General features: G+C 38.4%; 1 protein-coding gene and 1 long non-coding RNA gene across 2 annotated transcripts; one reads left to right on the forward strand and one right to left on the reverse strand.

Annotated features, from left to right (window-relative positions):
- Window positions 1-386: 386 nt before the first annotated feature.
- Window positions 387-84,101, forward strand: EFCC1 (EF-hand and coiled-coil domain containing 1). The gene is given in 9 exon segments (XM_087954836.1): window positions 387-939; window positions 942-1,273; window positions 6,299-6,708; window positions 55,391-55,533; window positions 64,568-64,703; window positions 65,486-65,651; window positions 71,279-71,437; window positions 76,724-76,793; window positions 81,213-84,101. Coding segments are annotated over 9 exon segments (1,929 nt in total). The 5' UTR covers window positions 387-560; the 3' UTR covers window positions 81,347-84,101.
- Window positions 71,299-96,688, reverse strand: LOC148132033 (uncharacterized). The gene is made up of 3 exons (XR_015747522.1): window positions 96,053-96,688; window positions 71,781-71,832; window positions 71,299-71,434 (listed from the first exon to the last, which is right to left on the reverse strand). It is a non-coding gene; the product is annotated as an uncharacterized LOC148132033 (long non-coding RNA).
- Window positions 96,689-119,455: the final 22,767 nt, after the last annotated feature.

Raw genomic sequence — 119,455 nt, forward strand, 5'->3', positions numbered from 1 at the left:
TATGCCCCCTACAGACCTCTTAGGAAAGGGGTGAGGTCAACAGTAGACAGTCTAAGGTGAAAAGTTTTGGGGGTTTGGGGAAGAAACCTCAGAGTCAGGTAGAGTATTCCAGACATTGACCACTCTGTTGCTGAAGTTGACATACAGCAGAACTAAAGACTTATCACAGTTCAGCTGAACTCCTGGAGATAGCCTCGACCCAATCAATGCCTTTTCATGAAAGATTTTTTCCCCAAATTCCTAGTCTACCTTGCGTCTCTTTCTCCTTCCGTTGAGAAACGCAACTCATCTTCCGAGTCGAAGAAAAACCTTTCCTCAAACTCATTTGCACCGAGGAAGCGCCACGCATGCTCACTCGCGCCTCCAGGGCCTTACAGAAGAGGCGCCCACCTAGCCCCTCCGCTCTCGGGGACAGGATGGCTGAGGAACACGAGATGGGGGCGTGGTTGGCTCAGGCAGCGCCGCCCACCCAGACCCGGGGAAACTCGATTCAAGCAGGGGAAGAATGGTTGAAGAGAAGCGCGAGCTGAACGGCGAGGGGGCGGCGGGAGCGCCCGAGGATGGATCCGCCTGAGGTGTGGGACCCTTACAGCCGGCCGGCCCGCCGAACCCAGTGGCTGGTGAGCGCCTTGGCTTACCACTACGGGCTGGACCGGGGAGTAGAGAACGAGATCATCGTGCTGGCCACGGGCTTGGATCAGTACCTGCAGGAGATCTTCCACCACTTGGACTGCGAAGGCGAAGGCAAGATCCCCGGCGAGGATTTCCAGACCCTCTGCCTGGTGCTGGGGCTGCAAGACGACGACGAGGCGGCCGCCGACCCGGAAGAATGCGCCGGCCTCTGCGAGAACCTCTCGCCCGAGCTGACTTTCCGACAGTTCCATGCCAAGCTGTGCGGCTACTTCAGCACTAAGGCCGGCTGCAAGCCGACGGACCAGGGCGTCCCGGGGTGAACCGGCTACCTCTGGGCAAGGAAAGCGAGCACATCGAGACCCAGATTCGCCTCCGCAGCCCGCTCCGCCGCCGGCGGGAGCAAGCTGCGGCGGGGCGCAGGGCGGCGAGCAGAGGGTGCCCGCGGAGCAGCGGCGCTCGGTCGTGCTCCGCCTCGCCGCCCGGCTCCTGCTCCCGGGAATGCTACGAAGAGATCGTGGCGCTGGAGCAAGCCGAGGATCGCATCGTCAAGCTGGAAGACGAAAACGCCAGCCTGCGCGAACTGGTGGAGGACATGAGGGCGGCTTTGCAGAGCAGCGATGCCCGGTGCTTGGCGCTCCAGGTGAGCGGGCGGGGAAGTCCTGCTGCGCCGCGGAGCTCGAAGGGATCGGAAAAAGTGCGCGCCTTGGAGCTGTGGAGCCTTCCTTGCCCGGGCCCGGTTACCCGGCTGCCTGGGTGGGCGGGAAAGTCCCAAGCTGAGCCCCAACCACGCCCGAGTGTACTTAATTAAACGCTTTTCAGTCGAGATGGCAGTGGGGTGGGACAAATCCTGAGTGACATACAGTAGATGCTCACCCAAAAGGTGCCACCCAGTCTGCTCTAGGGAAGGGCACCTGAAGACAGGAGGAAGAGAAGATGCACAGGAGAATGTCCTCAATGCCTTCCTGAGGCCTACCTGTCCTTAGGGGATAGTGGGTTGGATGCCTCAGGGGGCACATTTTGGATGTGGGGAACTTAACAGCAAACTAGGAGTTACCTTATTCGTTCGCAATCTCCTCTCCAGGCAGGGATGGGAAAGATGCTGAAGCCAATTGAAATGGCTTCAGAAGGGAGGGAAACCCACCCTGGCATTTCTATTTTTCTTTCAGGACAACTTAAAGGAGAATGGAAATGTTGAGAGGCTCCAGGCTCTCCCAACTGACACTCCCCTTGCAAACAAGTAGAGAGATGCACTGTGGGATGCTCTATTGTCTATAAAACATGCACTTCGACAGAGGTGGGTTTTCCATGAACTAAAAAGCCAACCCTTATCATTATTACAAACTAGGGAGTGAATTTTATTGCCATGGTGGGCTATTGTAAGTGAAGGGGAAAGAGTAAATTGTGACAAAGAAGCAGCCCTATTTTTTTTTCCTGACAAGTCATATGGAGAATTCAGTTCCTTTATTGAGCTTTATTAGAAGGTCTTTTTTGGTGCTGGCATCTTTTGAGTAATGCAAGTCCTATTTTACTAAGAAATTGGAATAATAAGTTCAAGAGTCCCAATTTCTTTCCATCCTTGAGTCGTAGCAACCATTTTTGTAACAGGAATAATTCTAAAAAGTTTGTGACTTTTTAATTTCCATTCAAACCTGGTTCTGTTTATATTGTGTTGAATTGAAAAGACTCTTCAACACAGATGGCTTGAAGGTGCTGACAGTTATTGGCTTTGGGGCTGATGCACAAATATTTTGCTTAGCTTTTGTCTTCTCTGAAATCTTGTTAGTCAGTGAAAGAACAACATGGCACCTAAACACTGTGGTCTCCATATATTGTATAAATGAACATTGTGTTGACAGCACTCTACTAGACATTCAGAGCAGCATGTTTCAGATGAAACAGTTCATTTGGGTCTACCTGAAAAAATCTGTCTAGAATAATCTCAGTTGACTCTTGTTGTGTTTGCAAGTTTTTCAACAAAGTAATGAACCTGTCCAGTCAAAGGTGAGCACTTTTGAAGTTTCATTCTGAAGCACTCTTGCATGGCTTTTCTGAATTCTGACTTTTATATATTTATAAATAAATATAGATTTGGTTGCATTGGAAAATTCATTGACTTCAGTGGGCAGATCTTACCTATGACTGGATTGAAAGAAAATCCAAATAAAGTATGGAGGGCAAAGATGAAGAAAGAACATGTATTTTCCTATTGAAACAGGATACACTACATAAATTCAATAATATTAATATTTGAAGACATATTCATTTTCATTCCTGCACACCTTCAATAACGAGATGGACATTTTTTAATATAAAAAAGATTGAGTCCCCATTGCATAGCTCGCTGTGATCAATAATTTCATGATTTTAATATAACATCAATCCCATGCAGAATTAAACACACTGACTTTAGTGGGTTTAATAATTCAATGCCATTTACATGCCTATTAAAATTTAATTGCTGGTAAGGTCAGCAGTCTTTGCTCACAGACAAGTGGGTACATAAGCAGAAATCTGAAGCAGCTATCAAATGCAGATTTATTTCAAAAAAGTTTATTGAATTCAGTAGACCAGTTTGAAGCATTTTTTATATGCTTATATTTTGCCTTTTGGAATAACTCTGTGACTCAGTAAATAAATAAATACATCTTTTCCAATAAACAACTTTATCTACTTCTAATTTTTAATTTCTCTTTACATTCATTGGAGATGGATATATTCCTACCAAAAGCCTTACGATATATGCAAATAGATACTTTTCACATTGTTTTTGATGGATCTTTAATGCAGGGGTCACCACCCTTTTGGACCTCAGGGACCACCAAACTCACAATTTTAAATCCCGTGGACCAGAGACCCTGGGAAAATCCCCCAAAAAGTCTGCAGGAAAAATTCCTCACCCCATTTTCCCACCGATCAATCATTCTTTATTTGGGATCACAGGATACCGTCTCCAGCTCCGTTCTCGGGGGGCGGGGGGAGAGAGAGAGACTTTTGGCTTCATGCAAGGAAAGCAGCTAAAGCAGCAAAAGTTTTCTTTCTCTCTCCCAAACTCCACCAGAATGGTGCAGCCTCTTGGAGCAGGATGCCTTGCAGGGTCCCAAAAACTCATTTCTGGGGGGGGGGGTTTGGGGGAGAGAAATAAAGACTTTTGCTGCTTTCCTTGCATGCAGCCAAAAGCAGAAGAAGAAAGAAGCGGAAAGAAGCAGCCCAGTGGCCAGGTGAAGTGTGTGGGGTGAGTGTGGCAAGTTCCCCCCTCTGCCCTTTCCCACCTCCCCTCACTACCTTGTGTTGTTCACAATGCAAGTGACACAAATCTTGTGTTCCTGCGGGCCATGTGGGCGGTGCAGTCTTGTGTTCCCGCGTAGCCTGGATTAATTGCTTTGGGGGTGACATTTCTCTGTGGACCACCAACATTTTTTCGCAGACTACCAGTGGTCCCTGGCCCGCTGGTTGGTGACCACTGCTTTAGTGAACCTCTTTTTATCAGGGAAGTTCCATCTTGTCTCTTATCTTCTCCTGTGGCTCTCCTATTCATTTGGTCTCTACTACTGATGCAGCAGCATTACTTCATGCCCCCACCCATCTGTTCTTCTTTAGACTATTCCTAGAATGTCTCATGGGCCATCCAAGAGTACCCAGATAGAACACCCATCATGCTTTTGTTATAGGATCCCCCTGTCAGACAAAACAGGAAATTAGCTTTTCTTACATCCTGTCAACTTCGTAATATTGGCCAGATCTTGTTGCTGTACAGCACACTGGGAACTAACATTAAATGAGCAATTGAATCCAAAAAACCCCATGAGTTTTAACATTTCAAAAAATAAATGTTAGGAGAACAGCTGTATATACATAGCCAACCCATCAACAATCCAAATGTTAGCTAATAAATAATTTTCATTATTGGCTTGTTTTTGTGATACACTACATTACTTTTCTTGGGTAACACTTTATTTTATTTTAGTATGCTGTTGTAGCGTGAATCTAGATTTAGCAACAGTTTGGATACATAAATGAATGAGTCCAATTATAGCATAGTGCTTTGGCTGAATGATATACTCAATTTCGAAGTTGCAATTTTATCTCATTTGTTTGCCTTATTGGTAACTGTTGATAGCTGTTAGTAACCAGAACAAATTTCTGCTTCTCTTTTCATCCATCACTCACTGATGACCCACTATCCTAAGAACCATGTTTCTTTCTTCAGCTTCCTTCCTGTCAAGGATAATTTTAACCTTGTACTCTTCCTCTCTGAATATATTGCAGTGAATGCAATGGTGTGAAAGGAAATGGGATTATTGTTGCTTTTGTTGCTTTGCTCTACTATTTGTGGGAACACCTGCATGTATATAACCTAAATAGGCATAGGTGATCTCTGCATGATTCCTATGCCTGCACAGGTCATATACATATTTTTATAATGTTATAAGTTGCCCAAAGTTGTTGTATTATTGAGATGGGCAGAATAAAAATCCAATAAATAAATAATACAGGTGTCACACATTCACTTACAGTATAGCCGATATTGGTATGCGAAAAAGTGAAACTTTGAACATGCGTGCAAAACACAGATATATGCATTGCCTTTCACAAATTAAACTGTGCCCTTGTGGGAACAAGGACTTCTCCTCCTCTGCCCGCTAACCATAATACAATAAGGAGCCTTTTGTCCTCCCTCTCCCAAAAGAGCCACTGACCATTCACTCTTGGATACCCATCTGGTATCTTCACTTGCTTGCAATTCTGTACACATTTAGGCAGCTTTTGGGATGTGTTGAAGTAGCACCATACACCCTTTATGAAATGAAATGCTGAATTTGAGTTACAGTGATGCTGGATTGAGTACTGTGCTTTTCATGGTTAATTGATTCCTTCATGATCCCTTACTGAAAGCACAGAAAGACTCAAGTTTTCCAAATATATTATCTTAATGAAGACAATATTGGTATAAGCAAGATTCTCTTTGCATGCTATGCACTATTAGCTATGTGTTTTAGGTGTTGATACTTTAATAACTTCTAGGGCAGTCTTCTCTGGCTTGGTGGTCTTCAGATGCATTAGATTTCAGCTCCCATAATTCACAGCCAGCAAGATAGTACACTTCAAGTACAGTATCAAATTAGGCAGGATTAGAATAAAAAGTATTTCATGTTTCACAATGTCCTATTTTACCAAGCAGTTAAGTTACTTAAGACCACAGTTTCTCTTGATAAGTTTCCATACTTATATTGCCATATATATTATAATGTAATTTTATGCATTATACATCTTGACTCAAAACCAGATGCACCTTTCTGTGATGTAATTGAGTTCATGATTACAGTTTCAATACATGTTGGTGTCTCTCAGTCTTCTTTGTTTAATCTGGAACATGTTCCTAAATTTTCATTGGGAAGGAGAGTTGTGTAATCTAGATAACCAAAATGGCGGTAAACTCTATTTAAGTATATTCACACAAGAATTCCTGTGTGAAATAATGCACACAGGAGTCATTATGAGTGCTTGTATGTTTGTTTTAAGTTTAGCCATTGGATTGTGATCATTCTTCAGCTATTGATACAAATGTTGAAGACAAATGTATTGATTGCATTGAGAAGAAATCTGTTTGTTTAAAACCTTGACTGCTCCTAATTAACATTTTCCATTTTACTCCTGATGATTGTAGGTGGGATTGTGGAAGAGCCATGCACAGCATAAGAAAAATGGGACTTGCTTTATAGGCAGCCGGAGACAACAGGTTAACAATAGATTTCAGACTTCCAAGTGCCTTCAGAGTGTTCTAAAAGAAGTTGAATTAATCCGAACTTCTAGAGATGGACAAATTGAAGAAGCAATTAGGTTTAACCAAGAACTGGAAAAAGAACTAAGGAATTCTCACGAAGCCCTCATAGCCCTGGAAGATTGCAACCACAGCTTAAAAAGGGAGCAGGCAGAAATGAGGAAGAAAGTTGAAGAAGCAAGATGTGTTATCCTTAACAGCCTTGGAAAAGTAAAGGAGCTAGAAACTAAAGCTCATAAAGTGTCCCAACTGCAGATCTATATCCAGCAGCTAGAATCTCAGCTACAATATTATAGGTAAGGCTGGAAGTTTAAAAATAAATAAATGTAACAGACCGAATGCAAATGTGGTTTTGGAACCCTTGCTGAAATGTGGGTAGAGAATTAACTGCTACAGTACTTAGTTATTTTCTTAGTAGGGACTCATTGCAAAGCTTTACTTAATCTTCTTTCTAGTTAATGCAGCAGCAAACATGATTTCCTAGTAACAGTGGAGACCACCAAAGGACATCCCAAAAACCCATTGACAAAAATCAGCAGATGTCAACAATATAATTTAGCAGGCATTATTAATGTATTGTGGCAATGGATGTTTAGAAAGGGTAACTTGTAATCTAATGGGAGAGGCCTTGGGGGGAAAAAACAACACAGCTGGTAAGCATTAAGGGCATTGGTTATCCACAAGGCAATCTGATTATTCTGAGCTTCAAATTAATATTTATTCAGCACTGCACTTCGAGATTTCTCTTGCTTTGGTAGAGCACAACTTTTCTTTAAACCATTCAAAAAGTACTTCAAGTAATATGTCAAGTACTTTGTCCAAGAGACAGTGCTTGTTATGCTCTTTAAGGTTTGCAAGCAAATATCTTGTAAAATAATGTTCAAAAGTGAACAATATTCATAGCCTTGTCCGCTTTGCTATCTGTTACTTGCACAGTAATAATTATTGGGGCTTCATAAATGTTCAACTTTATGACATAAATTAATCATCTGATGTAGATTTCAATAATGATTTCTTCATCCACAGTTGAGACAAAAAAACAACCCACAAAAGTGAAACTGAGAAATAGGATCACAATACTACATTGATAGGTATATTATATTAGCCCAGCATCGCTTTCAGCTATGCCTACTTACCCTGGTAAAGAATGATAATGCGAAAGGCTGCAACGGGCTAAAAGAGGTCATACTGAAGAACACAATGATGTGAAGTTGTAATGCAAGGTTTGCCTTTTCTCTAAGTGCAGCACAACATGTCATGCCCACCACATGTCATGCCCACCACTTCCAGTGCCACACCACAATGCTGCTTTTATCCTTTTCATGAAAGCAGCAAGATCCTCTGAACAGTGCTAACCAAAGGCTGCTTCCACACCCATAATTGAAAAGTAAAAGCATTCTATAGCAGCATTTCTCAATCTTGGCAGACTTAACATGCCTGCTGGAGAATTCTGGGAGTTGAGGTTGACACATCTTAAAAGTTGCCAAGTTTGAGAAAAGCTGCTCTATAGTATATAATGCATGCTTGGTTAAAACTGGTTACTAAAATTGGGCTGTATAATAGAACAATCAGTAGTCGGTATCCTTTCATTTATAGCAATAGCAGTTAGACTGGTATACCGCTTCACACTGCTTTACAGTCCTCTCTAAGTGCTTTACAGCAGGGGTCCTCAACCACCGGGCCGCGGACCGGTCCCGGTCCGTGGAGCACTCTGTACCGGGCCGCAAAGAAAAAATAAATAAATAAAAATGGCGGCTTTCTTCGCCTTCGGTGAATGCTGCTGGGATCGGGGATCAAGGACACAAATGAGAGAAGGGGAGGGAGGAAGCAACCAAAGCCTGTCCTGCTCTCTGGCTCAACGGCTTCAGTTTCCTCCCGCCTCGTTCCTCTCTCAGTCGCTCTCTCGCTGCTCCACCAGCCCAGGAAGAAACTGCTTCAAAGAAGCCGGGGGTGGTGGCTTTTCCTGTCTCCGCAGCGCCCGTTTACCCCCCCGCCCGCGCGCGGTTCAATTCAGTGCTCCGTTCTGCCTGCCTGCCTGTTTGGTTGTTTGGGAGCAGCTTCGGCTGAGAATAATAACTATTCGCCTCTTTTTATCAGCCGAAGCTGCTCCGAAACGAAGAAGGCAGGCAGGCAGAACGGAGCACTGTGGATTGAACCGCGCTCGGGCGGGCGGGGTGGGGGTGGGGGTAAACGGGCGCTTCGGAGGAGCTGCGGCGACAGGAAAAGCCACCACCACCCGCTTCTTTGAAGCAGTTTCTTCCTGGGCTGGTGGAGCAGCGAGAGAGCGACTGAGAGAGGAACGAGGCAGACACCTGAGGGAGGGAGGGAGACACCTGAGGGATGGGGCTGAGGGAGGCAGGGCCGAGGCACTCCCTGAACTTGGTGGTTTGCTGGCAGACGTTTTATTACCCAACTAGGTAACAACATCAGATGTTACCTAGTCAGGTAATGAAACGTCTGCAAGCAAACCACCAAACTCGGATTCTTCCCCCCGCCCCGGTCCTTGAAAAAGTGTTTGTGCTTGAAACTGGTCCCTGGTACAAAAAAGGTTGGGGACCACTGCTTTACAGAGTCAGCATACTGCCCCCAACAATCTGGGTCCTCATTTTACTGACCTTGGAAGGATGGAATGCTGAGTCAACTTTGAGCCTGGTGAGATTCAAACTGCCACATTTCAGGCAGGCAGCAGGCAGCAGGCAGCAGACGTAGCCTTTAGTACTGCATCTAACCACTGCGCCACTGCAGCTCTTATGATCTGCAGTTCTTTATGATCTTACCTTTTTAATGAATAGATCTATTGTATTTTCATTGTTTCCTTTGAGTGAAATCCATTACAATAGCCCTCATTGATTTCATGGACATCCCTGTGTGAATATACAACCAATATGCTATGTTTGAAAGAGGTGTTTCATGATTTATTCATTTTCTATCCATTTATGTGTTCTAGTTATGACTAGGTGCTGGATGTTAAAACTAAAGTTGATGATGCATGTGTTTCTTTCATTGTTGGCATTTAATTCTAGCCTTTCAGTTTACCTTAAAGCAATAGTGATGACTAATTATAAAAAGTCCATGCCACATCATAACTCAATAAAGTTTTGCTCAAGGTGTAGAATATTAGAACCAAAGCAGGCAGTATGATTAAGCAGTCAAATTGTTGGCTTTTTAAAAAATGCTGAATCTAACAAGGAATTCACTTTCAGGTTTTTTCTAACCATAAGAACAATACTTACATTAAGTTGTAAAGAATATATTAGATCAGCATGTGTCAATATTCTAAGCAAGCACCATTATTGAAATTTCATTCAGTCCTATTCTACTGAAGCCTAAAGGATTATTGCTGCAATAAACTATAATAGGCTATAATCATCTAGGGCAGGGGTCCCCAACCCCTGGTTTGTGAACCGGCACTGGGCTGCAGCAAGCCAGAAACTGGGCCGCACAAACAAGCAAAGACTCATCTGCGAGATGTAGGAAGCACACGAAACCACGCCCCCTCCGGTCCATGGAAAAACCTCTCTCCACAGAATCGGTCCCTGATGCCCAGAAGGTTGGAGTTAGCTGATCTATGGGAACTGATCGAAATACCATTGACATGTTATATGAATATTTGGTTTTATTTTTCCATCTTACTGTGATGCTCAAAAGTAACTATAAATACTTTTGGTTGCTTAAAATAGCCATTTCCGTTGTTAATCTGTTAGTTCCTTTCCATTCATTTTATAGGGTTACAGAATGAGTTATTTGCATTGTCAAGGTATTGTGTCTGAAGTTGGAGAATAGTCTAAAAATAGTAAGTCATGGTCGTTTTATTGCTATTGTGTGTGTGTTTTAAGAAAATATTTGGTGAAATACAGTTTTTTTTTTAAAAAAACCAACTAAATATTACTTTTTTCCTGCCATACATCAATGCTTTTGTGATTGACATGTTGGTTCTCCTAACTTACATCATTGCTGTTTTCACTGTTGTTCCCAGAACTTGATTCATATTATAATTTCAAGTGGGAATTAAGAACTGCCTTTACATCATGAGAAAGGGAGCATTTATAAGCAAATATACAGCACTCTTAGTATTTAGGAATCAGATTTAGTCTTGGATTCTTGCCTACTAGTGTGCTTTTCCAAATTTTAATTATGCACGAAGTTCATCCTTTTGGGAAGGGAGGTGGGCTAATTTAATAAATAAATATGGACCCAGGCTTGCCCAGGAAGAATATTTCAGAATAACACCAAGATGACAATCCACAGCTAGGGAGTAACTTGTATAAAGCTTATGATTAAAAGCAATTCCTTGCAAACAGACATCACTGTATGTCCAGGCAGTGGAAGGTATTTGAATTGACTGAAGTGTAAAATGCAGAATATGGATCGTAATTTATTCCTGTTTTTAACTATCCTGTAAACTACTATAATTGCTTTTTAAGTAGAAAAGGGAGATAAATTTGTTGGTGTAAATCAGATGCAAAGTCTTTAATTTAATAAAAGTAAGAAGAAGATGGGGGGAAACCTTTTCTTCATAAAATGTAGGACTGTGGAAGAAAGTTACAGGAAATAGAAAACTTTTCTCCCTCTATATCATATGTCTTTGTTTATTTTGTTTCTAATCTGTGCAGAAGCCAAAATTAGTCTAGGGAAAGTGGGGCCCACGTATTTACATTTTTCTCATTGTGGAAATATTCTTCCCGCTCTGCTCTGAAGTAATTTCAACTTTCCATATTGGAGGATGAGGAGAGAGAAAACAGGATATACGAATAACTTCACTTCCTATCTTTTGTGTGATGCAATTTTGTTCAAGAGAAACATTCAAGTTACCCTTACATTCTTTGTTTATGCATTTATTTCTGATGCAAAGATTATATAGTTTCAGATATCACAAATGAGGCAGAGCAGGACATTGAAATGGTTTAAACTCATTTCCTAAAGTTCTAACTCTTAACAATAGCCCAAGCTAAGGGTTGTTGTTTTTTTTTTTGCTGTACATCCATGTGTGTGAGGTTCATTTGTATGCAGCTGAAGATTTGTGTACCTTTTTTGTTTAAATTATTGTGAGGTACTGTTTGCAGTTAATCTTTTGTTCTTTAATTTGTCGATAGAGCTTAAATCTACCTAAGCATCACAGGGATAAGATGAAAGGAAATCCAGTAATTGTTTCATCCATCTGCTAGGTCTTTATTGGATGGAAGGTTAGAGAATACAGTTAAGAGAAAATATTCAGGTGATTTCAATACCATCCTTGGGTACAATTAATTTTTGAGCAGTTATTAATTTCTCTAAGGAATTACATTCCATGTTAGTATTCTGATTTTGTAATGAGGGATTCAGAGCAAGTTGTTACATTTCTATTCCTGCTGTGGAGATTTTTCATTCTATTCTCCTTGCTCTCGAGATTTTTCCTATCCCTTCATAAGCGGTGTCTTATAAGCAGCTCTTATAGAATGAAATAATATCAGTATATGTAACCTATCAGGAAATGTCTTGATTAGCTTAATATCAGTCACAGGATTAAATATTGTTTCATGACATACTCATTCAGGGTGCAAAACAAATGATTTAAAAAATGGGATTGTCCCTGAGGAACTCAGCTTGGCCCTGTGTACCTTTAAAAGCTTAGTTCCATATAGCCTGGTAAAGACCTTCAAGGAAATGGCTGAGAATTCAGAACTATCAATGTTAAAAACTGGTTATCTCCAGTGGCTTGCAGGCTTCTTTCCTGACAGTCAAATCATCCCAGGTACACCTGATTACCCACCTAGGACTCATGTACCAGTAGGTACATTAGCATTAATTGATATCAGTATGGATCTAAGAAATGTATATAACCGGTTTTTGTACTTGAATCTTTGTCAGCTGTCCTGTCTACCTCACATGTTCCTGGATTTTAAAGTACCCTGTTTCTCCAACAATACGGCCTCCCCCAATAGGAAGTCCCAGCATGTTTTATAGGCATGAAATGAAATTAAGCCCCTCCCCCCAAATTAAGGCCTATATTAAAACATGGGAAATGGGGGTAATGGTGGGGGGGGCTTGCCATTAGGAAGTACTTTTGTTGCACACTCGGATATGGTGCTGCCTGTGTTGACCCCGATGCGAAGTGCCCCACCAACGCTGAGGTCAACATCCAAGCCGTCGCTGCCCGCTCGAAGATGCAAGGGGGAATTAAGTCACCCCCGAAAAGACAGCCTAGCCATTTTTTCGGGGCTCAAAAAAAAAATAAGACCCGGCCTTATTATATGAGAAACACAGTATAAAAGAAGGTCATCCCCACAAGAAAGTAATATTATCACTTCCATAACACTGCAAAGAAAATTACATTCATCCAGATAAATGAATGCTCTCTCATCTTCAGAAAGACCTTCTGAATATTCTAACATGCAGTAATAATGGCAAAAGTACTTCTTTAGAAGCAGACTTCATGCCAGTCATAGCAATAAATATCAACTCTTCAGTTTCATATTCAATAATATCAGAAACTTCAGAGATTCATTATGACTAGATAAGTTGCTTTACTGCAGACAAGAAATAGTATATATTTACCACATTTGCATGCTGTTTACTGCTTATTGTAGAAGAGATGCACATTGAAGAATTAAGAATCAAATGTTTGTCAGCACAGGTTCATTCTCCTGTGCTTTTAGTTAAGAGATTTGGGGCTGGGTTTTTCCCCCCACACTGTTGAAAATCAGAAACATCTCTTCCAAGTTTACAAAATGCTTCTATGTGGTCTGAGAATCAGTGCCTTCTGTCTTGGCAACTTCAGCCTTAACACTTAAATAATGAGGCCCTAAGACTATAGGATTTTCAGGTTAATATCAGTAGTTTAAATTATGGCTGATGAACAGCTGGTAAACCACTTCAGAGCAGATGGCAACTTAGCTGCAGTATTCTGCACAAATTGCAATTTATAGGCAATTTTCAAGTGTATGCTGTGTTAATTAAATAGGGAATGTAACAGGGTGTGGATAACTACAGCCAAATCCCACTGAATCAAAAGTGGCATGCTAGTCATAATGTACCTATGCACTGCCAAATTATATACTCAGTCTATTATCACATTTCAGCTGTGTTCAAGGGTACCAAGTGGATTGATTGTAAGTAGTGATAGAGCCAGAAGCTGGACAGAGGCATTATCTCTATCAGCATTGTATTGGCTCCCTCCTTTTGCTCAATATCTACAAGGAATTGCTAAGAGAGATCACAATGATGTCAACTCTATCCAGCTTCTGGCATAAGTCATTCATCAAAATGACCAAAAGAGTTTAAGTGATATAACCAGTTATTTAAGTGAATGGAGATTCTTAAAAAGAGCATAATGTACTAGACTGACTAATATGTTTTCAGCTTGCAGGGATTATTCACTCTTATATGTTTAATGTAAGGACTGCTTGAAGTAAACAAAGTAAAAGCTTTGTTATTATTAGTGGCATGGTATCTTTTTGGAAGAAAGACTGCCAAACTTTTTGCTATACTCATTTTTTCTCCTTTGTTTCTTTTTTCACAATGTATTGTGGGATGACATATTGCTTAACATTCAGGGAATTGGGGCAATTCCAAGGAAACACAATATAGTATCACCCACAATTCTCAATGTTCATTGAAGCAGACCTACATTTACACAGTCTGAGAGATTCCAGAAGCCTGTGTGGGAGCTGTTTGTCGTGCATATTGTAATTGTAACTTAGCAACCAACATTGTGATGCACAATTTATGTAGGGCGAGATACCAAGATCTGTAAGCTGTGGAGTGGAAAGGGGGGGGGTTTAAATCCCCACAACCCCAAAACCAAAGGTAGTCTATCACAGTATGGGTGGTAGAATTTTTACCCTAACAAAGAATCTATTAGAACTTTGTTAATGTTACTTTTCAATAATAATAATAACAACAAGAGCAACAACAAGAACAACAACATATGTTATTGGTTGCATACCAGATGTATAATCTTTTGGAAATGAAAGCCATTTTTTCTTATAAATATATGGAGGGGTGGTTTTTTTGTTTAATTTAGTATTTAGGCAATTTAAAGCTGATTTTGAAATTCCATCCTACATTCTGACATGTCGTAAAGACCTACATTTTTCAATTTCATTGTGTGTCTTGCTGGGTTTTTTGGCAAAAGGTCTTTTTTCTCTTTGCATTTGAAGTATTCTTTCTCAACGTAAAAACCGGAACTAAAATTATTGTGTATTTTGGATTTTAATATTCTTTACTAAGCAGCATTTAGTAGCTCTGTCTCATGTTGACCAGGTGGTAATAATGCAATTCTAAGTGCTAAAATGTTTAGGCCTAGAATACATTTCTAGTATTTTCAGTGTGAGGAATAGAAGTTAAACAGTAACACAAACACAAACTTTTCAACCTTGGGATATTTCATGTGTCTGGCTTTGTACTCATGCAAGGAGCAAAATTACACTTTGCATGTCAATATCCTGCAAATGAGGGGGCAAATGCAGCACTGTAATCCATGTGATCAATTTGGCATTCCTGTCAAGAATGGATGGGTTATCTCCTTGGCAATTAAATATGCCAAGCATGAAATCTATTCAGTTCTCCAAAGTGATTGATCGTCAGCATTTGCTGCAGAGTGCTGCAAATACAAAGTACTTAATAGAATATAATAAAGCTTGTGTATCTCTTATGATATTTATAGAATTCATTGGAGATTTTTAGTAATCATACATGAATATTGACATTCACTAAAATTTGATGAATGCATATTTAATGATCCAGTGCATCAGATGCTGATAAAAACTAATTAGCTCCTGTTTCAATATGCCACATATGTGAATTTTCTGGATGTCTCCTTTGGGGATAAAGGGCTGGTCTTTTTGCTGAATGCTGCAGAATGATTCCTAGGATTGCGTTTTTTGATTGTGCTCTACAAAATTCAATGCAGTTTTGCATACAATAAAAATATTTCCACTAAGAGTTGTCTCTTCAAAACTGTCTTGGAAACGAAGTGTCGCTAAACACTGCTTTGTAATTCCTTGAAAAGCGATGAACCACATCTGCCATTCAGCCACAAACTGGCATGACTATTAATGTTGAATGATGGAGATAGATACCGTTAGAGTGATGGATGCCATTGGAAAAGCTCCCAAAGATACAGCTTCACAAGTCATGCATGCACATAGACAGAGATTAAAAGTCAATGCCAAGGGTTTTATCTTGACAAAATAATGCAATGTTTTGGGGAAATTCTTTAAATATACGTAATGCTGAGAATCTGGCATATAGGGATGGATATCTGCTTGGTTTTTATTTTCTGTACTCAACTTTATGCTGATGCCAAATGTCATTTTAATTGTTAGTAGTTCACACAACAACAACAATACAAGAAAGACTAAATGAAGAATAGGCACAGCAAGACAACATACTGCATGGCCAGTACATAAAAAAAGCAGCAGGCAAAGCAGATAACAACCAGATACAACAATGGCTAAGAGCAGGAAATTTGAAGAAGAAGCATGCAAGGTCATGAAAGTAAAAATAAGAGACTTTTGCTAGATTGGCCAAAGTTAAAGAATCCTTCTTTAGGCTGCACAAGACCACAACTTAAGAACAAACACATAGAAAACCAGAATTGATAAGACACCAACAGACAGCAAGTGCCACCTCTGCAAAGGAGCTGAAGAAACAGTGGACAACCTAGTTAACTTCTACAAGAAGATTGCACAGACTGACTGAAAACAATGGCATAAAAAACTAGCAACAATGGCACATTGGCATATCTGCAAGAAATACCTTTTGATCGCTAACAAGAACTGGTGAGATCACAAAATAGAAAAAGTAATAGAAAATGAAGAAATTAAAGTGCTCTGGGATTTTAGAATTCAAACAGATAAGCATCCGCCATATAACATCCCAGATTTAACAAATTTTGGTAAGGAAAAAACCCCAATCTGTGGATAGTGGACATGACATTACCTGGAGACAGCAGAAGAGAAAAGAAAGAATTGAAGAAAAACGCAAAATATACAGCCCTGCATACAGAAATAGAACAACTGTGATAAAAGAAAGCAAAAATAGTACCAATAGTAATAGGTGCCTTGGGAAACATCTGGAGCACCAAAACTTCTGGAGCACCACTTGAACACCATTGTCATTGCCAAAATCACCATCAGTCAATTGTAAAAGAAAGCTTTATTCGGAACCGCTTACATTCGGTGATGATTCCTTTAACACCATCATACAACATCTACTTACTACAACATTTAGCAAAAGCCTCTTATTTTTACTTTCATGGCCTTGCCTGCTTAATCTTCTCTAACTCTTCTTGGCTAATTCCAAATGGCCGTTGCTCATCCAGCTATCTCAAATGCTAGCCCTGATTGGATAAACCATTCTTGTATACCTTCTCTGAGTTTTTATGAATTTTATTTTTAACCCCTTCAAATAGAGTCCCAGAGCTAGGGTTTTGTTTTGTTTTTAAGCTAAACAACTTTCAAAACATTAACAGATTTCTTTTGTATATGCAATAAGTAAAGTTTTTTTTTGTATGTCACTTCTACTATAGTCCTTCAAGATCTTAAATTAGCTCTTTTGTATATTCAGTATCTAAATCAGTTTCCTGGTTCAATGGTTGTACATCTCCTTTAGTGAATAAATCATCGGTTCCATTTGTGTGTCCATGTCTTTCTCTATAACCTTCTCATTGCTTATCACATTTAAATTAGTTTCAGAATTATCCATTGCAACTTGTTCTTTGAGATCTTAAGATTTTGATTATTTTTTATTTTTTCTCTTAGTTGAAGTTAAACTCACTTATCCCAAAAGTGCTTTTTCAAAAGGCAACTGGACTTTCTATTTTTTTCTTTGGAGACGTTTCTCTTCTCATCCAAGAAGCTTCTTCTGACTGGGTGGTGGGGAATGGAGCTGAAGAAGCTTCTTGGATGAGAAGAGAAACATCTTCAAATAAAAAACAGAAAGTCCAGTTGCCTCTTGAAAAAGCACCTTTGGGACAACCATGACCTGGTAGACTGAGAATCTGTAGACATTAAACTCACTTGATAAAGACTTTCAAAGTTGTCATTCTAAAGGCCTCCAACACTTTTAGTTCTAAGGTGATTAATAAGCAATTTGCAAAAGTGATTAGAAAGTGAGCCTTTCAAACTTACAGTAAGTGTCCCTTAAAGATGGCTAATTCCTTCATTTCCTGGCACTCAAACCTACTGAAGACCTTTGTCCTGTAATCTCCCGACAAGGAGCAGCCATCTGAAGCACGTGTGTGATCTCCATCCTCTTCTTAGCTGAACAACCAGACTACTCACTGGTTCTTTTTGCCACAATCATCTGCTTCACTTTCACAGAGGTGTCTTCAGTTCACCATGCCTCCCTCAGAAGCCGGTCTTTCTCTCTTCCCAACTTTTCCCTGAGTCAGAGAATAAAGACTAAAATCAAAGAAAATGAAGATTGAAACTGTATCAGAAAAAAAATGACCATGGGGCTGGATGTGGGGCAGCATCTGGCGGATGTGCAGAACCGTCCTATTTGTTTCTTTTAGTCCATTTGAGGAAAGAATCTGGTTCATGAAAGGGTTTTTCATGTGTCACTGAAAAAAAAAAACAAGAGGTCTTGTAAACTTCCTCCATCTTTGAAGTATAATTCCTGGTTTTATAATAAGGTAAAAGCTGTAGAAATACTATATAAAATCTCTTGTGTGTGTGTGAGAGTGAGAGAGAGACAGAGACAGAGACAGAGACAGAGAGAGACAGAGAATAATATGGATTTATGCAGTGGTCCCCAACCTTTTTTGTGCCAGGGACCGGTTTCACGCAGAAACACTTTTCCAAGGACCGGTTAGGGTTTTTTATTTATTTATTTATTTATATTTTAATTATTTATTTATTTATTTTTATTTTTTTATTTACTATTACACTATAATATCAACTCACCAAAATGTAGAATCAGTGGGAGCTCTGGGCTTGTTTTCCTGCAACTAGACGGTCCCATCTAGGGGTGATGGGAGATAGTGACACTCGAATTGTACTCCTTATATCCAGTCTACTCCGTAGTCTTGTTTTTGTTGCTGTCAATGCAGAAAACCCCGCCTCACAAAGATAAGAGGTTGAAAATGGAAGCAGGACTTTCAGTGCTTTTGTGGCAATGTCAGGATGTTCTGCATTGACTTTACTCCAGAATGCAAATAGATTTGAGGTTGTTTGAAACATGGATTTAAGGCCACCATCATTTGCAACTTCAACTAGCTGTTCTTCTTCTTGTAGGGTTAAAGTTGATTCCCCTGGCTTGTTCACAAATGGGTTCCGGATCCATTCCTTCCCCAGCCTGGGGTCTTTTGCGATGGGGAAGTAATGCTCAAACTCTTTTGAAAGCTGCAACAGGTGATCATGCACTAACTGGGTGAATGAAGGTCCAAACTCAGTCTCTTCCATAATCCCTACTACTATGTGAAACATGTCAAATACCCCTGCGTTCACTCTACGTCTCCATATCTGCAGTTTGCCTTTGAATGCTGCAACCTTATCTGCCAACTTGAAAACGGTTGTCATTTTCCCCTGAAGTGAGAGATTGAGTTCATTGAGCAGGTTAAAAATGTCACACAGGTAAGCAAGTTTCAAGATCCAATCAGAGTCACTGAAGTATGCTGCCAGTGGTGACTGTTTTTCCAAGAAAAATCTCTGCAGTGATTCTCTTAATTCAAAAACTCTTGCCAGCAATTTACCTCTTGAAAGCCATCTCACTTCTGTGTACAAGAGAAGGCGTCTATGTTCTGCATCCATCTCTTCATGGAGCTGTTCGAACAGACGTGAATTCAGGGCATGTACTTTTATGTGGTTAATAATTTTTACCACAGCTTGCAAAACGCTGTTAAGCTCAGGTGGCATTTTTCGGCTTGCCAGCATTTCCCTATGGATGACACAGTGTGTAGACTCACATTCAGAGGCAACCTCCTTGATCCGCGTTGTCAGACCTGAAAGCCGCCCAGTCATCGTAGCCGCTCGGTCCGTGCATACACCGACACAGTGCGATCAATTAAGCCTCCCAGATATGTACTCGTTCAAGGACATGAATAACTCTGCAGCTGTGGTGTTAGTTGGCAGAAATAGTGCACGTAGCAAATCCTCATGTACATCCTCCTGAAAAATGTATCTCACAAAAACGAGCAATACTGCTTTGTTGTCAACATCTGTAGATTCATCCACCTGAATCGCGTACCATGGTGACTCATTAATCCTCTCAAGTAACTGTGCCTCGATGTCCTCTGCTATTTTATTAATTCTTCTTGTTACGGTGCTCGCTGAAAGGGGGATGCTTTCAACCTTTTTCACTGCAGCCTCTCCGAAAAGTTCACCGCAAATGTCCTTTGTAGCAGGCAAAATCAATTCTTCCCCAATAGTAAAGGGCTTCTTAGCTTTAGCAATGCAGTCCGCGACCAGGAATGATGCTTTTAGCGCAGACACATTTGTTGAAGTAGTGGCCTTGAATAATTGTTTCTGTCCTTCATTTTCCTGTTTTTTTCTTTCAAAATATTCAAAGGGCTTTTGTTTCAATGCTGGGTGCTTTGTCTCCAGGTGGCGGCACAGTTTTGATGGTTTCATGCCTTCATTAGCAAGTCTTTCACCGCATATTACACAGAGTGGGTGGGGGGCTTGTGAATCACCTGTTGCGATGAACCCGTAACTCAGGTAGGAATCTTGGTATTTTCTTTTAAATGCCGCTTTCTTTTTGCAGGCAGTCTGTGACCCTTCTGCTGTCTCATCGTTGTCTCGTTTACCCTTTCCAAAAAAACTCTCCAGTGAACTCTGTTTCTGGCTCATTTTGCGAGGGCTAGCTTGCTAGATGAGATTAGCCAGATGAGAGCGAGAGGTGTAGAGTTGTAATTGCAGGAATGTTCTTATCCTATGGCAAACCAATGGGGAAAATGAATCTTCCAGTGGCAATAACATAGACTTAACCCTAACCCTAACCCTAACTAGAGATAATTAATTGTATTAATTACCATGCTAAACAGTAATGAAAGTTAAGCAGAAACCAAAGTTAATCAATGTTGGAGGATTACTAAAACTGTGTATAAATGCAAGACTAGATAAAGTCATCATGATTCAGTTGATGACAATAAAGTCATCATGATTCAGTTGATCATGATCAAACAAAAATATATGTTTGGCAACATATATGTTTTCTCCAAAAGCGTTTTGTAAGGTAGTAATCTGCAATTCAGGTTTTACATTTAGGATGGGTTTGATCTCCCATATGGTCTTCAGCTTTCCACAATCTCAACAATTGTAAGGTGTGTAGGGAATTCAGAGAGTCCAAGTCCACACATTTTAAAGATTTGTCTTATATATATAGTAGGGATTGCACTAAACATATGTAAATGCAAAGAAACCCTTTGCCTATCCAGTGTTTTCAACTCCAGCAATTGTAAGATTATGTGGACTTCAACTCCCAAAATTACCCAGACACGGACTTCTTAAAATTGAGAAACACTGCTCTTCACTTTAAAAATGTTAAACAGATAGCTACACTTTCCCACTCATCCCCACACATTCCCCTTCTTCCAAAATAACAACAGCCCAAATATTTTGTCTTCACCCATTCTAGTGGGATCTGGATGCCACAAAATGGATGCTGGTAGACCGCCATTCTTCATGGTTCATTTGATCATGATATGGAGACAATATTCCACTCATTGAAAAGCTAGTTATGACTTAATTTAATAATCAAAGTTGGATTGGATTTAATAATCATGGTTAATGCAGGCATGATATTCCCCTCTTGAAAAAAAATCAGGACCCACCAAAAGAGACCCCCGCGCTGCGCGCCAAGAAATTGCGCACACAAAACCAACGCTACACACTCTTCCTTTCCACCTGGTCAGGTGTGGATCAGCTCCGGATCAGCTCCGGAGCTGGGCAGCCGCCTCCCTGGTGGCGGGGCCGAGGCCGAGGCCACCGTCCGGGGAGCGCCCGCTGCTTCCCTGCTGGGCTGGGATGGAAAACGCGCTTGGCAAGGGGCCAGGGAAGCCTGCGGGCGGAGGACCAAGCGCGCTGGGAGATTCTGCCGAGGCCGCCGTCCGGGGAGCGCCCGCTGCTTCCCTGCTGGGCTGGGGTGGAAAACGCGCTTGGCAAGGGGCCGGGAAGCCTGCGGGCGGAGGACCAAGCGCGCTGGGAGATACTGCCGAGGCCGCCGTCCGGGGAGCGCCCGCTGCTTCCTGCTGGGCTGGGGTGGAAAACGCACTTGGCAAGGGGCCGGGAAGCCTGCGGGCGGAGGACCAAGCGCACTGGGAGATTCTGCCGAGGCCGCCGTCCGGGGAGCGCCCGCTGCTTCCCTGCTGGGCTGGGGTGGAAAACGCGCTTGGCAAGGGGCCGGGGAAGCCTGCGGGCGGAGGACCAAGCGCGCCTGGAGATTCTGCCGAGACGAGGCCGTCAGACGGAGAGACGGCTGGTCTGTGGCTGCCCAGCTCCCATTTCCTGCCGCTCACCTGAGTAGCCTGTAGCCGCGTGTCAGTGCAGTGAGGCGATTGAAGAGCTTCTCGTGAGCCTGGACCAGGTTGCCGGTCGCTTCCAAAGAGGGCGAGGGAGTTCGTGCAGGCTGGGATCGAGATAGCAGCGTAGCCTCCCTTTACCAGAGCCTCGCAAAACTCCTGGCGTAAGCCTGTCTAATCAGGAGCCTCCTTCTTAGGGAGAGCAGCTTCTCCATGGCTACCACGTTTCCCTTTTCTCTAGCCACGCACGGCGTGGAGCTGACATTTTTGGTCGAGCGAGGCTGAGGGACGGCGTCAAAACCAGCGCTCGATCGAGATTCCAACACGTCGGAACAAGACGGCGCCAAAGCAAAGTAGGCGGCCCGGTCCCAAATGACCCGCGCACCGGTACCGGTCCGCGGACCAGTGGTTGGGGACCCCTGGATTTATGCATCAATAACTTTATAAAGTTTCTTGGAACATACATAGCAATTAATTGGATGTGTTATCTATCTATTACAAGCATGTGTGTCATTTGATAATCGTTATGAAGATGTAAATTCATTCATTCCAAATACATTAATGTGCTCCAAACTGTTTGCATAACATTTAAAGTTTAGGAGGGGGGTATTACTAATCCCATAACATCTGCTTTATTGTTATTTTTCTCAAAAGATAACTAAATGTAACTAAGAATCAGATTTATAAAGTGGAAACTTGTAAGTCCTGCCCTACATAACTCTACCATTTAGCCTCCCTTACAGTTTAATATTAACAAGTACAGATATGACCTGTTCTTCTCTGAGTGCAATTTTAATGGTTTTATGTTGAACTTTCCAGTGTGTTTGTACAGTTAGCTAAGGGCATCCAAGCTGAGATTTTGCAAAATGATGAAAGATTCATACTTATAACAGGAAAAAAGAGCTAACCAAATGAAAAAGCAAACAAGTGATGAAACAAGTAATTTTCTCTCACACAAGAAAATTAAAGCTTATATCAAATCTTGCTTGAACATTTCCATACTTTTTCCCCCCTGAATGCAGAATGGGAATATCTTTTCTAAAATATAATGGCTTTTTCAGAATGTCAATTTTAATAGTGATCATTTTCCTTGCTTGAGATGCATTGTAATACTGAGAGAATAATTGGGAGGAAGAAGAAATATATCATGTAATGGTATGTAACTCTTCCCTGAAGGTTAATCTATATGTTAAATGGATTGTGCATATCAAAATATTGTTATTTTTAGGTCACTGAAGACCTGTAAAAGCTCAGTCTTGACTAAGAGTTTGTCTGTCTTCAGGAAAAACTTATTTTTTTTTCTCCTAGTCATCTGATTTGCAAGTACTCCTCCCCCTCACAAGTTGACTGACACCAAGTTTTTCTTCTTGAAAAGTTCCTCGGGGAAAAGAGGAAATGGCAAACCAAACGTGTATAGACTAGCAATAGCACTTAGACTTATATACTGCTTTACAGTGCTTTATAGCCCTCTAAGCTGTTTACAGAGTCAGCATATTGCCCCCAACAATTTGGGTCCTGAGTTTATCCCTCTCAGAAGGATGGAAGGCTGAGTCAACCTTGAGCCTGGTGGGATTTAAATGCCAAATTGCAGGCAGCCGGCAGGCAGCAGAAGTAGCCTGCAGTTCTGCACCCTAACTACTGCATCACTGTGGCTCATATGGCTGTTACTATGCTTCGAGTAAAATTCCAATGGACAAGAATTAGATTTTTTTTGTATTTCTATCCCATCATTTAGTATCTGCTTGGACTTTTGCAGCCCAGCTGTGATAGTGCTACTAAAGAGGTTAAATCACTTTCTTCCATGCTTAGAGATCATGATGAAGAACAGGCCTCTGAAACTGCTTTTAATTCATGCTTTGCTGGAGAATTCTGAGAGTTGAAGTCTAAATTCAAAATTCTTAAATTTACTAGGGTTGACAAACATTTAGCTACAATGAAGTCCTATTTAATGGTGCTTATTTTTGACATGTATACAGTCTCTTTGTCATATAAATGTTGAAGGCATATAGATGAATAAACAAGAAAGGGAAGAGCTTTTTTCAGTGTTTTTCATATAAACAGTGGTGTGCTGGAGCCAATTCATACAAACTTGTGAGAATTGAGAACCACTATTCCAGATTACTTCTAAAATACATAACTTTTCCTTCTATCAAAACTACTATAAATCCAAAGCTTCATACATTTGTATGATCAGCTCATTGGTCTACCATATATCAAGCTGCTTTAACCATACATGAACCTTCTTTCTTAAATTTATCTCAGTCTATATTTGGGACTAACAGCAGACATCCTTTGCATTGTACACTGACACACCACAACATTTATATCAGATAGATCAAGCTAAATAGTAAAGGTCAAATATTACCATTTATCGTGTATATCTTTTTTTTAGTGATATTGCAGTCTTTCGAAATTCAGCACAAGCACATGGTAAAAATAAATAAAATGGGGTAAGTCCTTCCATCCCTTAATTAAATTTCTGGCCACCTAGGATGCCTCAAGAACAAAAGGTTGCAAAGACTGTTCATATCATTAAAAGTTAATTCAATTTCACCCTAAGGGAGTGGATAGATTATATGACTTTTAAAACTGGAGCATCAAAAGAGACTGCAGTCCCAGGGCTGTTGTAAAAAATTCAGCAGGGTGCACAGATTCTTTTCATGGGGTCAAGTTGTGACTGTTTGCTTTGCTCCTTATCTTTGGTTCCCAATGCTGTGGGATGATCTTCAATTGACCGCAACCCAGATTTATTGATTTAGATTTATTGCATAATGCAGACTTACACATTCCCACCTCTTCTTGGGAATGCAGTTTGCCACAATCTTTATCTGGAAAAAAAGATGGTAGACTTGGAGCAAACTGCCTAACATGCATAGGAAACCAGTAGAGCTAAACAATTTAAAGTGATACCTCCATAAGATGTGTTTATATTATGAGTTACAGAGTAGAAACTGAGTACATACTGTAAGTAGCGGTGAACAGCCACCCCCTTTCAAGTCACAAGATTTCATGTGGCTGCAAAGATCATCACTGTAGACAACCATCTGCACACTCAGAAACTAGTTCTTCTGTACTATCTTAATGGAATTTGGGAAGGGCTGATTATGACTGTTTGCATTTTCAGTTCCACACACATCTTAACAGGAGTCCATGGGCAGCTGGAGAAAGTGGATGGGGAAATTTTACAACAACAACATCATCAACAACAACAACAATAATAATGATTATTTGTTAAATGTATTTGCAATAAATTTGCTAATGTAGATGGATTTAAATAAGAATTGAACAAATTCATGGAAATCATGTTTATTAGTGTTAGCTCCAGGTTAGGGATGACATCTCTTTAATTACTGTGGACCAATGGTGGGGAGAAAAACCTAGCTCAGTTTTTATCTTCTGCTTAACAACCTCCAAAAAAACTTTTAGTTGGGCACTATGAAAACAAAATCTTGATCTAAGATTAATCTTGCCTGTTCTGGCTAGGCTAGTTTTACATTCTTAATTTTTTGTAAATGGAGGCTTTATGCTGTATGTAAAAAGGATCCTTGATTACATGGAACAATATATGGTTATAATTATAAATTCCATTTCTTCATCTTGGCAATCACACAAAGGCTTGTGGATAGTAACTTGAAAATTTTTACATTCGGGGACTTCCGGTGACAAGATATGGGTGAACGGAGGTGCTGAAGCTCATTCTGGGTTTCATGCTATCTCCTCTTGCTGTTGGAGTGACCCTTAGGGGTGCACGCATCTTGTAGAGAAGCCTGCCAGTATGGGGAGACTCAAGTCGTGGTGTGGAAAAGGCGATTCTCATCGCGACGTAGAGAAACCCTGTGGAGACCGACATCAAGAGACTGTCAGTAATGGTGATCCTAAAGTCTTGATCGTTGCATACAAGAGGAAGCAAATGAGTGACAGACTGTGGTGAACGAAGAGTGCGAGTGAAAGAATTTGCGATCCTGATTGAGCATTGAACATTGGAGAACCTTAGTCGGAGCGAAGCCCGAAAACAGCGGCCAAAGCAGACATGAGCGGCGGCGAAAGCGAAAGGGCTCATGAGACGGAAGAGGGTAAGGACGCAAGTGATCAGACAGAGAAGATAAGAAAATCAGAGGGATCTGAAAGACTGACAATAATTGGGGGAGAAAAAAGAAGAAGAAAGAAAGAACAACAAATTTAATTTAAGGGAACTTTGAAAGATTCGAATTGTGGATTTTGGGGAAAATTGGAAAGACGAACTTGAGATGTGGGGAGACTTGAAGTAAGGAATTAAATAGTCTTATTACAACTTTAAATATTCCATGGACGAAACTGAATAATTTACTGGTCTCTTTTTGGACTATTGGACTGGAGCTGTAGTAAGTGGAGAAGATTTATTAAAGAAAGAGACTATTTGAATCTAAAAATTGACTTGTAAGACTTTTAAATGAAAGGAGAAACAGCTACAGCGGAAAGTGCAGTGAGACAGTGAAATCAGAGACATTACTCAGCAAGTCTGTGCTTCTGGTACATTCAGTGAAGGAGTCTCGAAGAACTCAAAGAATTAGTAAATATTAAAGTTTATATTTGGTTATAACACACAAAAAAGGGAGGTGATAATTAATTATTTAGGTATAGATATTTGATTATAGGCGTTGATTAGATTGAATTAAATAATTAATTGTGATTACTATAGATTAACTAATTAATTATTGTATAGCAAGGTTGATATATCTCCATTTAGATTTGTAAGTATTTGAAATATTTCATAACACTAGTTTAAGATTAGGGATTCTATAGCACTTATAGATATACAGGTTAATAGTATTTAAATTTAAATAGAGGAATTTGATATATTATTAAGATCTACAAATCCAGGTATCTGATTTAGAAATTAGCTTTAAAATTGTTCTGGAGAATATATATATTGACAAGAGAGGTTAATCCTGTAACATATCATATTAATTAGTGTAGTGGTCATTTATAGCTGATACTTCTCAATAGTGAATGTTAACTTGGGACAACATATTTAATATAATACAAAAACAAAAACAAATTTTACAAGAAATGACCTCTGTCACTAACACAATGCTTAAAACTGGAAAGAAGACTTCTTCAATACAAACAATGCCATCACCCTCAGTGATGGCACAAAAGACAATTGAAGAAACTCTACCGGGAGAAAAACAACCTGCTGTCATGAATGCCAATATCCAATCGACCCTTCTTACTTTACAAGAGTCTATGCTAAAGCTTCAGGAAATAATGGTGAAAAATCATACCGAAACAAGAGCTGATACAAATGAACTAAAAGAAGAGATGGGAAACTTAAAGGCAGAAATGAAATTAGACATCTTAAAGTTGGATCAAAAAATTGAAACAATACAGCAAGCACTAGAAAGGAATGAATTAACAATAAAGGAGGTTGAGAAAAGGACGGAACAAACGGAAAAGAAGCTGGAAATGGTTGGTGAGCAATTAAGAAATGTGAGTAAAGAAATGGATGACTCCTTGGTATATCTGGAAATGGACAAGGCTGCAGCATATCTGAGATTCCAAAATATAATGGAATCTAAAGAAGAGGACTTAGAACAAGTGATGGCAGGAATATTAGCAGACCTATTGGAAAAAGATAAGGATGATATTCTGAAAGAGTTAGACGAAGTATATAGAGTGAGCACAAATTATGCAAGACGACATAAACATCCAAAAGAGGTCCATGTGAGATTTGCCAGAAGGAAAGTTCAAAATATTATATACAAAATTTCTAGAGAAGAAACAATTACATATAAAGGAAAAGAAATCTTGATGCTTAAACAAATCCCAAGAAAAGTGAGAGAGCAGAGGCAAGATTATAAATTCTTGGCGAACCAATTAAACCAAAAAGGTATCATATTCAGATGGCTAATCCCAGAGGGAATGCTAATCACGTGGGAAGAAATAAAAATTAAAGTAGACTCCGTGGAAAAAGCCCAAGAATTCTATGAACGACTGATAGGTCATGAAGAATTGAGTAGTAGAGACGAATTAGAAACGAATTCGAAAGACGACCAAGACTACCAAAAAATAGAGATGGGAATCATAAAAATTCGAAAAACAGACAACATCAAGAGAGAGATGAACCGAAGACGCACAATCAGCCACAAAGAGAGACAGGAGTAACTACAAGACAAAGAGCAAGAGTCAATTAGGTGATGGACGAAGAAAAGAAAATACTATCAATCAACATAAATAGCCTAAACTCTAGGATAAAAAGGAAAAGAATATTAACTAAATTAATTAAACAAAATGCAGATATAATATGTTTACAGGAAACTCATATAAGGAAGGAAGAAGAAAAATATCTAGAATGCCCCAAGCTAGGGAATTTGTATATGTTGCCTGCAGATTTTAGGGGAAAAATGGGATAGCAGTATATGTGAAAGACGATATGAAAGCAGAGCCAATTTGGATAGACCCCAATGGAAGAATTCTGGTGTTACAAATTTGGATTAAATCAATCCCAATTCTACTAGTGGTAATTTATGCCCCTAACGATAACCAAAAGGAATTTTTTTAAACAATTACATGGGAAAATAGTGGAATTAGATAAAAGGAATATTTGTATCTTGGGGGGTTTCAATGCTATTGTGGACCACCAGAAAGATCACAGTAGTGGGAGGGGGGAAGAAAAAAAAAAGAGAACTACCAAAATCATGTGAAGAAATGATGATTGAACTAAATTTGATAGACATGTGGAGGAAATTGAACCCTGAGAAAAAGCAATTTACATTTTACTCCAATCCTCACCAATCATGGACACGAATTGATATGGTGTGGATGAATGGTGAGTTAGTAAATGAATTAAAAGAGATTGAAATTTTACCAAATGAATGGGTAGATCATAATCCGATTCAGATAGTGTGGAAAGGTAGGAAGAAACCAAGGAAAAGGTGGACCCTAAATACACAGCTAATTAAAGAGAAAGAATTTATCAATAGACTTGACGAGGAATTAGATTATTTTTTTAAAAAAAATAATAATGAGGCAACTACACAACAGAATATTTGGGATACAATGAAGGCAATAATAAGAGGCACAACGATATCATACACTGCTAAAAGAAATAAAGAAAAATATGCCCAACAAAATAAATTAGAACAAAGAATCAAAGAATTAGAAATTCAGCTGCAAAACATCCCAAAAGATTGTAAATTGAAAAAACAGATGATAATAACTAAACATAAATTAAATTTAATTGAACAAGAAGAAATGGTTTCAAAATTGAATATAGCCAGACAGATATTTTTTGAACAGGCCAATAAACCAGGAAGGTGGTTGGCCTACAAACTTAAAAAAGAAAAACAAAAAAGATTGATCTACCAATTAATAGATGATAATGGGGATGCCCAACAAGGGATAGAACAGAAAAAAGAAATTGCATGTAAATTTTATAAAAAGAAGGAGGTAAATGAGGACATGATAAGAAACTATTTGGGTATTACTAAAGATAAAATAATCAAGGAGGAGATGAAGGAAATATTAACTAGAGGCATTACGTGGCCCGAGTTAAAAGTAGCAATAGAAAACCAAAACAACAATAAAACCCCAGGACCCGATGGGACCCAGGGGAACTTTATAAGAAAATAGGAGAACAAATAGGACCTCTCATGGTGGAAGTATATAATGAAGTCCTACTAGCAGCAACAATGCCGGATTCATGGAAGGAGACACTGATATTGTTGATTCCGAAAGAAGATTCAGATTTACGACTTATACAAAATTATAGACCGATTTCCCTGTTAAATACTGATTATAAAATATTTACCACAATTATAGCAAATAGATTGAAAAAAATACTGAATGAATATATACATAAAGATCAAAACGGATTTCTTCCCAATAGACAAATTAGGAATAATTTAAGAATAGTATTAAATGTTTTGGAATACTACAAAGCCCACCCGGAAAAACAAATAGCCCTTGTATTCTTGGATGTGCAGAAGGCCTTTGACAATCTAAATTGGCAATTCCTAATCCAACAAATTTACAATATGAATTTAGGCACTAAATTTGAAAACATCGTGACTACAATTTATGATTCACAAAAGGCGAATATTATAATTAATGGAGAGTACACACGCTCAATAAAAATAGAGAAAGGAGTCAGGCAGGGATGTCCATTATCTCCCCTGCTCTTCATATTATCTTTGGAAACATTGCTTACACGAATTAGACAGAACCCAGGAATAAAAGGACTAAAAATTAAAAAAGAAGAATATAAACCCCAGTCATTTGTGGATGATATGGTATTTTTCATAGAGGAACCAACTGAAACAGGTCAAGAACTATTGAAAGAGTTAGATCAATTTGGGGAAGTTGCAGGACTTAAAATTAATAGGGAAAAAACGAAATTAATAACAAAATTTAACAGAAAAACAAAAACTAAAATTGGAAAGGATAATGGGACTATAAATAGTAAAAAAGTTAAATACTTAGGAATTTGGTTGATGGCTCAATGCAAAACTCTAATGGAAAATAATTATAATAAATTATTACAGCAAGTCAAAAAGATTTAGAGATATGGGTTAAATTGCAAATCTCCTTATTAGGGAGGATTGCCACTATAAAAATGAACATTCTGCCCAAATTTATTTACTTATTCCAAACAATACCAATAAAAATACTTAAAAATTACTTTGTGGAACTTAACAAGATAATTACCAAATTTATTTGGCAAGGGAAAAAAACAAGGATAAACCTAAAGGCAATGCAAGATATGAAGAGCAGGGGAGGTATGGCACTCCCAAATTGGGAATTATACTATAGTGCAGCCTCATTACTTTGGTTGAAAGAGTGGGTAAATCTGTCAAATAAAAGAATCTTATTTCTAGAAGGCCACGATTTACAGAGGGATGGCACGCATTTTTATGGGACACTGGAAAAATTAAGCAGAAGTATTTCCACAGACATATAATTAGAGATTCCTTATTGGCTAATTGGATCAAAATAAAAATAAATATTATTTAAAAATTCCAATCTGGATCTCAACGATGGAGGCGATGATACATCCAAATAATTTAGATCTTAATAAAATGATAAAATTCAAAGACCTTCTTGATGCGCAAGGAACCTTAAAATCATGGCAAGATTTCCAAGAACAAGGGCTACAAGTAGACCGGTGGGCTTATTTGCAAATTCAAAATAGATATAGCCAGGACAAGAAAATTTTTGGAATTTATGCTAAGGCACAACAATTAGATAAAATCCTGTTAGGTCCAGATAAAAAAAAATATAACTACATTTTATAATTATTTATTAGAGATGGAATTAGAAGAGGAAGTAGTCAAAGGCAACATGATAGCTTGGAGTAGAAACATAGGACGTAGCATTACATTATTAGAATGGGAAAAGGTCTGGACAAGGAACAATAAAATTACAAAATCAGCAACATATAAAGAAAATGCCTATAAATTGTTTTATAGATGGCATTTCTCACCCTCGAGAATAGCGAAAATGTCTCCTAACATGAATCCGAATTGCTGGAAATGTAAAAAGAAACACGGAACATTCTTTCACATGTGGTCGTCCTGCACTGAAGCCCAAAGATACTGGCATAGAATAAAAAAATGGTTAGAGGAAATAACGGCAGAGCAAATTGAATTAAAACCAGACTTCTTCTTATTAGGGATATTTAATAGACAAATTTCTAAAAAAGTCAAATATATAATATTGCACATTATTACTGCAGCCAGAATAACCTTTGCACAGTGTTGGAAAGAAGCAGATATTCCAACAGAGGAAAAGGTCATTCAGAAGATAACAGCCTGTGCAGAGATGGATAAGTTAACCTTAGCACTTAAGGAAAAAGAAACATCAGAATGTTATAGAAGCTGGGAATGCTGGCATGACTGGATAGAACAAAAATAGAATATATATTAGTAAACAACGTAACATGTAAAAGAGGTAGTAATTATATATTCACAATAAGATGTATTTGTAAATGTATCACCAATATTGATAACAAACAAGGAACCATAGACTGTCGATAATAGAACTGCTAGTTTTTAATCATTTTCTTTTTTCCTTTTTCCTTTTTTTCTGTGTGTTGTGTATGTATTTGTTTGATATTTTAGTTGTATAATCAATAAAGTTTGTTTAAAAAAAAAAAGAAAGAAAATTTTTACATTCAATTAGAGCCAGGTGGAGTTATCTGAAAAACAATTTAATCCATTATGCATATTCTGAATAAAATGGTAAATGGCACTGATTGTTAATAGTTGGTAAGAGAAGGAATAAATAGTTGTTCCAAGTAAAATGACCACAGCATAATTGTAAGTCGTTACTATTCAGCAACACAAAGAGCCAACCTATCCTCAGGCAGAGAAAAAGAGATTTGGATCTCCCTAGCCCAAGATATAAGATAATAATAGTCTGGGTTATTGTTATGATAGTGTAAACAGAGGAAGAGGCCTGTCTCCTTAGTTAATAACTATAGATAACTGGCTCTCTCCTGCGTCAGTGTTCCTTGACTCAATTAAAGCTGTAAGTCAGGCTCAATGTTGGTCACCATGCTGCCAGCAGTCATTGTTTTTCAAGTTCTCGCCCACCACTGTTAAAACTTTTTAAAGAATATAAATGTCTCTGCAGGGTTATATTATCCTGAAAAGAACTGTATTGGTGGCAAATCTTCATGAACTTGTGAAATTATAATTTCAATACAACAATACAAGAGCACACAGATACAAACTGAATGTAAACCACTCCAAACTTGATTGCAGAAAGTATGACTTCAGCAACAGAGTGGTCAATGCCTGGAATGCACTACCTGACTCTGTTGTTACATCCTCAAACCCCATCAATATTTACTATTGATCTCACCCCATTCCTAAGAGGTCTGTAAGGGGTGTGCATAAGCGCACAATTGTGCCTACCATCCCTGTCCTATTGTTGCCATTTATTTGTACCTATTTCCTGCATTCATACTCATGTTTATTCTTATACCTATTAACTTGTAAGCAATTGACAAATCAAATATTAAAAAAATTGCTAATATAGATGAACTTGTAAAATTCTGCACAGATAAATTTGATAATGACCAAATGGTTGAATGATATGTTGTTCCCCACTCCCAGAGATTTATTTTAGCATTATCAAATGTTTATTTCATACTATCTCTTCAAATACTAGATAATTATACAACATTATTCTGTACCGTTTCTTCATTAGACTTGATTTATTCTAGTGTTTAATGGGGGATTTTTCTTCATCAAAATATTCTATTGTCTAACATTGCATCTTTCCTACTCATTGAAAGAAAAATGCTTCATTTTTACAAGAAGCCTTTCCAAACCATTAATATACAATGGACACGAATTTCATTTCAGATGGGATAGATTCAGTGGTGGGATTCAATATTTTTTACTACCAGTTCTGTGGGCGTGGCTTGGTGGGCGTGGCAGGGGAGATACTGTAAAATCTCCAGTCAGAGGTGGGATTTGCCACTTCTCCGAACTACTCAAAATTTCCACTACTGGTTGTCCAGAACTGGTCAGAACCTGCTGAATATCACCTCTGGACAGATTGTTTAATTATTATAAACTCATTATAAATTCAAAAATGTAATTTTGGAGGGGAAATGAAATCTCAAGCTACTGATGGCACCTGATTTCAGAAGAAAGTAAATTGTTAGAAAAAAAATCTTTCTCACAGACATAGCTGCGCATGAAAATGTGTTATTTTTTTTTCTTTGCTTCCTGATGCATGTTAGCGCTCTTCGTTTAGCCTTCTTTTGATTGTGGAGATCAGTCCGAACATCATGTTGCTCTTTTTAATGAAGATGAAAAGAATAACTTTTATTTAGAAGCATGTGTATTATTATACTTAAAAGTTAACATTTGTAATGAGAAATGTATTGGTCATAGTTACAGTATATACAGTAGCACTTTTGTCTGGAAATAGTTAAGTGTTTTCAGTATTCTTAACATCGTATGTATAGGATCTAATCTGGGCAGGTCACCGGGATCAAAAGTCTAGTTTTCTGAGCTTTTGTACTCATGCTGGAACCCATCAGGGAATTTCTCTTTACCAGAATGTGTGCTTTGGGCTATTCTATGCATAGTATTTATGTGGTGTCTGGTTGGGCATGGTTCTTATTGGTTGATTGGAGTGTTGATGGCCGGCTATTAAGTCGTTGACTGTTGTTTCCTTGTGCTGCCAAGTCCTGCTTCCTAGTTCCTGAGTATTTGATAAGCTGGTGGTAAATCAGCACTCCTGTTGACTGCACAAGGGGCCTGTTTCTCAGGCTTTAATCATTTCCCTGGCTATCTTTGTATCTGCCCAGCCAACAATCTTAGTAGCTGAGAAATTTTGAACAATTTGACTCTCTCAGCCTCATCTACTGTCCTGGTTGTTGAAAAGAGAAAATGGGAGGAAGAGAAGCCTAGATTCATAAAGGTTGACCTCGACTTACAACCATTCATTTAATGACCATTCAACAGCACTGAAAACCGATATTCACCCTTATGATTATCGCAGTATCCCCATGGTCAAGCGATACAAATTTGGGCACTTGGGAACCAGCATGTATTTACAAGGGTTTCGGTTTCTTGGGGTCATGTGATCACCATTTGCAACTTTCCCAGCTTTCTCCTGACAAGCAAAGTCAAAAGGAGAAATCGGATTCACTAAATCGCGTGCTTCACTTAACAACCGTGGCAAAAAAGTTTGTAAAATTAGGCATTGATTTGTTTAGCAGTGGAAATTCTGGCCCCAATTGTGGTCATAAGTTGTGGACTACCTGGGACATGTCTTCCCAAGCATTTTGGAGGGAGGCTAGGAAACAAAGGTAATAAAGATGGTACGGGATGTTTTATTTTGTCTTCCTTTTTGCACAACGTGGAACAATACATAACTGTTGGATTGTGCTCTGGTCTAAAATAAATGGAATGTGAAGATGAATGGGTAAATTTCCCAATGGTTTCCCCCGCCCCCCATTATAACAATCATGTTTGGTCAGGAGAATTTGCTATGAGTCTTTTTACATTTTCTTCACCTTTATTTAGTGGTATAATTTGGAACTAGAAGAATAAAGTCCTCCTTCTTTAGCACCTCTAAAGTGCAAAAAATTTGGGAGATTTGCCTTGTGTGTTTCAGCCCTAAAACCCTCATCATTTATGAAATTCTCTTTAAATTCAGATCTGTCACCACATGTTCCCTGACAGCTTAGCGAAAAGGCAAAAATGATCCCTGCATGGGGTGCTATAACTTTCTCCTCTGCCCCCCCACCCGCACTTCTCTCTGAATATAAGAAATAGTTGTGTTTCATTATTTTTTTAATAGTAAAGGGAATTAGTTCAAACAAACATTACAGTTTTGTGCATAATGTGCCCTCTTGAAAATGTACACTGATAAATGATTTAAGCATAATAGGTGGGATATCTGGGAAATGCATTTGAAAAGAGAAATATGGCAATGAACCACACATTGGTTGCAGACTTTCAATGAGAAAGAGCATATTTCCCATTTTCTACCCCATTTTGTATTTACATCCTTGACTAGCTTTGACATCTCTGCTTCTTTCATTATAACTTATTTTTATTTCAGAGTAATCTCCCTCTCCCCCTCTTTCTTTATGGCTGTCTAAGCCGGAATAGGCAAGTTAAATGTTACAATCTTTACAGAGATTTTATCCAGACATTTAAGAAATTAACACAACTTGGGGTACATATCAATGTACTGTCCAGTGTGCCTAATTATGAATACAGAGATTATGGGGCTTTACAAAAAACGAATAAAATTTGAATAGAAAAATCTGAATACATGCAGATTGGTCTGCTACTGGTACACACTGCTAATTGCAGGAGATTTTGAAAGGATTTCATCTGATCAGAAAACATGACTTTGTTCATTGAAAATGTTGTGGAGCGGCGGAATAATCTGAGGCGAACATGGAGCAAACTTCAGCTTTTACTTTATTGTAACAATAAAGGGTTGCCTCAGCTGCCGCGCTAACAAGACAGCCAGCTGGCGGACAACAGCTGATGCCGTTTGACAGCTCCCTTTTATAGCCGGCTGTCAAATGGCATCAGCCAATAGGAACGGTCCATGTTCCCGCTGGAAACACGGACCAGAGTGAAGACTTCAGCTCAGTCTTTTCCAAACGCCACAGAAAAAAATCACTTTCTCTTATCCCTTCAGCAACAGAAGAGGCCATGTCATCAAATAGCCTGGAGTTTTTATTGTTTGACCCACCTGCCCTTATACCTGGGGAAGACAGTACATGACCCAATTATTCAAGTGTCCGGAAAAATTCTAAATAATGGAAACTTAAACAAGGTTATGAAGTGATTTTCATTTTTAAATAAGGAATCAGTTCCAAATTCTCCCAGTCCAAAACTTTACTGCATTTTAAAGTATTTTTTTATAGATATTGAACCCCATAATTTTAAAGATAATGAGCTTTGTTCCATGTGGCATGTTGACTAAGAATTCAGGAAATTAAAGTCCAACTCATCTCCACTTCAAGCAGTCTCTATTCTCTGATGGCTTAGGTAAGCCATATTGCTAGACTTGCAAATGAGTAGGAATAAGTGAGTGGCTGTTCCAAGCCTCCTGAGAGTTATCCCAGATGCAATAACCTATGATAATCATTTACAGAAGTGATTAATTAATGCCAGAATTTCAGCTATTCCTGTTCATAACTCAGTGCTTGCTTAATTCAGGGAAATGTGTTGTAAGGTTGGAAATCAGCAAGTGAAGACTAGAAATTCAGTTACATTTTGGATCACATCAATCACAATAGAATAGCGGTATCAGATCTGGGCTGAAAAAATATGGACAGGTAGAAATTGAAAATATACCATGAAGTTTCTTTAAAATGGTAATTTCAAACTTACACATCCAAAGAATTACATATGCATGCACTTTCTCTGCTAGAAATTATTTCATTTAATTAAATCTAACTTATTAGAAAATAAGTGCACATAGAATTTGATGACTCTGATTTCTTGCAAGTCACGGCTCTTTTTCTCTAGAAGGCAGATTTGTTTATATTGTCATTTTCAAAAATATTAATTAATGAGGGAGTGGCCGTACAATTTTTCATATCCTGGCCACTGCTCCTCAGTAAGATCCTTTCGGATTGTAGTATTCATCAAATACTAATCATGGATTGATTTAATGAACAAGGAAGAAATATGAATTATACTAAGTAGATGTATTCTCTTCCTTTATTAAGTAAAGAAAAAAAGAAATTAGATACAATACCTTAAAAAGGAAACCAAAGTGAACATGACAGAACAGATAGCTGGAAAACACACATATTTTATCTAAATAAAAATTGCACACCAAATGGACACACTTGCATCTATCCCAGATCTGGGGGATTTTTTTTCCAGATATGATTAAAGGCTTTTAGGATCAGAGCAAGCTAAACTTCCATGATGATATTTCAGAGGGCAGGTGCTGTAAGAGAAGATTGCCTTCTAGATGACTTATTAAAAGTAACATAAAGCATGCCTGCTCTACCAGATTTTGTGAGACAAGCATAAATTATGGGAAAGAAGTGCTCCATCAGATAGCTAGATCCTAAGCATATTTCTACCCTCCATGTGTAGAACTCCTTTGTTTCTGCTCAGACCCACTCCTCTTTCCAGTAAAAAATGGAAGATAATGAAGTTCCTGACCCCTTCTTTTCCTTGTTTCTGTTTCTAGATCCTACATAGCATTTTTAGACAAAGAAAGATAGGTGGTGGGGCACCTTGAGACTTGTATATTCTTTGGAATGGTGATTGAAATCAATGTGAAAATGGTAACTTTAACAGGGCTGTCTTGACCTAAGAAACCCCAATAAATTGGGGAGGATCTGAAAGATTCCCGCCTCCCCAGAATTGTTAGGTCAGAGTGAATCATTGGCCTCTTGTACACAGATGAGCCAATAGCAAGAGTCATTTAGAGACCTAATATTGAAAGTTGAACAATAACTGTTTGAGCATCTATATGGGGCCCCAGCTGAAAGATTTGCTTTATCCTTGGGAGGAAAATAAAATAACAGAAAGACAAACATGGATATCCGTCATGGTGTGCAAACATTACAGACACAATTTTTGACAGGCAGCATAAAGTCAGTCAGTCAGACAGACACAGACAGACAGACAGACAGACAGACAGACAGGACGTGAAATCTGTAGCTGAAGTGGGTGGAGGAGTTGAGAACTGGCCAGAATTATTGAAGGGGAGGAAGCAGAGAGAAGCAGATCCTTAGAATGCTTATCTAGATATTATGTACTGAGTACAGTTAACCTAGTCAGATTCTTGTAAATAGGTAAGAAGCAATAAACATACTACTCTGATCAGCTCCCAGTGTTTTGGTTCCATCACCTGATATAGACAGACATCAGGTTCTGTTATTCTAATACATTATCTCTGCACTTTACAGTAGAAGAAGGGAGATAAATGAACCAGCAGTATGTATCCTTAAATCATCTGCTTTCTTTTCAGGCACAAACTTTATAACCAATTAGTTACTACCAGGCACAAATTGGCATCGTAATAGATATAATTCTCTATTACATCAATTTATGGTTCACTTAACAATCATAGTGACTTGTTTTATGACCATTTTAAAAGCAGTCATGAAATCCTATCAGGTCACGTGGTAATCCATTTATTAATTACAACAACTTACTGCCAAAACTTACTTTCCAAAAGAATGTATTTATAATCAAAAATGGAAAGACATATCTGCTAGAATTTAACTTGATGACCATTTTGGCAGGTATTTCATCTTACAGAGAGTATAATTTTATTTCCTGCAGTCACATTCCTATGCTAAAATGTTTTAGACTGGATTTTTTAATTTATGTGCCACCCAGGGTCAGTTTTGAATTGGACATTATTAGAAATCTAAATGATAAATAAATGTTATTCCATTGTGTTTTCCATGATTACAGGTGAATTTAAATACAGGTGTTTTTAAAGACAGTCCTATTTTGATCTGGCAAAATTGGAATGCATCTACCAAAAACAGTAACAGAGAACACTTGTACATGTTAGAAAATGGTATAATTTTAATATTTTATGGGGAAAGGGAACTGAGGACCCAGATTGTTGGGGGCAATATGTTGACTGTACACTTAGAGAGGGCTGTAAAGCACTGTGAAGCAGTATATAAGTCTTAAGTGCTATTGCCATTAAGCAAATCCAGCTTTTTCAGACTAGATAACAATATTTTTAATAGAAATAGATTAGGAAAATAGAAATTCATCTCTGCCTTAAAAAAAAAAAAAGTAACATGCAATTTTATTGTTTGCTTTTATTTCAAAAGTCATCTGAAATCCATCACTTCGAGGATATTTATTTCATATTTTCCAATCTCTATGGTTTCCTTTTCCGACTGTTGTTTTTCTTTCCTTATCTATGTTTCCTATCTTTCCTGTATGTGTTCAATAAGGAAACTACCTCAAAGCAGGAAAGAGATGTGCCTGAAAATCTGTGAGCTATCAAATTTTTCTTTCATAATTTCCTTGATAGAAAGCCTACAGTTTTATTTAGTTCTTCCAATGTTAGTTTATGAATTAAGAGGCATAAAGAGGATCATATCAAGGTTTTAAATATATAAAGTATGTTCAGCATATAAAATAATTGATTTAACATTAGGTGCAACATCAAGTTATCTCTAATGTAACTTCACATCTTTAGTAGATGCATTTTCTTCAAGAAAATTGAATCTCGATGCTCACTTTGTGTCTGAGCTCTGAAGAAGTCTTAGCTGCTTTATCATTGGGTGAAACCACTTTTCACATTATTTATCTATGCATTTACCTATCACATTATTTATCTATGCATTTATCATGCACATCTAACACAATTGTTCATTTCATTATTTGTATTAATAGTAATAGACAAGACCCACATATTTTTCTCTGGTTGATTATTTTATTGATTATATATGAATAATATATTATAGAAAGCAGATAATAACGGAATACAGTAGTATTTATATAAATTAATTTCTAAGATGTTGATGAACATAAAGTTGCTTCAGTTGTACAAAGAATACCAAGTATGCTATTGATACAAAGAATACCAAGTATGCTATTGATAAAAAGTTGCAAAATGCATTGAGTAATTTTATATGTAAAAGGTTTAGATCTTTAAGCTTAATACTTAATATTGTATTCTCTGGTGCATTTATTGTTATTTTTGTTTGTTAAAGGAGAGAAAAAAGGAAAAGGGGAAAGAAAAAAAGATGCTGCTTGGAAAAAGCAATCTTACTCTTTTTGGATTAAGTGTCTGGCTCATTCCTAACTGTTGTGGTTTGTGAACCGTGTTATGTTTGTTAGGGGTGAACTATGAGTCTTGCCAAATATTCAATGATAATCTGCAATAGTTCTTACTTTTGGTGCTTTTTACTTTGGAAAGAAGCAATCTAGGAAGAAGGAGGGAGGGAGGGAGGGAGGCGGGCGGGAAGGAAGGAAGGAAGGAAGGAAGGAAGGAAGGAAGGAAGGAAGGAAGGAAGGAAGGAAGGAAGGAAGGAGGAATCCAGGATTGAGCTCTTCCTTCTGAGGTTGTGGATTTTATTCTAAACTTGGAGAAAGAAAGCCAAAATCCTCTGGGTCCAGGAAAATCTTCTAAAACCCCATATGACTGCAGCTAAGAGTTCTCTTGGATATCAGGTTCTTTCAGTAATTTTCATTCATTTTTGAATGATAGAAATACTGATTCAATATATCTAGAAATTGTCAGCTAACTTTATTACCCATGTTAATCATCAGGATCTCACAAATCAGCCACAATTGAACCAATTACCTGTACTAATGTAATTTATGTATTTATTCATTCTTCCGGCGTATAAGACGACTGGGCGTATAAGACGACCCCCAACATTTCCACTCAAAATATAGAGTTTGTTATATACTCGCCGTATAAGACTACCCCTCTTCCGCACACCTTCCACATACCAAATAAAAGGTAAAAGAACATCAGATTTGATTTCAACATGTTAATTTATATTCAAATGCTTATGACATGCAGGAAAACTCACAAGGCTGTGAAAGTATGCCAAATAATAGAACATAAGTAATTTTCCGATTCAGAGCAGGTATAGTTCATAGTTTTATAAAATGTGTGTGTGTGCCTAAATTTCAAATTACCCATTTACCATGACTTGTCATGGACAGGCAACTTTATTAAAAGAATTCTATTTCAGCTAAGCCGGAAAGACACAAATAGGGCCTGCAGAAGCATAATTTTCACTCTGATATTAATTGTGGCAATGTTGCATTTTAAACTAGCCATGATTAATTATATCCAAATTTTCACACCCACACTCCCCTTCCTTTAGCTTTCTGAAAACCCCACATTCGCAGATCCCATTTTAGCAATGCATCTAAGATTTGACTTGCCAGCCACTATCATTAAATTATGCTTGCTAAAATATGAACTGAAATATGAACTGAAATATGAACTACCCTGCAAAGCTGCCCATAATGAAGATAAGTTGATCTTGATGTCAATCCTCCTCAGCCTTTCACTTGTCTTTACTTGATACCGCTGCCAAACCTGCTTTTCCATCGATACCAGAGTAAAAGGTGACATTGCTCCCCGCAGCAAGAGAAGACAATGTGGGATGAGAAAGAGGAGAAATTGCAGTGAAATTAAGGAAATTAGGCGTTTGTGGTTTTTTTTCCTTTCCTCTTCGGGACTGGATCTAGAAAGTTGTCATTTTAACATGATCGCTCCCTTCTTCTCTTCCCACCCCAACCTCTGTTTTCGCCTTTAAAGAGAAAAAGACACCCATTCTGCTTTATTGTATCTGACATAGTGGGCTTTAGTTCAGAAGCTGATGTCACTCAACAGGCAAGTCCTTTCGAAAACGCCAGGCCCTGCCTGGTCTTACCCAACGCTGCTTGCCAGGGATCTGGCAGGAAAGAAGGAGTTCCAGATCCTTTTTCTTTCTAGCCTCTCCACCTGCCTTTCCCGAGTCCATCCAAGGACGCGCCTGAAAACCAGGTTGATTCTGGGTAACGCCTAAGCCCCAGAGGCGGGTCCGATCAGTCCCTTCGCCCAGCTCCACAAAGGTGAAATCGCCAGCGAAGCAAAACAAACGGAAGGAAGAAACCAAGCAAGCCGGGTCAAGAGCTGCGCTACCTCTAGCTGAGCCTTAGCGGTAGTAGGGACCCACATCCCACCTCCGCCCCACCTCAGCGAGAGGGAGCCGGCCGGATTGCGGGCGAATCCCTCCCTGGCAGAGCTACGGGTAACCCGACGCTCAAGGCTACAACTGAATGCAAAGTCCCCGCTCTGAGATCTGCAGCTAATTTACGAGGAACCCTTTGCACCGCCAGCGCCTGCTATGACCTCAAGGAGAGGGAGAAGCGAGCCTCCTCACCAACAAGGCGAAGAATATACCCGGCGTATAAGACGCACCCCCCCACTTGGAGGCATGTTTTTCAGGGCAAAAAAGTCGTCTTATACGCCGGCAAATACGGTATTTATTCATTCTTCCTTTCTTCCAATTTTAAACAATATGTCCAGCAGATCACAACATCTGATCAGCTTTTTCTGAGTTTGGAAACTAAACATTGATTAGAGGCTGGAAAAGAGCATCAGATAATCCCAGATTAGCCTAGGAATTAAACAACATCCCTCTCCGACATCCTGACAAAAGACAGTGGACATGTAGACATGTCCATAAAATCACTAGGAGACAAACCTTAATCCAAAGAAACTTCATATTTACATATGGATTCCACTGACGACTGGCAAAGGGGAACTGTTTTTTTCCAGGGATCTTTTGTGTTAAAACAGGCATCCAATAAAAAGCAAGCATATTTTTAAATCTGTTGTAAAAAGTCATATGATTAGTAAATTAAGATTTTTTTAAATCAGGTGATAGTCTTAGCAACCACTACTTTAATTTGCATTTGAATGTCCTTGCCTAGTTCATATTCTGTGCTAGGTCAATTCATTGAGTATAATATGTGACTGAAATAAAACAGCTGTAACTAAGCACTGGGACAAAAAAACCCACCCTTGACAGAAAAAGATAAACCCTATAGAAGTTTATAGTTGTTCTTTTTTGCTAGATAACCAGACATGATATTCTTCCGATTAAAATCGGAATTCTGATTTTTTTGGGAATCACCCCCCCTTCCCCCCCTTCTTCTCCTCCTTCCCCACCCCTCGGAGGCCCCCTGAGTCAGGAGTTGCTACCGCCGGCGCGGCTCCGTGCGGCTCCAGTCCCGCGTTGCCTCGGGGGACAGTAGCGGCACCGGAGCCTCACAGCAGCGGCACCGGAGGCTCAGGCGCAGCGGCTCCCAGTTTTGCCTTTCCCTTCCCGAGGCAACACGGGACTGGAGCTGTGCGGAGCTGCGCCGGCGGTAGCAACTCCTGACAGCCCCAGCTGGACACCTGAGCGGAGCCTGGGCGGTGTGAGCGGAGGCCGCTGAGCGGCAGGAAAAGGGAGCTGGGCAGCCACAGACCAGCTGTCTCTCCATCTGATGGCCTTGGCCAAATCTCTGCCTCCCAGCACGCTTGGTCCTCCGCCTGCAGGTTTCCCTGGCCCCTTGCCAAGCGGGTTTTCCGCCCCAGCCCAGCAGGGCCCTTGCTGCCTTCCCCTCGCCTGGCCGGCCGGGCTCCTTGGGCAACTTGGCTGCCTCGTGCCGAGAAGCGCGCTGCCAGGCAGGGGCTATGCAGCGCAGGGCAACATGCCACCGCCCGGCCCTAGCGAGGGAAAGCAGCGGGCGCTCCCCGGGCGGCGGCCTCGGCCTCGCCACCAGGGAAGCGGCTGCCCAGCTCCAGAGCTGATCCACACCTGACCGGCTGGAAAGGAAGGGTGTCTAGCGTTGGTGTTGTGTGTGCGATTTCTTGGTGCACGGTGCGGAGTCTCTTGGCCGGCCCCGATTTTTTTTTCAGAGGAGAATATCATGCCTGATAACATAATTAAGACTAGGTGTGTTTGTTCATAGATATGTCTTAGAAGCAGGGGTGGGATACGACAGGGTTAACTACCAGTTTGGAATTTACCAGCTTCCCTGCAGGCTGTGAGCTGCGCGCCTGTAAATCGTCACCAGCAACTGCCTGCAGAGAAGCAGCTTTTGAAACAGCCCTCTTTTCTTGCTTTTCTAACCGCAGCTGTGCCTCGTTTGGCAGCTGAAGTTGAAAAATCAGGCAATAAAGATCAGGTAAGAGCCTGGGTGTGTGGGCGGGCAAAAATAGCAGCAGACATAGAACCATTTCTATGTCTGCTGATCTTGAGAGCTACTGGTTCTACAGAGGTGGACAGAACCGGTAGAAACCCACCCCTGCTTAGAAGTATTATTAAATCTCTTCTGTGGTAGATTTTAGTTATATGGCAAATATACATTGATATATTGTCTACCAAATGGATTTCACACAAAGTCAAACCTCTTATTGTGTCCCAGTGATTGTCCAAAACATATGTTCCTTTCTCTCTTACTCACAGCTCAAAAAGCACATTTTATTTGTATTTACAGCTTAAAGTATATTTCCTGATTTGTCCACTGTCTTAACAACAGTCAGCCAAATCATTCAGCACAGGTATCTCAGGAATATTACATTTGTTCTTTCTCTCTGTTTTTTCTTGAGACACCACTTCCTCTTTCAGCTCAATGCACCCTACCTGTTGAGTGAGCAAGAAAAGGTACTTTATAAACTCTCACAGGGTTTGTCTACTGAAAAGTATTGCTGTTTACAGATACAGGTTTTAATCCTTGTATTTCATGTTTTCCCCCATTTTAAAGTATCCTATCTTCTTTTCTACCACCAGATTTATTTTTTAAAAAAAATAAAAATTAAACTAGAGCTTGAGGGAAAAATGAAGAAAATAGAGAGCAAGAGATAAGCTTTCAATCTTTTTAGAGAAAAAAAGTATTAGACTATCAGATATAATTATGTACAGTTGTAAACTGATTCGTTATCAGTTTCCTATGGAGGAATAGACTTAATAAACTATCATGATTATATCCCAGTTTTCTTCACACTTATTTCTAGACATAAATAATCTCTTCCTTCTCTACCAGCCAGTTGCACTGTAGAAAGAAACTGAGCAGTTCAAATGTAGAAGGAACAAATATATAATCCTCTCATGGTGAAGACAGTGGTGGATATTTGAACCTTTTTTATTTATTTATTTATTTATTTATTTATTTGATTTGCCAATTGTTTACAAGATAATAAGTATAAGTGAATACATAGTTGTGAATACATGAAATGGGTACATATAAGAAAAATAAAAGAAGAATAAGAGAAACAATAGGACAGGGACGGTAGGCACGTTGGTGCGCTTATGCACGCCCCCTGGGTCTGATTTCACTGACGAAGGATACGTATATAATCAGATTCAATATCTGTATCTGAACTTTTCAGTCCAGTTAGATTTATTCTTCAATACTTTACGTTTAAGTACCAATAACATTGGAATGTAGATTGATCTCTTCCAATGTCTTGGCCAATGTGTTGCTCTCATATTTGCTGGCATAGTTTGGTTACAATCCTTATTTATTCTTCTTTTGTTGTTCGTCATATTCCAATGAGTATTGCATCCATTTCTATATCCTTTTGGCTTCTGAAAGCAGGAGATCCTGAGTTCAAATGTGACCTTGGGCATTAAGCTAATTGGGGGATTTTGGTCCAGTCACTTTCTCTCAACCTGAGGAAGGAAGCAGTACCAAAAACCTTCCGAAAAACCTTGCAAAAGAAAAACTGCAGTTACTTTTCCTGGCAGTCTTTGAGAACTATACACAATTGATCTAAAGGAAAAAATATAATTGATAATAAATGATGCTATGTTTGTAAGCCATATTCATTCTTAAGCAAATGAACTTGTGGAGAGCTGCTGTTTTTAATGAAACTAAGCTAAGAATTAAGGACAGGAGGAAAATGCAATAAGAATGCTGTGTATACAAATCCATATATTAACTGCTTGGAATATCTTAAAATGTATATTGGAAAAGCAATTCAAGTAGGATTGCAATATCCAGACAATATAAACTGATAATATAAAATTAATGAACTATAGTCAAAAATATTTGCACAAAGACCAGATTGTGGCCTGGAATTCATGTTAGTGGTTTTCAAATTGTTCTCTGGAAGCCTCTTAGGTACCTCAGAATCTTATCTAAGTTTCTGCATTAAGTAGATTAGAAACAGCAGATGGGACTGTCTGAAAAACAGCTTGATTATCTCTGCTCATCTCATCCTACCTCAGGGGAACATTTTTAGATAGACCCTTGCTGAAACCAAGCAGAATTACTGGTGCACTGCATAAACTGAGATCAGGTCAATGTCCAATGCACTTTAAAGTATGCAGAGTTTCCTTGGTGAGAAAAGGAAACGCTGTTGCACAAAGTGACTCTGGAAAGCAAAGATGTAACGGTGTGCTGTCTTAGTAGAAGGATGAACAGATGCTCAGGAAAACAAAGTTCCAAATCCTCTAGAAGTCTATGGAAAGCATACATTTTGGATGCCTTATTTTAAAGAATGACGAGAAGAGATTCTGCATCCCAGAATTATATAATAGAGAACTATTAGATACCTCAAGCAAATGTGAGTCCTTAAAATGTACTATAAGAAAAAAAATTTCTATAAGAAATACATTTTGCATTTTCAAAACAAATGGATTTAAGACGGTCTTCTTTTTCTAAATTAATTTTCTGTCTAAATTATGGGAAATGCATGATAATTTCCTATAAGAATTAATTTTTAAAAGAATTTCTGGGTATTGGTAAGTAGTGTCAGAGAAGAGCCAGCAATATTCTCAACACTGGATTGCTGACCCAACTTCTAGAATGTATTTATTTATTACATTTATATGCCTCTCATTTCTCTGTTGAAGTCACTCTGGGGAATTGAGAATACACCATTGTGTAATTAGGCTTTGCAGTTTGAGATATGGAAATATTTGTGTGACATTCCCTTCAGATTCCCTTCAGATTTCTCTCTCTGGTGATTTATACCTATCCTATTAGATCTGGCAAGAAGAACATGTTTCAGATCCTGTCTATTTAGAAATGTCATCTTGTGGGATCCAGGAAATGTGTCTCTTCTGTCATAGCGTCTGCCCTCTGAGGAACATCACATGGGAACAAAGTGACCCCTATCCTGGTGGCTTTCTGGAGAACATTGAAAACCTAGTTGTATTTCTACACATGGGGTCTAGAAAGTTAGTGAAATCCAGGGGAGTTAATATTATATCATTTTAGTGTTGGCTACGGTTACTTTTTCTTTCTTTCTTTCTTTCTTTCTTTCTTTCTTTCTTTCTTTCTTTCCTTCCTTCCTTCCTTCCTTCCTTCCTTCCTTCCTTCCTTCCTTCCTTCCTTCCTTCCTTCTTTCTTTCTTTCTTTCTTTCTTTCTTTCTTTCTTTCTTTCTTTCTTTCTTTCTTTCTTCTTTCTGTTTCACTGGTTTTATATTGTAATTTCTCTTTAATCTTTAAAGTTGCCATGTGCATCCCTATGCATTTAAATAAAAAAAATGTACATGCCCTAGTGAGATACTTTAACACAAAATGAGGAAGAAAATGATAAGAAAGTCAACACTACAGAATAATTAGTTCAAGAGGATATTACTTCCAGACCTAAAATACTTACGAACAAATGTTTTCTACAAATATTCCATTACAGATTTTATTTAAATGCGTCTGTTCATGAAAGAAAATGCAGAGCAGTTTATATGTAAAGATCAATACCAAGACCATGCTTTTATGAACCCATAGCTTCAGATCAACATCAAATCTAAATGTTCCATAGCAAATGCACTGTAATTAAGATGTCCTTACCCAAATCTTTGACATTATGCATAGAAACAATAAAGGAATTACTTAAAACCTTTATGAAATTTTCAGTATGTGGTCATTTTTTGAAATGATGTGACAGTTTTTATTTACATTTAATGGGAAATTTTGGTACAGCATAAACTTTGGAGATGGATCAACATTTATGAACCAAATTAATGTCATGTAATCTCACATTTGAAGAACAGAGTGGATGCTAAACTTAATTGTCATTTGGTGCATTGGTACATTGGGCCTAAAATGTTCCTTTGAGCTAAATACTGATATAGAGAACTATAAGCAAAATTCACGGTCATCATCAGCACAGTTCAGAATAAATGTAGGCTATTGGCAGTAAACATGTTGTCTTGTGAGGAAAATATGTCTTGTGAGGAAAACGTTTCTCACAAGAGAGGAGAGTTCTGGTTGAATTCATGAGAGATCATTACCAAGACGAAAAAAAGGTTCTGGAAACCAAACCCTATGAAGAACTTTGAAAGAGATGACTGAATGGAAATATGATAATAGTCTTTAAATAGCTGAAGGATTCTCACATTAAAGAAAAAGTGGACTTATTTTTTATTGAATCCAGTGGTGGGAGCAATCATTGGATTAAAATTACAAGGAATCAGATCCAGTCAGTTGAACAGATGTCAGCCGGTTGAACCGACTGCTTCATGAGGTGGTGATCCCATTAGAGGTCTTGAAACAGAAACTGGATGGTCATTTGTAAGAAATGCTGCAATACATCCTCCACTGAGCAATATTGGACTAGATTACCTCTAAGGTACTTTTCAACTCTGTGAGTCTATGGCTCTAATTCTGTATTATAACTTCATATTTATCATGCTCTATAAGAAGCAGAATGAGAGACAATGTTAATGGTTTAATATTTCTTGATGCAAGGTTATAGTACTATTAGTTGTGAAACCAACTTCATTCTAATTTAAACAACACTATTGAGACATTTTGTAGTATATACACTTTGATGTGAATTCCAGTAGGATTTCCTTCCAAGCAGATAGCATCAAATGGCAGCCTTAGTCTCTACCTCAAATGTCCCTCTAGAGAAATCCATCTGATTTTCAATCTGAGGTAAAAGTAATTTTTTATCTATCAGGTTCCAAAAGATTTGCACAGATTTTTTATTTGTATATTGATTTATGAATCAGTGCATTAGAAGTAACATAACCATTTCAAAAGTAATGTATCATGATTATATAAAGAGTTCACTTAATAGACAGACAAGAAATGAAAATATTTAGAAAGCCAAGAGGAAGAAAAATGACTTTTCCTTTTCATGTTTATTATCTGAATCATATGCTTCATACTAGACATCTTGGCTCCAATCAGAGAAGCTATGTTTGGGGTTTGAATGAAACATTTTGAAATATTAGTTATGTATCTAAGAAGGCTATTTCTAAGAAGAATATACTTATGAATGACTGATGAGATTACAGAAAGCTAATACGTACATGATTACATTATCTCGCTAATTATATTGTCTGGCCTTCAGAGTAATAAAATATTTGTTTAGATTCTAATTTTGATTCTAGTATGTTTGAAATTAATGAAAACTAATCAAGAAAGGGAAAGTTTATCCATAAGTCATTAGGAATTGAACTTAACTTCATAGCATCCAAGAAATTAATTAAATCCCTCTACAAAATTCATTTAAACTAATATCAGTAGAACATGAAAGAAGATGGAAAGAAAATGCCCTTGTAATAAAACAGGCATACATGTCTAAAATGCTGCACAATGCAGTTTCATAATTTACATATACTACATGCCAACTCATCAATTTAAACCTTAATATAAAATAATATTTGTTCCAGTAACCTACAGAAGTATAGGCAATCCTCACTAAGCGACTACATTTGGGACTGGCAACTTTGTTGTTAAGTGCTGTTGTTGCTAAGTGGAAAAATCACATGACCACAATGGGTTACCTTACTTCCCCTTCAGTCATCAAACGAAGCCCTGAGGTCTAAGCAAAACATCATGTGACCACGAATTATTATTTTACTTCCATCTTCTCTATTAACTCTGCTTCTCACAAGCCAGTTGCAAAGTACCTGAAAGGCAATGCAGGACACTGTAACACTGGCAAATGGAAGGATTTGTCACAAAGCTTTTTTTTTTTTTCACATTATTGTAACATCAAACATAGAGCCAATTTGGTATAGCGGTTAAGGCATTTGGTTACAGATTAGGAGACTGGGAGTTCTAGTTCCGCCTGGATGACCTTGGGCCAGTCACTTTCTCTCAGTCCTAAGGAAAAGGCAGTAGCAAAGCATTTCTGAGAAACTGCAGGAACTTTTTCAAGGAGCCTCTAAGAATTGGACACAAATGAACGGAAGAAAAAACAAATCCTTCAAACAGCCACTAACATGGACAATGGTTAAGTATAGTCTATCTGTAATCCTATACACACTTATTTGGGATTACGTCCCATTGAAAACAGTAGTGCACACAGTTTAGGTAAATTGAAGAGAATCCTGCACAGGCTGCATGTGTTAGGTATAGTGAGGTAATAGCGCACAGCATACTGGGCATGCTGGTTCATTGATACATATATATGTGCATAGGCGTGTAAAATATAATTTCACAGCCACATCCACCCACGAAATAGTATTGCAAAGGAGAAAAGTAAAGTAAAAGGCGCTGGCTTTTTTAAAGGCCTGAAATGTATCCCAAAGGCACTAAAATATGCCAGATAATTGGCAGAACATGTTAAGCTGAATCATTAGTACATTAGTTCCCTTTATATTGTGGAGTTTGGAATTGTGTGCAAGAGAGGTGGATAGGACAGTAATTCTTTCCATCTTTTCATTGGCAATTACCTCCTTCTTGAAAACATGATGGACAACTCATGGTTGAAATGGAGGCCACATGTCACTTCCAGACACCCCCCCTTTTTTTTTTGCAGTCCCAAGTTTCCTAGAATAAAGCCTCCCCAACTGAAGAGTAGAGATTGTGAACACTTTTGGCCCAATTTTTAGCAAGAAATAAAAGGAATTTTAAAAAAATGTTCGGAAAGGATGGGTAGACCCAAGATAGCCTATTCAAAACAGAAAACCTCAAAGAAAAGGAAACTAGAGAGGCTCATTCTCAGGCGCGTTCATGGGGAGAGATGTCAAAAAGTCAATATTGTGGTCATGACTACTAATAGGTGCTTGGACTCCCCCCCTACAGTTCTTCATTATCAAAAATCAGTTTACAATAAATGTATGCAATTCCTCTAGCAAAGAATGCTGGCCCCTGCATTAGGCTGATGTGCATGTAATTCCTGGCACAAATGACTTTGCGGTATGATTTTTTTTTCAGTACCGCAAAGAAAAGGGGGAGGATATCTCTCTCTCTGTCCCTGGGTTGCCTTGATTGTGTTCATGCCACTTTGTCCCATGAATATTAATTGTTTGATGCATTAACATCAAAAGTCCTTATGCTTCCAGTCTTGAATAATTGCTACCACCATTTACTCTGGCTAAGGTGAATGATTATGCAGTATAGCAATCTGGTTACATTTACTTCATATTCTCTCACACTTGTATCTCAATTTCTCATTTAGTATAAAAATGAGCAATTGCCTTTTTTTTTTTTTTAAAGAATTTGATCTTTTCTGAACAGGAAAGCTTAGAAATAGTGGAATATTTTAGCCTTGTATTGTATATAATGATGCTTGAAAGTAACTTTTTTGGTAAAATATGCAACCTTGCTCTAAGACTAAGAAACATCCAATCAAAGCAGTACCAAAAATTGGACATCTGATCTGTTAATCTATTATTGCCTCATCCTCTCTTCATTCTCCAACAGTCTGAAGAACTCTTAGGAAAATGGAGAAAGAGGTTTCCCAAAATAGTTCCCACCAGTGAGAAAATGTGTAAATAAAGTGTTCAAGCTCCATTGGGCCTGTAACTGGTTAAGGGAGAGATTGGAAGTAGAATAAACATGCAAACAGGATATGGACAGAGAAATTCTCATTCCTGCAACTTTCCTTCACAATTCTAAAATTTCTGCAGACTTCAAAAGTTGTTCTTTTTTGCTATTTCAGTTCTAAAGTTCTATAAAGGGCCAGGGTCTAGGAGAATTCGGCACAGCCAACGCATCACCGCCAAGTTATCTCTGCCAACTCACCGCTGCCAAGTCACTGCAGGACAACTGAACATGGCCAATTTGCTGCGGGGACATCTTGCCACAACTGGAGGGACAGCCGGGCAAGCACAGTGTAGAGTGGCAGCAGTGGCCAGAGGTTTCCCATTTTCACACACACTACCATTGCTGCTGCTGCACTGAGCTCTGGGTCATTTGTAGTTTCGGCCATTTGGGTCAGTGGGAATGGGCAGGCAGGCAGTGGGGAGGCAGTGGAGAACAGGCACATCCCATTTTCACACATCCCTCTCGCCCAGCTCTCCCTCCAGTTGTAAGTCCCTGACCACCATCACCACTTTGCACTGTGCCCACCCACTCACTCCCCTGCCTGCCCAGCTCTCCAGCTGCCCACGGCAAGTTGTCTCCATGGCAAATTGGCCATGTTCAGTTGTTCTGACTTGACAGTGGTGAGTTTGCAGAGGCAGTTCGGTGGTGACGAGCTGGCTGTGCCAAACTAGCTATGCCGTGCTATCCCATTCTGGAGATGCCAGGCTTTGAATTATTTAAATTAATTTTTATCCCAGTTTTTCTATTTACAAAGCAGAGTAACTTACAAAAAAATTAAACAGAGAAATAAATTAATGGAGACTATACTCTGAGTACCCAAATTTCAGAACATGTAAAGAAAGCTTTATAAACACATTCCCTGGGACTATAGACTTTCTTGTCCTAAAATATCAGCATTTAAATTAGATTCTCAAACTTTTTGCATTATAACAAGTATGACCCTGAGAATTTGCACATTTGATATACGATCAAATAAGGTTCTAACTAAATGATTGAAATCCCAAAGTAGATTCATTCCCATTACTTTCGTATCATGTCAGAACAGATGTCCATTGGCATTGACACTATAAAAACCAAGCACCCATTGTAACCAAGGTTACAATGCATTTCCATGTCATTAAATAAAGAGTCCCTTCCATTCATTTTCTAATTATTGTACTTGAGGTTTGCTATTTAACATATAACAAATAATTAACCCTTTTCAAATCATCGATTCCAGCAACCCTGGAAAGAAACAAATTGGCAAGAATAGAAAGGAAAAGACAAACTTCTAGAAAAGGCTGGACTTTTTGTGTTAACATCTGAAATATTACATAAACATGAGCATGCTTTGCCATTGCCTGTTTCCTAGGACTCAGAGAAAGGGACAGGTCCAAGGTCAGCCAGTTGGCTTCATGCCAAAGGTGAAAGTAGAACTCACAGTCTCCCCATTTCTAGCCTGGTGCTACCAAACTGGTTCTCTCACATATAATGGATCGTTTCATTATCAAGGAAAACTGAAAGCAGTGGTGTTATTTTTATAGGAAAAGAATTTTTCTAAAAAGCAGGAAAAAAAGTCGGAAGGATTGTGGCTATAGAAGTCAATATATACCCCTGTTGTCTAGTCAATTTAAATATACTAAGTTCAGCAAGCTGTATTTAATTTCCTGCTGCAACTGCTGCAATTTGTCTATTTCAGATACTGTAAAGATTGAAAAGCCAGGTTGAAAGTTTAGGATATTATTTATTACTGTGTAAAAAAAAATAGACAGAACGTATACATGTGTTCCCTATTTCTGTGTGTTTTTCTCGAGTCAGAAAGGAGAAAAGATATAAAGAATCACCAAAATGCAACCATATGCTGTGTAGGGGATAAACCCACTCACTGAGCAATACTTACACTAGTGTGTATTATTTTCAACAATTAAAAGGGTGGGTTTTTAGGAAAGATGTGTATTGGGGGAGAAGACTTGATAGGCCACACACAGAAGCCACTCCAGTTTTATTACAAAAGCAAAGTATTAGCATTTTGAAAGTGGCTTGAATAAGCAGAGATGAAAGAGTAGATAAACTTTTCCTAAAGGAGATTTGCATTAAAAATATAGTGACAGATCTGCTTAAGTTTTGTGTTTAGGAGAAGCTGCCATTCTAGCTATGGTATTATTTAAATTCAATTCAATTACTTGCCACTTAATATATGGTCTGTCCTTTGGATAATCAAACCAAAGAGCCTTTAGCTTCAGAATCACAGAGTTGGAAGGGACCTTTGGAGGTCTTCTAATCCAACCCCCTGTACAAGCAGGAGACCCTGTACCATTCTGGACAAATGGCTATCCAATCTCTTCTTTAAAACCTCCAGTGATGGACACCTACAACTTCTGAAGGTGGAACGGGTTGTTCCACTTATTAACTGTTCTCCCTGCCAGGAAGTTTCTCTGTAGTTCTAGGTTGGATCTCTCCTTGATTAGTTTCTATCCATTGCTTCTAGTCCTTCCTTCAGGTTTTTAGAAAATAGGGTGACTGCCCTATTTGTTCTTTCTTCTCCATGCTTTCTCCAGTTGGAGATTTTGGAAGGACTACAAACAACACATGATGCAGACATCTGAAATAACCATCCCTTGGCAGATATCTTTGCTAATCACCCCAGATAGTCTGAGTCCTGTAAACACATGCACTTATGCGGAAGTATAGGGTGTTTTTTTTAATCCAGTTCTGTTAACTCTGCTAACTCTTTTAACTTTAAGGGATAGAAGCTGTTGCTTCAAATTAATGGTAGTTAAAAATGTTTTGGTGCAGTTGAAAAGAGCCTTAATTAAAAAGCAATTAGTCACAGACATTACATTGTGGTCCCAATCTGTTGGGTCACCTCTGCTTCTAGATTTTTCTCACAAGCATCCTATTATCTTCCTGAGAAAAGCTTTGAAATGAATAAAGTCTGTTGTCTGACATTCTCATAGAGTCCTTCTGTGAGGGAGATGGGCAGCATTAAAAAAAAAGAGAGAGAGATAAATAAATAAATAAATAATTTCTCCATGGAAACCTTGTGACCAAGCATTGTAAGACATATGCCCTTCCCAGGCTCCTAGGAGTGACCCTTTCCTTCCTTTGCTGTCCTTGTCCTTGCTACACACAGACATGCTGCTCATCCAGGCTTCTTCACTGTTTGCCATCGGGTTTTATGAATGCTAATGAAGAAGGGCCAAAGTAGAGGCTTCTGTGAGAGCGGCAGCGCTTGTCCATTTAAAGTAGAAAGTTAAAGCACTTCAGTAAAACAAAACCACTCTCCAGAGTTTGAAGACAGGAAAGCATCTCCTCTCTCTGAAATACATTGCCCCGGGGACATCTTCTTATCTGGGAGTCATTTAGAGCTCAGTGATTTACATTGGCTGGTTTGAGTGCATGGACAGGGTTAATGACTGTTTTGAGAGCCAAAATTAGACCTCAGAAGAATATATACAGTTTATAGAAAACTATGTACTGTACATTTGTTTTTTATTTATCTATGTGATTTACATCTTTCTTATGTTTTACAAATTATTTAAATGTAAATAACTGAAAATGTTGTAGATAAGTAAATCATTTAAGGGTGAGGGACTTACCCATTAACTTACCCATTGAACAGAACCTTATTTGATAGGGCATTTTAGAAGGATAGAAATAGTTTGTTTTTTGAGATCTATGCAAACTATAAAATCATAGGGCTGCAAGAGACTTCTAGTCCAAGTCTTTAAAAAACATTATTATTAATGAAAGTGAAGTCCCTTGATGGTAAGAAAAAAATAGGCCATACTTAAATCTGATTTGGATTTTTGCTATTTGGTTTATTTTGTCCGCTTATCTCTTTTTTTTTTTTTTTTCCAGATCAGAGGTCTTAAAGTGCCCAGTTCCTTCACAAAGCAACTCAGAACAGAAGACAAACGTACCTCTGGAAGGACAAGATAGCTTATCACTTACCCAGCAAGATAGACGTTCACCAACTGGTGGTGCAGGAGTATTGGAAAATGGTAGGAAGGGGATAAAAATCTTCAGCTCTTATTACAGATCACTTTAATGGAAAAGAAACCTCTAAACATCAAGGGTGAGGATTCAAAGAAAATCTCAGGAGGATAATTGGTGGCACACGTAAATGTCCACCAATCCCTCAAGAGTCTCCTCAGAATATGTTGGCTATGTTTTTAATGGTCTCATGCTATTATAGAAAACTTTGTTGTGTTTCTTTCTTTGAAATGATTTTATAGTATTGAACATATCAATACTATAAACACAACAATGTGGCAAGACTTTCTAATAGGATGGCACAAACTGCAGGGCTAATTTTAATTCATATATTCAGATTCATTTAATCTTCCCTTTGTAGCAGAACTAGAAAGATATAAAAATAGCTTTTGGATGAATTCTTTTTTTATCACAAATCAAAAAGGCACAGCAGTTTTGCTTGGTTTTGCCTTCATAGAATCTTCTGTAAAGGTGGATCAGCCATTGTAGGATATATTTATACAATGGCTGATCCACCTTTATAATATATAAAGAATAGCTGAACACAGGCCATCAACTGAATTTAAATGGAAAAGTTTTACTTGGGTCTCTTAAAGGGGGCAGAGTGTCTTCCATTGTGTTCCTGTTTGTTCCTGCTTTAAAAATAGTCAGATTTAAGGGAGTGAGGATAATTGGTTAAACATTTCTGTACATTTGATCTTACAGTAAACACTGCAGACCATTTCCTGTTCCAGAAGATTTACTTCTGGAAAACTACTAGCTCATCCCCTGGAACTAGCAAATTCTGGAAGAAAAATGGAATAAATGTCCCAAACCCAGAACAGGATATTTTTCACACTACTAGAATAAAGCTGTTAGCGAAGTCTCCTGCTTAGAAATGTTTGGAATGTTTGTTAGAAGGAAATCCAGTTTATCCTTTAAGATATGTGCAGTAGAACCTCTGGTCACAACCATAATTAATTCCATAATTTTGGTTGCAACCCAATTTGGTCGTGACTTGAACCGAATTTTAGAAATTTGGCACTTAACAAAAAAAAATGGTGCGGAAAGGGAAATCGGCCTTGGGGGAAAAAAATGTGAATTTTTTGGTCGGAACCTGATTTGGTTATGGTCAGAAGTGTTCATGACCAGAGGTTCTACTATACTCAGATATGTAGTCATAAAGCTGGAGTTTTTTCAAACTTATTTTAATTTGATTTGTCCTACATCTATTATTTCTTTCTTTATATTTTATTTTACATAATTTCTGTGGTGCTTCATTGTAAGACTTTGGGTAGGCTAAAAAAGAAAAGTAAAATGGAAAAATGATAAGCAACATAGTCATAAAGATTTTGAAAATGTAATAAATATTAACCAATAAAACCATGTAGTGATAGATAGTAGTCCCCATTGTACATTGTAGCCTAAAGCCTAGTGAAAGAGCATAATTTCTTTTCAGATTAATAGGGATAGGGGGCTTCCTTACATTGAAGGGCAAGCTATAGTTGTCTAGCTTCTTGGTTCTCTTCCCACTGAGTTTCACATGGATGGGAAGCCTACAGCATGCTTCCTAGCTCAAATGCATAGTTCAGAAAGATTCAGCACGAAGAAAAAGCTCTCCCATAATAACTGAGACAACTATTCAGAAAATTGTGGCCAAACACTCAAGCCCTCTTCCCCCATTATCATACCATGTAACCATCTACTTGGGAAGAATTGGAACCACTGGAAAATAGTGCCTTTAGCTTCCAGTCCTCACAACATTGTCAAATATTACTTATAAGTATACCTGAACCAGATGAGAAGTACTCCCCTAGTCAAGGTCTAGGTCTAGATCATGTACATGAATGATCAGTGTAACTTCTGTCATATGCTTGGTCTGAAATGTATGACTGGCAGAGATCTAGATGACCAGTTTCTTTCTAGACTTTCTGAGGCCCAGTTATCTATTCAAAAAAAATCTCTAAAAGAGAATGTTGAAGATGGAGCAGAAATTATCCAGCATTGCTGGACTAAGTCCAAACTCACCTAACTGGGACAGACCCTCCTAACTGCTCCTACCACCCTGCACAGTTGAGACACAGAAAGTAATTTCACAATGGCAAATTATGGATGAAAATGTGTTCCACCTTCAAACCACAAACCAACTTCTCTCAGTTGGAGCAAGCATGACTTGGAATAAGTATGGCTGCACCATGGCCATGAGATCCTGGACCATTCCTTATCCTTCTCCTAGGCATAGAACCCTCAGGTAATTTTATATCCTACCATCTATGAAGATTCTCAGTCATCCAGATCATGTTTGCCCCTAAGATGCTTTTTCAAAAGGCAACTGGACTTTGTTTTTCCTTAAATATGTTTTGCTTCTCTTGAAGACTAGTCAAAATGGAAGAAGCTTCTTGGATGAGAAATGAAACATCTTCAAGAAAAAACAAAGCCCGGACTTCCGGTTTGAGCTTCTTCGGTGACAGACCGAAACCTCGTCTCTGCGAGGCTTCGATCCATGCTCGCCACTGGAGCACCTCGAGCCGGCTGGTTTCGGGGCTAAGCCACCCCGAGAGGTGGTGAAGAAGGGGGAGACTGCCTGCAGGGTTGAGGAGAGCCACATCTCTCCTCCCCAGCTGGCCATTACCCAGCTGGCCATTTCCCGAAGGCGGTTGTAACGGTGGTCAGAAATGGCCACCACAAAGAAGAACTTGACCGGAAAAGAATGTGCAGGAGGAAGATAAGAAGAGAAAGTTTTGGTTGACCGGGTCAAATAGCAAAAGCAACAAATAAGGTGCCCTGGAATTTAAATTTAATAACATTGTTCCCAAAGAAGATTTTGAAGCTGCAAAGGAGAGAGAGAAGGGAAAGGATTAGGTTTTTTTTCTTCCCTTCCTTATACTGACAGCTAAGAGACTTAAGCAAGAAATTGAAAAAAATCCACTTTGACATTAATAGGCATCTAAGCTGAAAATAAAAGTCAAAGGGATAATAAAGATTTCTGGATATTTAAAAGTTTTTAAAAGCAGGAAAGGAGAAAAAAAAGAATAAAAGGGCAGGATCTGGAAAAGTGGAGGAGACTGCCTGGAACTAAGGAATGGAACTGTAACTAAAAGAAACTTACAGTGAAATTTCAACAAGATTCCTCAAAGATACATCTTAATTGAAACTTGGTAACAAAATAATAGAACCCCAGGAAGAGAAAGTGGAAAAAAGAAACAGAAAGAAACAGCCTTGGATTATTTGGATTACTTGGTGATTTTTGGTTTTTGCATCTGAATGACTAAAATTAACTGGGTGGTTGTTTAAAAGTCTTTAAAATGGTATCACTCTTAGAATAAGTGAAAATGGAACTTAAATGGAAAGAAGATGCATAAGAAGGGAGAGGTTCTTTTGGCTTCGTATTTCAATTCTTAGAAATGGAGATCTGGAACTATGAGAAACAACAAGAAATGCTTGCAGAACAAGAAGATTGGGACAAAGAAGAAGCCATCTTTAATGATCAAATAATTTTAAGTGGGGGGGGGGGGAAAGGGAAAGAGAATGAAAGGTTTAAGACTAGAAAAAACAACCAAAAAGAAGAAGAAGAATTTGAAAGATAAGTATAATATTAGAAAGCAACAGAAGTGGGGATTACAGATGAGAGAGTTAGAAGTAGAGAGACGAGGGGGTAAAAAGGGAGGGAGAAGAAGAGGGGGAAGAAGGCAAGGAAAAGAAGTTGTAAAAGAGAGAAACAAGAAATGGAGAAACAGGGAAAAGATATAAGGATTGTAACCATAAGCTTGTTTAGAGATAATGGGTGAAAATTTAATTGCAAAAGGGATTCTGCAAAGGTACATAAGATAGCATTGTTATATTATAAACAGAAATAATTTTAGAAAATATGATTAAAATGATGGATCAAATATTTACTGTAATGTAGTTGAATGTTTGCTAATAAATAAATGAATTAAAATGATTGAGATAATTAAATGGGAACATTTTTAATTATTAGTAATGATTTATAAAAATATAAGTGAGAAATATGGAAAAAAAAGAATTAACTGTGGAAAGTTTATGTGTTCCCAAGGAAGTATGATATTTAATTGAAAAGAAATGTTAAAGATGTTAAGATTTTAATGAATATTAATGATAGAATTGAATTGGAATGGAATGTGTGCTTTATTTACATATATATATAATTTTTTCTTTTTAAGAATATAGTGTGTATTTTAAGAATGTACCAAGCAGAATTCGATTGGAAGTTCTGTATTATATTGAATGCTATAATCTTAAAGGCATACATTGAAGCTTAAATAAGAGTTTGAATGGATAAAATTAAAAGATATAAAGGTGTCATACTCCAATTGGTAACTACTGGGAAAATTTGTTTAATAAGAAAAGATAATATGAAATTGAAACAGGACAGACAAAAGTATAAATATAATGATTTGATTGAGATGAGATAATTAAAATAAAGTTGAGAAAATTAAAAGAGGGGAAAAACTATGTAGAAAATATAAAACGGTAATAAGATATGGAATAGAATATAAAAATGAGCATGAAACTGAGTTTGGTGTCTGTATGAAGAAGTGATAACCTGGGACCATGCTATTTTCAAAAAAGATGTTTTATTTGTATTTTGTTTTTGTGAAAACCCAAATAAAACTTTCGAAAGAAAAAAGAAAAACAAAGCCCAATTGCCTTTTGAAAAAGCACTTTCCTATCCTACCCCAATTCAATCTGAGATATGTATTCTATAAAGTGACTGAGGTAGAACCTTTTCCCAAAATAATTTTAGAGCAACTGGAACATAAGGGAAGAATCTTGTGATAGTAACCACATGCAAATGAATATTGAGCACAAATATCTCCTGCTATCATGAGTTTTAATAAAACTGCCAAGTATTCCAGTTCGGTTACCTGCTTAATGTGGCATTTATAAGGTTTTTTTTAACCATTACTTTAGGGATTTTATAATTCACTAACAGCTGTTCAGAATTCCTATCAGAGATAGCGAGAAAACAAGAATGTCCATACTTATAAAAGTTTGTTTGCAAGGATAATATGATTCATAAAATACTTTTGTATATGCTTTATTGTCAGTGCTTTATAACTTTGGTGGTTAAATGAACTGACATAATTATGAAGTTAATTGCAAAACAATAGAGTAATGACTAAGTGCATCTGTGTATTTGGGCCCAGCTTTCATTTAGTGTAAAAGATACACATTTCCCCACCCCCCATGGGCTTGTGTGTGTGTGTGTGTGTGTGTGTGTGTGTGTGTGTGTGTGTGTACACTAACATTAAAAAAAAACAGAATTGCAAAAGACCGCATTTTAGCTTTAGACGTCAGAGATTAAAATATTAGAGGATTAAGAATACATGCTTCTAACAAACATCCAAGACGAGCATATGACAGCCGTTTCCTTTATAAGATCACGAACAAAGATGGAAAAAAACCCACGGTAAATATCCTTACTTCCTTATGCCTACCTGTAGGCACTGTCTACAACTTCATAAGGAGCTTTGATCTTAGAATAGATCATTCACTTCTTTAAAGGCTTGTCTTTGGTTTCAGACATGAGTGCATCTGTGTACCCCAAGCACCAGCACCTATCAGTGTAACTGAAAGAAGCCAGAAGTGCTATCTCTGCTGTTGCATCAAACAACCACCACATTTAAGCTTAAGGTTTGATGTGGTTTAAACTAAATCCAAAGCTTATGCAAAAGCAACATTTAAAAAAGACAATACTAACCCCCCCCCCTCTGCTCCATCCCCTATTGTTTGCTGCTTAGTATACTGCACAAACCCCACAGTGACTGCGATTCTTACAGCTGGGTAGATAGAGCATCTGCGTATTAATTAATCATTTGGGACAAATGATTATGTTCAAAGGAAAGCCTTGAAGTTGAAAGCTTATACAAAGAACATGGATATATGAGGCACCCATGCGTTTGAACTAATGTTGGGAAATAAGCATTTTACTAACAGTGGATTGTCTCCTTCACTTAATTACAGCTAACATTCCACACACATAACCTCTCTCTCTCTCTCTCTCTCTCTCTCTCTCACACACACACACACACACACACACACACACACACACACACACACCAGTTTTGTTATTGTAGAAGAGAAGGACAACTTTGTTCACAAGACATTCCTTGCTAAGCTTGTCATCTGATAGGCATTTTCTTTATTTTGGGTTTTACCACAGTGCCCCCTGCTGGACCAAATGGAAAGCATTCAGCCATTGTTGCAGCATTAGAAGCAACAATATTTGTAGAGCAATATTAAAAGTCCCGCTTGCAAATTTTATTCCTTGCTAGCATTGTTCACTCTCTTCTCAAATACCTAAAAGGGAGCTGACACAAAATAACATGTCTTCTGATTCAAGAGATAATCCCTTCCTTATATGTTATCTCAGAAGGAAGACCCAACTGTTTTTAAAAACAAAATACAATCTTCCGGTTAAAGAGAGATCCTTGGTTTTACAAAGACATTGGAAGAAAATAATCAACCAGCTTGAGCAGTATTTTAAAAAGACTGTGTCTTATACTCTTAGCACCACATAACAGTGATTAACAGAAAAAACTGACACCTGCGCTTGCAAAATAGCTTCTTGCAACAAATGTGTGAATAATAGCTAGCAGCAGTCTTTACAAATGCAGTTTGTGAAGAAATTTGTGTCAATAAGGCAGACAATTGTCTAAATTATTCAACCAATATTGCTCTCTCCCTTGCAAATGTACTCTGGAAATCTGATTGAAAAGACTTCCTTAGCCTAAAGCACTTTATTTTCTCTGGCTGAGTGTTTCAGGTACATGATATTAGTGCCAAAATAAATCATCTTGCCTCTGTCTACATGCCATAAATAGCTGGTAGAAAAACAACTCTTCCCTCCAAGATCTTGCCCTCATCTTCTTTGCATCCTTATACCTTTCCTATCTTTGCCTTTGGTTTGCCATCTCCACCATCTTCACTCCCCTGAAATAGCTCAACCTGTGTGTGTGTGTGTGTGTGTGTGTGTGTGTACATCTTTGAATCTCTACAGTTTTCTTTGGTAAGATTTCATCAGTGGTTCAGCATTGGCTTCCTAGGGCTGAGAGAAAATGACCAGCTTAAGGTCATTGAACTGGCTTTGTGCCTAAGACAGAACTAGAATTCACAGTCTCCTGGTTCCTACCATAGTCCAGAGATTCCCAATCTTGGCAATTTTAAGACACATGGACTTCAACTCCCAGAATTTCTAGAAAAGTGATGGTGAACCTTTTAGGCACCGAGTACCCAAAGTGCATGTGTATGCCTAAACTGAAAGGCGCGCAGGTGCGCAGGCGCTGCAGATACCCAAGGACCAGCTGGCTGACAGGAGATGAGGCATCCCAACATTGGCAGCTCTGCAAGAGGTGAGATATTTTTCTTTTGTGAGCTTCTGTTTTGTCGTTTGCAGGGAAACTTCTGTTTCCCTGCAAATGGCGGAGAGAAGCGTGGTGGAGATGAGCTGGGGCGACAGCGCGCATGCCCATAGAGAGGGCTCTACCTGCCATAGGTTCGCCACCACTGTTCTAGAAGTTCACATGTCCTAAAATTACCAAGATTGGGAACTCCTGGTCTAACCTGATGCCTTAACCACGAATCCAACTGCCTCTCACTTTTCTCCTTTGCTCCACCTTATGTCAAAACCCATAAAGGCTGTCTTCATTCCTTCCTCCAGCCCACTTTTTCCATTTAGCCTTTGCTAATCCCCAGGCTTTTCTGTAACGATGGGATTATTTCTGGTCAAGATGTTGCTCATGCAACTGTGCAAGTTCAGGAACACAATTTAATAAAAGTTCCAGGTACAATTGATTTTCACTTTAATATGCTACTTTCCCCCTTTTTCTTTTTATATACGAGTACACACAAATTTGCTTAAGAGGAAAGCACAAGATAACCCGCTGTGTAGAATGGTAGGTTACATTGTTGGGGATTAGCAATCCCCAACGTAAGAAAGATACTATATATAACTCTTAACAGTTGTTCTCCTTCTATCGATAAAGGTTATGCTCCTTAAGAAAGGAAGCTTGCCTCTTTATAGAGAACCAAACATAGATGTGCTGCAGAAGCATGTCTTCAAAGATAACTGCACAGATTTGGGGCTCATATTACCCAAGTCTAAATTCTATAGCCATAGAACACAAGCAGAAATGTAGATTATAAATTACATAATTAGACATAGAGTAATATATTCCTAATTTGCCTGATTATGAGGAGGATTAGCTCAAAAGTTGAGTTACTAATGATCAAAGAAGGCAAATATATTTCCAAAAGAAGGAGATAAATGGTGCAGGGCATTGGATAGGATCTTCAATAAGTAAGGCTGCCATTTATCATATGGAAATGTGCCTACTGAAAAAAAAGTTACCTTCCCAATTAATTAATTTCAATTTGTGATAGAAATTGACACGTGACATATATCTCCTATATGTCTAAGTACCATGAAAAACATGCCACCTATTGTTGATCCACATTTTCATCATATTTTGGTTCCAATTCAAGAGTCAGCTTATCCACCGTTCGACCTATATGCAAATACTGTACATACAAGATATATGAATTCTTTTTTAAAAATGTTAATAGATATACTCACAGATAACTCCATCCACAGGTAAGCTGAACCTAATTTGGGCAGAGGTGTGTGTCTGTTATAGCATCTAGAATTCTCAGCTTCTGTGCAAATATATATGGTTCTTTCTGGCTTGCTGGATCAGCGGAGGTGGCTGCGGCAGGAAGGTGAAGAGGGAATGATTTTGTGCATGCGCATCTTTCACAAATACAGCTTCATGCACCCCCTCCTATCGCTTCCATGGCCCAGCACTGGGCCACAGACCAGGAGGTTGGGGATACCTGACATATATTGTATATAAAGCAGCAGATGTGTATTTAAGGTAGCAGATGATGAAGGAAGTCCTTTTTTGTTTGGCAATGAATTACTGTAATATTTGAACTAATTATTCCCCAAATTGTTTTTTTCTTAAACTGGATTTAAAAATGCTACTTGAATATGATGGTGATAGTGATTGTCTTATTTGGGGGGTTATTGTTCTTTCTTTCCAGTGGAAGATCAGATGTTTCGTTCTGTGGAAGGCCAGGCTGCATCTGATGAAGAGGAAGAGAAATGGATAGGCGACCAGCAATCCCAAATGGCTGAAGTAAAGAAACTCCTAGCTAGATTTCCTTGTTGCAATAGCGGGTACGTCTCAGTGTCTATGTGAAGTCATAGTTGCAACTTTTGTCCTTGCTATTTTTTTTTTTTGAGAATGCTGTTGTGTGACATAGCAAAAATATTACAGGTAGACCAGCTTTGGAATATGTTATATGGTTATGTAGATAGTCCTTGATCAGCCACCACTTGTTCAGCAACTGCTGAAAATTACAACAGTGATGAATGTGGGAATTACTGCCATTCCTTCTAGTTGTGGCCAGCTTACCTGTGATCACATGATTGTGATTTGGGTGCTTGGCAACCAGCTTGCAGTCACAACAGTTAAGTCATGTAATCACAATTTATGACCTTCACTGCTGACTTCAGACAACAAAGTCAATGGGAAAGCTGGCTGGAGGTCACAATTGGCAATCTTGGAACCACAAAATGCTGCAAATGCATAGGATACATCTAACAACGGTAACTGGGACCACCAGAACTGCTGTTGTAAGTCAACATGATGTCACACTTTATAACTATGTCATTTCGCAACAGACTTGCTGGTCCCAATTATTGTTGTTAGGAGAAAACGTACCTGTATAGAGCAGGCATATGTAAGATTTATTAGTAATTGTCCCTTTTTTATGTTTGTGTCTTCAAATCATTAGTGACTGTCCCTATAGTTTCTTTGGAAAAAAAATTGGAAGTGATTTATTTATTAAACCAATTTATATAGCCGCCCATATTTGGAGGTTTTAATATCTTAATATTCCATATCATTAGACTACTAGGATGGAGAAAAGCAGAGACCAGAATTTTTCTCTCTCTAGATGTGATGACACAACACTGAAGCAACTGAGGTCATCCTTTGGAAACCCCAGTAGCTGTGGCCATGAAAATTCTCTGGTGGAATTAGCCCAACAACTCTCCAAATTAAAAGAAGACTTTCAAATGAAAGGGCAGGAAGAGAAAGCTCTGGAGATAAATATGGAAGAGGTAAATTCATTTTATATTCTGTCCTTTCGGGAGGCACATTACTTTCAATTTGTGGGCTACTTATTACAAGGCTACATATTTCAGAGTTTTTTTTTCTTATCAGACCTGCTTAAATTTGGTCAAAAGACACTTTCACTGATATCACCTATATATTTCAGAACAAGAAGATTCAGCTGTAATAGTCTTCAGCTTTCATTCCCTAAAAGCTCAGTTCAAATGCAATTCCTTAATTCAAAACTACTGGCAGTGCATAATTCCATGGACTCTTATACAGTTCATCTATTTACTATTTCTTGATCAACAAGACGCTAAAAATTGTGTTCTTTTAAAGCAGGGGTGTCCAAACTTGGCAACTTTAAGACATATGGACTTCAACTCCCAGAATTCCCTAGCCAACCATACTGGCCTGGGAATTCTGGAAATTGACATCCACATGTCTTAAAGTTGCCAAGTTTAGACACCCCTGTGTTAAAGTATGGAGAGCAGGGTACATCTTTATGTCATCAGATCACAACAACTAATCATCTCCAGTTAATATAGTGAGGGATAGTAGGATTTTCTAACTGACAGCATCTAGATGGGCATAGTTACCCAACTTGGACTTATACCACACTTTATAGCCTTGTGGTTCATACTGTGTATTTATTGCAAATGTATATTTGTACATAAATGGAAATAAATATATATTTCATTGTAAGAGTAGCTATGTTCCTTTCTTCCATTGCAAATTCCACATCTTCCAATTTATGCTGTTAACATTTCTAAAAATGGAAAACCAGTGTACGAGTGGAATTAGCAACTTCCCAATTTCTACTTTAGACCTCCCCTTCCTTTCTTTACTATTTTATCTATTCTATGCTATTATGAGGCATAGTTCATATCCTGAAGAAATTGGAAATAATTATTTGATTTGCCAAGTGGTAGACCTTTTTACATTTCTAGAAATATTTTCTAGACATCTCTAGATCTCTGAACTTCTGAGATCTAAATAGATTCCTTATACATGAGTATTTCAAGTTAATTCTGTATCTAAGTGGCATGCCAGGCTTCGTTGTACATAAAACTCCAAGTCTTAGAAAGTATATAAAAAGAAGCAAACTAGAAGTCATTTCAACTCTAGGCATATCAAGAATAATGGACACCTGAAAGAATCAATAATTGATCCAATCTTTTTCATCTCCTATGTTTTTACAAAAGCTAGAAGATGAAAAGAGCCATTTGCTTTGTTTCTTTTTTAAGTGTATTTCAATAAAGAGCTACAGTTAGAGAACTATTTTTCAAAGACATTTTAATGAAGGTGTCAGATAACAGATGATATATTGAAGTAATCATTAGTAAACTCTAAATTTAAGCTTAGAATTATAAAATGTTGCTTGTGGAATAGATATCTGACTTTTGCTGGAATATACTTATTCATTGACCAAGTCATGTGCCTTATCTGTAAGGAATTAACTGTAAGCAGTCATTTTCTGTGTATAAATATATGAACATTGGAACAGCTTTTACAGGGATTTAGATAATCTTAATGTAGACAAGAAATTGGTTTAGACTTAATGATACGTAGCACATTGAAAACCAGCCTGTAGTGTTACTGTATATTCCAAAAGAGTTTTAAAGTTGGAAAATAGCAGCCTATACATTAATTGCAGCACATTTACTCTATTGATCAAGAATATAATTGAGGTTGCATTCAAACCCAATGTAATAAACTCATGGAAACCTTTTGCAGATTTTTTTCACTGGTTTTATTATTGGGGCAAAATGCAGATACACAGTGAGTTTACAATCATGAGATACATGCTGAAAACCTTCTTGGTACATTTGTTTATCTAACAAAGAAAAAATGGACAGAAAAAATGGAATATTCTGGAATAATATTGCAAGCAACTGACAATTTTCAGTCTTACTTAGGATACAGGAGTATGTGTTGTAAAGAAGCCAGTGCTGATGATTACAAGAATGTTGTTAGCGGGGAAGACGGGAACAAGATGTTGAATTGTAGTGAAAATAATCTACCCCAGTTCATCATTATCTCAGGAAAGAAAAATAATGTCTAAACCAGGCTGCTGATCAGATGGTGGTAATGTTATGACTGACAAGAGCAAGCAATTATTTGTGTGCCTTTTTTGGTTACAAAAACACTATGGATATAGGAATTTAAATAACACATTTAATCGTTAAGGAGACTATGTCATCTTACCATATGGCAGATTTATCTGGAAGTTAGAAGGTGACTTTATTTTAGAGTAAGAGAACTAAGTTAACTTTCAGCCGATGCTGTCATTTAGCCAATTCAAATATATTATTCTTAGCTCTGGAAGAAATTCAGTGGCTATTTAAAGAAATTCTGGATGGATCCTAAACTATTGCATACTTTATTCAGATAACACTTGCTGTTCAGTTACAAAACATTGATTCTGGTAATATTTTCTATCAATTTTAAAGCTGACTTTAGAAATTAACAGCGGTGTTTCTTTTCAATTCTCTCTCAAAGGACTCCGGATATGGTTGGAATTTGCAATAATACTGTATAAAATTTACAAAAAAGGATGAACAAGGGCTGGAAGATGTAAAATGTATGCCTTAGGGAGTTTTGTTTTAAAACTGCAGTGTAAAAAAAAAAATACAATGGATTAAACCTCTGTTTTGCTTCAAGCAATTGCAGAGATGACAATATTTAAGGGATGCAGTAAGGATTCTTACTGCTTGTTACAGCAAAGCAGAATGAGGTTTAGTCTGAATTGTTAAAATGTAAGCAGGGAGTCAGATAGCAAATAAATGTTTAAGCTGGGCAATCTTCCTGCATGGCAGACTATAATATTTCGGCCAATGCCTCAATCAAATCTTAATCTATAGGATGTTCTTTCTTACATTAATCCCAGTAATACAATCATACCGTGTATGAATTATAAAGGATTTGTATAGGTCATCTAATCCAAACACCCCATTCAGTGCAGGAATAGCAAAGTCATTTTGTGATTTTTGTCCTTGAAGGACAAATCTCCCATCTTGGTGTCATTTACAAATCTTTACAGCATGCTTTCCATTCCATCTTTTAGGTCATTCATAAAGATGGCTTTGGAACAAAAGAAGCCAATAGCTCAAGTGTTGCAATAACTGTACAATGTCAAGAGATGAGAACTAAAATAAGTGTATACAGTAGATTCAGTATGCCTTCATAATCATACAACTGATGTTAGTTGTAGTCAATTTAGTGGGACTCATTCACATGATATGCTACAAGCCTTGTGAGAGTATCTTTACCATTTTAGATATTTCCATGTTTAAAATTTCTCCTTAATAAGTGAATCTGTTTAATATTACAATAATCAGAATTCATTAGTTATAATTCAGACTACAGTCAGTTACAGAAAAAATCTGATATATTATTTAGTCAATTTATTAGTTATCTCAATTGCTCAATATTAGATTATAATTAGCTTCTGTGCAATGTGCAGTGCTTAGAAATTTTGCATCACTTCTGCCATTACAGAAAGAGGATTAGCCATGAATAACATCCTTATTGTTCCTTAAATGACATCTCTTAATTGCCTTGAAGCTTTGTGTTCCAAATTGGAGGTATTGGGGCTTTAATCACTGGGTTCCCCTAATTATTTTTCTTCTCTTTCTTCAAATAGCAGAGCAGCATACACCACTATTTAAAAATATATATATATCAGAAAACTATGTATTTGGGATCTTCCTCCCCCAGGCACAGAATCTATCATGGTCTGTTAAAAGAAGTTATTTAAGAAGCCACTAGTAGGCAGTGCGCCTTTCCTCTTCCTCTTGCACCCTCCTTTAGAACTGTCAAAAAGCAATAAGATGAGCTGAACACAAAAGGGGAAATTTGCAATTACATTTGCCGAGATGTTTGCTGAAGAGGACCTATTTACAAGCAACCATTTATAACCCAAGGAAAACTTTTATGATGGCTGGGGGATGAAGCTGAATATCTGGAAGGTCACAGGTTTCTTACAATAACCAGTACGATCTTAACTGTGTGAAGGGATATCAGTAAACAACACATTGAATTTATTAGATAATTGAGTTGAATCTCAATTTTAATTTCATTTTCAGTATTCTAATATAGTATCATCCCACTACATTATTCTTCTGTGTTGTTCACTTTCCTATGATTACAAACTGTAGTAAAAATGCTAACTTGTAACTAGGGCATTAATACTTAAAATTATTATTTGGATAGCATTGGCAAGGCAACTGCTTTTTATCCGTTACCAATTATATTTGAATTCTGATATTCTCTAAATCAATAGAAATATACAGAAAAGGAAAGGTAAGCATTGCAAACCCTTTGATTGAAATGCTTACCTGTTTAATATGACAGTATGTCAGACCCATGTAATCAGAACGACTCCATGAATAGGTGTCCAAATAGATACTTTATTGCTGATCGCCTATGTTACAAGAATCTTGCCAGACTATCTGCCTTTCCTTGGAAACAACAGATATAGACCTAAGAATTTGATTCCAGATGTTTTCTCCTCCAAACTAACTACATGTTGGAATATCTTTTTACTCTCCCCAGAGGGGCCCCCTCTCCTTCAGTCAGTGATTCCACCACACAACATTACTCCAACTTTCCATCCTGAAGACCATCAATTTATATATCATTTTGCCAAATGAAACTTAAGAATTGCATCTCTCTTGTGACATTAAACCATAATATTGAATGTGTTTTATATGTTGGTGACAAAGAAAAAATATTGGAATCACCGGGTAAGAATTTTCAAACAAAGAAATATTTGTCTGTATGCTTAAGGTTAACTTTGCATCAACCATATGCACTATATCTTTCAGTCATAATTACTTGGGCATGCAAACAAACTGAAGCAAATATTTCCTCTTCTGCTTAATAGTATTATAGAGTTGAAAGGGATCATTTATATATTGACTGATCCAAATCAAAGGATTCCTGACAAATGGCTTGCCAGCCACACCTTGGTCAAAATGAAAGGAAAGACCACTTCCTCTCTGAATGATTGACTTTACATTCACGCTGTTCTTAGTTGCAGGATTTTTTCCCCTAGCATTCAGTTGGAATCTTCTTTTCTATAACCTACCTCTGTTACTCTGTGTATTGCACTTTGTTCTGGTAGAGAATAGGCCTTGGATTGGGACACATCAAATGATACATTTAAAGTAATCAAGAGGTTTTCACAGAAGTGCAGCTTGGTCTGCATTTAATAAGGTTATTCTGAAACAGTCATGGTTGAAGGAGAAATATTTTATTATGGCTTCAATGAGAACTACGGGTTTATAGGGGCAATAAAGCTGTGAAATAGAATTGATGGTAGCAGGCAATTTTGGATATATTGCTTTCCTTGGAAATTATATGTGCATGTAGAAAATATATTTGGAATCGCAGCATTTAAAATCCCTAGCTGATCCTAACTATATCAAGTAGTCAGCAAGGTATCAATAAAATAAAATAAAAACCCATATTTGCGCACACATCCTACTGACTATATTGTTCACTGACACATTCCATTTAGTAAAATTAATTTGAAGACAGACTTCTGAGACATCTACCACAGATTCAGACAGAGAAGGCAGACTTTTTATTTTTGTGCTACACAATACTTTTTATGTTATCTGTTGTCTAGACGAAAGGCCCATTGCTAGGGGAAATACAACAGAAGGCCGAGGAATCTGAGCTGATGAAGATGGAATTCCAGATGTTGGAGACAGAGAGAGTAAGGCTGTCACTGGTGGAAGAAAAGCTCTTGGATGTTTTACAGTTGCTTCAGCAACTCCGGGATCTGGTAAGAAAAAACACACACACCAAAAAGAATGGAAGAAGCAACAAGATGCTCCTCCTCAGTATGGATGAATAACGTCTGTAGTTTTCTGCATGGTCAGAAAACTACAGACAGACTTTTTCACACTGAAATGCTGACAAAAAGCTCAATTGTAGATAGCTGACTTAGAAAAAGAAAACCTGAGCTTCCAGATGAACAATTTTCCATTAAAGATATGCAGGCTGTCTCTGCAATTTAGAGCTAGGAGAGCTTTACACTTATCTAAGGTAGCTGTTAATATTTTTTCTTTTTGAGAGCCCTTGACTTTGTGTAGAATTACTGCTTGAGCTTCAGATCCAAATCTTACCTCTGCCGTGAATTCTCTTGGTGACCTTCAGCAACTCATTCTCTTTCATATTCTGCAATGTGGAGCACAATAAAAGTATCTTTTTAATATGGGTTATTTTACAGCTACAATTACATTATATAAGGGATGAAAATGCTGCTTAGTGGTTAAATAAGATAAATGGGCAAAACAAACAGTGCAGAAGAAAAATAATCACAGAATTATTTTACACACACACACACATTTCATACCTGGTTTGAAAATTAGCTGTAAGAGACTTGGCTTTTTTCCCTTTTTCTTTAAAAAAAAACAAAAATAACTTTGCTATTAGCACTCCTAAGGGATAGGCTTGTCCAGCTTCACAAATGTAATAGAAAATGATGGTGGCATTCTACTTTCTAGTTCCAGATTTAGTTAATTTAATTCTGAGAGAGAAGTTTCCTAAATGTAGGAAAGGAACTAAATCTAGCCATGAGCAAATTTCATTCTTATCAATCTATTTATAAATAAATACAAGTCTTGGAACTTTGACAGTTTGTCACGTGAATGCCATCTTGCAATCTTTGTCGACTTCCCTGAAGCAAAATCAATGGGAAAGCCATCATGAAAGCCACCAGGCTTTGGTAAATCACACACACACACACACACACACACACACACACACACACACACACACACTTTATGTCCCAAGGACTCCACTACAGACTACAAGATTCCAGGGAACTGGTTCTCTGTAGTACCCTTCCAGCCAACCATCTGCATTTCATGCCACCTGCTTGTGGCATGTAAACACACACACATTAGCATCCCCACACCCCTTGCCTGGGATCCCTGCCTCTTAATGTTCTGTGTCTGGGATTAACTGTGACTGCCAGGGTTGGCACTGCGAATGGGTGCAGTCACACGATGTCATGCTTTACATAGGCATCGCTTAGCGATGGCAATCCTGTTCCAATTGCTGCTGTAACTCAAGGAGTACTGGTACATAATTCTTATATGTACTAATAAATATGCCCATTCAAGAGATGTTGTTTTAAAAAGCGCATGATCTTCAATTGATGGGGTATTGTTATAATTGGGGGGGAGGGTTTGCTTTCTTTTTTTAAAAAAGAAAACATAAGTACAGTATGCAGGTAGATAAACTGATACATGAAAGAGGCATACTCATTATCCTACCAAATATGGCAGTATAAGCACACAGCTTACAATTTGGCATGATATAAACCAAGTTATGACTGTGACCTAAGTACATATCAGTACGCTTCATATAATGACTTACAAGGCAGTCTCTAGATTAGAAATCTCAGTGTAATCATGATTGAGACTTTCCAGTTGTATATGCTGATCGAACATGCTGATCAAAATGTGCCCAAATTACTAGTATTGTTCTTATCATTAGCAAGGAATGGCTGATGTGTTACAGATACAGTTGAAGCTGGTACCCTCCTTAACATCTTCTCTATCTGATTAAATATCACTCTGTGAAAACCTCAATTGGTGGCAGAGGTCAGTATCTCTGGGCCAATGTGGTGATCATCTCGCATTGTGGAAATTGTGACTTGAAAATGAGTAAATGATAAAGAACATGAATTATCAAATGAAAGAAAAAGAGATATACTGTATGTCTGTGAAACTAAGAGAAAAATGAAGGATGTAATAGAGAAGAATAAAAATAGTTTCAGTTTACGGGATGGAAAGTAAAGGGGTAAATTTAATTATGAATCCAAATGCTAAAATGTATGTCAAAAATTGAACTGGCATAATTTAGCTGTCAGGGCTCCAACAAATCCACCCTCATTCAAATCAAAAGTCTCTAGCTGCATCTCAGAGAAAAGTAAATTGGTTTATTAGAAGTTGCCATGTTGGCACGTGGCTGGGTGCAGCCAATACTAAATTGCATCATACATTTCTCCCTTGACCCTGGTCTTTCCCCCACTCCCTGGATGTGACTTTTCCAATGGGACACATCCATCTCCAAGAATCATCCATCATGCTCTCCAATAACCTTCTTATGCTCTGACAACTTTGGTCTGCCGAGGTGATTATCTAGGCATTTCAAGAATGCCTTGTTTTCCCCCACTCCCTTTTTCTGGTAGCGAAGAAGACCAAAGCAGTATCTTTTTAGTTGACATTAAATTGTGTAGAATATGTATGAAAATGGTAGTTCATATCTTGGTGATTGTTGTGTGTCACTCTCCAAATAGTGCAGGCCATTCTGAGGATGTTTCAGAAAGCCCCCCAAAGCTTTCAAAGGCTTTGTGAAGCAATGCGAGAACACACACACTATTTGGAGGGCTGCATGTGCTATTTGGAGAATGGCGCAAGCGATCTTGAGAAGAAGGCTTGGGATGGCCCGAAGCTGCTTTGCAGTTGGGCTATGCTGGGCATTCCTCATCACCAACGGTTGGGCCTGCATAGCACAGGGCAGCCAGGGTACCATTGCTTTGGGGAACTACAGCAGTGCAGGTCTTCAAGTGACACTCCTAATTGCTGGAAGTCCAGTAGAGGCCTGGGGATGGTGGTGGGCAGCTGAGATTGTGAAAGGTCCCAAGCCTGTACTTCATACCCAACAGGAATTCCCAGTTACCATCCTAATTTGAGAGCTACCTCTACACAGAAAAAGCCATTAGATGAACATAATGAAAGGTGAACGTTGTATAAAGCAAACCCACAGTTGGTATGAAGAAATGATGGACATGATGGAAGTCAAGAAAGAAGTGTAAGAAAGTATATAATGAAGGGTGCTTTTAAAATTAACTTTAGACTAGAATAGGATAACAGAGTTGGAAGGGACCTTGGAGGTCTTCTAGTCCAACCCCCTGACTAGGCAGGAAACCCTACACCACTTCAGACAAATGATTATCCAACATCTTTTTAAAAACTTCCAATGTTGCAGCATTCACAACTTCTGGAGGCAAATTGTTCCACTGATTAATTGTTCTGTCAGGAAATTTCTCCTTAGTTCTAAGTTGCTTCTCTCCTTGATTAGTTTCCATCCATTTGTTCTTGTCCTGCCCTCATGTCCTGCCCTCATGTGCTTTGGAGAATAGCTTAACTCCCTCTTCTTTGTGGCAGCCCCTGAAATATTGGAACATAGCTTTTTTCTTATCTTGTGACTCTAATAACTTTGACTTACTCACTTACTCTGTTACTTTTCTATACTCTGCATAATATTGCTTTCCCTGAAAAGGAATAGCATGATAGATAGATACACATATATATGATAACTTTAGTATTTAAAGAATTTTTCTTGCTTGCTGTGGGGAAAAGAAAACAGATGTGTTAGAAACAAGGTATCATAAAAATAAAAAACCAGTTTACTAAATTTACCTGCACTGTATCTGTTTCTTCTCTTTTGTTTCTAAATTAAATTTAAGGCACCTTTTTATTATGGATGTAGTTACATCTAATGAGAGCTGATCTGATAGCTAAAATTAGGCTGATTTGATGTTCCAATTCTGTTAATAACTCTTATGAATATATGTAGTAGCATTCTCCTATTACATTAACTTTCTTCTATACTCGCCAGTGGCAATGCTTGCTCCTTGAGTCAGTCAGAATCTAATAAAGGATAAGCTAATAAAGTGCCATAAGTGATTGTGATTGGCAAAAAAATATCATTACATTCTCATTTGTCCATCATCTTGTTAGAAATCATTCTTTAAGCAATCCATCAACCGATACATAACACCACAGTGAAAATATTACTCTGAGTCTTGTACTTTATTGTATATCATGGCTCTAAGTGGTAATAATACGATGACCTACCACTCCTTGGCCTGGATGTTAAGAATATCTCCTGCAGAGTTTATAACAAGATCTATATAATAATACACTCATAAAGAACATGGTAGGTTTTGTTTCAAACATGGAAGAGTGAAATAGACTAAAGCCTATGAGTTGAGCTCAATCTCACAGAGACATCTTTACTTAATTTTGAAGGTGACCAACTACTAGAGGAAAGATGAGGCTTAAATATATGTAATTAAAAATAACAGTAAAATATAAATTTAGCTTTCACGAATGGATACAATGCCTTCAATATCTAAGGGCTAGAAAATCAGACGCACAGAAATCAAAACTATTTTTCAAGCATCTCTCTGGTCTCAAAATATCTACTATATAATTTATTGACATTTACTACAACATCTTTACTGCATCTCATCCTTTCTTCCTTTCACCTCTACATGACCAATTTTTTATACTTTGCTCACATGAATGAAGACCAAGTTGTTACCTATACATTGTATTGAGCCTACACATTCTTTTTGACAGTACATAGAGCTACAAAACTGACCATCTATACAGGTTGAATAACACTATCCACCATGAAAAAGGGAAAGATGGAATACACAGAGGACATGAAAATAAAACCCAAACTGTCTTCTGTTGGGTAAACAATGTCTATCTGTCTTGTTTTGCAGCTACATACATTTTGTGTTATGACTTTATCTAGCTATCTTGTGGAATATGTTTTGCACATTCACCTTCTGTTTATATTCTATTATTCTCTTTGTCTCATATCTTATCTGATATATATTTGCACCCTTAATGTATAGAATTTCTCTTAATTGCCAACTTGTTTGTAGATCATAAAGGGCATCAAAAGTAAACCCAATGGATGCATTGGGTGTGAATTTTAGATTTTGGAAGACGATCGTTAATATTCTGGGGGCGGGCGTGAAAGAAAGACTGTCTAATAGAGATAGTCAAGATGGCCTAAGGATAAAGGGTAGAGGGCAAAGGAGCCTCGCAAGTTCTGGAGAAAGCCGCCTACCAGAAACCGCTGCTTTTTAAGCATGGTACTTACCTGTCGCTCGTTGGGGCCCCACCAACACAAGAGCGCACAACAGCAAGAACGGTTCGGGGGGGGGTTTTTTCCCAACCCCCAAAACTTCCCCTAGGGCCTAAAATTTCAGTATTGACATGTGCAGATATCCCTAATATTGTTTTATGTTTTGAAGAACATTTCTAAGCGCACCTTGGGGAAAATCTTACTGAACACTTTGGAATCCTGCTGTGACTCCCAACATGGTAAGAAAGTAACCTTTGGTACTCAACCTCATGGTTTGGCTGGCAAGATCACGGGTTATCAGGAAACTTATCCAGATGGAAGAGAATCAGCTCCAATATATTAGATATTTTGTTGCTCAGATATGGTTGATCAAAGATAGTTAGGTAGTAGATACTTAATGATCTTAAAAATTTAGAGATAGAGACAGAAAGAGAGGGAGGGAAAGAGAACTTCTTGACATCTGATTCATCCTAAGCTAAGAAAGGATTTCAGTGAGTCCAGGCATAGATCCAAAAAGAGCACTCACTCCTTTGAACCCAGATTATAATTCTCTGATGTGGCAAGAAAATGGCTGAGAAAAAACAACTCTACAAGAGGAATGAATAGCTGGTGATATGGTGATGGTTTGGGGATAGTGTATCAAAACCTCTAATGCTACTTTCATCCAGATCAGGGGTGTCAAACTCACGTCATTACAGCAGCATCACGTGACATATTGGGACTTTTTTCCCCTTCGCTAAACCGGGCATGGGAGTGGCCAACGCATGATGCGTCTGGCCCATGGGCCGGGAATTTGACATTCCTGGTCTAGATGGAGGGGTGGGCAGGCATTTTGTAATTTATTTAGTTGGTAAAAGAGAAATGAAAGATAATTTAATTTTTAAAAAATTATTGCTTAAGTTTGAAAGAAGTAAAAATGTTATTGAAATTTTGAACTTGAAATAATGTTCCAACTTTGGAATTCCTTGAACATATATGGAGGTTAACATATCATTCTGTAGGTAAATGGAGACATTGAGTGTCAAATTGTACCTGATTAGTAACATAAATCTATTCCTAACTGTCCTAGTAGCCTGATCCAGCACAGAGCCTTACGCTGGCAATTTACATTGGTAGAATAAGTTTCTTTATCCCAACTTCTTTTTCCTGGTGACTTTGTATAGGATTACAGGAAGGCAGAATGTATGCCCTCCAGCCCAGCTTTTCTTCAAATATTTATTCAGCAACTTTAGATTTCCCTTTTTTTTTGCCTCAATGAAAAGAAAGAAGAAAACAGAAGACAGTGTTGTCCTTTAACAAAGAAAGTAGGTCAGATCTTCAATATAACAACCATTCATCTTTATACAATACACACATTTCTTGAATTCTCTCTTCTCCCCAGGCAGTAGTCCACTGTGCAGATCCCATTGTTATGAGATTTTCAGGCTCCAAAGGTTGTTTGATGGTTTTGTTCTTTGGAGTGAAGTTTGATATGTGCTTTCTTTTGTTAACCTAGGAGCACAGTGCTCCAGATTCTTCTTGCAACTCCTAACAAAATTACATTTATTTCAGTATGAAGCAATTATATAGTTCGATGATAGATAGATAGATAGATAGATAGATAGATAGATAGATAGATAGATAGATAGATAGATAGATAGATAGATAGATAGAGATAGATAGATGGATAGATAGATAGAGATAGATAGATAGATAGATAGATAGATAGATAGATAGATAGATAGATAGATAGATAGATAGATAGATCTAGATCGATTGATTGATCGATCTATATAGAGAAAGGGGGGAGAGAAATAGGAATCTTTGATTCTACTTTGATCCTATGTACACTGCAATTCCACTGAATTTAAGGGGAGCCACCAAAAATAGGATGGGAAATAAAGATCATGGCAATTTTTAGCCTAAGAGATTAAATTATTTGTAATAATGAGATAATTATTTCTATTTCTTACATGTGTAGCATTCAACGACATGAGTAGTAGTCCACAAAATAGTAACATTTTTCTAAAATGTAAATCTGCTTTGAGAATATAAAAGAAAATGTTAAACCATAAATTACGGATTTCCCTTATTGAATGAAAATACAGTTAGTTGCTTGAATCTATTAGTGAGAAATACCAGCAGTTCTCGAGTTGCAACCATTTGTTTAGTGACTGAAGTTGCAACAGCACTAAAACCCCATGATTACGTGATCAAAATTTGGGTGCTTCAAATCAAATCAAACGTTTATCAATAATGCACAACATGTGTACAATGAAATTGAAATGAGCCACCCTTGGCCCCACAAGTCTATCATATTGAACCTAATGTGGTGTTATGTTGTGTTCAGAAGTCTAACAGCCCATGGATAAAAGCTATTTTTCAGCCTATTTGTTTGTCCAATGGTAGGAGAGTAAAGAAGTGCTGACCAGGATGTGAAACATCCTTGATAACTGACATGTATTTATGATGGTTGTAGCATCCCAGGGTCATGTGACCATCATTTGCAAAGTTCCCAACTGGCTTCCGACAGGCAATGGGGAAAGCCAGATTTGCTTAACAACTGTGTGTTTCACTTAACAACTATGGTGATTTGCATAATGACCACAGCAAAAAAGACTGTAAGCTTGGATGCGATGCATTTAACCTCTGTATCGCTTAGCAACAGAATTTCTGCAGCCAATTGTGGTCGCACATTGAGGACTACCTGTACCATTTCCTTAGGTACAGATAGTCCTCAACTTACAACTACAATTGAGCCCAAAATTTATGTTGCTAAGTGAGACGTTTGATAAGTGAGTTTTGCCCCATTTTATGACTTTTCTTGCCACAGTTGTTAAGCGAATCACTGCAGTTGTTAAATTAGTAACCCAGTCGTTAAGTGAATCTGGCTTCCCCATTGACTTTGCTTGTTAGAAGGTTGCAAAAGGTGATCACATGACCCTGGGACACTGCAACCATCATAAATGTGAGTCAGTTGTAAAGCATCTGAATGTAAATCACGTGACCATGGGGTTCTGCAACAGTCATAAGTGTGAAAAATGTTCATAAGTCACTTTTTTCAGCCTTTGAATGGTCACTAAACGAACTTTTGTAAGTCAAGGACTACCTGCATTTGAAAAATTAAATGACTATGCTCTAATGTTCCTCCTAACACATGCTTACGTTACATGTTTATATGAGATTTAAAAATATTTGTTCCTTCGGGACTTCTTGATCAAGTATGAAAATATAGTATGTTTTAAAGGAATTGATTTTGTATGCTTATTTGCATATTAATCTCATATTTTTATGTAATATGTTGCATATTGACCTCATTTTTTTATCATTTGGAATTTTATTTTCTAAAGTGGCAGTTAAATTTTACAGCCTGGGAACAATCATATTCATTTATATGTAATTTTCCTGTCTGCCTTTTCATAAAAAAATCATGCTAGTGGGGAGGAAAAATGCCCATTCTTAGTAGCATCCTTTGTAACTGTGCTTTGAACTAGAAATTAATGAAGGGATATATATTGCTCCCAGGCCTGTCCTTTTTCGCTATTGTCTCATCCCGAGCTTAAAGTGCTGTTCCATTGATATTTGTGTGGTACGCTTCTTCATTTGATTTTTCAATCAGAATTACTTACGTCTCAAAATGTGTAGAAGCTGAGCTCAGAAGCAGGGCTGCCTGCTAACCATTTGTATACTGCACAAGGGTGCTGCATAAAGGGGAAAGTGCCAATTGCAAGGTAAAAAATGTTTTTAATCAGCTGCTGGAATTTTTTAAAAATGTTTTTAACATTGGATGACGGTGCAAACTTTGTGCACATGGACTCCCTATACTCCAGTAGTTCCCTGCTCACAAGCTTTTTCCTGAAGGCTGCTTTTCTTTTCGTGCATTTTTACTCACTACTGCATGAAGGCCTTCCTGAAATGTTCATAAAATGTTGCCTGTTTGGCAGAACAAAACTGTGGCTACCATAGATTATCAGTGCGGTAGAATCCAAATATGATTTGAGGTATAAGGTTATTTTTATATCTGCATTCCAACACATTCTGTTCTGCTTTACAAGGACAAATACTTCCAAACGTTTTCCATTCTCTTTTCAAAGATAAGTGAATCTTAATCACCCCAATGTTTCTAAGGCAGAGCAACATGCAAGATAAAGGGGTTGTTACTTCACTTGGGGATTACTTTGATCTGAAACAAAATATAGAACAGTGGTTCTTAAACTGTTTGATTCAATTACCTCTTCTTTGGGTCTCAAATACTGTCATTACCCCCCAAAAAACCACAACAGTCTTAATAGCTGCAGTGTTAAAATGGATCCTTGATCATACGCAAGCAATTGCAAATCACACTGTTACCTCCAGGATATACCCAAATTACTGCTTTGGGTAACAATATGGGCAGCATATACATTTAATAAACAAATATATAAATAAATAAATAAAGTTATCCCCAGTTTAAAAACCACATTGTCTTCCTTACAAGTAGATTATCACCTCTCATAAGTAGGATACGAACAGTCCTATGCTCCTGTTGCCATACTCCAAAGCATGTTGCTTCTGATACATATGGTTCTTCATCTTCTTCTCCTTCTCCTTCTTTAAGCTTTGGCGCACACTCATAGAGTTGCAGTTGCATAATTTTGATTTTGTTAATTTAAACGTTTTTTTTTCTCTTTATCTTAAAGGAAAACCACCTATTGTTGAAGTCTTGGATGCTCTCTACCATGAACTGGCTGCCTGCAAACTCACCGGAAGCAGGTCTCTTGAGAAAACACCAGGACATCAGTCTTTGTCAAGCTCTTTGGTTATCTCCTGTTGAGCAATAATGCCTCTATGTTTTTTTAATATATATATATTTTTGTGAATATCACCATGGGGTTAAAATTTGCAATGCAAAATCATGGAGGGTTATGCCATCTATGTAATGGTCTCTAATGCAAGAGATGGAATGATAAAATAAATGACATAAAGAGATAGGCAAATGGAACAGAAAGTCCAGGATTATCTATAAGGACTGGCAATGGGTCTTGAATAGCTTTTGAAGGGTAGATCTTTCCTCCTTTCTTATGGGCCTTTATACAATTGGATATATGATTTGAGGTTTGAGAACAAGTACAGCATATATCCGAAACCTGAAATTATGTTCAATATTTCCAAAGTCCCCCAAACTCTCATTTAAAGTACAAATAAATTTTATCAAATAGTTATTCCTCATAGCATTAAGTGTCATCTAAAATCTCTATTTTACCGGTATCATTAATACACTACAAATTAAACTGTACTTTAATGACCTTAATTGGGACCTATTGTCTCTATCACTAAGAAAAAAACACATAAACAATTTGCTTATGGTTATTAAGCAAATGGTCATTGAGTAAGATATTATGTGAATGTGACTTTTGACTTCCTGCCAGCTTCCCCATTGGCTTTGCTTGTTAAAGCCAGCTGGGAAGGTAGCAAATGGTAATCACATGATTACAGGTATGCTGAAATAATTATACATTCAAGAACCAGTCATAAGTCAATTTTTAAGCACTATCATAACTTCCGACCGTTGCTAAACAGATACTTGTTAAGCAAGGACTGGATATAATTTATCATGCACAAAATAATGTAGTACTCTTATTGTCCTCTAGAACTTTACTTTTCTGAATATAGCAAAGAATATTAATTTACATTTTTAGATACTATTCCAGTACAGTTCTTTGCCTTTTCTTGAGGGTTTCCTTGGTGACCCAATGCTAGGCATGAAGAAAATAAAATTAAAAAGTACCTAGAAGGATTATACATTAAAGGAGGAATAAAGGTGACCTGAAGTCTGGCAGAATTATTGTAAACTATCAGTTCTGGACTGCAACATTTAGACAATGGCACCAAAAAGATTACATATATTCAGCAATTGTAGCACTTTGGAATCCTAACAACTTTCCACTGCACTTAGCTGCAAAATGGAATCAGGAAAACAAGGAACAGGGTGCTTTGGGCAAGGGTGTCAAAGAAGCAGGTTGTAATTCTTTCACACACAAGAATCTACTCTTTGTTTTGTTTTCCGTTTGGACTGAGAGCTACCTTAGTTATGGTATGAAGAGAGAAACACTGTTCATCTACCACAAACCATTTGCATCCATCTCTGTCAGTACCTCCTGTTCTTCCATCTGTCCATTCTTGCCTTACAGCAATCTGTAAAATAGTTATAGGTTGTTATCACTGCATGTACTTGGAGGAACTATGTGTATTAAAATAATATGGCTGAATGAAGTATGTATGGCTACTTGTAAACATAGTTTATTTGATTCTAGAATTATGTCTGCATTTTTTTACTGGAAATTTACAGATGTAGTATGTCTTGGTAAGACCTTTTAACTATTATCTTCAACCCTAGTTAAAATGTAGGCAGTTGTACTATGATTCTTTGATTCTTTTAAAATTATGCCAGTTCAGGGGGAAAGGGGTGGGGTGGGGGGCTAATAGGAGCCAGATGGAATCACAGGAAGTATCTGATTATATATTTAAGGGTATATAAAGTACTTGGATTATTTAAATTGCATTCCTTCCCATTATGAATCTAAAGAGCTGTGGTGGCGCAATGGTTAGAATGCAGTACTGCAGGCTACTTCTGCTGACTGCCGGCTGACTGCAATTTGGCAGTTCGAATCTCACCCGGCTCAAGGTTGACTCAGCCTTCCGTCCTTCCAATGTCAGTAAAATGTGGACCCAGATTATTGGGGGCAATAGGCTGACTCTGTCAACTGCTTAGAGAGGGCTGTAAAGCACTGTGAAGCGGTATATAAGTCTAACTGCTATTGCTATTGCTATTATCTACTTTTGTAAAGTAGCCTGGTCTATGTCCTGGCCTAAGTTTTCAGGCAGCTCAGAGCAGACACTAGCTCTAAGTCAAATCATTCTTCCCTGTGCAGTTTCATTGATTTTTCAAGGATTCTAGATCCTTGATATTAATCAAGGTGCTATCAGCTGCCTCCTGATTTTTTTAGTTCATGAGAAATCTACTTTAAAACATAATTTCTGCTGCAGAAGTTCAGGTGATTGGTGGCAACCAGATGTAGGAGAGAGGCCAGTGAACCTGGTGCATGCTTCCCTTGGCCTGTTATATACTCAGAATTTATGAAAATGGCTTATCTCCAAAACACATGACAGGTGACTCAATTCACTATTCATAACTGAATGCTTGATTATTTCAATACAAAACTATTGATCTGATTTGAAGATCATGCTGCCCCATGGCTTAACCATGATACTAACTTGGCTGAGTTTGATCGGTGTACTATCCTTAGACAACTTTCAGTGGCTGAATCACAATTGCACAACTCAAACCAACATTACAGTTTAGCACTCCTTGACTTTTTTCCCTCTTCCAGGTAACCCTGCCAATCATTGGATAGCGATGTGGCTTATAAGACATGTGCCAGATATATATTTTCCATCTCCCTGTTCTCTTCCTTATTTTTATTCTGTATATTTAACCATCTTCCTTCATGACTTGTTTCTGGGAATTCCATTGTGTGCTACAATATATAAATTTTCAGACAGACTAATAAAGATATTCTTTCAATATGGGTTTGGATATTTTTTTTTCATGGCTAACATAACTATTATTTAGCTTTTCACCATCCTTTAATGCAGGGATCCCCAACCTTTTCGACGCCGCGGCCCGGTTCCGACATCAGCTGGGCGCCGCGACCAGTACCGGCGTCAACTGGGCGCCGCCATCTTTTATGACGAAAAGGCGCTTCCGGTGGCGTCACGGGCGCTGTTTCATAAAATAATCGCGGCGCCACTTCTGGTGAGCTTTTTCGGTAGAAATGGCTTTCACCCGGAAAAGCTCACGAACGCTGGCGCCGCCATCTTTTATGACGAAACAGCGCTCCGGTGAGCTTTCTACCCGGAAAAGCTCACCAGAAGCGCTTTTACCAAAAAGATGGCGGCGCCCAGCAACCAGCGGCCCGGTAAGGGTTGTTCCATGACCCGGTACCGGTCCGCGGACCGGCGGTTGGGGACCCCTGCTTTAATGTATATCTTAAGGCAAGATATTTCAAAGCACCGTTTGGTTAAAACAGTATTGCAGCCTTAAGCATGCTTACTTAGAGATTGAGTTTCTTTAAAACGTTGGAATAAATGATTACATTTTCAAGATAGCTGGGTCTTCGTGTGTGTCTTCATGTGTTTTTTTTTGTGACATTATTCTCTATTTAATAGGCTCAGAGGGAAAGTACTAGAGCTGTTCTGATAAATGCTACTGATGCTAATAATCAAAAGACATTGTGCATCTGTTCCACCTTCTCAATTGATTTTTTTTTTAGTATGAAAAAAGAAGAATGCATTCGAAAAACATGGGAGATGTCAACATCTGGACCACCCATAGAATTTTATGAATGAAAAAAACATGATTTGCACAGTGAAAGCCTTCTTTGGAAACATTTTGGATATGTCTAGTACTTTGTTTTGCTCTCAGCTCATGGTTTAAAATGCAAATGCTGTTTTGCAGTGGGAGAATGCCATAGCCATTAGCTTGGTAACATGTTTCTCGTTTGCTTGTTGCACTGTGTGGGAAATTGGGCTACAGTCCTTGCAGAAATTGTCGATCAGCTGGGACTCGGGAGGCAGAAATAGATGGGGGCGGGGCCAGTCAGAGGTGGGATTTGACGGTTCTCTGAACTACTCAAAATTTGCGCTACCATTTCTCCAGAAGTGGTCAGAATCTGCTGAATACCACCTCTGGGAGGGAGGGAGGAAGAGAGAGAATTCATTTTGTCTATCCTGCTGCATGTAATCTCTGTACCTAAACTATCTAGGATGTTTACAGATATAGAGCTGGAATTTCTCATATTAGTAATTCTCAGGAGTTCCAATCTCTTGGAGTGTCCATGTGAAAGGAAAAGATTCATGCCTCTCATAGGGCTGCTGAAATGATTACTGCTCATATTTTTGTAGCAGGAAACACTTGTCTTTTGCTCAGGACCAGAAAATGAGGGTGATAATCAGAGTATTAAGAATGTGGTCTCTTTTTTATTGATAGATCACTAATCATTTTTATACTCACTAGAATTTCTCTGCAGTGGTAGCAGGGCCTAGCTGAATGAATCTCTCTCTGTGTGTGTGTGTGTTGTGACTTCAAAACAGTCTGAGGCAGGGAAATGATCCAGACAGTAGATAGAATGGCTTCTGAAGATCTAAAGGAAACAGCTGAGACCACTGTTCAGGAAGCTCAGGACAACGGAACAGCAGGGTTGGCAGCTAGCACGATGATGGAGGAAGTCTTGGAATAAAGACTAGCACAGGCTAGAATCTACAGAATAACAAGAGTTGGAAGGGACCTTGAAGGTCTTCTAGTTCAACCCCCTGCTCAGACAGGAAACCCTATACCATTTCAGACAAATGGTTGTCCAATCTCTTCTTAAAAACTTCCAATGTTGGAGCATTCACAACTCTAGAGGCAAGTTGTTCCTCTGATTAAAGTCTACCGTATGTGAAGGTCTCTTGCACAACTTTGAGGAGAGCAAAGAAAATGCATTTGCATCTGAAAATAAGTTGATCCCACTCTTCTTTGTGGAAGCCCTTCAAATACTGAAATACTGCTATCATGTCCCCCCCAGTCCTTCCTTTCTCTAGACTAGCCAAACCCAATTCGTGCAACTATCCTTAATGTGAACCTGCAGAGTTCTCTTTGGTTAGGCTTTATGATTTATGTCTTGATGTGCTCCTTAAAAGTATTTTGCTAAAGTCATTCCTTAGGAGTAATTTTAGTTATGACACTGCTTGCTCAAATGAGAAAAAAACCAGGACTGGCTCCTATTCTAACATACTTTTCATAATGACATGCTGTGAGGAAAATGGGCCACTTAGGGAGTTTCTTATTGCCTTCCCCTCCCCAACCTAATAGACATGTGCTCCCTCATATGGCAGGTGATCCTGTTGGTCTCCAGGAGGAAGACAGAAAAGCTCTTAGAAAACAGCAACAGAGCACAAAAATAACAATGTCATACCACCTGCTTGTTCCTTTCTTCCTTTTTAGGCTCTCTGGGGTGGTTCCCATGGCCTCTCTGAGGAGAAATGGATTCCAAAACATTGATAGAAAGAACAGCATGTGAGATAGTCACACTTCATGGTGCTGCTTCACTTCCCTGCTTGACAGCTGATTTTAGCACTTAGCATTTAGACTTATATAAAACTTCATACTGCTTTAGAGGCCTCTCTAAGCAGTTTACAGAGTCGTCTATTGTCCCCAACAATCTGGGTCTTCATTTTACCCACCTCAGAACGATGGAAGTCTGAGTCAACCTTGAGCCTGATGAGATTCGAACTTCCAAACTGCTGGTAGCCAGCAGTCAGCAGAAGTAGCCTGCAGTACTGCATTCTTACCACTGCACCACCACGGTTTCATTGATTAGCATTGACTGATTATTTTTTTTATCAAGTCCACTGAAAAGCATTGTCCTCTCTTTTACTTTCAAAATAAGAAAAATAGGACCCAAAGTTGACGCACATATCACAACCCAGCTGATGAAGTCCCCATATTTCCCAAGGTGATTCTAGAGATCAAATGTCAAGATGGTTACATAAGACCCCAGACACTCAATGCATATTCTTGATATTTTGTTTAGTTCTTGTCACCATAAAGAAAGTTGAAGTAGAGTGAATAATGGGTTTTCAAAAAGGAAATGCTTCTTCACACGGGAAAGTCACACCACATTAATTAAATAGATTGGATATATATCTTGATCTGTGCCTTTTAGCAATGTAGCTTCAAAAAGGAATTGACTTAAACAAGATTGATAAGGTGATGCAAAATTCAAATTGGTTTCCTACAAAAGAAGAGATGTTTGCACTTAGTATATTATTAAGAAAGTGTCCAACTCGATTGAGCTGAAGCAGCATGACTACTTTGTATATCTCTTCACAAATTCTAAGCTGAATTCCTTCTCCAAACTTTTAGAAGAGGCAGATAGTAGCTGATTTGGCAATGTATGGTATGTGGAGGAAAAGGCCTAATACATTATTCAAGTGAAGCCAAAACAATTCCAGGTGAGCAGTGATGATAAAGCAGCACCAAAGCTACACATTTGACAACCGAATAGTAGTAATAAGAAACTAGAACTACAGAAAAACATCTAGTTTGACCAACATTAAATATTCAAGCCCTATATGAAAAAAGAGATGCCAGATGTTTGTGCTGGCTTTAAGAAGGGCTGAAAAACACAAGACATTATTGCTGATGCACACTGAGCACCGAGAAAGCCAAAGAATACTAAAAAGAACTCAGTATGTGTTTCATTGATTATAGAAGTGCATTTAATCTTGTCAATCATGTCAAGCTATGGAATGTTCTCAAAAAAAAAAATAGGAATTTCCTTCTTTCTAGGTAATTTAAATCTCTCAGCATAGCTGATGGTCAGAACAGCTGATGGTCGGGAAAAAAAGGAAAAATAGCAATTTAGCAGGCAAGTTGGATGGCATGCATGCCAGGTAAGGAGTGAGTGGGCAGGGAGGGGAGGGGAGGGACCAGCTCGTGGTGCGATTTGCCGGTTCTCCGATCTGCGCAGAATCATAACAACAGGTTCTATAGAACCGGTGCGACCAGGTAGAATCCCACCCCTGATTATGTTCTGATCCAGGCTTAGCAGAACCAAGAAACAGACTCCTTGTCCCGAAAAACCCCTCTTTATTTAGTTACTGTGAATTCATGGCATTCACACACAGAAAAATCCCAGCAACAATCCTCCCAAAAGTTAATTGCAAGAACAGATGTTAGCAGTCCTTGGATAGTTGTCAAGCCGAGAGCTTCCAGACTCAAAGTTGTAAATTAAATATCTGGCAAGGAGTCTCTATGACGCATAAACTCTGATAATCAAATCTTCCAAAAGAAATATGAAATAATTGTCTCCTGCAAGCACCGCTACCCTTTTGCTTCTATTTATTCCCTAGAGAGGGGTTATTCAGTGTCCACGTGTGCCTTTCCTTCTGAGTTGGCCCGTTGTTCTGCTCTCCTGACAGCTTTGTGCATACATGCACCTGGAACAGGCTCCAGCTGTTCTTCCCCACTTATCTCCGACTCTGTAGGCAACTGGGAAATGTCAGGTGGCCCTGGCCCTATCTCTGCTTCTGACGCAGAGCATTCATAAGAGCCTTCCCCATGTCAGGCTACGGGCACGCTGCAACATGTTCCAGAGCCCGACATTGATGTCGGGTGGCAGGAGGACCTACCATCCACCTCGTTGGAAGCCGCCCCATCAGCCGCCGCTGATGTGAGCTGCCAGGAGCCTGGCGCCATTTCACCAGACTCCGCAGCTGCTCCGAGATCCCACAGCGAGGGTTCTGACCACCAGCTGAGTCCTGACAGCCAGCTGAAAGTTGCACTGGGGTGTTGAGAGGCCATGCCGACATCATCAGAAGACAACAGGGGGACTGTAGAGGGCTGGAGACGGGTGGCAGCTAACAAACGTGGGGATGCAATGGAGATGAGCGGCGGATGGAGACCAGAGTGGGATAGGCATGGCAAACACAGGGCTGAGCACACTCACGGGGCAGTAAGGGAAGAGGTAGGTAGGCATCTATAAGGGATGGGGAGGGCCGGATGTTAGTGTAAGGATGGAGTGGATGTTAGGCGGCTCAGATGAGTGGGAGGGACGGAGTGCTCAGAGGCAGTAGCTCTCAGCACTGGCTTTACTTGGAAGTATCCATACTCACTGTTGCATATATCTTGGTTACTGGAATAAAGTGAAGATTACTCCAAACTGTCCGAGTCTGCTGCCAGCTCTGCTGGCTGCTGGTAGGCCACAAAAGGTTATTTTTCTATGATAATAACTGATATTATAGTTTACAGTAATTATAGTTTAACAGGGCAAACACAAAACTAAATTTAGGACACATCTGAGTTACTTTTGCATTTTCTACCTGTGCATTGTACTACCATCTGGGAAATAATACATTGCAGTCCTGTAGGAAATTCCCATCTAGTTCATCCCTTGGTATAATGACTGATATTATACCCATACAAGGCTTCAGAGACAATTATTCCCCAGTCTACCTGATGATTCAGTTGAAGGTGGCAAAATTTATCTTCTGCTATTGATCTCTAAATCTTCCAGGAAGAGTTTTCATCTGGTTGACTTTAAGTCACCATTATGCTAAACAAGTATTTTGGTTTACTGAAACAGTCATAATAGGTTGTTTCACAGAACATTCAGAAATCATAAATTATGATTAGCAAACCATAACTAATTCCCATCATAACCTATATTGAGTCATTTTGTGGTGATAAGGACAGTGAAATGAAATTACTTCTCTGTCCTCATTACATTAGCAAACAGCTGTTCAGTTGCCCTGTTTCAGGTGACCCAGTCCCTCCTAGATAAAAAGAAGAATAAAGGTGTTTCTGCAGGAACATGTGAGGAATGTTCTTGATAGATAACATTGCTCAACTTGGCTTGGAGTTGGATTAGGTATGAACAGATCCTTTAGAGATGACCAAGACGAGAATGAGCCCTGTTATTTGGGTGGAGTTTGATCTTGAGGAAGTGGACAAAGGTGCTCATGGTTGTAAGCTTGATCATCTGTGTTTTGGACTCATGCTCCCAAATTTGTAAAACACAACAACAACAATTCTCTGATACCAGAGAATTGTTCAAATCTACCATAATCTTCATCTCCGTGCACCAACTTTTCCAAACATATATATCACCAAAATTCTCAGCCTGTCCCAAACCTCCATCTGTCCATGATTCCTCAAAATGAGAATGATCAGCCAAGAAAACAAATTGGTTTATTTCAAGAAAGAGCACCACCAATCATAGTGGAACTTACAGGGAAATGTTATTTAGAATGATAATGAAATCTATACATAAATCACTCTCTACCACTAATTTTCTGGGCATCCAGTTAAAGATACATTTGAGACATCATATTGAAAGAATTGTTCTGATTTGAGAATAGAGCTGATGATCTCTAAACTTTCCTTCCTCTCTCCACCAAGTTACTCTTCTTGAACAATCAACAAAATGTGCCGCTTCTTTTTCTACTCTATAGCAGCAAGTCCCAGTTTAATTTTTAAGCTGCATATTGGAAGTAGAGCTTCTTATACCATTTTGAAATTTATATTAAGCAAATTAGACATCTATGCCCTGTTGTGTTTCATGATATGAAGGAGCACAGCCTTACTCTAATACATGTTAATGAGTCATTTTAGCAGAAGCTTCTATAGGCTTGTTGTAGGCTTATCCCCATTAATTGCTTTCCACTAGGTTTCAATCATTCTTAAATGTTCTATTACCTCTTGCTTCATAATTTTCTCCAACATTGCCTGTCTGATTTTCTCTTGCTTTAAAAAAAAAACATGATGATACTCTGTAAAGATTGTGGGGATGAGGTATTGAGAGCACCAAAAATTTGCAAGTTGTCAAAAGAAAGAAAGAAAAAGAAAGAAAGAGAGAAAGAAAGAAAGAAAGAAAGAAAGAAAGAAAGAAAGAAAGAAAGAAAGAAAGAAAGAAAGAAAGAAAGAAAGAAAGAAAGAAAGAAAGAAAGAAAGAAAAAATCTGCTCCACTTCGCCTTTCTTATTTGGGCAGTTACTTCAGTGGCCATTGCTAAAAGGTGTGGGAATAGATTGGCATAGCTACAAAGTTGGCGATCTCCTCTCCTACAAATGCATATATTACCATGCTGGAGCATTTAAGCATTCAAAGTCAACTTGCTACCTCTCTTGCCAGCTTGTGTTGCTGCAAAATGTGTGTGAATAAGAGGAGTTCTCATCATGAATATCATTTCATGCATAATCTGCATCTCTATCATTGACTTAAAAGATAATGCGATGATTGTCACAGTGAAGGGCATCTCAGTTGTATTTTACTAGCCACTCCTTCTGTTAAGACATACATCAAAAAAATAAAAGGCATTTCCTGCACTAATAGAGCAACATGCTATTGCAGGCATAATGATTTGAATTCAGACTTACGTGTATTTGGAATCAACCTACTGAAATGAACAGGACAAGTTAGAGACTTAAATTATTTAAACGTCTTTTCTTCATCATTTAAATAACACCAATTCATTTTCTATAAGGCTTCATTACACAAAGTCTTTGGCCATATACATTCTGATTTCGGCACTGGAGGATGGGTGAAGAGAATGATTTTACAATAATAGTATATTACACAGAATTTCTCAGCAGATCCTTATGACATTAAAACTCCTAGCATGTGTATGCATGACAAATCATATTACTACCCACATGGATTTCACTAAGAAGAGTAATTTCATGGACATTTCATGCCTATCCTTTCACATTTTGCATCAGCATAGTTGCTGGAAAAGCCATCAATAATTTCATTCAATGCAAAAGCATAACAATTGGAATTTTAACATTTAATTGAACATTGTATTTCTTTCTACGGTATTTGACTTTACGAAGATGATTTTTCTACTTTTTTCCCCTCCTTATTATTGTTATTATTTTTGCTCTTTGTCAAACTGTAACTTATAGTTTCTTTCTGTGTTTTGAAATGTAATTTACTTCTGAAAGAAAAGTCAATAAAGATGGATAGAAGGCAGAAGAGCAGGCAGATAGGCAGGAAAGAAGGAAAGAAGGAAAGGAGCTGGGCTCTGGTAGAAGAACTATGAAAGAAGAGGAGGTGAAGTTCAATTGCAATGCCTTTCAGGTAGACTTGGATGATTTTAATTATCTTGATCTATTGTCAATCTATATTTTAATGTGCATTTGGTCTATCCTAAAAGGATTGCCAACACTAGAAGACAAAGGGAAGTCCAACCTGTGAGGCTTCTCAGCAGTTCCAGTACCACTAATTAGGATATTAGTCTGAAAAGGCTCTTAAGCAGAGGTGTAAATTTCTTCAGTGGCTTCACTGCTGTGGATGTCCATTTAAAAACGGTATTGGTGGGGTTTTATTCCTTGACTTTGTGCTAATCAACCAAAGGCGAACAGTCTATGCAAAACTGCTGGATGAGGTGGTTGAGGAAGCCATGCTAATTTGAAAAAAAAAAAAAACCTTTGTGATATTTTTCAGTGGCATTTTCATGTTTTGAAAATTAAGGTTACAAACATTAACATGAATCCCTCACCGCAGTAGAAAACTTGCAGTGTAAAAGCAATTTAACCTGAACAGCAGTTTTCTATTAGAAAAGGTGAACGAGAGAAAGAGCCCCAGAGCAAATTCCTGCTATCATAGCAGACATTTAAACATAACTAGCCAAGTTAGAAATCAAATTCACAGCGTGTTCCATTTATGTCCTGCTAGCATGAAGAAAAGCTGTCTTTTTGTCTTAAGAAGATTGCAGGGGAATAAGCAAGCTGTCAGGCGACAGAGACAAATTACAATTTAAATGGCCAGCAAAACAGGAAATACATTTGTGATAGCTATTTAATTTTCAACATTTTTTTCCTAGCAGCCCAAGGGATCAACAAACCTCACACATTTTAAATTAGCAGGATTTTAATTTCATATTGTACGAGCTGTTTTATGAAATCATACTTTTAAATTCAGAAGGGAAATAATCTCATTTGAAAAAATGACATTTTACATTAAGATTAAAGAGAGCCACTGATTAAATGAAACAGTTTGGGGAAGGTGAGGGGGAACTGTCATCCTAGATGCACTGATCAAAGCGAGATCAAAGTTCAACCATATACAACAAGCTGCGGTATAACACAGCAGTGTTCCTGTAAGATGGACTTGATCTAACAGGCATGCTTTAAAGCAGTGGCCCCCAAACTTTTTTGTGCCGCGGCCCGGTACCGGCATCACAAAATGATCCGCGGCCCGGTACCGGCATCAGCACGCATGACAAGGCAAGGCGAGCCGAGCGACCGGCCAGCCAGCCGTCCCCTGCTTCTCCCTGCCACCTTTAACTCCTCCTTTGTACCTTTGTCGATGGGCTTCACTTCAGGACGGCTTCGGGACGGTCGCTCGGCTCGCCTTGCCTTGGGTGCTGAAAGAATCCTCACGCCTTAGTTTCGTTCGAAGCCCCCCCTTCGATGAAACTAAGGCGCAAGGATTCCTTCAGGACCCAAACGCTGCTTTCCAACCGGAAAAGCTCACCCGGAAGCACTTTCTTGTCAAACAAGATGGCGGCGCCCAGCAAACCGGCGGCCCGGTAGGAAATGTTCCACGGACCGGGACCGGTCCGTGGCCCAGTGGTTGGGGACCCCTGCTTTAAAGAACAAGTCTTGCATTTTTACTGGACAACTGTTATCCCAGATCAGTATGGCAATTCATCCACCATAGAGGCATTCATTGTATAAAGAGGGACAAAGGCAAAACCAATCATATCACCTTTGACTGATATGCCGGTCAAAATGTGGCGGCCACAAGAAGTGACAATAAGATGTTCTCTTTTTGAAAAAGTCCTTAGAAATGGCAACTTTTTTTGGATCATGACTGCTTGGATATTCCATGTGAAGTGCCACTTTTAATCATAAGCACTAAATGTTTTGATGCTGGGTATTTTAAAGAATATTCACTCCAAATCAGTCCTTCTTTTCTTTTTTTAATTCAAAGTATTTTTATTTTTTACACATCTCTTCATGTGAGCAATGTGATTTCAAATTATAATATTTATACATAGTCATAGTTACACTTTCAACTTTCTTAATTAATTATTCAAATTATTATCCATTTGACTAATCTTTAGATAAATTTCCCTTTCATAGTTCAGTTCATTAATTCAATATCAAAATCATTTCATCCTCACATATATTTTCAATTCTTTATCCCCTATTATTTCCATTTTCAGCTTACCACCTATTTTATGTTACCTTATGTATTGTTATCATCTATAACTTTCTCAAGACCAATATATAATTAGACAGTCAATGAAAGAAAAAACAAGTAAAAGTAAAGTAAGATTAATACATTTAGGATCCACATGGTATATCCCCCCCATCTACAATATATCTTATATCTATTCCAGAGATATTCATATAATCATTTCATATTTTTTCTTTGTTTCCAAAATTAACCTATATAATTTTAATAAATTTTCATTCCCCTGCTTTAGATTATAATATAATCCAATTTATTATAAATATTTTACATTTCCACATAATCCCTTCTAGTTCATTATATTTTCTATTTTCTCATATCCTTTGTATAATCAGTTGTATTTTCTATTTCATGTATACCACAAAGAAAAAAAATAAAATAAGAACAGAGTTAATTTCCCCTTTTACTTCCCTATATAGCATTTATATAACCCTAATTCACACTTGTTAAACATAATAATTAACACCAGATTTTCACCCAAGTCATCATATTCTGTTTTCCTAATATCATTTAAATAGTCATTAGCATATTTTAGAATATATATGTATGTATGTATGTATGTATATATATGGTATTCAGCTTTGTTTGGGTATTTTCCCACGTCATTGTAGTTGTGCTTTTAAAGTTGTAGCAACGTTTTGGCAGAATCTCATCTGCCATCATCATCTGCCATTTTGGCAGAATCTCATCTGCCATCATCAGGCTTCTGTATAGTGTTCATCTGATGAATATATATATCCCTTATCTCTAAATCTCTCAGCCTTGTCATTTCTCTTAATTTTAGCCAGCTTTCCCTTTCCCTGGCCTTTCCTCTTTATCCCTCTTTTCTCCTCTAATATTACATTTATTTCCATCTGCCAGTCCCCCATCTTTCCTCCCTCCCTTTCCTTTTCTCTTTTTTGAAATTTCTTCTTGTACAGCTTATTCTTCTTTTGCTTACTCTTGGGAGCTTTTTCTCTTTTATTTATTATCTCTGTCATCAATGTCTTAGTTTTAGTTCCTTTTGTGTCTTTTGGCAATGTCTCTGAATCTTCATGTATATCTTGGCTGTTTTCTTCTTCCTTTGATTCCTCCTCTCTCGAATTCCTTTGTTCTGCTATAAATTGCATTACTTTTTCTGCCAGTGTGTGCAATAGTCCCCTTCTTTCTTTTATCATTTCTTTCACAGTTTGCAGTTCCAACTTAAATTCTTTGCTTGCTACTTCCATTTTTTAATCAATTGTGTTATTCTTTATTTTATTAAAGTTAATTGTAATCCTTGCCAAGAGACTCGTTTATATCTCTTTTCCTTATTGGTCCTTCTATTTCTTTTGCACAGCCAACCCCCAACAGTCCCAAGATATTGCCTTCCTTTGTCCTCTTGCTGCAATCTCCCCCTTTTTCTTTTAAGCTTCTGGGGTTCTTGTTATGTTAAAGTCTTTTATTTCATGTCTTTTCTCATTCACACATTTAACAGACCAGTAATTTTCCATTAAGTCATCCAGGAAAAAATGCCTTGTACCATTAGGTGGCGCTCTATATTGCTTCCACTTTTCAAAGTTCTTTTCCCCCCCTTTTTTTCCAATTATATTAATATTAATTTTCAAGCATTTTAACCATTGGCTTTTTTTAAGTATAATCAATTCCAAGCAAGTTCAGCATTTTATCCAATGTCTAATTAATGCCAGGTTCTGTATATTATTCCCAATTCCATCCTTAATTTCATTATAGCTCTTTTGTAGTCCAGATTTTTATTTACCTTATATTGTCCTCTTGTTTTCTATTTGCCGCTGTTGTACTCTCAAATAAGGAATCTTTCTTTCTGCTTTTCAGGGTTATTAAAGCAAAAGGTTCAGCTTCTCTTGTCTGGATACACACCGCTCACCACTTCACCTCTCCAGCACACACTTAGGTCCCGGTAGCTTCCCGTCTTCAGGGCAGCCATTAAAACTGCTGCTTCTCCCTGTCTTCCAGGGGAGTATAGCAAGCCAGAGAGATGAGATGCGGCTCCCCTTGACCCACCTGGTGGTCTCCCCCTCTTCCCTCACCCTCTGAGGTGGGTCTGATGGTTCAGTCCCATAGGGACCCCTCCAACAGGGTAAGCACAGATCGAAGCCGCGCACAATCGCGGTCTCCATTCATCCTCGACGGATGTGCCACTGGAAGTCCCAAATCTGTCTTTCTGTGCCTCCAAATGAATTTTGGAATCAAAGATTTGGGTTTCACATCATCTTGTGTAGCCTCTGGATTATCCTTTCCTGGAAAGAGATTTGTTTTGCCTGTTAATGATTCTTCCAGGATTTGCTGTTTTAGCTCTCATTCTCTTCTTTTTGTTACTGCCTCTCCTGAAAAAACATGGAGTTAATTGTGGAATAAAATACTTAAACAGACAATGATAAAGAGATAAATGGTATATGTCAGGGATGCAAAGCCAATATTGATACATTGCATTGCTTGTAAAGCATCAACATTACATTACCTTTCCATTAGATTAAAGCATAACTCTATCCACAGGACAAGTAAATCAATATGGTTAATCATTTCTAAAAACTCTGATGTCCACTGAGGTTTTCTTGCTTAAAAGGGATGACTGTTGACAATTGAAAAACAGGCATCCAATTCATTTTCTACTTATTGTGGACATCAATTCTCTTCCTTAGGAGAAATTGCAGCTGGTGTTTCAATGTCTTTTCCAGCCATGTGACATCTCTGCAGTTATCATCTGCTGACCCTTTTGCTCTGAAGACCTACAAGAATTCAGCCTTTCTGAAAGCTGATTGCATTTATGCAAGTGCCAAATCTACACAAGGTTTCTTGCAAAAATCAATAATTCTTTCTTTGGGGCAATTTCAGAATGTATGCCCCTACATCACTTTTGTGCACACAGAGCTGTCCCTGACATTATGAAAAAGGAAGGTGACAGCACTTGTCAAGACTTTCTACAGAGATGTAGGCTAGAGTTACTGTGAATATTCTTCATCTTACTGGTGAAAGGATCTTTCTGTCATATGTCCTGAAAACATCCTCAGGCAGGAATCACTACATCCAGTAAGAAAGTAATTAAATAAATAGCTGGCCAATGTTCAACAAGACTTTATTTAAAAACTATTTATAAATTTTGGGAAAATAGGGTCCCTTTTATTATATGCTGAGATAGATCCTTGAAACAACTTCTCTACCCTTAGGTGGGATTTCAAGTTGGAAGCTTGAAATGCTTTGTGGTCACAACCTCTCTTAATTGTGATTGTAGAGGCACCAGAGTAGACAATTTCAACAGAGTATTTATTTCTAAAAATGTATCAAAAATGTGCAGGAAATGGTTCAAACCTGTTGATGGTCACAGACAAGAAACTGGACAAAAACCAAGTAAATACTGAGCAACTAGTGGCTATTAGTAGTCACTCCAAATCTCCTGTTTGTTATAAAGTAAGTATTTATATTCTAAACACAATGACTATAGTGTGGTTCTGTTTGTCATGAGATTAATGAGCAAGTTAATTTTGGAGAAAGGCATCTATATACCTCTGGCATAGATCCTGATCTGATATTTCTGATCAGAAACCAGGGCAATCTATAGAACATTAATTCAGAGAGCCTTTCTTTTATCAAGACTGAGCTTTTATCTTTACCAGTCTCATCAATACCTCCAGGCATTGGCTCAGCCCTGCCATTGAAATGTACAGCAGTCATATGCAAAGGAGTCCACTGAAATAATTAAACTTGATAGCGCTAGATTTGAGCATTTGAGCATAATTTTTAAAAAATATTTCAGATTCAACTGATTATCCTAAGAGATTGCCTAATGGTATTCCGGTAACTTCTTAACTTTGTGAATATGAATCTTTTTTTTCCCTACAGTGTGTGACTCAACAATATATTTGGGACAGAAGAGTTTACTAAGTACAGTGAAATGTTGGAAAGAGGCTCTATACCAGAGGTGTCAAACTCGATTTCTTTGAGGACCATATCAGGGTTGTGTTTGACCTCGGGAGGTGGGGGGAATGACTGGAGTGTGTGTGGCCAAGGTGGGCATGGCCAGCTCAACATCACTCATGTTAGGGCACCTGTAGTGGCCTGAGAGCTCTGCCAACAAAAATGGGCTCCTGAGCTTTGTTTTTGGCTGTGGTGGCCTCCTGCAGAGGCACTGTGGGCTGGTCCTTCACTGCTTCCAGGGTGGCTGGCTCCAGCCTGCAGGCCTTGACTTTGATACCCCTGCTCTTTATAAGCAAACCCACCCCAAAATATTGAAATTGTTGTTGAGACTGTTGTTTTGTTTTGTTCTCTTTTCTTTTCCTGTTCTTTTCTTTCCTTTTCTTTTTTCTTTCTTTCTTTCTTTCTTTCTTTCTTTCTTTCTTTCTTTCTTTCTTTCTTTCTTTTTTTTGTAGCCAACTTAAATTATGCTCCATTGCGGTCATCTTCAAAAAAAAATGGGAAAGCCTTTTGTCTGGGATGGAAGATCTCCTGCCTTGGGCTGGGAATTGGACCAGGTCCCTTTTTAGCTGGCTGAGTCATGTTTGCATCATAAAATCAGAGTGAAAGAGATGACCAGTCAGCTGAATCTTCAATAGACAACAAGAGGAACCACAACAGCAACCATAAGAGTTTATCACCTGGCTTCTTTTTCTTTCTTCCTTTTTTTTCTTTCCTCTGTCTGCTTTAGAATAATTAATTTTTTTCTTTCCTCTGTCTGCTTTAGAGTAATTAATGATCTGGGGCACTTGACATCATTGTTTAATTGAAATCTAAACCGAAACAGCTGCAGTTCCATAAAATAGAAATCCATCTTGTCAAAAATGTCACAATTTACAACTGCAGAACAAATAGCAGCCTTGACCATTGCATGTTTGTAATTTATAAAATGCCATAAGACTTACTGTATATACTCTCAGGTAAATTTTAGGTGCCAAATATATCCCCAAATTTCTTTAAAATATCCATATATACTCCTGGATAACCCCATCTGCAAATAAGCCAACTCTCCATTTTTTTAGCCAAAATACCATGAAAAGTGTGATATGCATGGACAAGACAATTGTGAATTGGTTTGTTTATTCATTTATTTATCATATAGTAGCTAAATTTGTAAATGAAAGCATACAAAACTGTTGAGGGTCAGCTTATTTGCAGTGGTTTTGTGATATTTTGATTAAAAAGTCAAAGGTCAGCTTATCCATGGATGGGCTTATATGCAAGTATAAATATAGTAGTTTAACAATCATTGCTTTTAGTTCTAATAACTAGAATGCATGAACTTTCTTAAATATTTTGGATTAAGTCCAATTTGCATTGAGGAAGGACCATGCAGGAAAAAAAATAAGAAGTACTTGTATTTGATATTGTATGGAGGGAATAAGGTTTCAGCATAGTTGTTATAAAATATTTTCTATTTTAATAGAATAATAAATGAGATGTTACAGACAATTAGTATTTTTGCATCATGAAAATTAAATCTATTAGAGCAATAATAATATTGATTTAACTAAAATATGAGCGTATTTTTTTCTTCTGTTGAATTTGATTCTCAGACATGGTTCAGACAAGTACCTGCAGTTTTCTTGGCAACATTTTTCAAATGAGGTTTGCCCTTCTTTCCTTCCTAGAACTGAAAGTGACTAGTCCAAAGTCACCCCACCTGGCTTCATGCCCAAAGCAAGACTGGAACTCATGGTCTCTCAGTTTCTAGACTGATGCCTTAACCTCTACCCCAAGCTAGCTCTCATGAGAATATAGTTTTAGAAAAATGTTAAACTCCCTTCATGATCCACCTTCATTTGTAACCAAACTCCTGTAATTGGGCAGATTCTGGTTTTCAGTTCTGATTTGTCCCTGTTCACCATTCTGGATGAGGTTGAAAGAAACTACAGTCCAACAACAATCCAAGTTTTATTTAATTTTATTTATTATGCAATTTACTATATACCAGTTTGCTTCTTGAACATTCTTTATTTTCTGTCATGATTTATGAGATGACAACTTTCTATTCCAGCTTTTTAATTTGAGTTACATATGCCAGAAAGAAAATTCAACATTTTCTTCTTCACCAAGAAAGTCCTGCACTCTTTTGACTAATTACCTCACTGCACAAGTGATTTAGTCATAAGGGTAAGAGGGGAGGGGAAGCTGAATTATTGATTCTTCCACACAAAAGGAATCCCCTAGAATCCTATGCTGCTTTTCAGTATTATGTTTTATGAATGTGTAGAAAAGATTGCTGTTGCATATAATACAGTGCATTTAGTTTAAATGTATTCAATGCATTCAATTGCTCTGGCAATTATGTTTGCCAAAAATCACTGGTTAGATATTCTGCCTATCAGTTTTCTTATTATTATGTTTTCATTCAAAGTTTTTTGAACAATATTTGGCAATAAATGGCTTTGAAAGAGAAAGCGAGACTCTTTATAACCAAACTAACTCCAAGTGATTTCCTGGATGTGTTGATGAAGTTTTCTGAAGATTTATATGGAAGTGGTTTGCTATTGCCTTCTTCCAGATTTGCTAGATTTTCAGAATTTTCTGGTAGTTTCCCACTTAATATAAATTAGACCTTGCTTAGCCTTTGAGATCTTTCTAAGTCTATTGAATGCTATCACTTAGCTAGGCTCCATATTTGAAGGATGGATAATTAGCCAAGGCTTTCCACTTTTCTCAAGGTTTTTGCTTAGCCTTTGAGATCTTTCTAAGTCTATTGAATGCTATCACTTTTTACCAGGGTTGGACTAATAGGCAGTGGCTGTCGTCATTCCCACTGAGGACGTTTTCATAAGTCCACCTGCAGCAACTCAAAATTAATTGTGCTTTTTAAAGAAATACATCTCTGCATCAAATAAATGCTTAAGTAGACCTTTGGGCCTCTAGATTGTCCTTTTGCTATAAATTGAATGTAGTTGGTTAATAATTGTTATCTAAACATATATCTGTCACCTTAATTGAATTTTTCAAAATTAATGGGAATGTTAATGTGAATCACGTTATTTTTCACTCAGAAATCTGAAGTGGGCTCATCGAAGTTGCCCTTGAAAAGCACCTCTCTTCCCTTCAGTTGATCAGCAGGTATTATAATCACTTGTGAAGGGCTCAATAGAAGAGGCAAGCTTTCCTCCTAGCTAGGAAGCATCTCTGGCTGAAACAGAGTTGTATTACTGTTTCTCAATGGTGCTAAGATCCCAGATCATTGCTTCTACCACTTAATTCAAGGTGGCCTGAAGTACGTAACTTATGTGATTCATGGATCCCTCTCTTCCACTAACATATTTCCCAGTTCCCCACATCACTGAAGCTCATTCGTTTCAAGGAATGGAGCTCAAATGTTATATTTCCCAGATGCCTGTAGGAGTGTTTTTTTTCCTGCTCAGCATGTCTTTCACTATGCAATCATCCTTCCAAAAGGATTTTACATGCTTCAATTAAGTCTCACAGGGAGATATTATGAGAAAACTCTTCCCCCTGGGCTTTTCAGAGTAGGAAGTGTGGTCAAGCAGGGTCATCCTCAGTGTGGAAAGGCATATCTTAAAGCAGGAAACAACAATAAGTAGCAACACCTTTCACTGGCAAGAACAGAGCATTTTAAAAATATTACCAAGGGAAATTCAAAAATAAATATCCAGGGTCCAGTAAATAAGGCAGAAAAAAGGTATCCCTTTTTCAATATCAACTCAGCCTTCGTTTAAAATAATAACCCACCCTCCCTTCCTCCCCCCCCCACTCTCTCCCTCTCTCTCTCTCTCTCACACACACACACACACACACCCCTCCATTAAATATGCTAAAAATTCTTCTCTGTAATTTAATACTATCAGGAGATGGTTTTAGGCACAGTGCTGATGTTACTCTAAGAAAGTATCGTTACTATCTATATTTATAGGAAAATGAAGACTTATCTACTTAGCACTAGGTTTATCTTTCTATAAAAGGAGCACAATTTATATTAATAAATACTATCTGCAAAAACATTAAACTTGAACATTCATTTCTTAATTTAGTTAAAATACCTGGATCCTTAGAAGTAAACAGTTACTATTTCACTGGAATTACTGAAATTAACCTTCTACTTTATTACCCAGCACAACTAAAATATGCTAAACCTGAGCCTTGGTGATTCCATTTTGTCTTGCCAAAGGACATTGGAAGAAATGTTTATTTCTAGCGTTCTACCTACAGATGTGACTAGCAATGAATATTTTAATTTAAATCAATCTCTACACTGAAACTATTTTATATCATAAAGGCAACATAAAGGGGAAAAAACAGCTGGACTAGATTTGAGTGCTTGTGTCATCAACATTTAACATTTATTGCCAAGTTGTCAAAGTGGTACTGCAATCTTTCTATCAGCCCATCAAATACTTGGACTTATCCCACCCTCAAATATTTGGACTTTGGTTATCACAGATATTTGCTAAAACTAGGGTCTGCAGGAATGATTTCATTTTGTCATATTTTTTTTGCCAAGGTGATTATATTATATATCCTATTTCTGACCCTATGTAGTTAAGTCAGAGATACATCAAGGCAAGGTAGAAGGATTTTTTTCCAGAACTTTGCACAGAGATGTGACCCAAATGGAAGTTGTAGAGGGTAAACAGCTTATTAAAAGTACAAGGAGGGAATAGTTGTGAAGGTAGCTTACTATGCAATGATGTTTGAATTTTGCACTGAGACATGACTTGGGAGAACATGGATCAGTCCAACTTTTTAAAGGAACAGAATCTTCCACTATCATAATAGTGATAATAATAAAACAATACATAATAGGAATAAGAATAAGCTATGTATGTGCATCAACAAAAATTCATGATTACAAGCATGTACCTTTAAAACCTCATTTTTTTCATTTAATTTTATATTTGTATTCCCCAGACACTGCAGTAAATCTCAAAAAATGAGCAAAGTCAGTGCAAAGTAGTAGGCATTTGCTCCAATAAGCAGGAACTTGAAACCTAGGAATCTGGCTGCCCAAGGCTAAATTTGGCTATATAAAGGAAAAAGACTTCAGATCTAAAAACAAATAGGGGGGAAAGAGATGTTAATGGATCACAAGATAAGACCTTCATCAGATAAAGTGGATCCTGCAAAGAATTGGGGACCCTCTGAAGCAAAGGGAAAAGTCACCTTGAACAGGTGAGAGATGAAACAAAATTTAAGGATTCTGAAAATATATAAGACGTGTGAACTTTCAAGGGTGTAAGAACACAGAACAATGGCCTTTGTTTTACACTGTGGTAAGGCAGGATTTCCATGTTACCACTGACTTCCAATAGAATAGAATGGAATAAATGAGCTTTTATGCCCATATCATCACTTGGGCTGCACTGACTAAGTGTTCCACTAGGACAGGGATAGGGAAACTTGGCTCTTTTATCACATATGGACTTCAACTCCCAGAATTCCTGAGTGAGCCATAAAAGGTTCCCCATCCCTGGCCTACTGGTTTTTCAGTTGTGGGGGAAATCAATTTTTGACTTGAATGGGACTGTTTAATATACAATTGTAGGACATAGCACAACTGAAAAACCAGTAGGCCAGGGATGGGGAATCTTTTATGGCTCACTCGGGAATTCTGGGAGTTGAAGTCCATAAGTGATAAAAGCCAAGTTTCCCTACCCCTGCACTAGGAAACTGGAAACTATCAGCAACTCAACAGACCATAAAAAATCTACTCAGGATGTGGAAATCGTTTACACACACAATACCAGGACCATCACCCAAGGTCAACCTCTAGACCACCCAAAGAAGTTGAGATTGGCCAAAGGTGGCATAGCCCATTTAGATAAACATTTCTTTCAGGATACTACAAACACAACTGTTAATAAACAAAGGATTCTTTCCTCTGTATGACTACCACTTTAATCTGCAATGTTGATTAAGCAGCAAGCCAGCTGATATGGTAAATAAGTGGAAAAACTCTTCAAGTTCAGCAGAGTGCCTAACTAGTGAGCATTCCCTTTTGGCCAACTAGCTTATTGCAGTTCACAATAAGTCCTAAAGAAATCCTAAATGGGACTCTGAATCTGTGTATATGCTACTAAAACTCTTCTTCCCTTTTAACTAAGCAAAATGGTGCATCAGAGGACAAAACGTTTAGAACGAGGTACCTCAAAAGAATGTATCCAAGTTCTGAGATCCAGATTGAAATTTGGCAAATTTTATGAAACATTTTGTGACATTAAATTATCATAAAACTACAACATATTATGAAACCCTTCCTGTTCTGATGTTTGACTGTGCTATACAGTTCAATTTGGGCTGTTTTCAAGGCAGATACGTGTCTTAATGTATCCCAACTTTTCAAGTGAAGGCAGTGTTTTAGAAGCTCTGTCATTGTTGAAGGCACTGATGAATCTGGTAAGAAAATGTCTCTGAAAGGATGACCCAGTGGGTCCACAGGATTCCTAGTTTGAAGTAAATTCATGGAGCCTCCTGTTTCCCAATCCCTGCTAAACTGTGCTGATCCAGCATATAGAGAGCTGGTGACAGGGTCTCCAGAGCTATTGCTTATTGTCCCTTTAGTTCTAGGGGTGGTCAGCTTTACAAGAAAATACCTCATTTTCGGCCGCTGCTGACAGAATACCACTGATAGTAATTTTCACCCGCAGCACTATCCATAATCATAATTGAGGTCTCCGAATAGGACATGTTTGTCACCTCATTCTAACCCCAATCAACTAATGGATTTATGGGTCAGGACCGCTGTATATAATACTCAAATTTATGATTTAATAAAAGCAGAGCTTTCCAGAGGCTAACCTAACTATTTTAATGAGTGATAATAGGCAGCTAAGTGAAGTGTCCATCATGTCCTTTAAAAAGAAAGGGAAGGAAAGCTTAACTTTCTTAACTTTTATTTCATATTGCTGTAAGTCAAAAGCTTACACTGAATGCATAAATGTCTGTACACAGAGAGAAAATATATCTCAGAAAACTGCGGAGAAGCCATCTGAGATGTGACAATGGATGCTGTTACAACTAGACTTGCAGCAGACACAACGCTCTCCCGAGTGTTAGACTAATTCTGATTTATTTCATTTCCATCCAAAAGAGGTAGTGTTGACAGAAAGGTATAAGGTGGTCTCCTTCCATTCCAAGCATTATTTTTGAGAGCTTATTGCTCTCAAAATCTCAGAGTTATCAACACCAGTATGACTACTATTATAAATAACTTCCAAATCAGAAAGTCAGTTTCCTTGAGTTTTCAGCCAGCCCACGAAAACAGAAGCAGACTTTCACAGCATTCTCAGTGAACCAGAAAATCTATTTGAGAAAAATCTACTTCGTTGTTAGGACATACCGTTAGCAATGCTGTAGAAAAAATATAAGCAGACCTTGTGTTACATTGGCAATTGTTTCAGGGGATAGTCATCACTAAACAATGTTGTTGTAAAGCATGACATCATGTGACTGCATAGCTTAGTGATGGTTATCCAGGCAGCCCTGGTTGTTGTTGCAGGGATCTGCAACAAGTGATACAAATCTTTAAATGAGAAGCAGGAGTCCCAGATCAGGGGGCTGCATGGGGGGTGGGAGAAGTCCTGGGAGGTCCAGTGCAGGCTGTGTACGACTTGCATTGCATCGAAATGCAAGTTTAGGCAGTCAGGGAAAAGAGAATGGGGGGGGGGGTACATGCATGCATGTGTATGAGCACACGGAGGCTGGGGAAAGAAGACCCTGGTGTGTGCAGTCAAAGAAAGGCTGGGGGAGGGAAGACCTACCCAAGCAACTTGTGACCTTTCCCTGCCAGCCTCCCCATTGACTTTGCTTGTGAGAGGCCAGCAGAGAAGGAGAACAACAGTGATATATGTCCATGGGATATTGCAACTGCTCATAAGTGCAAGCTGGTTGCCAAATACCCAAATTTTGCTCACACAACCGTTGGGCACTGCAATGGCTGGAACTTCAAGGGCTAGGTGCAGCGCCATCATAATCTGAACAGTCACAGAATGAATGGCCATAACTATTGGCAATCACAATTTTAGAGTTCCCAAGGATATGGTGTAGCAGGCAAACTGCAACGGTAACACCAGACTGCCTAGTGAGCATAGGGAACAATTGTTCCTTCCCTTCTGAAAGGAAATCTCATTGGATGTAGTGAGTTTGACATCAAAGAAATTATGTATAGGTTTGCACTGATAGGCTTCTGAAGCACTTTTGGTCCATTAATTAATATTGTAGGATCATCCCATTTTATTGATTTGCCGTGAGCTCAGAAACATTAGTCTAAATCAAAGGTCTTAATTAACTAATGTCAATTTCTCTTAATGAGGTAATGAGACTTCATTCTTTGATTTATTACCATCATCACCATTATCATCTATTTTATTTTCATCTTTGTAACATAATCCCACTAAAATATGGAAAAAAAATAAGCAATTAATTGATTGAGTTTCCCATCCTCCTGCAAGAAATTATATTGGCACAATTAAGATATATTTCTTGAGAGACAATTACTAACCATATGAACCAAAGCTAATGGTTCATATAATTGGTTCATATAATTCTTGCGTTTTGAATATAATATTTATTAAGAATTTTAACTGCAATAGTAAAAAGTAAATTAAACTAAACTTAGAGAAAGAGAAGAGAATGGGGAACAAAAGAATAAAAAGGGCAGAAGAAAAGAAAATGAGGAAAAAGAAAATAATAATAATAATAATAATAATAATAGTAGTAGTAGTAGTAATAGTAATAGTAATAGAAATAGAAATATATAAATAAGTTACATCCAACCTTAGCCACAAGTATAAGCATGTGTAATAACTCTTCACCCAATGTAAGGTTAAAAACAGATATCTCTTCATTCTATATCCCATCCTTTATCAATATAAAATCATTAAACATAAACTTTTCAATTCTGGTGGCAACAAAAATCCATAAAGGGTTACTAGAACTTTGCAAAAGCATGTCCTTTGACCAAATAAATCCACTTGATATTTCTTCCTTTACTTCTATTGTAATAGTCTTAATTTTTAATTCAATCAAACATTGTCATAGGATTTTGTCTCATTCTTACTTATATCATCCCATACATTTCTTCAAGGCTTTAACAAGTCACTTTTGTGGATCCAATAAGAAAACATTTTGGCTTATCCCAAAGGTGCTTTTTCAAGAGGCAACTGGGCTTTCTGGTTTTTCTTTGAAGACGTTTCGGTTCGCTTTTTAGCTTCTTTAGCTCTGAGTCCATTTCAGAGTTGAAGAAGCTTCTTGGATGAGAAATGAAACATCTTCAAAGAAAATCCAGAAAATCCAGTTGCCTCTTGAAAAAGCATCTTTGGAACAACCATGACCTGGATAATTAAGAATCTCCATAGACATTTTAGCTTATCATTTCACTCTTGGTATATCATTTGTATTTCCTTTTTAATTTTAAAAACTTCGGACAGTTTCTTTTGTATATCCAGTAAAGCATCCATCAGTGCCCTAAAAATCTTCCCAAGGACTAATTGGGGCAAGTAATGAAATGCATACTATGACATCAAAATTCAAAAGGATATAGCTTGGATTATGATATCATGATACAGAATCTGATTATTTCATACAAGATGAGTATCACAAATGGAAATGTAAACTCATCCTTTCGTACATGTATGCAACATCACTGAATGCAGCACCACACTTATTTAATCATTTGTCCCATTCTGCAGACATTGCTGGACATGTTTTCTAAATTTTAACTTTTTTAAATTTGGTGTTATTATCATGGTTAGGAATGAACTCCTGTATACTTATTGATGGAATCACCAGAAGTTGAACTGGAATTGATAGTTTTTTACCTAAATGTTGAAAGAAAAAGTAAAACTCCATCTATCATTACAATCTGAAATAATGTTCTGGGTGGAAAAATCCTGTTTAAATCAAAATAAAGCAAGGATAGCTAGTCAATTAGTTTTTGTTAAGGGAAAGTGACATTCATAACCCTTTGGATATAAAAACAAAATCAAATGGCTTTTAAAAATGACCTGGCTCATCACCAAAACCTTCCAGAGTTCTCAGGTCACATCACAAACCATAGCTTTTCTGATTCTCACTCTTTTATATCATCCATAAATTCATCCTTAATTGCTGTGGAGGACAAGAAACTGTCAGGACAATGCCACACAATTCTCTAACTTATAGCTAATCAGGCAGAAATGTCAGCAATGTTTGGTGCCAGGGCAAAACTACTATTTGTGCCAAGTTTTTTCCACCAAAATCAACAACAATCTGTCCAAGCGCTATCCAATCTCACCACATCTCTAATGTTCTATAATCCATTGTTAGTACCATTCAATGATATAATTAATTGATATAACCTTTGGGCCTCTTATTTTCTCCATTCTCAGAACATTAAATGGACTCATATGTAATTGAAGCAATAACCCAATTCTTAGTGGGTTTCATAATAACTCTTATTTTCAAAATAATTCTATTTGATTAAAAAGGACATTCCTCTCACATATACATATGATTGCACCAAATTTGCTGGATTTCAAACAAAACAAGTTTTAATATAATTATCTGATGGGGGAAGCAATTTGGAGGAAAAGTTAGGGAATTAAAATAATATCTCTATCACTATACAGCAGGTGATGTTTAAATATTACAAGGACCGTAGGAGATTTTACAGGCCTTTAGGTCAGGGCCCCCTAATTCCCTGGGCCGTGGCCTATTTGAAATTGGGCTGCATGAGTGGCTGACTAGTCCAGGGGTCTCCAACCTTGGCAACTTTAAGACCTGTGGACTTCAACTCCCAGAGATTCTTAAGGTTGGAAACCTTGCCAAGGTTGGAAACCACTGGACTAGAGTGTGCATGTGCACACAGCTCAACTTGTGTGAGGGGTGGGCCGGCGGGCACTTTGTGTATGGGCTGTATGCACACCTGTGCTGGCCTGCTGTTCACGTGGCCCAGTTTCCCTCTCTCCCACTACCAGCTGGGCTACCAAGCTGCAAAGGTTGGGGATCGTTGATTTAGGTAGATGAGACAAGGAAAGCAATTCCATATGCAGGCTAAAACGACTTTTATTGACACTGGTTATAATAACAGAATCTTCCAAATCTGATTGGACTATCTTGTTGTCCTTCTTATAGTTCCATTCTTATAGAATTAGAGAAGTATCCAGGGGTGGGATTCTACAGGCTCGCACCTCTTCGCTAGAACCGGTTGTTAACATTCTAAGCAGTTCAGAGAACCGGTTGTTAGAAGAAATTACGGGCCTAATCCTGTAAGGAAGGCAGGAAGGAAACATTCTGGTGTTGCTTACAGAAACTGCCTCTCCGTTAACCCTTATTATATTCTTGGCAGGACTAGACTTCCTGTCTTAGGAACTTCTCTGGAGTTTTTTTTCCCTTCCTTTGCTGGTACTTTGCTTGTGTGGAGTGACCATTCAAAGTTACAATGGCACTGAAAAAAGTGACTATGACCATTTTCACACTTACGACTGTTGCAGCATCCCCACAGTCATGAGAGGCCAGGTGAGGAGATGTGTGCCTCAATGTGACTGATATTGAGTTGGCCACGCCTAACCAATAACATGACTGCCAAGCCATGCCCACCAACTTAGCCATGCCCACAGAACCGGTTGTTAAAAAATTTGAATCCCACCCCTGGAAATATCTATCTGGTCTGCTTCTGAATGTTATCTGGATTTTCTGGGCTTAAAAAAGTTCCCTTTGTTTGAACAACTCCATCTGCATATTTCCATTGAGGTCACGTTTCTTTATAGCTCCAGAGACTAATTCAAGAACTAATGCAACCAGGAAATCGATTGCCACAAGTAGCTAGCTTGGATGAATGAAGAGGAAGTATCAGCTCAATATCAGTGGTGTGAATCAAGAGCCTTGGATATGATACCTTAAACTAGGTTGTCGCCTTCACCTTATGGGGAATAAAATGCTACCCATAATCCATGAGACACTAAACATAATCACCCAGCGTGGTTTGTTTTTGCATATAGAAAGCAATGTGTGCCTCTACATCCTATTTTGGACTATCCTTACACTTTGCCATTCACCCAAAGTAGCTCCTGTAACAGACTGCCCAAAAGAAGTTTTCATTATTATAAACAGAAGAACACTGACATGACATCCCCTAAAGTCCACTGAAGATGTTACCTAGCCTAACCTAGGTAATGAAATGTTCAGAAACCAGTCCACAATTTTGGAAAGCAAACCTTCACCTCGCTTTCATTATTATAGAGAGGAAAGAAGCCATTACCTTATTTGATAAAAAGTAAAGGTTGAAATATGGAATCTCACTGGGATAATTGGGGTGGTTTTTCCCCCCCTTTAATTGGAAGAGTATACAGTTGATGAAGTGGTTGTGACTGTGCTTATGAACTTACTTTAGCTTTCCTTTAGTTTATAGACCTGTGGAAGTTCTTAAATGTGAGAATTGGTCACAAAGTTACTCTTTCATCATTCCTGTAAGTGCAAATGGTTGCTGAAGAAGGACTACTTATATGTTTATTTAGACTCTTCTGATCTATCCCAAATATGTGGAAGCCCTGCAGTGTGGCTGCCGGGTGCATATTAGCCCTAGGAAGAGAGAAGGGAATATAAGAATACATGCAATGATTAAAGCTTTCAGCTTTATTTGACAGCACAAAATGGAGAACATGGTTTGTTTTAAGGTCAGGACAAAACAGCCCACTCAGAACATTCTTTTGAATCCTTTCAAGTTTATATGGCTTGAGGGTGAAGGTTCGTTCCCCAAGCTTGTGGGTTGGTTTCCGAATATTTTGTTTTCAGTCTAGATAACATCTTCCGCAAAATTTAGGGGAAGTCAGTGCCAATTCTTCTGTTTATAAGGGCTTCAGGTGTGGGTGTGTCAAGCGAGGTTCTTGTGATGGATCAGGTATGAGTCATCAGTGAGTCTTGTGAGGGGGTCTTATGATAAGGAGATTACATCAGGTCAGGGTCACTGGGAGGTGAACTGCTGATTGCGTGGGTTGGTTAAGGGTGCTGTCTCTGGTTGGCTGTGCAGTTCATTTGAATTCTGAGGGGTTTGTAGGCTGGTTGTAGGTCAACCAGTTGTGTCTGTTGATGGAATTGCTTGTGGAGTGCCAGTCTTCAATGAACTCACGAGCATGGTGGGTGGTAGCGTGGCTGGTGATTTTTGTGGTCCAATCAAATTGCTGCTTCCTTGTTTTCAGGGTCTTAAAAGTAAATTGCATGGTGATTCATACTGAACAGTCTTAGTCCTAAACATTTTGTTGTAGGATGATTTTTAAAACATTTTTGATGGAAACAGTGAGAACACACTATTCTCAGCAGCACAAAATAGGAAATAAACAGATAACAGAATTATCTATTTCTGTAAATAACCCAGCTGAGTCAGATCTAGATATAGGGAAAAGAGAATCACTTTAACATGTCTTTCAATTGGTACATCTCCTTTATAAGTTTTCTCACTGTTTTGGATTCTCTTGTTGAATATATCAATCACTGATCTATTTATCTATCTATCTATCTATCTATCTATCTATCTATCTATCTATCTATCTATCTATCTATCTATCCAGTGGTGGGATTCAAAAAAATTTTTTACTACCAGTTCTGTGGGCGTGGCTTGGTGGGTGTGGCGAGGCTTGGTGGGCATGGCAGGGGAAGGTTACTGCAAAATCCCCATTTCCTTCCCACCTCACCCCACCCCACTAACCTGATTTCCAGCTCCCTTCTCCTATGCAGGGCAACAAAAGGAGACCCAGCCGATCAGCTGGGACTCTGGAGGCAGAGAATAGATGGGGGCAGGGCCAATCAGAGGTGGTATGTGCGGGTTCTCTGAACTACTCAAAATTTCCGCAACCAGTTCTCCAGAACTGGTCAGAACTTGCTGAATACTACTGAAAGAAAGAAATGCTGCTTGTAATTTTTCAATTGCATGATGGATGTTAATATTACAAGAAAATACATAAGCAGCAATAAAAGGATATAAGAATATGCAGAATGCATACTGTATCCATACCAAAGCTAAACAATCTAAACCACATTTATTTCAGTAGTTTCAGTAGTTTTTACATTTACATCTCAACACCCAATAACAAATTCTAATTGCACCCATAAACACACCATTTTACATTATCTACCTGCACAAAATGGCAGAACACAACACAATGTGACCTTCTATCATTTTTTTAAATTTTCTTAGGGCTTAGTTACCCCTGCAAATGTGTCTTTATTCCCTCAGAGGCAATTTCCAAAACTATCCATTTACTCTACGCAAACCTGAGACCACCCATTTCCTGGGCTACACACACCATTCCAAGTGCTTATTATTATTATTTTTGCCCCTTTTCACACTATCCTTCTTTACTGTGTGATCTTTGATAGGACAAAAATAGAGGGACGAGAGGTTTGAGACAATTAAAAAGCTTTAGAAAGTCCAAATATTATCCTAATCAAAGAAAGGACATTAATAACATCCAAAATGGCTATATCCTTTACTTGATTTGTATGCGAAATGCACCATTTTCTCCAGCTTCATAGGAAAAGTTCAAGAGGCCAAAATAGATAATTTTTCTTTCTTTAAAAAACCAGACACATTACAACAAGAACACTTTATTTACTGCAACAGAAGGAGAGTTAATCTACTTCCTGGGTACCATGATCATGATATTTCTTGGGCCCTACTGGAGGTTATGCTTTAAAATGTTTTAATTGTCTATATGCAATAGCCCCTTCTACCCTATTATTTCAAATTCCCAAAAGAGAAAGAGAAGCATTCACAAGTTCATTACACACAAAAAAAGCAAAATCACCACACACTTTCCAAGGCATTTTTCTTTACCTCAGCAAATGAATTGTAAAGACTGCCCCACCACACAATTAAGATAGCAAGTAAAAAATCCAGCTTCATAAACCAGTAGAAACTCAGAATTGGTTATATAAAGGGCTGTACAAAACAATTATTATTGATAAGAAGGAAAATAGGATCTTCTGTCCATTCAGCACAAATCCTCGATGCTTCTCAGTAGGAGACTACTACCAAAACTTTTAGCTGCAGAAACACACAACAGGAGCACTAAAATTATTGATTTCTTTCCTCAAGATAATTGACTAAACCCAAGAGCTGTAAAACAGAATCTAATTATTTCCCTAAGAGGCTCCAGGGTTAAAAAAAAAAAAAAAAAAAGATAAAATGCCATTATAGGGGAACAGGGGGATAGGGGGCGGGGGTGAGGCGAAATGATGTCCTTGAAGTCAGATTTAGGGAACACATCCTTGACTATGGACTGTTCAAAGGTGAATTATTATACAGATCTGAACTATCATTCCGTGAACAAGGAGAATTTTTTTTTAAAAAAAATCTTTGCCTGAATTTGGATGGTAGCAGTCTATTTTCCAGAGTATACAGAGATAGAAAGATGTTAAGGCACCAAACTAGGAATAGGAAGGTCATAAGTTCTAATCTCGCTTTAAGCATGAAAAACTAGTTGGGTACTTTGAGACAGTCACTCTCTCTCTCAGCCCAACCCAACTCTCAGGGTTGTTGTTACAAAGAAAATAAGGAGGAGAAAAAGAGTATTAGATAAGTTTGCCACCTTGAGTAATTTATAAAAATAATAAACGCAGGGTATAAACAAATAAAAATAAAATAGATACTAATATGAATGTTTCAATGGCGCCAGAAACCATTTTTTTTCTGTAGCCACTCCTGTAATATCACAGAGTTGAGTGCTATTTTGTTTTTTCACAACAAGATGCACAAGAAGGCAATGACTTAAAATATGTTTTTTCACCAAAAGAAAAAAATATGTTGCTGATTTCCTCATTTATCCACAATGAAGTGTTGTTCTGGATGGCTCCTTGAGCTTCTCCACCTCAATTGATCTTGGGTCATCTCTATGTTTGCTGACCCACAGATCACCTATTTTAAAATGAACACTCTTGTTCAGAGAAGATGGATGGGCTCACGGTAGCACGGCTGGGAGAACAGGTTAGAAGAAGATCTATCTATGTGGTCACTAAGAGTCGAAAACAACTTGATGGCACTTAATCAAACCATGAATCTGTCTCAGAGAAGTGCTGAAAGGAAGCAGAAAATAGTGGGACTAATATTGTGAGGAAGCAATTCCATGTATTATTTCTATGGATATAGCATTTCTCCAACCTGTATTTTGTTCTCCACTCCACTTCTATTAAAATTTTAAAACAACAACTGTTGCTACATACCCACAAGATAATATAGTACCTTGTATCATAGTTCAATGCAGCATAGGTCCTTGTGTGAAGGTTTTTATAAGAAAAAAGAAACAAACAAAATGGGTGGGTTAAGACAGGGGTGCAAAACATTATGTTCTACATCTATTTTCATCACTCAGAACTAGTCCAGATCAGAAAATCTTAATTTACAAACGTATATAGAGCCTATCTTATGCATGATGATATTTAAGTGGTTCAGAATAATGTTCCATAAAATCCAAATAAATATGACTCACAAAACTACATCAACATCATGAGCTGTGCTATTTTCTGTATTTACTTTTGCATATAATCTCCACTATCCTCTCCCTACTTCTACCAATGATGGTCAAGTTTTTCCAAGCTGTCACCAAAGAACTCCACACTTTGTCTCTGCAACCACATCCTGACAGCCCTTTTTACTGTTCTTTCAAGTCAACCCGATGTGTCTGAAGGCATTCTTTCAATCTGGGGAAAAACTGAAACTTACATGTCAACAAGCCTGGATTGTATGGGGTATGGGGTAAGATAGTGAGATTCAACTTTGCAATTGCCTCTTTGGTAGCCAAATTTTGTTGCGATGCAACAAAATTTCTTTGGGGGGGGGGGGCTTCCAAATTGTGCCTGTTTGTTTTTCTTTCAAAGTTTTGTGTGCACATTGTGTTCAATGTGATCAAGGAAATCCACGCAAATAGCACCATCTGTGTTCTAAAATTATGAATTTTCCTGCTGACGTCTGGTCCTGCCCCCCAAATGATGAAGCTTTGTAATGACATTGCATGGATTGATGCTTCATGTCTTGGTTATAATGATAAGCCCATTTTTCATTAGCTATCACAACGCTGTGAATAATTTCCTTACATTCATTCTCATGGAGTGACAACAAATGATGGCAGATGTCAAGCTTTTTTCTTTGTTGTCAGACTGATAGGGACCCATTTTGCGGAAATCGTTTAATGTTGAAGAACATCAATAACGTGATCCACATGTTTCTGTGAAATACTAAGCTGGGCTGCAATTTTCTTTTTGAATGATTTGCCAGTGGTCCTTAATCAGTTCACCTGTTTTTCTCATGTAAAACTCATTGATTGTATCAATTGTTTTACAGTACTTCATTTGCCTATAAAAAATAGAGACAGAATTAAAAAAAAAATTGGTTCTTCCTGCTTCACCATCTTTACAATTTTTGGCCCAGCAATGCACAGTACTTACTTCAACACAGTCATTGTTGTAAACACCTGCATTTGATAGATCGATTGGAGGAACTACCGAGGCAATTAAAAGGTCAATAAATAGCAGCATATTATTTAATGTATACTGATGACTATTCATTGCAGGCTTTCATTTCACAAACAATAGCATCCCAATCTTTTCTCAAGCAACTTCCCATTAACTCAACTGAAAAAAAAGATGCAAAATAATATATCAAAGATACCTATCCAAATCGCCTATTACTACAAAGTAAAGTCTTGAAGACTGTGATGCAGATATGCAGCTTAAATTGAACAATAAAAGCTTTATAAATATAGAATTAGAGTCTATATTTTATTTCTTAATGTTATGGAAACCAAACTGGTTCTGAAATTCCGTTCCATTTCCATTTATTTAAACCAGCAGTCACCAACTGGCAGGCTGCGGCCCATTGGTGGGCCGCGGAAAATTTTTGGTGGGCCGCAGAAGAAATGGCTCCCAAAAGCAATTAATCTGGGCCATGCAGTTCTCGCACCTCCCAGCTCTTTGCAGGACCCTGGAGTCAGGTCCCTGAGATGCACACACTAACCAGTTCCCACACACGACGGCGGCGGCGGCAACAACAGTCCCCTCCCCCGGCACCCACTGTTAGCTCTCCCCAGTTAGTTCTCTAGTTTTGAATTGCTCCCGCCTCTCTCTTTCCTTCCCCCTCCCCCCCACACTCACGTGCAGGCAGGCAAGGAAAGGGAGACGGAGCCATGCGCAGCTCTCAGCTCTTCCAGCCCCCGCTGCCTCTCCCAACATCGAAGCCTCGGAGATACAGGCAAAGCTGCCACAGCAGTAGCATCCTGAGTTGCCTTAGCATGCTCGGTTAGTTAAGAATCGCCCTACCCAGAGAAGGAGGTGGTGCTGGAGGAGGAGGAGGCAGTAGAGGAGAAGTAAGCAACTCAGGGCGCTACCGCTGTGGCAGCTTTGCCTGCGTCTCCAAGGCTTCAAGGGCTGGAAGAACTGAGAGTTGTGCACGACTCTGTCTCCTTTTCCTTGCCTGCCTGCATGTGGGCACGGGGGGGGGGAGGAAAGAGAGAGAGCCAGGAGCAATTCAAAGCTAGGGAACTAATGGGGAGAGCTAACAGTGGGCGCTGGGGGAGGGGACTGTTGTTGCCACCACCACCGTGTGTGGGAGTGTGCATTTCAGGGAAGAACCAGGAGGCACAGGAACTGTAAGTGGGAGCGTTTGGTGGTTTTTAAGAACTCCTGGAATGCGGTAGATTGATGTTTTGTAGGTCTCAGTGAAAGAATGAGTTTTATTTCACCTCCTTTCTTCCCCTGGAAATGCAAGAGATGCTCTCTCTCTCTCTCATTCTCTCTCTCTCCCCTCCCCCACCCCCCCAAATAATCACTGGCTGTGGCTGGGTTTGGCAGCAAAGTGCTAAAGTGAGTGAAGTGCCCCCAGGGGTTTAGGTGGTTGCCTACCAGACATCTGGAAACTAGCCCTTATCAACAAACGAGTCCCAGCCACGAAAACCAACACTGGACCCAAAACAACACATGACGCCACCTCCAATCTCCCTCACCAGACTCAAACCCAAACCCATCCCATAGACGAAAGGCAACCACCATCCAGAAACCAGACCATGGCTGCATCCCCAGCTGCCACACACCCCAACCCCCAAACTAAGCAAACTGACACACGTCATGAACATATAGCCAGACCTCAAACTCGGAGCCAAACCAAAACCCAGAACATTACATCACAGCCATCCACTCAGGATATCACATCACGGAACTCAGGAAGTTACACCACAAAACCTCAGGATATTGCAACACAGCCAACAATCCAGGAGATTACAGCACAAGACCCAGGATGTCACAACAATAGAACTCAAAAGGTCATCACACAGCCCATTACCCAGGTCGTTACAACACAAGAGGCTGATAGACACACGGCCAGTACCTCAGCCACACAGGTTCTTATGAAAAAGCCAACCAATTTGCAAACATCAACTCCATCAACCAATCAAGAAATAACAACACAACCAACAAGCCCACTTACAACAGAGCCAGCATACCACACTTCCCCACCAGTATTTATAGAGAGATGGCAGCTCCGATCACGCTTTGCTCGCACAAGCACGAAGCCGAAAGCACCAGCCTGAGGTTATTCGGGTTTTCTCCCGCGTAAGATTGGAAGTATCTAGGCAACGTTTCGATGAAGTCTCATTCATCATCTTCAGGCTTCTGTCTTCAGCTCTGTGCTTCTCAGAGAGAATATACACATACACACACACATACACATACACATACACATACACACACACACACACACACACACACACATATATTTATATATATATACATATATTTATATATATATATAAATATGTTATATTTGTTTTCGTAGATTTTCACTGGTACAGGTATGTAGGTCTAGGTGTGTTCGGGTCTTTTCCCATGTAAGATTAAGAGTATCTTGGCGACGTTTCGGCAAGGTCCCACTCGCCATCCTCTGGCTGGTGCTTTCGGCTTCATGCCAGTGCAAGCAGTGTGTGATCGGAGCTGCCGTCTCTCTAAAATTCTGGTGGTGGGGGCTGGTGTGCTGGGCTGGTTGGCTGCGCTGCTGCCTCTTGATTGGTTGATGGAGTTGATGTTGGTATAATGGGCTTTGTGATGGCCTTGTAAGTTTTGTTGTGGAGATATCCTGGATCTTGTGCTGTAATCTCCTGGGCCGTTTGTTTTGTAGTGATCTTTTTTCCATTAGCCTCTATGTTTACTCATAGTGGAAGGAAACAGATATTTCTCAGATCAGGGGCATCCCTCCGGAGAAAGTATAAACAAATCAAATGGCCACATTCATGTGATGAAAACCATAGCCCACCTATAATTCAAGTAACACCAGAGGTGGTATTCAGCAGGTTCTGAAGTTCTGGAGAACCGATAGCAGAAATTTTGAGTAGTTCACAGAATCAGCAAATACCACCTCTGACTGGCCCCGCCCCCATCTATTCTCTGCCTCCCGAGTCGCAGCTGATCGGCTGGGTCTTCTTTTGTTGCCCTGCACAGGAGAAGGGAACTGAAAAGCAGGTTAGTGGGGTGGGGAGGGAATGCCACGCCCACCAAGCCACACCCACAGAACCAGTAGTAAAAAAATTTGAATCCCACCACTAACACACATAAAAACACAGGTGGGCTTTACCTCCCCACATGGATGTTCTACCTCAGATTATTGTTTTTACAGTTTTGAAGTCTCCAGACAACAGACTATTTTGAAGCTACGGAGTGCTTTGATGGCAATAATATAGTGAAAATAAAGTGAAATAATATAGTGAAAATAAAAAATAAAGTGAAGAGGACGAGTGACACTTCGACTTCATTTAGAAATCCACTATATGAATATTCTCCAAATCAGAACATCTTCCCTTCTCCTCACACAGTCTGATGAGGTGAACAGGAAATGCAAACAATATGTTTTGGAGGGGGAGAAGAGGGGTGCTGAATTGACTGACTGAATCTTTGCTGGCTGATTCCAGTGCTGCATTTATTAAGACTCTCTTGAGCAACAGATTGTGGCAACAGAACTGACAAGCTGACAGGGTGTTAATTTTAATGGGAACCATTTCTATTTCCACATGAAGATCGTTTTGAAAAAGGTTGAAAAGGTTTATTGTCCTGCTTGTAGCCATTTTTCAAGCAGCTCTTAAATGTTAAGAAACAAATGTGTACTATAAATCATCTTATAAAAAAAGATTACCAATTAATCTTTAGAGTTCTAAGGAATAAACCCAGATACCCTTTAGGCCAGTTTTTCAAAATAAATAATAAT

This window comes from Notechis scutatus, chromosome 2 (assembly GCF_049901735.1).
Source record: "Notechis scutatus isolate UNSWTSFEM ecotype Mainland chromosome 2, rNotScu1.2, whole genome shotgun sequence".
NCBI classification, from domain to species: Eukaryota; Metazoa; Chordata; class Lepidosauria; order Squamata; family Elapidae; genus Notechis; species Notechis scutatus.